Below are 116,118 nucleotides of genomic sequence, written 5' to 3'. Positions count from 1 at the left end.
GTGACTAAGGGGCATAACTCTTGACGGTAAATGTCACTACCCCTGTATTTCATGGTCAATGATATATATTTTTTTTAATAAAAAATATTGGAGCAACCGGTATCTCGCGAACCCAAAGTTGTGACAGAAGAACGAAAAGAAGGACATGTGAATCCCCTCCAAGACTCCCACTTTGAAACTATGGTATAAAAATCAATGATTCATGAAAATAAGTTCAAGGTCAGATGAATCATGTCAGACAGACATGTTTATCTCTCATCATCTGATTCTATATTCATAGACTATAGTTGATCTATATCTTATAGTATCGGATAAATATACTTTGTCGGCACGAAAACTTAACATTGACCAAAAAAATCTGAAAATGAGATCGAAGTTCTAAGATGGAAGTCCTTAACGAAAGATTTTTCTTCCTTAAAAACTGTAAACTGTAAATACTTTTCCATTCAAAATATTAAGTGACATTTCTAATTTTGTGATTTCAAAACTTTATAATTGTACATAATATATGCATTTTGTCTTATGTCAATCTCCTATAGGAGGAAATAAAGTATGATGATGATGAATTTGTATTTATTGAAATTAATAAAGTTACAAGGCAGATCAATAATTTTACATAGGTGTCTGACACTGCTATACCAACTATTGTGATTATTATTATCTAAATCTTTTGAGGTCTGTAAGGCTGTATACAATAAAGAGTCCTCAGACATATTTTAATTCTAAAATAATAATTCAATAATTTTTTCACAAGACTTACCGGTAATATATAAATAGGAAATCTACCTAAGAGTTCAGATAGTACAGCAAAATTGCTGCTCTTTCTATTTACACCCTAAATATTTTTTGTTATTTTCATGTGTAATTTATCTGGTTCAAGATCTAAATAAAGTAGACCATTTCTAAATTTACTACTATTTGGGTTGAAAGTACCCCAAATTTCAGAGGAATATGAAGAAATAGGTTTGATCATATGATCAAAGAGATGTAGACTGGTAGTAATTTTTGGATGTGAACGAATAACATCTTTGCATAGTTTATAATAGCCTTTTAGACTCTTTGTACAGTTCCTGTCTTGCATGAGAGAAGATATGTGCATATATGTGATCGTGACATTCCTCTGTATTGAGGATTCCATCAACAAAAAATGGCTTGTAATGATGATTCTGATGGGTTTAAGGGAACGGTTGTCCCGATTTATACACTCTTTTTTTATAAAAAAGAGCTTAAGATGCCTTATCGCAAAGATGGTTGAAAACTTTTTTCTTTTTTCCTTCATGTGAGACAGAGTCGTTACTCCACATACACTTGAATTTGCTGTTTCGTTCTCTTCAGTATGTACAGAACTTATGAAAAAAACCACATCTTTGCCATATCTATACTTCACGAATCCAGATTCTTACTAAGAACGCCCTGAAGGATTGGTGCCTTTTAAGGCAGTTGTGAAAATGCCAAAAATCAAAGAAATCAAAATCACTCAAGCTGATAGAACACCCTTGGATGATTATAGGAATAAATATCTGCACAGTGTAAAACAACTCTCTATTAGACAACAGAGCACCAAATTCAAAGCAGGTACACTTCCATTGTATGCATATCAGAAAGAAACACAAAGTGTTGATACAATTGACTTTGAAAAATTGTTGATTGATGAAAAAGAAACTGGTGAACAAGCATCAATTATAATGTTTCCAACTGGAACATTGTTACTTCTGTCTGTTGAAGTGTGGAATCTAATCAACAATAAAAAAGAAAGAAGGATATGCGACTTAATCATATGCAAAACCACTATAGAAACACCTATTGGAGCGGACGATGTACGTGGGGATATGTTTGTAAATTCTCCAGGAAACCCCTTTATTTGTAAAACTATTAACTGTATGACAATTAGCATAGACCATGAGGTGAAGGAACTATATCTGATTTCACAGATAAATGTTAAATCAAATCAAATAAGTATATCTGAACTTCTTTACGAGGAACTTTTTGGAAAACCTCAGGACAAAAACAGCAGTGGAGACGAACAGGATGAAGACAGCAACGCAGTTATGGGGATAACACAATCTTCCGGGACACGACAAAGATGGACACCAAGTTATTTAAAAGACTATTTTTCTTACAAAAATAATCAATGATCATCAATCAATGCTTTTTTAAATTTATTATTAGCCATTTCAGATCACTTTATATATTATCTTGTCCCGGAAGATTGTTATATCTCCATATCTGTGTTGCTGTCGTGTTTGAATTTACTGCTTTTTTTGTACAGGGGTTTTCCAAGAGTCAATAAATTTCTCGTAAAGAATTTTAGAAAAACTAATAGTGTTTCATTTGAATTCACATTTAGCTTCCCAATCAGAGATTCAGTTCAGTTCATTCACCACATGGTCTGTGCTAATTGTCATACAGTAAATAGTGTTACAAACAGAGGGGTTTCCTGGAGAATTCACAAACTTCGTCCGATCTAAAAGGTGTTTGTTCCATGGTTTTGCATATATTTAGGTGGCATTTTCTATGTTTTTTATTGTTGATTAAATTCCATACTTCAACAGACAGTAGTATCAACGTACCAATTGGAAACATTATTGGTCATGCTTGTACACCAGTAATTCTTGGTCATCAATTAAAAATTGTTCACTTTGTGTCTGATATGAAGATTCCCTGCTTTGTGTTTTGTGTTCTGTTGGTTTTGTGTTCAGTTAAGTTTTGTGTTCTGTTAACTAAGCGGGATTTGCTTTAAGCATTGAAGGCACTTATTTTCATAGTCATCCAGGAGTGCTTTATCACCTTTGGTGTTTTTTTTCCTATTATTTTTTTCACAAAAGCCTTAAATGACATTGTTTCTTGAGGTTGTAGTAAGAATCTGGACCAGTAAGGTATAGGTAAGGCAAATATGTTTTTATTCATAAGTTTTGTATATACTAAAGAACAAAATCTGGGATTTGGGAGAATTGGAAAAAAAGTGGGATGTGGGAAAAATGGCCTTAAAAATTTGGGAAGTGGGAAAAAATTCCCCAAAAAAGAAGGATTTGGGAAATGAACACCCTTTGTCACCCCCCTCGTGTAGGTTGGCATAGTCTCCTAGCTAAAGGCACCCAGTAAGTAATCCAAGCCACTTGTATGATCATGAATTGGTCCACGTAGGGAACTAGACTAGAGATTAATAACATATAAATATCATATGTATTTAACGTGAGGGTACCCAAATTGCACCTATTTTGACAGTTTTTTTTCAGCTACGTTTTTTATGATCCAGACAAAAGTTTCCATTCTGTGTTTATTTTGTAGATGTATCTTTATTTTACTATATAGTTACACCAATTTAATTTTGAATCCATACTGAATCATAGAAAAATGGGTTTGAACCGACCTCCAAACGATCCATGATTCTGTAATGAGGAGTACCCAAATTGCATCCATGTTTAAATTCACATCCTTAAAAATCGAATTACAGATGTTTTGTTTTATTTCTTCAAATATTTTGAACAATTTGACACTATTCCATGCTTACTATTAATTTTTTAAGAAATGGATGCGTGTAACATGTTCAATTTTCTCATTTTTAAAAGATGACATTTTGAGGACGTCGCATGGCGACGTTTCCGTAGATATACTTTTTCCAGGGAATGCTTCATCTGTTGATATATATACTGTGAACGTTTTGTGTATATTTAAATATATTTACCTATGCTGAAAGACGTGTATAATGTCAAATCATAAAAATACCAATTGTTTAGTCTCAAAGAAAACTTGTAAGATTTCCACAGCTATTTTGTTGAATAGGTGCAATTTGGGTACTGTGACGTTAGTCATGTATTATTAAGACGTCTAAGCATCTAAAAATAACTGTCATTAGGTCAACAAATGTATACTTTCACAAAAGATGCAAGTAGTAAATTGTGTTGACATGTACATATCGTACACAAAATTATAGGCATGGCACTCCGAAAAACTTCAATTAGCTTGGCCAGTAATTCTTATAAGTTATAATGCTTATGGTTCCCGAATTATAAGGATAATTCATCAACTGATTATATAACTCGTGAATGCTTTACTTGGTCATTTTTGCATAGACAAACGATATTGACCAGCATAAGATTAAACTTATTTACCAGCAGAAGATTAAACTACAGAATTTCAAATATTTTTGAAGCTAAAAAGATACTACAATAACTCTAGAACGGTTAAAGTGACGCCACCAACATTCAAACTTGATCTGTGTTATGTGGTTATAAGCATTGTGTATAAGTTTCAAAACACTTGGTTGAGGCAAACTAAAGTGAGAGAACGGAAACGAAAAATTAAGCAATTTTTCCATTTGTAAAGAGGCATAACTCTAGAACGGTAAAAGTGACGCCACCCAAATTCCAACTTGACCTGTGTTTTGTGTAATTAAGCATTGTGTATAAGTTTCATAACATTTGGATGAGGCAAACTTAAGTTAGAGAACGGAAACGAAAAATTAAGCAATTTTTCCATTTGTTAAGGGGCATAACTCTAGAACGGTAAAAGTGACCCCACCCAAATTCAAACTTGACCTGTGTTTTGTGTTAATAAGCATTGTGTATAAGTTTCATAACATTTAGTTGAGGCAAACTAAAGTTAGAGAACGGAAACCAATTTTGGGACGTACGGACGGACGTACAGACGGACAAGGGTAAAACTTAATGCCCCCTCCGCTACGGCGGGGGCATAAAAAGGACCAAAATTACATGTTTTTAAACATATTTTTGAGATGAGAATATTGAGCACAGATATTTACAAGCTAGGTGTTCTTCATAAAGACAAACATCATAGTTAATTATTTAGTTGGTGCTTGCATGTGCTTTATATTTAAGGGTAGGAAGTCAAGAATCAGATTTACTCTAACATTGTTAGGTTGATTTTCTAGGCACTTTATATATATGTAGGACTCAAATCTATGGCGGGTTCCAAATCTATGGCCGATTCCTAATCTATGGCAAATATGACGTTACAAACGCCAAAAAAATCAAATCTATGGCAGATTTAGGAATTACGTAATTTTCCGGGAAAAAGAGTAACATATAACGTCACAATAAAATAACGCCATATAAGTCGTCGCCGACAGTAAAAATGTGGGCTCTCCAAACTTTCCTGAAGTCCTGAGTTTAAAATACTCAGGAAAACACTTTCCGCTTTCCCTCTAGAACAATTTGCCGATGGTTTAAATGAAGATGTGATGTTTTATCCATAGGAGGGACACTCATTGTTGTACCGTCCGAATCCCGCGATCAAGAAAGGCACAGCTGTTTTTAGTAGTGGATATTTTGGGAATGGAGTTATAGTAAATATTTTAGCGTCTACGGCTGGCAAAGTATTTAAAGTGAGAAAATGAAATTACAGGATACCACCTTGACTTAAATCGTCACCAGTTAAAAAAAATTGATTAACGCTGAAATAAATATTATGTAAAAAGTCAAACTGTTTAAATTGTTTTTTATAAAAAATTCGTAAGGGTTCCGCGGAACCCAGTGTCTCGCCTACTTTTCTGTTAATCGCAGGCTCAACAAAAATGAGGAAGTAAATCAATAAAAATATTCCTCTTGATACTGTCTTTTGATTGTAAGAAGCTTCTGTCCAAGTTTGGTAAAAAGACAGGATAGTTTATGAATCTAATAAATGTTTAAAAACTTTAACTGCAGACTGAATGTAATGTTAACTGGAAGAAAACAAAATTTCCTTCTAGATACTAGCATTTGATCATAAACAAGCTTCTGTCCAAGTTTGGTACAAATCCAAAATAGTGTAAGAAAGTTATTAAAATTTAAAAAACTTTAACCACAGAGTGAATATGTTGTTTCCTGGCAGAAAATCTAAGTCCATTTAAAAGTAAAATACGGAAAAAATGGATTTATTTTTTTACAAAATTTCCTTCTAGATACTAGCATTTGATCATAAACAAGCTTCTGTCCAAGTTTGGTACAAATCCAAAATAGTATAAGAAAGTTATTAAAATTTTAAAAACTTTAACCACAGAGTGAATGTGTTGTTTCTTGGCAGAAAATCTAAGTCCATTTAAAAGTAAAATACGGAAAAAATGGATTTATTTTTTTACAAAATTTACTTCTAGATACTATCTTATGATCATAAACAAGCTTCTGTCCAAGTTTGGTACAAACCCAGGATAGTTTAAGAAAGTTATTAAAATTTTAAAAACTTTAACCACAGAGTGAATGTAATATTTCTCTGCAGAAAAACTAAGTCCATTTATAAGTAAAATACGGAAAAAATGGAATTTTATTTTTACAAAATTTACTTCTGGATACTATTTCATGATCATAAACAAGCTTCTGTTTAAGTTTGGTAGAAATCCAGGATAGTTTAAGGTGTAATACCACCAAATCATAGTACGTCACATCCGGTTGCATACGAAAATAGGTCGAAAAAAAATATTCCCTTGAATTTGACAGTTGTAGGTAATTGATCCTACATTTCATTGCAGTAAAACATTTCTGGGTCATAAACATATATCTTGGGTATTTCAAAGCACCATTATTTTTTTATTTGGGGTTTCTATAGAATATTTTGGAAACTTGAGGTTACATGGTTACTAAAGCTTGTATACAGGTTAAAAATTCGTAAGGGTTCCGCGGAACCCAGTGTCTCGCCTACTTTTGCTGTTAATCGCAGGCTCAACAAAAATGAGGAAAAAAATAATAAAAATATTCCTCTCTATACTATCTTTTGATTGTAAGTAGCTTCTGTCCAAGTTTGGTAAAAATCCAGGATAGTTTATCAATCTAATAAATGTTTTAAAAACTTAAAGTGCAGACTGTATGTAATGTTAACTGGAAGAAAAACTAAGTCCATTTACAAGTAAAATACGGAAAAAATGGAATTTATTTTTTACTTTTTTACAAAATTTACTTCTGGATACTATCTTTTGATCATAAACAAGCTTCTTTCCAAGTTTGGTAGAAATCCAGGATAGTTTAAGAAAGTTATTAAAATTTCAAAAACTTTAACCACAGAGTGAATGTAATGTTTCTTGGCAGAAAAACTAAGTCCATTTATAAGTGAAATACGGAAAAATTGGAATTTTTTTTTTACAAAATTTACTTTTGAATATTATCTTATGATCATAAACAAGCTTCTGTCCAAGTTTGGTAGAAATCCAGGATAGTTTAAGAAAGTTATTAAAATTTCAAAAACTTTAACCACAGAGTGAATATTTGTGGACGCCGCCGACGACGACGACGACGACGACGACGACGCCGACGGAATGTAGGATCGCTATGTCTCGCTTTTTCGACAAAAGTCGAAGGCTCGACAAAAATAAAATGCTTCGCTGGGGCGCAGCTTGATACGACCGCAGAGGTCGAACCCTGAACAGTTGGGGCAAGTATGGACACAAAATTCAAGCTTGATACAGCTATGACTTTGGATTGTCATTAAATATTTGACACAGCATAGGTTTCTGACACAGGATGAATGTGGTGTAAGAACTGGAAAAAATTTAATTTACCTATTATGGTGGAATATCCATAAACTAAATTGTTTGTTAATTTCAATATATCAAAGAATATGTAGAATTCAATGTTTGATGTAATGTAATAAAGTTGAAATTTGGACCGTTTTTGTTCAATGTGGACCAATTTGGTAACATGTATAAATAATCAAAAATCTAAATACATGGGAGCCCATTTAAATACATCATAAAGGTATTAAAATAGAAAGTGACATCATAGTCATGGCTAAAAATAAACAAAAATTCTTAATCAGCAACATTTAAAGTAATATCTAAAAATAAAATTCCTTTGTAACCATAAAAGCCCATTTAAATACATCATAAAGATATTAAAATAGAAAATGACATCATAGTCATGGCTAAACATAGCAAAAAACCCTTAATCAGCATCATTTAACAGTAATATCTAAAAATGGAAATTACATCATAAAGGTATTAAAATAGAAAATGACATCATAGTCATGGCTAAACATAGCAAAAAACCCTTAATCAGCATCATTAAACAGTAATATCTAAAAATGGAAATTACATCATAAAGGTATTAAAATAGAAAATGCCATCATAGTCATGGCTAAAAATAAACAAAATCCTTAATCAGCATCAGCAACATTTTATAGTAATATCTAAAAATAAAATTCCTTTGTAACCATAAAAGCCCATTTAAATACATCATAACAGATATTAAAATAGAAAATGACATCATAGTCATGGCTAAACATAGCAAAAACCTTAATCAGCATCATTTAACAGTAATATCTAAAAATAAAAATTTCTTTGCAACCATAAAAGTAAAATAGAAAATGACATCATAATCATAGCTAAAAATAAACAAAAATGTTTTTTATTGGCAAATTTTAAATGGAGTTTATTATACTAAAACAATAAATTTGCAACCATAAACATGATAAAACCCCATTTAAACACATCATAAAAGTATTAAATAATTCAACTACATCATAAGGCTATAAAAATAGAAAATGACTTCATAGTCAAGGCTAAAGGTAAACAAAAAACCTTCATCAGCAAAATTTTATATTGGCAAATTTCCAATGAAGTTTATTACACTAAAATTGTTGGCAAATTTCCAATGCATTTATTAACAATAAAGTTATTGGCAAATTTCCAATTTACATAATTTAAAAGCAGTGTAGATGAGATATTTAAATGAGTTTGAATTACCAACCTTACACTGCTTTTAAATAATGTTCTTTACTCAATTATTTGTCTATTAAAATGGAAACCCTTGTTTTTTAACCTTTTTTCCCCTTATTCCTTAAACATTAGAGCCATAACCCCCCCCCCCCCCCCCCCCCCCAAAGCCAATTATTACTTTCCAATGTAACCTAAATTTCCAATATACATAATTTTAAATTTCAATTCCTCATGATATATAACCGTATCATTATTATTTTCTTTCATATATAAATCTGAAACAACCATCTTTAAATGGAAAATTTTAAAGAAAAAAAAAGGAAAAAAAAAAATCCTACCCCCCACACATTTTTTCAACCCCCTTTTGATTCATCATCCCCCACCTCAATCACAACCTTCAATTTGTGGTATGGTACATTGCAATACAATTTCACAGAGATCCATACACTTGAACACAAGTTTTTGTTGCAAACTAAAAAAATCCTTATTTTCGACCAATATTTGGCCCCTTATTCATAAATGTTTGAGCAATTAACCCCAAAACTCAATTCCTACTTTCTCTTCGTGATAAAAAATAACTAACTTAAAATGTAAATTTTAAACAAAAAAAAAAGGAAAAATAAAATTACCCCTTTTTTGACCCCCGCCCCCTTATGATTCATCACCCCCACCCCCCTTTCCCCCCAAACCAAGCTCAATAACAGCCTTGCCTTTGTGGTATGGTACCTTGTAATACAATTTTAGAGAGATCCATACACTTGAACACAAGTTATTGCAAGAAACTAAAAAATGCTTATTTTAAACCCCTTTTTAGGCCCCTTATTACTAAACGTTTTGGGCAATTACCACAACACTCAATTCCAGCTTTCCCTTTGTGAAATGGAACCTTGTAGTAAAATTTCAGAAAGATCCATACACTTACACACAAGTTATTGTCATGAAACTAGAAAAATGCTTGTTTTTTGCCCCCTTTTGGCCCCTTATTCCTAAAATATTGAGGCAATTAACCCCAAAATCAATCCCAGCATTGACCCTTTGTGATATGGAATCTTGTGGTACAATGTCAAAGAGATCCATATGCTAACACACAAGTTATGTGTGGAAGTTACAAAAATGCTTATTTTCGGCCCCTTTTTGGCCCCTAATTCCTTAACTGTTGGTACCATAACCCCCAAAATCAATCCCACCTTCCTATTGTGGTATTGAACCTTATGGTAAAATTTCATAGAGATCCATTCACTTTAACTAAAGTTAGAGTGCGAAAACCATTGTGTATTCGGACGACGACGCCGGACGACGACGCCGGACGACGACGACGACGACGCCAACGTCATACCAATATACGACCTCAAAATTTTTTTGCGGTCGTATAAAAACTGCTTTCTTGTTTGTTAAGGGACTTCCATTTTTCTAGTTGTTTAAATTTATGGATTAAACAGGTACCATGCACAGATTAGGATATGCTTATTTTTCCAGGGAAGATAATTTTAATCCCGATTTCTGTATTATGGTATATCACTTCTTCACTTTTTTATGGTTGACATCACGCTTTGATTGACCATTATGGAATTTTTATTTCACAAATGTTTATAGACATGCTCCCGTTGTCGTACATTTCAACTTATTTAAGACAAGTTAGTGACTGTATATGTACTGCCTTGCTCTACATTTGCACACAATCTGCCATAGATTTGGAAACAACAAAAATCCGCCATAGATTAGGAAATTACAAAACTTGCCATAGATTAGGATTTTAACAAATCTGCTATAGATCTGGGATGGCATGACGTCATATTTACCATAGATTAGGAATCTGCCATAGATCTGGAACCCACCATAGATTTGAGTCCTACATATATATCTGCACATTTTAAATATATGCTCGACCGGGTCAACCATTGGTGTTAGCTACTTATAGTAGTCATGATACTGTCTGTATAGAGTGGTGACTTCTTTCGGACAGTTACCTTGTGAAGTAGCAGATTTAAAATCTGGCTCAGCATGTCAGTTAACTACAAAGCAGGGTTTATATTCCTATCACATTAACATGTTGTCGTCCTGACATTAATGTAAAAAGTTTGCCTCTGTATGTTAAACACCCATCTTCTATCATGTACTTCAATCTGTTTAGGTTGTACTTTAAGACACATAATAGGGGGTGGCTGTTTAACGTCCAGTGGTAATTTTTCTGACTGCTTAAGACGCCTTTACATTAAATCCTTTGGAAGGTGAACTGATTCACATTTTAGTCATAGAGAACATGCATGATTTCTTCACTATTTAAAATTGGGCTTTGAACTAGCTTTCAGTAACTGTGAGTGCTCTTAAATTGGTACTTCGTGTCTTTTAGCTATGTGTTTATGTGCTTTTTATCGATTCTATGAGTAATGATTTTTTTCAACTGTTTTCAAGAGTTTGTTCTGAAGTTGTAATACACCATTGTCCCATGTAGTGGCAATGAAAAATCAAAAACAGATAGCATACAATCCATGATCATTATATAAACTGTAAAAGTGACACCATGGAAAAGGTCTTTTTGGTAAATATTTTAACTAGTAATTGGACCCTTAAATATAAAGCACATGCAAGCACCAACTAAATAATAAACTATGATGTTTTGTCTTTATGAAGAACACCAAGCTTGTAAATATCTGTGCTCAATATTCTCAACTCAAAAATAATTAATTTTGGTCCTTCTTGAGCTTCAAAAATATTTGAAATTACTTAGTTTAATCTACTGCGGGTATATATCGTTTATCTACTCAAAAATGACCTCATTTTGTAATACTTCAATTTCTAGGCCAAGTAGGGCCCTTAGCACACCTCCTTCTAGTAGCAATGCAAAGTTATTTAAGGAATTTCATAAAATGAGGCCTGGCCAAAATATGCTCTTATCATCCTTGGTCCTTAAGATTCTAGGGCTGTAGTATTATCATCTGTCATAAAGCAAAGTTAACTATAACTTTAAGAATGACACATTTTAACAGCAACATCATCAGAATGAGGCCAAAAGGCAGATTTGCTAGACTTTGGCAAAGAAATAGCATAGGAATATTTTGGCAAAATTAAAATAAACCACCACCATCTGAGCAAATTTATTGCTAGTGAGTAAATAATCACAATAATACTTTTTGAGCAAGATTATTCTATGTATTGCTTTCAGCATTTGTTAATCAATATATTATACAATTTTGCATTTTTTTCTGTAAATGGCTGTTATACTGAAGTAAATAGATTGAACATTTCATTTTGCAAATTTGAGAACTTTTAAATTCACCAATTTGGCCACAAATCTTTGCCTTTTTATCTTTGAATTTATCAAATTTGCAATCCTTGCACAACAAATGATCATATCAAACTTCTATTCTGACCATCACCTTATCAAAACTTTATCTTTTGGACAAATCTGTATTCAGCTTCTACACTTTAATCATAGCAATGACAAGACAAGACAGCCGTGAATTAAATAATAAAACACATTGAAATTTAATATAAATATTTTATTACTTTTGGCTTCTAAAGTAAAGCCATATTATAACATAGTATATTAGGTGGGAATTTTATACTTTGTATAGTACAAATGAATAATAATTTGAATATGAATCTGAATAGACATATGCAATCTTTTTTCCTGTACAATTTTTTGGAATGGCTGTATTAGGAAATTTCTATTAAACAAATTTCCAACCCAGATCTTCATTTTGCTTCTTGACCATTTGGCATTAGTATTCAACTGTACAATTGTTTCTGATTATTACCTACTTCTTATCCTAGTAAATAAGTGAGATACAACAATTATCTATCTTTCTTTCAAGAATAATTCAATATGTGAAATATCACATGTGTTTTAATTTAAGCACCAAATCTGTGATTCTGAAAGCCAGGTAAATAAGAATAATTATTAGCGGGGTAGACATCAAATGGAACAAAAATTAAAAAAAAACAAGAAAGAAATGAAAAGAAAAGATGGATAGGGATATTTAATGCCATTCTATGTTAGGGAATACTTATATACAAGGGTTGATATGTTCTTTCAATGCCATTAATCTTGCAACAGTAACAAATACAAAATGGCCAAGAAGGAAATAATCTACTCTAAACACTTGTTCTGTTAAATACTGGAGTATTATTCTGTATAAAATATACTATACAATTACATAAAAATATCAACAAGGTATCACAGGTATTAATGTATGTAAGTCTTTTATAATTTATAACTATGTACAATTATCAATGTCATTCATGCAAATAAAACAAATACAGTTGTAATATTTACCCTTGTTGAACCCCATAGAAGTTTTATTTTTGTGGGCTAATATTATTTCTATGTTAATGAGCTCCAACCTTTATTCAACAAAACATTGCACATAAACAGCCTACTGGCCATGAAATCAAGAAGACAAATCATAGAAATTTATCATTTATACAAATATTTTGGAACATATTCCTTCTAAAGGAATGGTTCTTTTTTCTGCCTTTGCCTCTAGTTGATTTTTACTGATAAAAGTGTATAAGAAAATATAGCATCAACCTTTATCACATTCAAATTTTCAAGGTAAAACCCTGTTTAGATATTCTTAATATAAAAACATACTGGCAGACCTGGAGTTGAAAAAAGCAACCTGGCTTTTAACCCAGACTCTTGTAGACCAACATCAATTTGTAGATTTATATCATAATGAAAATTTAGAATTGTTTATTAAGATGTATCACAGTTTCTTGTAACCCCCATTTCCCATTTTTCATACACATATACAAGTATAAATGCTAACATTGTTAATAAAATGATATGTTTCAAAAAGTTATGTTATCAAAATGAACAAGTATATTAAATGCTTAAATTTTATTATATTTCAAAAATTTAAAGATTCATTAGGTATTCAACTATCTTGCTTTTATATCTAAAAAAAAAACCCAAGAAAATACAAAACAAAGGTTTGTCTATAAATTTCACTCTCTCCACTATACAATAGATGCACATTTTTTTGGTAACTGGACATTTCAGTTCTGAATCTTTGCCATTTTTAGGTAACTGGACATTTCAGTTCTGAATCTTCGCCATTTTGTCACATTTGTCTTTCAGGTTCAAAATATTTGTGTTCTTCAAATATTTAGATCATTTCTGGATTCTGATAAATGGTCATAAGTTCTTATATATTGCACTGATAAAAAAAATGATTCCTTTATGAAAATCCTCTTGATTTTAATCACAAAGATGGGTTCTTTCAAAACAGAACTATTATGAATCTGTGCTCTGTTGTGAATGATAAAATTAACTTATTTATTATCAAAATTAATTTATTCACTTTAAACCATAAATAAAATGATTTTTTGAAATATCTACTAAAATATTATTACTTAAAATGCTGTTGTCCTTATATAGTGAAAAAAGAAGATTCAATTGCTAAAAAATCATTTTTGTTAAAAGTACCCAAAATGTAGAATATATTATTCAAGTATGACATTCTGTCTTTTACATAGGTTAACAAAGCATCTTATCTCAATACTTCTGCTCTTCACCTCAAGACCAATACACTCTGAACCTAAATGTCATTCAAATGCAGTAAGTTATGGCTTGTTAGTTTATCACATTTTCTCACTTTGATTCAGCTGATCACACAAAGGACACAGCTCTTGAAGAGAAGATAACTCTTGTATTTCTTTATAGCACCATTGAAGTTTTGTTAATAATTTTCAAGTTGACAGTTCAAGGTATTCCTGAATGCCAGTGGGTTTTGTTAACAGGCACCTGCAAAAGAAAATTAAAACAGTTTCTACTTTTTATAATAAACATGACAAAAACTTTTTTGATGTATTTCCAATAACTTTTATGCAAGTCTATATAAGGCACACTCATAGCCAGGGTGGGCTATGACGACCCCCCTCCCCAAAAAATCTTTTTATTTTTTTATTCAAGACTTGTAGAGTCAAGATTCAGATTGAAGTTGACTAAATGTGATAGACTAACAAATCTTTTTATTTTTTTATTCAAGACTTGTAGAGTCAAGATTCAGATTGAAGTTGACTACGAAAGTCAGCACATCATAGCCCCAAATAACCTCCTCAGAAACACCCTTACTATGGGCCTGCAATTGACACATTAAGGGCAAATAACTTTTTCCAAAAATAAGGGAGAAGAATTTATCTTCAATCTTTCTTCAGCTATTACATTATTACTGATCTACTGCTTAGGCCAAAATAAATGAATTGTGTGTTTCCTATTTCATCTCCAAAATAAACTGTTATCACAGAGATATGTCTCGCCTTTTTGTAATTTTGATAATGCAAATGTTGAAATTAAAATAGCAATACTTTAACATGTAAGTTATGCAAATATTCAAAGTCGATGAACCATGACTGAAGGTACATGGCTAAACAATCTCCATGGAATGAGATGTGCCAATGCTAATACAACTGCATACCAAATACCATTGACTTATTATAAGTCGTTCCCTTTAAACAAACCTAAACACAAACATTAACTTGTAAACTATGTAAAAGTTTCAAAGTCAATGAACCATGATCAGGGGTGGGGCTATATAATCTCCATGGAAATGATACTTGCAAATGCCAATAAATTTGCATATCAAATATCATTGACCTAACATTAGCAGTTCATCTTAAACTGATCTAATCACAAACTAATACATGTAAACTAAGCAAAAGTTTCGAAGTAAATAGACCATGACTGAAGGGGTGGGGCCAAATATTCTCCATGGAAATGAGATGTTTTTTTATTTTTGTCAATAAAATGTTTAGGGTCGGTGTCGGAAATGGAGGTAGGATAGGGAAACCGGAAACACACCATTTATTTATTTTGGCCTTATTCATAACTTTTAGTTCCATATTTGATAAGAAATAAATTAGCTAGAGCACCTTCAAGGCTACACAGAGTACATATTGTAAATAATTTTTCTCCTATATATATCGCACTAGGTACATTTAAGACTTTTCTGATAATCAGTCATTATTTCAAGTTCGATGTAGTTCTTAGAAATATAATTATAACCTATTCAAACTAAATTGTTCTCTTTATTCTTAAGTTTGCCACAATCATCTAAATTGACGAGTAAATAACAGACTCATTCCATTGTATACTTCAGGATTTATCCCATGAAATGATCAGCTGTTGTCAGCAGCAACTTAGACAAACTTTATTTCATTTCAATAAAAGTTAAATATAAAATCACAACCCACCTTTTTCATTGCACTTCTTCCACCAAAGTTTTTGATAGCTATCATTAATTCTTCTCGTGGATCCAATTTTGGTTCTATATATTTACGAGGTTTACTTTTAGACTTTGGTTTTGTTTGTTCATTTGAAGAAGTAACCTCTACATTAGCTTTCCCGTTTGGCAAGGCAGGGGCAACTGGAGGTGGAGGAACAAATGTTTGTCTCACAGAAGTCGATTCAATAGTTTGGTCTACATGATTTCCTATATCAACTGAAATTTGTTTTTGAGATGATTTGTCAAGTGATGAAGGAAGGTTATTTTGTGATGACTGGTCCACCAAACTACCTTGCTGTTGTTGTGATGATAAGGCTTCCATACTTTGTTGCATTTGTTGTATCATCTGTTGCTGAAGTTGAATTTGTGACTGTAACTGTTGTTGAAATTGTTTAGTAGTTTCATCAGAAGGAATTGCCTGACTTGATGACAGTAACCTTTTGTTTTCTTCAAGTTGTATTTTCCACATTGAGAACTGTTGTTGTAATTGTTTATATTGAGCAGTTAATACTTCCTGATGGTCTATATTAGAATCACTTTCAGCCTCTACACCAGAGTCATTTACAGACTTTTCCAAGTTGCTGCTTACTGAAGTTTTTCTACCAGAGGAATCATCTTCCTGTTTGGTAGAATTTGAATTCACAGAAAATACAATTTCTGTTCTTGAAACTACAATATCATCTTTTACATTGTCTTCACTTTTATTCTCTTCTAAGGAACTGTCTAAACTTGCCCTAACTGCTGGAAGATTAATCATAGAAATTGATTTCTCTTCTAAAACATGTTCCATTTCCCCTTCAGAATTTGGGGAAAAACTAAGTTCAGAACATTTTGTTTTCACTTCACCCTTATGTCCCCTCACAGAACCTGCTTCGGTAATGATAAAGCCATCATCCATTTCAATATTATGTCCCTTAGTTGGAGTTATAAATACATTATCATTGTTTATGGCAAAGTTAGATTTGATCTCGTCCAGTGTGGCTACAGTGTGACGTTTTTCTGGAGTACTTTGATATGTTGGTTTGGGTTTTGGTTGAATCTTTTTCTTTTTTCTCATTAACGAGAAATCAACTTTACTCAGGTCATCAAATGTCAAAACAAACTCTTCCTTTGGTTTTGGTTTTTCTGGTTCTTTTGGGATAACTTTTTCTTCTTGTATGATTTGAGGAACTTTTGCAACTTCCGGTATTTTATCTTGTTTTGTTTGCAATTCTTCCATTTTGACCTCTGGTTTCTTTTCGGTTACATATGAAACTTCTGTGCGTTCTGTTTCTACTTCTGCTTCAACCTTTTCTGGTTCTGAAAATGGATAAATGATTTCAAATGTTTCTGTTATAACAATTTCTTCCTCTTCCTCCTCCTCCTTTTCATGTTGAACCTCTTTGTTTTCTTCCTTATACTCTACCTCATCTGGAGCTTCCATTCCTGACTGAAATTCTGGGGGAACGGTGTTTATTTTGAAATCATACGTAATTTCAGAAACTTCTCTGTCTGAGTTTCGCATATTCTGGATTTGATCCTTTTCACTTTGTTTTGATTCTGATTGAGGAATACTTTCCATTTCATCTGAATCCTCCCCATTATCTTTTGAGAAAATATACACAGCATCATCAGCAACTGCCTCATTTGAAGTAACATCCTCATCAAAATCGTCTGTAACCTTCTTGCTACCATCTACAGTCATTTCTTTCATTTTCTCCACAAACTGTGCCATCTCTGTTTTATATTCAGGTGTTTCTAAAAGAAAAGAAATGAAAGCATGATCAGTGTTCATAATATAAAATTCTATCCTCATCTGTGAAAGCTGAATTCATGTCATAAGTTATACATGTATAAATTATTAGACTAAGAGGTTAAATAATAGGACATAAAACTTATTTTGGCAATAATCATTTTTAAAGTGAGGTGATAGTGTGTCTTTTTATTCATTTTTTACAGGAATTTATTCTCTAAAAAATATCAAAAGAAAACAGTTAAATGTACATCAATGAAAAAACAATACAATGTCTTACATCAAATAAAGGCATGTGTATAGTACACATTATTCCCATATTTAAAGTTGAATTTTTTTGTTCTTAAAAATGACTAAATGAATAAGTGATGTTCTCAAGCAGCCTGACAAAACTGGTGAAATCAAGTGGTTAAGTGTCCAGATATATACAGTCTGTTGATTTATAAATATCATGATCAGGTATATACATCAAACAAAGAAGAAACTAATTTCAAGGTCCATTGAAAATCTGAAAGTCAGTGTGTTTACACTCTGATCAGATTTTCAGGGACTGTTGAAGATATGTCAATTTGTAGGCTTTATTTAATTGAAGCATTCAATATCTAAAAGTACTTCAAACCAAAACACTAAGATAAACTTCTACTACAAAGAAACTCTCTTTTCTTCAAAACTGACTGCGATGAAGCTAAAAATGCATGCTTTGCTATACAATTTACCTAAAGTTTCATGCCATTCCTTTATGATAAAAGTTCTGACTAATCTTTTTTAATGATTACTGAAGTTTTTATACTTTTTTTTTCCATCACCACAACTTTGTTTCTATGTAAGATAAGAATGAAAAAACTCTTTCCAATATCTTAATTTTTGAGATTCAGTTTTGTGTAATGCTGTCTTCTCTCCAAGATATACTACAGTACTAGTCAATTTAACATAGGCAAATGAAGCATAAAATCAAGGTCATAATAATCTACTCCCAAATATGCATTTCTATGCAAGTGAAGATGATTCTTATACTAACAGTTGACAGTATATTTTATTGGATATAAACTTATTAAGTCAACCAAACGTGAAATGTAGTACACAGTGACCTACTTTTGCCTAAATGTTGACCTACACTCCAAAATACATATCTACACAACTTTTGAGCACACTATTACATTAAGTTATAGCTACTGTGATATGAACTCAGATGTAAAACGTAACAAATAAAGTGTGAAATGCATAGTCTCACAAGTTGAGATGATTCTATTCCATGTGTACTTGTACTGGTATTGACATTGATATGAAGTCAGACATAAACTTAACCAAAGCCAATAAAGCATAAAATGTAGGTTACAGTGACCTTCTCCCCAAAATGCATATTTACAGTTTTAGATTTTATAATCATAGTAACCAATATATGAAGTCAAAAACTTAACCAAAGACAATCAAGCATAAACTACAGGTTTTGCCAGGATGCTGACCCATTCCCCAAAATGTCTTATATAATCAAATAACTTATAGAACAACAAAGGGAATATCTGGAATTTCACAGATATAATTTGTTTATCACATTAAATGCAAGATGTAACTGCACTTCCAAGTATGGCTTATAGCTTCAGAAAGTAAGGTCTTGTTTATAAGTACTTAGATGAACACTTCATTAAGTAGATTTGATTTTGTGTTGGAATGTTTACTTTTGTAGGTATTAAGAATGATAATTCAAAAAATAAGGTTTGCTTTTATTTTAAAGATAAACTACAAAAAAAGTTGTTGTTTTATTTTTCTAGGGCTTTTGTGAAAAGAAAAAAAAAAGTTAAAGACAAAGCATTAAATAAGCAATGAAAAAGAAACCTTTCTATAACAAAATGTTACCATATTAAACATGTTACATATTTAAACAATATCAATGTTATTTTTCTTACAGAAAGTATATTGTGTTAATGTGTTACAAACATGATTAGAATATATAGATGATGTCCTTGTCAAAGTATTATCTATAAGAGATCTTCCTTGTTCAGGTAGTGGATATACTGTGGATTCAGTAATGCATGTGGGATACCAATTTTTGTAGTTTTCGTGGGTACAGCAGCACCAGGAATTTTTAATGTTCACCAAAGTACAAATTTTGGATATGCTTGTATGCAAACTTTTGTAAAACTGAGAAATTAATTATCCACGAAAATACAATTTTTCCCCAATCCACGAAAATTGGTACCCTTGAACATAATGAATCCACATAACAGTTTACAGTGTTTTCTTCCTTCTTACTATTTTGGTAGTATCAGATAAAGATAATGGTGCCAGTTTTATTTTTGTATTTCATAATCCAAGAATTGGTAGATTTCTAGGCTAATTTCAGTTATACTTTCTTTTGAACATTTCAGTTTGTCAAAATTATATCAAAATTGCAATCTGAAAAAAAAAAATTGTTGTTGAAGAATTACACTTTTACCCTGTAACCATTGGTAACAGACAAGAACCCTTGTTAAATCAGTCACTGTTGATAAAATTAACACAAGGACACCATTCTTTGCTGAAGTTAAAAATGCCCTTCCAATGCTAGCCAATTAAAAAAGTATAAAAGAAAAAAAGTTTCTTGTGTTAGCAGTGATGAGGCACTATTATGAGATGGTCACACATGGTATCCCACAATACCTTGTTCTGCCCGCATCACTTCCTCTTGGCAAACAGCTATTGTTCGTTCAAAATCCATGCTAACATCATCAACGGTATTAACAGAACTGATGCTGGTATGACTTTCAGCTCGGCTATGCACTGTTAGGACAAGGTAAAATAGAGGATATATATGGATTACACAAGCAAGAACATGCATGCAATCTCAAGATCTGTGTATTCTATATATAATAAAATTAAACTAATTCATCAATTATAATTAGTTATTTAAAGTTTTCAATTATTATTTAAAGTTATTGTTTTTTTACTGCCCCATGGTACATTTACCCTCTTTTTAAAAAAAAAAATCAAAAGAAATTATGTGATACTATAACAGTATTTGTTGTACAATAAAATAATAAGAGAGATTTGGAAGAAATAATATATAGAGTGTCAGTTACAACAGGGTACAGATAATGCACAGATCTTGATTGAATTAGAACAAAGACATGAAGGTCCAACACAAGACAAATATATAAATAAATATTTTATAAGTTCTGTATACAACTATATGATTTTTTAAATTAAATTTGCAATCCTCATTGGTAAATTTGCAATCCTCAATGACAGAATAATTGAGATATACTTTAATCTAAAAAAAATCTTCCTATTCATTCAAAGCCTTCATCATTTTTTCCTTTCTAATCAGACATTTATTAAATTTGGGGATTAATGTGCAGTCTTATTTTTTCTCTTATTATTCACTAAATCACTGATTTATTTTAGCAAGTCAAATTAACATCCACAACAGATGTGGTAGAGAATATTATGATCTTCTAAAAATTATGTGCATATGGATTACAACTCAAGACATAGAATCCTCAAAGATAAAAAAAAACCCAGTAATTATATAATAATTTCCTAAAATGTAACAACTCTTTAATCTAAGTGCATGTAATTAAAGAATCACATTAATTTTAAGCATAAGAGTTTAAATTTTTGGCAGTATCATGCAAATTAATCTAAAAGTGCAAATTAAATGTGCAGAAATAAGGCTAAGTTTTAACATCTAAAAAGCAAGAGTAATGCTTAAATGTTATTCATGGTATGCAGTTTTTTGTTTTGTTTTTATGGGGAAAAAAAGCAATTTATCAGCAGAAAAACAGAAAAGAAAATATACAGTTATCGAGTTAGTAAGAGATCTTGGTCAATAGGTCTGAGAATTTGGGTTCTTGAATACATTCTAACACTGGCAGGTTTTTTATATTTATTTTTCTAATGCTGCAAACTGAATTTCAAATAATTTAAAGTTTATGTTTCAGAGATTGGAATCTTCTAATATTCTTTGACTAAACACTTTAACCCCCTCCCAAAAAAGGTACAGTTCTCAATAAATCAAGATTTTTTATTCATTTCTGACTGTTTTATTTTGAAGGTTCATCCTATACCACAAAGCTAAAATTTACATGAACTGATAGTGTATGTACTATTCTATTCTGCTGACATAACCTGGGTTTGTGGTAACAGATTTATGAATAGGTAGTACAGAAAACAGGAAAGGTTGCAATGTACTAATGCTTTCAAATGTGCAACACACACACATGAAAATCACAACATAAATCCTACCATTATCTTCCCAGTATATTAAACTGTCTAATCCTTCACATAAAAATAGTATAAGAAATGTTGATGCCATACATGAAATATTGTGTTGTAAGGGGAATAACTCAAATTTATTAGTCGGGTAGTACATAACAGCCATAAAGAATATCTCATTAATTTTGAAATTTTTTTACAATATGCATATGTTTATTTGCAAGTTCCTTTAAAGCTAAAAGAATTGGAGCTTATACACAAACTTTATTAAATGAACCTTACTTAAATCTAAAGAGTTCATGAACATTTTATATTATATGTACATGCTTATATAATAGCAAGACAATAATACCAAATATAAAGGTCTGTTTTGAAAGTTAGACATAATATAATACCAAGGTGCTATACTTAACATAATGTAGACGATATACTGAAGCACCATAGTAAACACGAAATATCAGAAGAAAGCTATCATTACAAAGAACCTCACTAAACATCATGAACTAGAGCATTAAATGATAGCATTAATATACAGGATAATTCCCTAATAAGATTTTACACTAGATCTAAACTGAATATTTCAAACGATGAGCAATTGTTCCTACATAAGATTCTGATTTGGATAAGAGCAAACCAATACGCCTTTATCTACAGTAGAAGGTAAAAAAAATTTTAACTGTGCTCTCATAATTGCTTTCTTCTTTTTTAATGTTGTTCTGTGTGTGATTGTATTTATTTACTCATACATAATGGTAAATGGTTTTATATATTAATGTGAAAATGGTTATATTAGTCTTTACATGGGATGGTTACAATTATATGGTTGACTATAGGTGGGATGGATAATAATACTAAATAGTGTTGTTTATAGGTGGGACAGTTATAGCTAACAGTATATTGTATGGTCTATAGGTGGGACAGTTATAGCTAACAGTATATTGTATGGTTTATAGGTGGGACAGTTATAGCTAACAGTATATTGTATGGTTTATAGGTGGGACAGTTATAGCTAACAGTATATTGTATGGACTATAGATGGGATGGTTATAACTATATAGTCTGGATGGACAAGCAGTAGATAAATACTTACTACTGACAGGGGAATCTGTAGAACTTCTGGTGCTTACTGGACCATATGAGTTACTGTCATCGCTTGTCTCAACACCAACATCCACAGTGTCCACGCGACCATTAATTATCATGTTATAATCCACAGGCTCAGAATCATCTGGTGGTGGTTCTAAAGGTGGAGGTGGAGCTATGAAAGCACATGGTCTGGGTTGATGTGATAATGTTAAATCCACATCAATGTCCTCGCTGTGGATGGAAGAATTTTCTACCATCATCATTCCCTCACCACTGGTATCTTGGTCATCTAAATTCTGGTCCAAGCTATCCAGGACTGCATTTATTGCAACATCATCATCTTCTAAAAATATAAATATACCAGTCAATCAGCTTTAATGGTTAGCTTTCTTTGGAGCAATTTAATTCATATTGTTCAACCAATTTTATAATTGGAGTCAACAAATGATGTACATGGTTAAGTTCTGTTGTTTATGTTCTACGATTGTATCAAACCAGTATCATTGGCAGCAACAATTATCCTACATAGCAGTTTTCAGCCACTCAAATGACGATATGCCAAATGATATAAAAAGTATAAAGTAATAAGATGGGGTACATTTTAAAAGAAATATTCATATAGTTAACGTAAATAGACGAGCTGTCATTTTTTTGGGGGTAAACACAATGATATTACTTTGTCTGTTGGTTGACTCGAAGATACTAGTTGGTTAGCGTTGTTATTGAAGAAGATATAATAAATGAATGTACACAATAGCTTTCTAAGGAAATACTAAAAAAACCTTAACAGCACTTTGATTGCTCTTTTTTGGGCATTCTTTTAGTCCCTTGATTCTCGTTCAACTTTACAGAACAAGAAAGCACAGATTGAAATAGATCACCAGCTTGATACAATATAACTAAATCATATTGGAATCTTCAAGATAATGACTTACTTTGTGCACATGTATCAAGAAAACTTAATTGTATCACTGAGCCATGAACATAAGATCTAGGTCAGGTGAATGACTGAAATGAAACTAAGCTGTACGGTTCTAAAAATCATATATGGTTGACCTAATTTTCTAAGCAAATGAGAAAAAAATCTATCAAGAAGCTTTAACATTAAAAGAGAGGTGAAAGATACTGAAGTTGAAAATAAACTGACAACGCCATGGGTAAAGAACAAAAAGACTAACAGACAAACAACAGTACACAAAACACAACATAGGAAACTAAAGACTGAGCAACACGAAACCCACCAAAAACTGGGGGTGATCTAAAGTGCTCCGGAAGGGTAAGCAGATCCTGCTCCACATGTGGCACTCATTGTGTTGCTCATGTATGTACAAACCTGGTGATAAGTCTAGTTCGGTAGGTCACAATCCGGGAAAAGGGGAAGGGATTGTAGTTGGGACAATTGGAACATATCTGTTGTCATCTGTGTAACAGATATTCCATGACAGTTGACCAACTCATGATAACATTTGAATTATGAAGATGAGGTCATGGTAAGGTAATGGTTACCTACCTCCATCAGATGGACATGTATACCCAAGTGATTCTATAAACTAAATATTATTGCCCTCCTCTTTAATAGCTGAGAAACGATTAAGTATTAAACCTTCACATTGGTTAATGTATGAAGAAATGAGATCAAGGTAAGATTTCTTCTGTAATATATCGACCTTGGAGCAAAAAACTTAATGCTGATCATAAAGCCATGAAGAGGTCGTCAGTTGACTCATGCAAGATGGACATGTACACCTAACAAACATTGTACAGAATATAACTGACCTTTTCCTCATGTAATTGACCTACTGACCCAAGGGCAAAAACATAAATTTCAACTAAAGCAAGTTGTTCAACCATGAAAATGAGGTCATAGTCCACTATCATATGCATGTCTAACAAACTCTCTTTCTTTAAAATATTGCTCATCTAAATCTTTTACCTACTGAAATATTATGTTTTAGCATGTTTATATTGAAAAATGTAATAATTTGTTCATCAGAAATCCCTGAAAACACACAAAAGTATACTTTTATAATATTTTTTTATATTTCCTAACTGTGTAAGATTTCATATCTATATATCTAACAACAGCTTTGTCTATTTCTACAGAGTGATACCTATTAAAGCAGATAATCATTCATGAATAAGTGTTGTAAAGCATAGAAAGGATTATGTCCCTTTGAGAAAGGCATTCTTATAACTTGTGCAAACATTAATGTAACAAATAACCCAGGAATAAACATGTCCAACTTCTCTCTGTGTTAAATGTATTAAAATTATTCTGAACCTGACACCATTCTGTTATATTAATATAATTATCATTCATGTAATAAGTTTTATAGTCCTCCATAGTCATGTGCTCTCTTACATCTGTACAACTAATGATGTTCCTTTTTTGTAAAGTGTAAAACTTTTTCCAGAGAAGGAAAAATAAAAACACACTTACTTAAGAATGATTACACAGTATTGCATTTATTCTGTTATACAGAAATGAAAGGTATTTGGTAAACTGGTGCTACTTACTTTTCTTTGTTTTTGGAGCAGGTGCAGTGGAGGAAATAGAAGTTTTTACAGGAGGCTGAGGTGGAGGACCTAAAGATGGAAAATGTATGATTGGAAAATCACAGCAATCACTACAAGCTCTTTATTATTGACTAGCATTACTAACAGCATGGAGCGCATGATTCTCACTGAAGATATATTCAACATGGATTGATTCAAAGTAAGTACCCTCTTTTTTAACCACAAATTTTGCCACACACGAAACATAGCAATATTTGCTCACAAAAAAATATATCAATATAATTTTCATAAGTATAGAATCAAAACTACATGTATATGCAGTGAGAATCACACAATACTATCACAGTGTTTTCCCTAGATAGTTTATGCATGTTAGGCCCCATGCATTAATTCAGACCCCCATCCTTCAAATTTCATAACCATTATTTTTCAAGTCAATCCCCCATTCTTCAACTTTTAAAAACTTCTAGGGAAAACACTGTTTCATTTAACCAAGTCTCTCATACATAAATTTCTTTAAAACTATTATTACATAACTTTTCAGTAGTAAAAACTAAATTCTACTGCAATAATTCTAATTTTCATCGATAAGCAGATTTATCAGAATACTATCAAATGCAGTTCCTTTAATATGAAAAAAAAGTCATGTAATGAGAGACTTAGTTACACAAAGTTACTTCATTTTCTGTCAAAGACAAAATAACACTCTCCATGAAACTAAAACATTAACTTAGAACAGGAGGTATGATAAGAGTTATTATTTGGTCTTGAAATTGCAAAAACAGTAAAATTCTTTGATCCTTTCAAATTTTGTCACATATATTCTAACATGTATTGATGGTAGTCTTGTCATTTTAGTACAAGAAGTCATTTGTGATGTCAGTGTGAGCTGATGCACATGCCAGCTTGATATATTTGACATGAAATGGCCTTTTTACTCATACTTTTTGGTAAATTTAGATATGAGGAACAACAGCCTTACCAAAAATAGATATTTCACTCATATCACCATTTGTTTATTGCAGCGAAGTACTTTTTGTAAAACTGTTGTTCATATAAATGACTTTCCTAAATGTGTTCAAGATATCAAAATGAGGCTATAACTATCAGCAGTTTTTGGATTTTATTCAAAATAAAAGAAAGTTTGAATGCAAAAAGCTAATACAACAAAATTCAAAATATAAATATGGATATATGACAGGACTTATTGTAAAGATCTAATTCATGTTAACAGGTCTATAATATTTTTTATTTTCTTATTTCAAGGGGACACAAAAGTGGCCTTATCATACCTTCTTTACTTTAGACCACCACAAATATAAATAAAAACTTTTGTAAAGCCCTCATGTGAACATGAGTACTGCAATGACATGAAGTTGCAGCATGATATGATCACAATGTTTTGAAAACTTTTCCCACATCAGAAGTTAGTACAAGTTATTTGAATGTGTATACATTAAGGACAAGGTCTCATAATCTGAGAAAAAAAAGAAACAGAAATTGATGCTAATATCACAGCATAAATCTCGGGTCTATTAAAAGCTTTAAATAACAAATAATAAAAACCACCAAAAAAACCCAAACAATAAATAAAAATTATATTGTAAATTTAGTTTATTAATGTAAGAAATTATTTTTTCAGCAGCATATCAAAATTGGCTTTAAGTGTGCCAGTTTAATACATTTTCCCACAAAAAACTTAGGGAAAGCTTTCTTATTGGTCAATACACATTTCTGTCATTATAATTTGGAACCTACAACCTAACTTTAACTAGATTACATTGGATTACAGGGTTTTATAATATAATGCAACCCTGTTATGTCAAATAGGATATAAGGATAGAAGACACAGGTTTTAATTAATAAATCTAGAATCAAATGTGCACAAATTGGATGATAATTTCCAGATATTTTATACTTTGTGAACATGTAGCAATGACTGAATGATATATGTCAATTATATTCTCTTGAATATTGTTCTTGTTATCACCTGAACCAGTAATCATGATGAGAAAGATGGAGTTTTTTGCTGATGATTACTGTAAATTCACAAATTTTTGGGTGAATACATTATTGTGATTGTTTTTATCTTTTTATCTCATCGATATTTTTACAATAATAAAAACATGGCTAAAATTTGTGAATTTACAATGATTTCTATATAAAGGGAAACAACTCTAGGAGATATTTAACCACACTAAGACAGGATTTTTACCAGGTGGAGGAGGAGGTGCTTTTTTCTTTTTGCCCGTTCTATCCAGAGAACTAGACCTAGGTGTTGATGATGACACTGCCTTTTTCTTTGTTCTCTCTAATGGTAAAGTTTGACTTGAACCAATTTCACCATCAATGTCTTTCCTCCTAGATGAAGGAGATATATCTCTGATGCCACTATCACCATTCAAAAGACCGCCACTGTCTAAAGATGCTGTTTCTACATTTATTTCTCCTTCCAAATGCTCATCGATTCGTGGACCATCAGGCGATTCAGCACCACTTAATGTTAATTCATGATAACCACTTGAATCAGAACTATTCCGTGAGTGGTATTTATTAGAAATATTTTCAGTTCTTTGTCTGATTTCACTGATTTCCTGTTTTGATTTGACTTGTTTTTCCATTTTCTGTTTTTCCACACTAACTTCCACTTGAACAGTATTTTGAACACATTGAGCTTGTGGAGGTGGTGGCGCCCTCCTCTTTTTACGAGGAGGAGCAACAATTTTGTCACTTTCTGCCTTCAATGCAGACATTGATTTAGACTTTGAACTAGCATTTTGACTGTTATTTAATCCTGAAAGATCTAAGGGTGGCACTGTCATTTTGGCATCTGAAATTTTGTCTAAATTTGAAGTAGATACTGCATACATTGTTTTTGGTCTAGCACCTGGATTTCTATTGGACTGTTCTGATGGAGTATCCTGGGATGTAGACCGTATAGGTCTTTCTCTGCTAGGAGGTGGTTGCTCCACATAGGCATCTCTTTGAACACTTTGCTGGAATGGAAATATAAAAACAATGAATAACAGAAAACTCATCAAACTGTCTATGTACATTTTGAAATTTTTTCCCTTATTTCATTCAAAATCCTAAATTAATAATCACCAAGCAATAGCTGTAAAGATAAATGTTTGCAACATGTGTAAGTGAAAATATCCAATACATGGAAGAACCATTAATATTGAAGAAAATACTTTGGGAAATGAAAAAAATTTAACTTTCAAGCCCACATACCCCCATGGTTAAGATAGATTCTATCACACATATAAATAAGTTAGCCCTTATAACAACTGACAAGTTAGTCAAAAGATTTAAATAAATCCTCATAAAAATAACCCTTTTGGTATGAGCTCAAAATTAGGAACAGACAGGAAACTCTGAGCATATGATTTTTGTTGGCTTTTTCATTGTTCAAGTCCATCAACTGCAGCTGTTTACATGGTCTAATTTACCGCTGCAATTTCTTCTACTTGTCTAAAGTTATAATTTTGGATAACTATATTAAAGGAAAAAATCAAAAACCAGTCTCCTATGATTTATTTTCTTACCAACATTTCAAGAATATACCAACATGATACTTTTAGTCAGTCCAAAACAGACAATCAATCGGACTGGCACAAAAGGTTGAATAAGCCAACTTAGGTGAAATTATAGTGAAAGAAAGGTGAATGAGGCATTTATCTCACTTGTCCTTTGAACACATTAAAGTCAGCGCTGGATAAAGAACTTTGTACTTGGGTCAAAACTACTGGTATATCATTCTGTATGTAATGCCTTAGAATCCATGACACAGGAGAAATACTTCAGCCACTTACCACAGAAAACTTTTTACTGTTGTCTTTTTTGAGAAAGGAGAAGAAACCTTTCTTTTTCTTCGTCTCTCCAGCTGAAGGCATGTAAGAAAGGTTTTGTTCTGTTCTCTGATTTCCAGACAGATTTGGCATAGACATGGCACTATTTACAGTTCCTATAAAAGATTTAACAAATAGCAATCAATATGTTTGATTATATGAGCAAACTTCAGATTTCCTGAGAATTGTAACAATTTAAGTTCTCAATTTTAGTTTTAGCCCTTTTTACCTGTTTTTACGCTTTCACTCAGTCATTTTATTTCTCATTACATCTGTTCATCAGTGAACCATCCTAATCCAGGCCTTACAAGTTGTTTTCAAAGTCTAATTAAACTATTAGAGATTTAGAAAAAAATTGATATAAGCAGTAAGCATGGTAAAGAAAGCTTACAATTTTCCATTTCAAGTCATTCTTTAAAGCTTTGAGATTTCATTATGCCCTACTTTTTCTGAACACACCATTTAATCTATTCATTTTCTGTATATACTATTTCTTTAGAAAATATAAAAAGATTTTACAGAGAAGAGATTTATACAGTACAGCAAATATTTAATACCCAACCAACCAAATCGTAATTGTCACAGGTTCAAAATACAGTATACATATATACTTTATAAACAAGTCTAAATTGAAAACAATGTTCAAACCTATGATTGCATTGGATAAAAACCGCAATTTTTATACGTGTGTATGCAAAACAAATTTCTTGGTAGTGGGGTCTAAATACAGCACAAACAACATTTTCCAAAAGACCAAAAAAGTGAAGAAGTATATTTTAACAAAACGCATTTGACTAGCAGGTCGAACAACGGATGTTCTTAAAACCTGCTGACTGCCATTGGCGATTACCAAATAAACGGATCACCAGATGTAACAAAATGGATCTTAACTATTATTTTAATACTTAACAGAAAACAATAAACTTGCAGAAAAAATGGTATACCGCAAACAAAAGGTGCAAAAATTAGTACAAATATCCGGATTTCGACAATTAATGCCTCTTCAGTGATGTTAGGAATTGAAACGGTATTTGGAAGACCATATAATTTACCTCAATTTAGGATAGACTCTTGAATTTTGAAGAGTCGAAATAGGATGAATGGATCATATAAACCCGAAGGCAAATATAATACAAGCCCAAACGAAAAAATATAAAAAAGTCTAAATTGAAAACAACGTTCAAACCTATGATTGCGTTGGACAAAAACCGCAATTTTTATACGTGTGCATGCAAAACAAATTTCTTGGTAGTGGGGTATAAATACAGCACAAACAACATTTTCCAAAAGACCAAAAAAGTGAAAAAGTATATTTTAACAAAACGCATTTGACTAGCAGGTCGAACAACGGATGTTCTTAAAACCTGCTGACTGCCATTGGCGATATATTTTTTATATACATCTCCATAGCCATAGAAGTACATCAATATCTTATGGTAGTATTTCATTTTCTAAATTTCTTACTTTAATACATTAGAACTTTTTAAATAGGAATAACCAGGACTGATGATTAACATCCTATTACATGAGGTACAACATAAATTGTTCTTAACAGGAAAAATGGAATTTGGACAGAAAATGTGTGACCCATTAAAATCTTAAGAGTCTCCTTAACTGTATACGTATAAGATCCTTTCTCATGGTATATTTAATATATTGAAACAGGGATTTGGAGTACACCTTTGGTTTACAGAAAGGACCCAAATTACAAGCTTGTGATTTAGGTTCATTAGATCAAGATTTACTGTTTTATATAACTTAAATATTTCTTTCCTATTTCCCTAAAACTAAATCATTAATTTGCTAAGCTATTCCTTCTTAATAGTGGAATTTGTACTGGAACAGACTATAAGATGGGTAAAAGGACAAGGATGCAGGTATAAAGTAACATACTGTGGATTCACTATTATTCGTTGGATACCAATTTTCGTGGGTTTCGTGGGTAAAGGTGAACCACGAATTCAAATGTTTAACGAATAACATATTTTTAATAGGCTTTGTATACAGAGATTGGCAAAACCACGAAATCAAATATCCACGAATATGCAAGTTTTGAACAATCCACGAAAATTGATACCCACGAAAATAAATGAATCCACAGTAGTTACTGAAGAAAACTGTTGGTTCTGTTTTGGAAACTTCAACCATTCTACATGCTAAACCAAACCAAAAAGGCAGCAATGATCCAGTGAAATTTTCATGTCCAAAATGTCAAACTATACAGCATATGCTCTAATTCTCAACCTGCTCAAAATAGTATGCATTGTCCTGACCAGTATACTTGACCATGAATTAATCAGATTAAAAGTGCACCCCAGTACTCTATCAATGCATATCTATTTAATATTATACCTACTTACCAGTAGAGAAGTAATTTCTAAACCTTCCTCCATGAAAGTCTATTTAAAAGTGTCGATACATACTTCAATCAAATCAGAATTGTCATGCTTGATAAGTCTTTATGTCCCTGACAATTTAACTACTTACTTAATGTACTCAAAACTTTGTATTTTAAAATTTCATTCATGACACTTATTATAATACTCAATGATAAATTTATTTTGGATAATTGCAGCCTTCCAAAATCTATATGCACTATGACAATATTGTTGTGAATGGGAAGGGTTAACCAATATGGCTTGTTCTGATCACAACAAAACTCAAGTTCAACTTGCAAAAATACTATACACCAAATAATACTTCATCATTTTTTTTAATGAAGCAATATTTTTCTGAAATTTCCAAGAATTTAAAAAAAAATGTAATTTATTATTGTTAATTTATGATCAGTTTTAAATGAAAAAGGAGAAGAAAAAAAATCTGCATCTGAAGCTCAGATTTTAATAACTTACTTGGCCAGGGACCAAAAACTAGTCTTTCCTACATATAACTATTTATAATTATTTATAAAGTTTTAGTGCCATATATATGTGATTACAGTAGCAAGATACTAGAATAAGGTCAAGGAAAATAATACGATGTGCTATTGGTTACAATCTAGAACCAAGTAGGGTTGGTTGGTAATTTATTTCTATATTTTTTTTTCTTAAATATTAACTGAAAATTACATATTTTGGGAAATATTGAATACAATTGTAATTCATCTATCCTAATGTATTTCCCTTGTTAATAATTATCTTGGTGACATTGTAATTTTGTTTTTCAAGTATAATGCAAAAAGCTGACTAATATGTGTTGTCACCTAATTTCTTACAAGAGGTTTGTACATATATGCCAGAAGTTGAAACAGACAAAATGGATTCAGTTTTGGATCAAGATTAAGAGTAAAACATAATTTTACTATTATGAAGGTTAATAAAAATTGAGTCTAGGGTTGAAATAGGAGTCTAAATGTATTTTTTCTTTAAGTGCAAGATAAAATAACTTTCCCACATTTTACAATCCGGAAAAAAGCTATGCCAAAATAAAATCTCAATTGTTTGATGTTGCCTCCCTATCCATCTAAAAAGCAGCCTACCCAAAAAAAATTATGACACAAATCATTTCAAATTTTTTTTACAGATTTTTTCTTGCTCTAACATTGTTATCTTGACTAAAACATGTAACTTATGTTGTTGGCCAAAAAATAAATAAAATCTCTACCACCTACCCAACTCTAGAAGGCATGGGAAGGCAGCATCAAACAAAGAATTTCTTGAGAGTGACCCTAGCTTTACTTGCTTGTGAAACTTTGAAGGGGATCCATAAATGGTCCTGATATTTTTAAAATTATTCAAAAACATGTTGTAGCTTTTCCAAATGAACTTTGCTCTAACAAAAAGGATACCAATAGTATCTTGAGTTCAGATTTTTTTCTCTATGTAAAACAGAACCACGGTCTAGCCCTTTAAGACAGTATAAGTATAATATTTATTGACATGATAAGGGTACGTGATTTTTTAATGGTGCTGTATCATCCATATAGTCTCAGTAAGGGGAAACATAATTATTCATTATTATCTATCATTTCTTTTGTTTTTGTTTCATTGCAGATTTACTTTTTTACATGTAAACTGCACAAGTGACCTTCTCACACAACCTTATAGTTTAAAAAAAACATAAAAATCTCAGAAACCCTTTACAAGGCTTCAACACTATATTAACTGGTAGATAATTGGTGACAAATTATTAGTTTTTGTCCTCTGATATTTTTCAATGTATTTAGAATGAATTAAATTTTTACTGAGAAGGACAAGTGATTATAAATTATAAAACTTATATCAGTATAATTTCTGAAGAACATGATATTTTATATCTAATATTGTTAAAAATGTCTTTAGTTCAAAGATTTGGTTTATTTACTTATGATATTTTTTAAAGTTCAAAATCTTAGTATATCTTTAGTATGTTGCATTATAATAGTAATCTCATATTCATACAATGCTGGTCTTAAGTATGTCCTGATAAAATGTCCTGAACCCATAAGGCCATTGTAATGAAAGATTGGATTTCCATTTTATAATTCTACCCAAAATAAATTCAGTCCTTCAGCCCTTGGGACTATAAGAAGCTCAAGAAATTCAGTTAAAAAAAAATACACATCCGTCCCCTTATTACTCATCAACTTTTTGGGCCATTCATATAAGTTATTTAATTCTAATCCATGGTTGAATACAACAAATGAAACTGGTATTTTGTAATCAGTTTATGTTCAATTTACCTGCACCAGTCATGTTTATTTCCTGGGATTTCAGATCTCCTACAGTCAACTGCATATCAAGATTGTTGTAGGGATCAGAAGGGAGTTGAAATGTGTAACGAAAAGGGTCGAGATGTTTCTCTGAACATATTTGTTGTCGTATGACTTCCAGTTGTGTATTGGGACTTATGCGTAGTACTTTCTTCTGATTTTGAGGTAGATTGACTGTAAATCTCTTTGTCATCTGTAAAATAAGGATAGGGAGATTAATACATACTGAATAGCTATAAAATATTATAATAAATGATATAGCCTACAATAATCCCTGGTATTGCAAACAGCAAATTACTCCAGTTTTGTACATATATCAAGCTGACTTTTTTTTGTTTTTTTGGTTTGAATTGTTGTACATTTTGTCCTGTTGGGCCTTCTATAGCTTGCTATGCGGTATGGGTTTTGCACATTGTTGAAGGCCATAACTTGACCTATAGTTGCTTACATCTAATTGTCAGTTGGTCTATGGTGGGTAGTTGTCTCATTACCAATTATACCACATCTTCTTATTTTAATGTAACATTTTTATTATTTTGAAAGTTCTGCAACAGTGCTATACATTGAATCATGAATAATTCATATTATTATTCACCATAGAAATATTAATTGCAGTTTGTAGCTTGTAAAATATAATGCTCTTGTTCATACTCCACATTACCTTTGCAATAGCCAAAGATTTCTTAACTTAACATTTTACTGTTGCTGAGAAAATAGAAAATTATCATTTAATGTTGAAATATATTGTGAAAAACAATCTCATCTGCAGAGATAACAACTGGTTCCTTTTCTAAACAATGTGTCATATGACATTCCATAGTTACATGGTTAAGTTCATTCAAGAAATAAGGAGAAATTTCTTCTGTTAAATCATCCCCTGTCATACATAGCTAACTAGTTTCTAGATACATGTAAATAGGTAGTGCCCTGTGTGAGTTATGACTTGTAGATGTGGTGTCATGTCACTAATGTATCATCAATGAAATGTTCCTCTCTCCTTTAGCTTGTGTGTTGTTTACAAATGTGCTTCCCGTATTTGTAATTAAGGTAGCACACTTTTAAAAACAGCAAAAATGTCACTCCATCACATCATTGATTCGCTTTATTCACATTGTGTGCATGTACATAATGGAATTGTGTGACATCTCACAATGTGCATATCAAAACATGTATTTAGTCACATCATTCACATAATGAGCTTGTACACTAGAAACAAAATAATGCATTAATGTTGGTAACCGTTTCTCAATATTGATGCATGTGCTACTGGCATTGTTCAAATATTTACCAAAAATATTAGCAAACAGAAGTTTGGAATGTCATATGCTACACCAAATATATCTTGCATCCACAAAATGTTGGCCAAATATTTGTTTATAGGTATTTAACACATTTACTATTATATAGAATATTGTATACATACAGATTGTTTATACAACTGATTTAAAATAAATTGTTTTTAATCAGTCGTATAAACAAAGTCAAACAATACAGGTTATTCTGTAACTTCTGAAACTAATAGAAGAAATTTGTATCGGCAATACAGGTAATGATCGATTCTTTATATAATAAAATCTTAGATTTATGGAGAGATTTGAAAGAAAAGTCTCCACTTACAAAAGGGACAATCACAACAGTATGACGATGATATAATGATGGATTTGTGTTCAATGACCAGTGGCAAATATTACATGCATATCATTGATTGTTGCTGGCTTAGGGTCCAGGGGTAAATTTTTCATCCCTTTTCAGGATGAGAATAAATTAACAATCAATACAAACGGTAGGTTTTGCAAGGTAGGTCGACCTGGATGAAGGGAGAGAATCTTGGACTTCCACTGTAAAATGAGTACGGTAGATATTGAACAGGGGCAAGAAATATGCCTCGCAACATATCACCTATAGACTCATGACAAATTATAACAAGGTTTATCAATAGGCAGAGTACTAGGCACTCACCCTACATGAAGTATAAAATTAAAAGACCACATTCCAATAGGATGTAGCTGTTGATTTATACATCAACATATTTATGAATATGAACCCGTTGGAGGTTTGTATAAGACCAACATGCTTTTAGTGGGATTTTTAATGTGCCAGTTCAACAGCCTATGGAGCACATGTCTCCCTTCCCTGGGACACATGATTGTGACTTGGAGCTAACCAGTCTTTTTTCTTAATCCACAAAGAACCAGCAAATATCTATTTATTAGTCTTCTATTTAACTGTAGGCTGGAAACTTTACCTACTTCTCATGGTTGAGATAGGATCGCTACCGCAAGGTACAATGTATGTAGTGTAAGGTAAGTAAGTTCAAGAACACTGATGCTTGTAAATCCAAAATAAAATGTCAACCTCTTGAAACAACAAATTATAACTGGTAAAAAAAATTTGTAAGGGTTCCGCGGAACCCAGTGTCTTGCCTACTTTTGCTGTTAGTCGCAGGCTCAACAAAAATGACGAAAAATTATTAAAAATTTTCCTCTAGATACTATCTTTTGATTGTAAGATATTTTGTTCAAGTTTGGTAAAAATCCAAGAAGGTTTATGAATCTAATAAATGTTTTAAAAACTTTAACTGCAGACTGTACGTAATGTTAACTGGAATAAAACTAAGTCCATCTATAAGTAATATACGGAAAAACAGAAAATAAATTTTTACAAAATTTCCTTCTAGATACTAGCTTTTGATCATAAAGAAGCTTCTGTCCAAGTGTGGTACAAATCCAGGATAGTTTAAGAAAGTTATTAAAATTTTGAAAGCTTTAACCACAGAGTGAATGTAATGTTAACTGGCAGATAAACTAAGTCCATTTATAAGTGAAATACGGATAAACAGGATTTTTTTTTTAACAAAATTTACTTTTGAATATTATCTTATGATCACAAACAAGCTTCTGTCCAAGTGTGGTACAAATCCAGGATAGTTTAAGAAAGTTATTAAAATTTGAAAAACTTTAACCACAGAGTGAATGTTATGTTAACTGGCAGAAAAACTAAGTCCATATATGAGTAAAATACGGATAAACAGGATTTTTTTTTTACAAAATTTTCTTCTGGATACTATCTTATGATTATAAACAATCTTCTGTCCAAGTTTGGTACAAATCTAGGATAGTTTAAGAAAGTTATTAAAATTTCAAAAACTTTAACCACAGAGTGAATGTAATGTTAACTGGCAGAAAAACTAAGTCCATTTATGAGTAAAATAAGGAAAACAGGATTTTTTTTTTTACAAATATTTCTTCTGGATACTATCTTATGATCATAAACAAGCTTCTGTCCAAGTTTGGTTGAAATGCAGGATAGTTTAAGAAAGTTATTAAAATTTCAAAAACTTTAACCACAGGGTGAATATTTGTGGACGCCGCCGCTGACGGAATGTAGGATCGCTATGTCTAACTTTTGCGACAAAAGTCGCAGGCTCGACAAAAATTACAGATTGAATGATGCAACATGATGAATTTACTCAACCTCTCTAGAAATCATCAATAAAATAACAGATATACTTTCCAACCCTTACAGACAGTGCTAATGGGATACCACTACTAAGACAAAATAGATCTCAAGTTTTTAAAACAAAAATCTCATTCCATATGAAGCTTAAACTTTCACAACATTAGTACAAATAACAAAGAAATAAATATGTTTGTGATACTAAAAATTTATAAGGGGTTCCATGGAACCATGTGTCTCACCTACAATTGCTGCTGTCAGTGTAAAAGTGTAATGTTGACTTAAAAAGTCAGTCCATTTATCAGTAAAATACAGAATTAAAAAAAAAAATCATATGCATGAAGGTTTACAAATTTATCAAGTCAAAAAAATTTAATCTCAGACTGTCTGTAAATGTTAACGGTAAAAAACTAAGTTCATCTATCAGAAAAATACTGAAAATGAAAATATATTGTCAAAAGTTTGTGTCAGACATAATCTCTCAATCATAAAATAGCTTCTGTCAAAATTTCATTAAATTCTATGAGGGTTTGACAAAGTAATGGATGTGTAACAAACTTTAACCCCAGACTGTATCTACTTGTTAACTGTAAAAAAATACTAAGTCCATTTATCAGTAAAATACAGAAAAATGAAAATAAATATTTTCAAAATTTTGCTCTGGATACTGTATTTTGGTCATAAACAAGCTTCTGTCCAAATTTCCTAAATTTCGATGAAGGTTTGACAAAGTTATTGATGTCTAAATGTTGAAGCAGCAGACGGAATCTATGATCGCTATGTCTCGCTTCCGTGAAATTTTCGCAGGCTTGATAAAAATTGTTAGTGTTTTTACCTTTTCACCCTTCAAAAATTTGTAAGCACTAAATTATTTTAACTGGAATATATATTCATTTATATGATGTAGAATGTTAACGACTTATAAATATTCATCAGTATTACACAAGTCAAGTGACTTATAATATTTATCAAGGAAATTACATTTTATAACTTTGTCAAGAGTAGTCATTCATCAGTTAAGATTAGTTTCAAGATTCACTACAACAGTCTATCTATCTTCATAAGACCAATCAGTATAAACATACATGTATCAGGAACAATTTATACAAGTAGAGAACTTCAATGGTAATAACCCTTATAAATCTATTACTTCCTTGTTCTACTATAGTCTTAATTCATATGGACACATGCAATTTCAACACTTCCTATATAAAGAAAAATGTATACATGTATATGTACATGTATACAAGAATATGTTATAAATTATATAGTGTGAATGCTTGCTATTCATTGAAGGTGTGAGTTGACCAGATAATGTCCAATATGATGGCCATTTTCTAGGAGCTGCAACTGAACTTCAACCATATCAACATTGATTCCTAATAAACCCTAAATTATAAGGACTGTACAGTAAAATCAGCATTCCCATTTCATATATAATTCTAATGTTCTGAATTAATGTCTTATTTCCTCCCTAAAAAAATAAAGTTGTACTGAAGTCATCTCAAGACATCTATAGGAATCCTGCATTATTCATATGAATCAGTATCTTTGGTATATTGACATAGATCATCTACACAGGACATGAAATAAAGCTAATATTTTTTACAGGAAAAATGAGTACAGATCTTTGTGAAAACGAGGGTACTGTCCTGACATCTTAACTGAACTTAATTTCAAAAACATAAAAACTAAATATCTCATGTTTTACATGGACAAATCACATGATTTTATGACTAACCTCCATTTGAAAATCGTCATCAACTCTTAATAAACAACAAGTTAAACATTCCATTGTCTTTGATATTTTATGGTGGTCAAGATAATTTTCTTGTTTACATTTCTTGTTCTACAGGAAGTCAACTTAACGATGACAAAATCTTGTACAACTAATACAGTTTCCTTTTATCGAGATGTAAATGAACGAGATTTAATTTTGACTAAATCGATCTGTTTAACACTGTTTTTTTTTAACCTCAACAAAATTTTGGGGATGAAAAGCACACACATATCATCTTTAAGGTTAAGTTGGAAGTTATAATGCCTTGAATTAAATGTGAAGAGAGTTAATGATCTCGCACTGAAAATCTCAAACTGTATGACTTTGATCAATTTGAAACTTATAAGCAGAAAAACTTAGACATGATATACCATAACTGACATCAAAAGACAAATCCAGAAAATCTGCCAAGGAAAACACCCGTGTCGGTATTGATCAGAGGCAGATTAAGGGGGCCTTAAGGGCCATCTTATGGAGCTGCATTTTGTACATATACATGTATGTTTAAAACATAGAGAAGTCCCACTTTTCATGTTGTCTTGCCAGGGGCCCCTCTTTTTCAAATCCTGGCTTTACACGTGTCTATAAGGCATAAAACTTGTAACTGCTAGGATAAATTTTGTTCAATTCATTTCCATTTAAGATGGGCAGAGAAAGTGTTTTCATCAAATCCCACACCAATACATGTCTACAGATCCCTCACTCTTAATTGATTGCATGCATGTCTACAGATCCCCTTACTCTTCATTGATTACAAGCATGTCTACAGATCCCCTCACTCTTCATTGATTACATGCATGTCTACAGATCCCCTTACTCTTCATTGATTACAGGCATGTCTACAGATCCCCTTACTCGTCATGGATTACATGCATGTCTACAGATCCCATCACTCTTCATTGATTACAGGCATGTCTACAGATCCCCTCACTCTTCATGGATTACAGGCATGTCTACAGATCCCCTCACTCTTCATTGATTACATGCATGTCTACAGATCCCCTTACTCTTCATTGATTAAAGTTATGTCTACAGATCCCCTTACTCGTCATGGATTACATGCATGTCTACAGATCCCCTCACTCTTCATTGATTACAGGCATGTCTACAGATCTCCTCACTCTTCATTGATTACATGCATGTCTACAGATCCCCTCACTCTTCATGGATTACAGGCATGTCTACAGATCCCTTCACTCTTCATGGCTTACAGGCATGTCTACAGATCCCCTCACTCGTCATCGATTATATGCATGTCTACAGATCCCCTCACTCTTCATGGTTTACATGCATGGTTACAGATCCCCTCACTCTACATGGATTACAGGCATGTCTACAGATCTCCTCACTCTTCATTGATTACAGGCATGTCTACAGATCCCCTCACTCTTCATGGATTACAGGCATGTCTACAGATCCCCTAGCTCTTCATTGATTACAGGCATGTCTACAGATCCCCTCACTCTTCATTGATTACAGGCATGTCTACAGATCCCCTCACTCTTCATTGATTACAGGCATGTCTACAGATCTCCTCACTCTTCATTGGTTACATGCATGTCTACAGATCCCCTCACTCTTCATTGATTACATGCATGTCTGCTGCACACACTTGTCTTGTCACAATATTATGCAAAAACTATTATGTGAATTAAGATGATTAACATAGTCACCTTCTGGCAGTATATTTACATGAAGTGGTGTTAAAAATCTTTAAAACTGTGTCAAATTCTGACAACTTCCTGAAGGTGTAAAAGTCTATCAGTATCACTGTGCAGTGCACAAAATATTATGTATTGCTACTTTTATTTGTCCATGTAACTCTAAGTTGGAATTGACAATTTGTTCAATATTAAAAATTTCAAAAATTAACATCCCATACGATGACTTAATGCAAAACAAAAAATTTGCTTTATTTCTAATTGTATCGTTCATTTGTGTCACAAATATCTAGTTCTTATCAGACTAAAAGAAGAAATAAAAGTACCTGAATTCTGACTATGATAGAATTTGAAATAAAAGACTTTCAGTTTAATTCTTCATGCCATGGCCATTTTTGTCAGGTTTTCTAGATTTTTTTAAAAGCAAGATTTCTGTGGTAAGAGAAAGTGGCAAACACTAGTCACAGAAGTTTGAAACTAATTGATGGTTCTTTACTAATTTATTTTCCCCCCTACTTTAAATCCATTATAAAGATTTTGACTTGTCACATTTATTAAATTTGGGAAACGTCACCAGCAATTCAGATTTTACTATAACTATATGACCCAATTTAAAGTTAAGTTTTTTATATATATATTACATTAAAGACAATGTTTTACAAATTTTATATCTACATTTAATATCAATAATTTATTGTTTTTGAGAGTAGAATTCTAAGCAATCAAAATGCATTACAACACATTTAAATTTTAGTAATCATATCATGCGTCTATTGTCACCATTAACGTCAAGCATGCTCTGGTGAACTTTTAGTATTCCTTATAAACATATCTTTTGACATAAAGTGTAAACTTAACCAAGTCCATCTTATTCACTTTTCCAATTTTCCTATTATTTCAGTTTACAAGTAAGTGAAATTACTACTTCTTAGAGATATAAACTGTATCTAATTGAATAGCTAATTCAATAAATTCATAATTATCTATATCAATTACCAATGAACTAAAATTAATATTCACAGTCTGCTTGGTAAAATTTGTCAGTGCAAGTGCATATGTTAATTGTGTAATGTTGGTCTGTATGCAATAGTATGTCATGGTTATAGCATTAGAAAATCAACAGAATGCCTCCTCTATATATATTAGGTTTTTGTCCATATCTAAGTAGCTTTGTGTTAATGTAAGGGTACATGTATAACATTTTTTGTTGACAGAGTACTAACATATTAGACTTATATCTCCTAAGTTAATGTTATATGCATCAAATTCCAATTTCAATTGCAATTTTAAAATGATTTCGTGTGTGTACTGATGATCTGTATATTATAATCTCTGCAACATCATACAACACTAAATCTTAAAATGGTCAGCAAACAATGCATCTGGTGATATATACAGCTAAGCACATTGCTGGGATATATTAAAGTCAGTTCAGATATCCATTACTCCTTGTATGGACTCCCAGTGATTTTCTTTAAATGTTTCAAACACAATCATAAATGTTCAAGAATATAATGTAGGTCATCTTCAATCACAAATTTTGCCTTGACTCAAAATTGGCTTAATAAACTTCAGATCTATCTCATAATAAATTTTTTTAGAAAAGTGGAATTCAACTTTCCAAAGAAAAGGACCTGACTGTTTTTTGTGTTAAACTTGAACAGATCCTCACAAAATAGTACAACTGTAGGTCACTTACTACATGTATCTGGAAAATGAACTCAATTGTATAATTGGTTACAGTGGCCTACCATTTAAGAAGGGCTGCTATAGTCCAATAGCTCTATAATTGTAGGTCACATAGACAGTATCTAAGATGTGAACTCAGATATAAATCTTAATAAAAGTCAATGAAGTCAGGTGACCTATTTGTTGAGGGAGGCTGCTTTTCTTCCTAAGATGCATCCTAACACCAAGTAAGATGTAAAAAACTTAGCATCTGAGATCTGACATACAATGTAATACTTCATCAGTCAATGTAAGTAAAAAGCCTCCTTTTAATGGGAGGTCCTTGTCAAGATGCATTCTCATGCTCAGTTATAAGATTGTAGGTCACTTAGTGCTTGCTTACTAAGGTATAATCAACGCAGGTATAATTTGAATAAACTGATCTTATCAAAATAAGGAATGTCATACAACAGCCATGTTTTCTCCTAATCAAACTAAAATGAAAACAAAGGGCATGAAATACAGTATACCTGCTAACTTGGTTCATATTGGACCAGTTTCAGACAAGGCTGAAAAACTTGACAATTAAGTTTTTTTAAAGTATATCCCTATATCAAGGTATGTGAAAAAACATGTGGAACTGGAAAAAGATCATTCATTAATTTTTTCTATAGGTTTTTTCTTGAGTGTTCTGTGTATTTGAATATTACATGGGTAGATACTTATTTTTAACCATATGTCAAACTCTAAATTCTCTTGTTTACATACATACCTCAAAAGGCTGAGCATTCTTAACATTTCGTTGCTTTTCAGAATCTCCCTTTTTAGGAGCTAATTGAAGAGTAAGATGTCTTGGGGTCCCATTAACATTTTTAGGACACAGGGACCCAATAGTTTGGTTTGGTTTATAATCCACTGGTTTTCTTGTTTCCTCATTCAAAACCACAATTGTATATCCTGCAGGACTTAACTTATTCGTTGCTGCTAAATTCACTAATAAATCCATCATGGGAATGCTGAAATTAACAAAATTAATAACTATAATTAAAATTAATTAAGAAACACTCTACCTGTGAATTTTCACCTGTGTCAGAACATGAACCACCTGTAGTCAGTTTTAGAGTTTTCTTCTTTCTTTTAAACATTGTAGTTTTAGAATAGCTGTAGCCATGCACTATTCAAGAAAATCTATCAAGAACCTGACCCCTTGGTTTTTAAAGAGTCCCTCTAAGGCACATAACATCCCTTCTTAATATTTCCATTCAGGTGTTGTTGTGTGTGTATACATATTGACAAGCAGTGAGGTCACATGACCCCTCAATGGATGAGCAGGTAAATCTATTATAGTCTGTTTCTTTTTTAAATCAAAATCAGATTTATATGTTTCTGTATTTTCCCTAATATTTGCTTATTTATATATGTAAACTCAAGGATTTGTATAGTAAGACACTATACAAATCCTTGGTTAACTATAGTAATTTTTTAAGGTTACTTTTAAATGAAAAGATGAAAAATAAAATATATTGCTACGTTAGTGCTTTTTATTACAAAATATCATCCTACATAAAAAGATTATTGCTCTGACCTTGGACTAATGATTGTTTAGTCCCAGTCTTGACACATAATTTCGAAAACTTTTTCTATTTTCAATCCAACAATTTATATACATGTAGCTCAAACTCATTTTCTTTCTAAACAAGTGAATTTTAAAACAAAAAACAAGAACATCATTATTTGTAGTTTAAGACTACTATAAACCAGGATTAAGTTCTTTTTATCTGCGATTCAATTAACTTGAAACTTTTTATCTGTCTTTAGATTATTAATAATGGTTCTATGTGTATTTAAAAGGACTAATAAACCTTGCATCTACTGCATTTCATTATCTGACAACTCTTTACAAAATTGCCTTTTAAATATGGGATAAAACTTTTTTCAGAATACAGAAAAAATTATTGATGGCAATACTGCTCTAGGTATAATAATATGCATGAAAATTATTTTGTGTTTTTTTTTTATAGTATTATAATGAAATTAAGTTGCAATAAATGTACTTCAGAAGTAAATGTATGATTTTTTAAATATCTTATTAAGAAGGATAATCATACAATTGATTACCTTTTTCATTTTTTTTTCATTTTGATACTTACTAGATATATCCAACCTTTCCTTATGTGTTTATGAGTATATTTTTGTGCAATTCTCCCTTTTTATATAGATTATTACCTTAACTATCAATATAGAATAGACTATAATATTAAGATCAAAGCAAGAGTTGATCAATTTTAAATTAGTTACAATTGAACTAGTGTAGATTTCAAAAAGAAATTCCAGGTGTGTAAAGGTTTGTCCAGGTGAATACATCTCACTGTATCCAGCAGTGTACAAGTCTCTAATTACAGGTGTTACTATGTTAATTACAGGTATTCTGTGATAATTATAGATTACACAAAGCCTCATGATTTATTAAATTCATAATCTCCCTGGCAAATGATATCTGTCATTGTTTAAGTGATCCCTAAGACAGATACTCTGGACTTACTTGGGGTTTTTATATTTAAGATGACACTAAATAAAACAAGTTTAAATAGGAAAAAAATATGTTTGAACAAAAAGTTTTTTCTTCTTCAAATAATAAAGGGAAAGAGGGAAAGATTTCAAACATTAAGAGATCTGTGAATTATTAAGTTAAAATCAAATGTGATTAAAATGTATTCCTAAGTTTGCACTTACTAAAATTTTAAAAATTCCCTGGAAGCCTTATTCCAATTGTTTCTTAAAAATCTCCCAATACAACCAGTCTTTTGAGAGGGACATGGGATATGTAAATATAACACAGTTTTGTCAAGTTAATGTTATTTTGTTGTTAAAAATAGATGAGGTTATGATTCTCTATTGAAATTCCTACACAAACAAATAATAAATTTGAGGAAACACTGTTTAATTGCACATGATAAAGTTCCACAGCTACCTGAAATGTTCAATTAATGATTGAATTCATTTACTTTTTTCATCAACTCTGGATATTCTCAAACAGTATAAAAAAATTTCAGTAGTTAACATTTTCTCACAGGTATATCATTTAGTTTACAAGTTGATATCTAAAACTTTATTCAAAACTTCTTTGATCTGTATACACACACACATATGAATTCAATCCCTACCCCCTTTTTTGTAAAAATTTGAAAAAGTCATTTTTGCTAAGCAACTCCCCATAAAACTCATTTGGATCATAATATGAAATAGGTGCCCAATGGCGTTTAGTTTCTTAAGAAAGTTTCAATGAAAAGCAGTCAGTGTTTCAAGAGGAGTTGTAAATACAAAACACCTTCCTTGTTTAGATAGGGTTAAACCCATGTTTTGCTGTGTTTCCAAAAATCATTGAAATTAAAAACAAAATAAATAAATGGGGAATGTGTCCATGGGACACAAGATGACGCCCCAGCTTGCATATAACATTATAACGTGACATGACTAACGAACAGTAAAAGTGAAATCACCCAAATTCGAACTTGATCTGAGTTTTGTGGTAATAAGCATTGAGTATAAGTTTCCTAACATTTGGTTGAGGCAAACTTAAGTTAGTGACAGAAACAAAAAATTCAGCAATTTTTCCATTTGTAAAGGGACATAACTCAAGAACAGTAAAAGTGACATCACCCAAATTCAAACTTGGTCTGTGTAATAAGCATTGTGTATAAGTTTCATGACATTTGTTTGAGGCAAACTAAAGTTAGAAAACGGAAACCATTTTTGGACAGACGTACACAGACAATTGTAACACTAAATGCCCCCTTCGGTGTCGGTGGGGGCATAAAAATGTACACATTGCTGTGTTTAGCATACCCCACTTGCAATTCAAAGTTCAAAAATGTATTGGAAAACAGGAATAAGTGTCTGACAGATCCAAAAGGGCTTATCTATTACAACTCATCACAAGGCTGCTGAATAAATATGAAGTCATTCTGGAAGATAGTTTCTGAGAAAAGTGTGATAAAATAATTGTTTTCATTCAACATTTTGAAAATTCAAATTATTGGCAAACAGGAAGGAACTAGTTCTGTAAAGTGCTTACAGATCACGACTCATCACTGTCAAGGTGCTGACCATTTATAAAGTACTTCTATTAAGTAGTTCCTGTAGACTATTTTTGCTGGACAAACAGAAGAACAGACAGGGTGATATAGACCAACAAAGTTTCATTGATATATACTCTATGAATCAGGAGGAAATAAAGATAAATAGTGTGGAAGGATGAATTCTGTAGGAAACTGTTTACTTAACATCTCCCACACCACTAAGGGTAAAAAACATTGCTCACAACACATATAATATTTTCTCTCAGTATACAATCGTTATTGTGTTGTGTTTTATTTGTACTCTTTTACAAATCTGACAATCAAGAAAAGTTAAATGCAAACATTCATTTTACAAAGTAAGGAGTTGATTACACACTGAAAGAACTGTGATAACATTAAAGATTAAAAAAAGGTATGGCAACATCAACTTCCTCATTTCAAAAACTTGCACAGCAGTTACAGCAATTCTATTACAAGTTAAACATGGTTTGACATACCAAAAAATATTTATACAAAATTTCATTGAGATGTGTATTGACTCAGATTACTGTCCACTAAAAAGAGTCAACACTATAATTTGAAATTAACAATTTATTCAGTTCACCCATAGGACTTCTTATTCAGTGTTGATGATAACTGAAACCAAATAGAGTTATCTCCCATGCCTCAGTTTAAAACTTAAATCAATAACCATTTCTGAACTTGAGAATTACAGTATATTCTCTTGTACTGCTTAGTTTTATAAAAGTTTTAAGATCTATTGTAAATCTTGTTTACTTTATTATCAGAAAACAACTATAACCTTCTAGCTGGTACCAGAACAGTGGCTAAGGCAAATATAACATGCTGATGCAGACTATTATAGAACACATTTCCTGGTCTATTGTGTGTTTGAGTGACGGAGTGTATATGTTTACTTTGAAGTTGATTGAGGTGGTTATTATACTCTACACTGCTGATTATGAATGCTTGTTTAAGTGTATTCACTTTGCCATTCCTCTTACAGGAAAAGATTACATTAGTTGTAATTGGCAAAACCTTTCGGAATTTTGGGTCCTCAATGCTCTTCATCAACTTCAAACTTTTTTGGCCTTTATAATTTTTTTGATTCGAGTGTCACTGATGAGTCTTTTATAGACTGTCTGTCATTCAAAATTCCAAAATCCTGGTACCTATGATGAGTTTATTTACATCATCTAATTTTCTGTAACAGAATAAGTACAAACTTACTTAGAGTTGACACTTGTGTCCCTGACATTCCCCTCTGGCAATAGTACTGTCAGTTCTACATTCTCATCAGCTATTTCATTCATGTTTTCATCATCTGGTGGATCATTTGCATAATATAGTGAAGTACTTCCATTGCCATTACTAATCACAGCCGTGTCAGAATTCTTCTTTTTCATTCTAGGAGGAGGAGCCCCCTTCCGCAGGGAACTCATTGCCCTACTGAAAAAGAAAAAAGAAACCCATTATCTTTAGTTTATAAAACTGAATAGTTACTCAATATATATGCACATCACTCAGAGTTTGATACTTTAAGTTATGATTTTTAACCAGAGTTATCTCTCTTATAATAAATAATAAAAAAAAGATGTGCATATATGTCAATGCTGTTTAAAATTCATGAGTAGCAAATTAAATGCATATTCAGGTCAAGAACATGTAATGTTGTATGAAAACAAACCCAATGCAGTAGTAGAATGATTTTTAACATGCTAGTTCAGAGGGTAACAGTCTGCAGGAAGACATGTCACCCTACCTGCCCACATTAATTTCACTCCAAGAAGACCAGTCTTTGCTCTTAATTACCCCAAATTCCATGTGCTTAGCAGAGAAGCAGCAAATTCTTAAACAGTGTGATCAAGCCAGGGATCAAAACCAAGTCCTCCCGCACTCGGGGCTAGCACAACAACAAGAGACCAGTTTGAGGGTATTAATATCAGTACAAAATAGATATCTTCTTTATTTTCTACAGTTCTGGTCCTTACTGGTACCAACAGTAGGGTTATCTTCTGACAAATTCTGAAAATGTCAACCAAACAGACATTTCACACCAAAACCATTTATCAAAAGTGAATATGTGCAAGCTCAGAACAAAGAATTGAAGAACTATGTTTAATATTGCAGTTTAATTTTTCTTTCAGGCTATTAGTTCTTTAATATTTCCTTGACATAAACAGAAAACAAAGGCACACCTTCCTCATTTGGGCAAATATAGATTAATGTTTTATATTGAATTTCTAATATAGTTTCCTGTAACAATTGTTTTTTTTTAAATCTTAGTAAACCATAACCTATCCTTAAAGTGAAGCATTTAAAAATAAATCAAATATTTAAACACACAACAATTTGTTTGCTCATTATATATACACATATATGTCCTTGTTAAATATATACATGATTAACCTGTCCTTGTCAGCAGGTCCTTACGATGTGTGTACTAAATCACCTACAAAATTAATTTTCAATTATACATGGACATGAATAAGACTATTGTTTGAAACAAATATCTTTTTTCTTGTAGAAGATATTTAAATCTGGTTTCGTAGCTTTTGCATTATGTAGACAATGTTGCTAATTTTAATTGTTACCATTCAAAGTATTTAAGAAAAATGGAATTCCCAAAAGATCAAATCATAGGGCTGTTTTTTTTCAATAAGAGATTTGATTTTTTAACTGTCAAGTCTAATAACTGATAAAAAAATGTCTTACTTTGAATGTCTAACATAAAAAGGCAAAAATTCCACTAAAAGGAGGAAACCTTTATTTTGTTTAGATCTAAAATGAAGAGTATTCTGGCCGTATCAATTGCTTTTGAGGCAATAAAACACTATTTCATATTTGGCATACTGAATATGTATAGTTATTTGGACACTGAAACAAACAATTTTATCTTAAAATTGTCTTCATTCAATAAAAGATATTTAAAAATACAAGTACTGCAAAAAAGTTTGCATTCATCTGATAAATGCCTTATTTCCTACTAGAAATAATTTCTTTCTATTATCTGTTGTGATTCCAGGGGTGAGTACTTGTCCCTGGGCAAGTAAAACTGTAAATTTGACTTGTCCAGAAAAAAAGTAACTTGCCCTGAATTTCCAATAAAAAAATAACTATTGAAGTACCGGTACATGTATCAATTTTACTGTAAGCTTGTATGATTCTTAAAACTGTTCTTAAATATTGTTGTATCACAATATAAATGATGCTTGTGATATTTGTTTATGTGTATAAATAAAAGGAGGTATCGGGTTACATCAATGAGACATTTGATCACCAAGTTGTGGGTGATCATTGGTTTCTTTTCCATAAAATAATACATCTTAATTAAAGTGGTGAAAATCATTCTATATTTTTGATTAAATTTAATTTTGTCAAGTGTTTTTTTTACTAGTCCACAGGTAACTGATACAAAAAAAAACAAACTTGTCCAGGTGTTAAAATGTACAAGGCGAGTGAGTCGGTTATAGCATTTCCACATCCCTGGATTCAAACTTGAAAATATTGATGAAGAAAACATGAATCACATTAACCAATTTATCATTCTAATTAATACATGTAACAAGAATGCATGTGTTGTTGTGCTACGGATACCCAAACTTGTAACTCAAAGAACACACATAATGTATTGGAAAAAAAGAAGTATGATGTTGGCCACATATGAAGTGCTTCCATGTTTTATAACAGCTCATCACTATATATCATGACAAAGTATGAAGTCATTCTGTTCAGAAGTACTGGAAAAATTTGTTTGTTTTTTTTTAGTTTATTCAACATATTGAATATTCAATGTTTCTGCAAACAGGAATGGGTGTCTGACAGTTCTGAAAAGTGTTCACACATTACAATTCATTTAACTGTTAAGCTGCTGACCAAATATAATCTTTTCTGTTCAGTAGTAACTGATAAAAGTGTTATAAAAATGTTTGTTGGACAAACAAATGGACTGATGGACAAACAGATGCACCGACGGACAGAAAGACAGACTGACAAGGTGATTGCAATAATAAGCACCCACTCGTAGAGTGGAGATATAATTTGTTAGTTAATTGGTTTCTCAGTCAAAAACTATTAACAGCTCCTGAACTTTTATTCCATTATATTGTTTACTATTTCTTTACAAGGATTTTCCTTTCTATTAGAACCTTGCCCATTTTTGTCTTATTCTGTTAAGTTGTTGCCTCATCTTTGAGAAACCTATTTCTTCTCTTAATCCTATAGTAGGAACTCATTTAATTCACCTCAAAATTTACTGATGCTGACACAAAAAATACATAGACACTTACCATACACACTGAATAGTCCTTTAAGTAAGAAACTAAAGGTTTTACTTTTTCATCTTTACATCTAAATATGTTTCATCTACAGTCCTGTCTTGAAAAGACAATTGCTTTATAGATACTTCCCTATCAGGTGTGCTTTTTCTATCAACAACAAAAAATTCAAGATTTTTTATGGAAGATATTCTAATAAACAAAAGGCAAGAATTCATGCACAAATGTTTCCTTATATGATAAATATAAGCTGAACAGTTCCCGTTTACCTGTGCATTGCTTTGCACATGATTTTTAAAACTTGAAATGAGTCTGATACTTAACTAAATACTACACCATAGAGGGCATACAAAAGGAATGAATTATGTTTCCAATAACCTTGGTAGAGCATTTAGGCACCCTGATTCTATTAAATCTCACTAGGATCACATAATAAATGAATTTTTCAAAGTGTTTTTTTATCAAATAAATGTTGGTTTCTAAAAATGATAAACCCTTGTCCATTTTTTAAGATCCTATCATGACCTCTTTTGGTCATTGTGTGTGTTGGAATGCTGTCACTTGATATATAAATCAGATCTTTTATTCATATAAATATTACAATTGGCTGGTCATACATTGTAGATTTTAAATGAAACTAGTGACCTTATAAAAAGGACTAAACCTGACCAATTAATTCTGGCCTTATCTAGACATTCTTCTGATATAACAAAAGTCAAGTCCTTTCCCAAATAAATTTAAAGTTGGAAGATTTACTAATCAATTATTTAGATTTCAAATACCACTGACCACTCATGTTTCTTAATAGAAAGAAATTGTATCTATAACTTGATATTGTCCTTATTCAGACATAAAAACAAATTCAATCCAGTTTAAAATAGACAAAACTAATAAAACATTTATTGCTATTAAATTTAGTTGCCCTCTAGACAAAATGAGAAGGTCGATTACAGAATAATATTGGTTTTGTGACCTGTAGTATCCATGTTTCAATTGAAATAATTATGTTTATACACACTGTCCATATGTAAACACTATATGTTTAAAGTAATGGGTCAATGGTCATACAGAAAACAAAAAATAATCAATTAGCATTGGTCAGTAGTTACAGAGACTATCCTGTGATATCTCTATTCTGTAATAACCCTAGCTGTCACCTAAACATCCTATAAGTAATTTGTAAATGATATGAACATTTTCCCCCACATGACAGAACAGTGCTTTGTTTTCCAAAAAGGTACCATAGTCATTGATGACCTGGTGGCATTTAACTATGTAATAAATTATTTTTCATTTCAAATAAAAAAAAATTGCATATATTCTACAAGACACTTATAGCAAATTTTTTATTGTTCTTATCACTGGAGACCTTAAAATGGTGGTATTCAAGATGAGAAACAGTAGTTCAGGCTGTTCAGTTTGTTTATTTTTTTTTATCAAGAATTGAATGCATGTGTTGTCTTACCTGATTTTTGAACTTGCAAGTTTTATTTTCAGAAATTGAAGCTGGAGATGAAGAGTATACCAGTGACAGTCTTGCAGACTTACTTTTAATTATTTCTAGTCTTCAATTTAGGAAACTACATTTTGAAGGAGCTACATAAAAAGACATGTTTACTGAAGGCACCAACTAGAATTATAAGACTTGATCTTTCCTGAGTCAACACATAGAATGAATGGCAATCGGACTGTTGTTCAGATCTTCATTTTTTTCAAATAACATATATTGAATCAAATACATGAAATAAAATAGTTTTTCTGCATAGAAAAAGAAAATAAGATATTTTTGTTTTGTATTTAGTACGCTACGCCTACTTTCTGGTTAAGACAGCTGATTCCATAAAATTAATTTCTTTTTAAAGAATGTTTTCTCATCAAATGCAAAGCAAAGGATAAAGAATTGTTCTGAAATATTTAAAAACATGCTGGCAAATAAACAAGATCCAATAACATGCAGCAATATATATATATTTTTTTTAATCCCTTCTCTCATAATTCTTTTTAGAATGGCATTAATTTTTTATATTGTTTTATGTATTGGTGTATTATGTTATGTATTGTAATATTAATGGTGAGACGTAAAACTATTTGTATTGTATTGTATTGTATTGTATGAGGTATTTCAAAGATTTAACAATTCTAGGTCTGACACTTTTGTTTTGGCTACATTTTCCTTTATAACATGCACACTTTCTTAAAATTAAACTGAGGATATAAAAAGAAGACACCCCTCTCTGTATCCACCTCAGGCAATGCAGTATTGCTGCTTCCCAGTCAACTCTTTAATCAGTCTGAATTTTTCAAACAAACTTTAAATATCAGTTATAAAGGAAAGTCTTATCTTTGATCTTATTTTTAAGTCCACTTTTTATTATGTCTTTCAATGGTTTATGTTATGTAAGAAAACTTCCCACTGACATTAGTCACAGTTAATCCTATACTTTGACCACATTTAAGAAGGTCATGATCTCAGATTAAAGGCTTTAATAAGTCAATTCACCTACCTATTGTACTCAATGTTTGACTTTTAAGCAATAATTTACAGTTAATTAACACCTTAGAATCTTAATCTTACATAAATTACAAGTCACTTGGTCTTGAAATACTGTTACAACAAGTAATGAAATGAGTGTGAGAACTACCACTTATAGTTAATAAAATAACTGCTTTCCTGAAAGTTTTTCAAAGACATAAATAATCCTAAATACATTTATTTTTTTTCTTCAACTTTTGCCAGAAATATTATTATAGAAATGTAATCTATAGCAGGTAGTATATGGGTAAATGCAAGTAAATACCCAGGCTAACTAATGACTCCTCACAGAAAATGAACTTTGGGGCATATGATATACAGGCAGCCAAGTCCGATATGTGGGTAATAATTTAATCGCTACATGTTAAAATAAAAGTTAGATAAAATCTTCAAGAGGGTTCCCTATAAAGTAACCTTCTACAATTCAAAATTTCACATTCTCCACCATTTCACCCTTGTTTCCCTTGTGGAAGTCAAAATTCTCTGCCCAATTACTTGGTCAAATAATTTCAAAATAAAGTACAAACTGATTTTTATTTCATCTTATTTTGCTATAAAATTGTTAGGTGAGAATTTGAAGTTTCACATAATAAAGCCTTCAGCTCTTATGTAAAAAGAACTTTTTGTAACTATTTCAAAAACCAGTTTGTTTATAAAATTTAAGCTCGTTGTTATTATCTGTATCAACATTTTATATGCATACAATGTCCTTAACAACAACAATGCACAAATATTTTATGCATTTGTTGTTAACTTTTATACCACAGGCCTTATATCATATTCAATAGATCATTTCAAAAGCCCCATGACACATAACATATCATACAAAATTTAAATTTCAAATTTCAAACACAATTTATGCTTTACCTTTAGATTATCGTAATCCAGTAAACTAATGAAATAAATGATATCAAAAACATGGAAATTTACACTTGAAATTTACGCATCAATCAATCAAAAACAGATCACACACCCATTTGCTTTACTTAAATATTCTTAACATGTGTCACATGTAATTTTTACCTGCAATTAATAATATACAGGTGGAAATTAAATTTTCTCATGTTTGTGGTTTATGGTGAGCCAAAAGGTGTTTTCAAAATATATAAGTAAGAGTACAAGGCAAAGTGTCGGTATATGATATTTTCTGAAACAATTTTCACAGAATTGATGCCCCCTTTTTTAAAATAAACTTATTTCATTTTCCAAGGCTGAAGGGTTAGTTAAAACCATATTCATGGATAGTCATAAAAACATAATCATTTAAGGCAACTGGTTAGATATGAAACAGTAGAACAGAGATGGAACTGAGCTTACGCTCGATCTATCATGACTCACAAAATCTCCAGAGCAGAGTTCATTAGTCCTTGAACCTGAAGACATGGACTTGTTTATAATTCAGACCTGTAATTAGTCAGACAAATTGAGTTTCTATTTCTTCCAGGGGACTATGAATGGATGGATGGCAGTGATGGAAACTTGATAAGTTTACCTCAAATCTGGGGGTCATAAAACTTGTTCACATCAAGAAAAGTGTGGCTCATTTGAAGTAGTTTGTATCTGAAAGTTACATGTTTTACCTTTTATGAAGTTTGTTCCTGACAGAAATTGTCCTTCAATAACTAAGATAGTACATCTCCTTTTGCTTAAAATCCATTTCACAATTCCCCAGAACTGACCACTGTAGTTCTAAAGGTTCACTGATACAAAATGGTCATGTCAAACAAACCAGTGACATCCATTTATTTTATCAAAACAAGCTAGTTAGTCTATCAGATTGATATAATACATGCTTCATTAAATCTGAACATTTGAAATTCATTGAAGGACGACACAAACTTTTGATTTTAATCAAAAAATTCACTGGGCGTGAAAGTGGCAGGCATATCATACCAAGATAAATGAATCATTCATACCTGGGTACAAAATTGTCCTAAAAATCAATTACCTAATGGCTTATATATAGATATCAGATATAATAAACATATCATATCACTGAACTTTTATTCATTAGATTGCCCATATATGGTCATACTGTTTTAAGGAAAATAGGTAGATAAACTAGCACAAATTATGGTTAATAAAATCTCAACTTGTTGAACAACTAAGGTACCGTTAAACAATCTGTCAAAAGTGTATAGTTCTTATGTTACAGTTAACTTAGAACACTACTGCAACTATAACAAATCGTATCTTCTGGAGAAATAATTGTACTCCTGAAATCAAAGTTCAAAGGTATATGTGTATGTGGCACTCCACACTGTGAACTAAGTAAATTTTCAATACTCTTAAAATTGAGAATGGAAATGGGGAATATGTCAAAGAGACAACAACCCAACCAAAGAGCAGACAACAGCCGAAGGCCACCAATGGGTCTTCACCGCAGCGAGAAAATCCCACACCCTGAGGTGGTCCTCAATATAAATAAAATTAAAATTGATATTTCATAAGACCATCAAGAGGATTCGATCACCTTTCCATACAGACAAGTTGACTCCATACCAGAAACATTTAACTTTATTTAGGATTTATTATATTCAGTCGTTCATTCTTAATATTGTCATTCGAATAAGAATGAAGAACTGAATGTCCCAAATTAAAACATTTAGCTGTGGTGAATACATTTTTGATTAAAAAATTCTGTCTTAAAGAACAGGACAATCTTTCACACAAAACCTTTGTTCAAAGTTCAGTGACACAACACCATTATAATATTTGTCTACAATAATATAATATTTAAATTAGGCTCTACATCATAAATTCATGTAAATTAGGTTAAAAATCCATCAAGTATAATTTTTATGGCCATTTCAAGGTTTTAAATGTATGAAGAGGGGTTGAGCTAAAGTTGTTTAACTTATCAACAACCTTAGTATCATCAATATGGAATCAAAGTTGATGAACTATAATTTATCAAAAAATGCATTTCATAAGACAAGTGCTAAATAAATATAGTAAGTCAAGACTGCAAATGATCATGTCCTTAATCAAGTCTTGATACCCAAAACAGAGCCAACTGACAACAGATCAGGACAGATGCACTTAAGGTAGATAATGGCCATAATGGGGTATATTACATCATTTATACAGCAACTTGCAGATTTAAGCAAAAACAATACAAAAAAAAACCCAAAAGGTTTCAAGGAAATAATTACTGATATTTTGTACAAGTAAATAACCTGTCGGTAACAATATGTCATTGATTTCTCAAGGAAAAGAAAACCATCTACCTTGGTAAGGACACACTATACTGATATTTTGTTATTTGAATTTCCCTACAGTCATTTTTGATAAAATTATTTGTGTTTACCGTAACATTAATTATCAGTAATTGTCAAATACAAGTCTAGGAACCAACTGTTAACTTCTAATATTAAACACAGTCTTATTTATATCTTGTTCCCTTAGGTAAAAATACTAGTACAAAAATTTAGATTACCTGATTAAGCTCAGCAAGTCTAGTTGGGTACTGTTACTTTGGTTTGTAGAGAAGCACTGTGGAGATTTTTCATTCCATCTCACATTTCAGAATAATTATAATTTTTAATCTAGCTACTGTTTGAAAAAACCTAAATCCGACATTTGTATAAATTAATATATAAATTAATATATTCTTTCTCCCTGAAGCAACAATTTGTGGAGTTGTCCACCATTCATTACAGCTGAGACATGCAAAAATTAATCAGGTATTACAAGTTGACCTTTAAACAGCAAAGGTCATCAACTCTTGATCTGTTACTGAAAGTTATGTTTTATCCCTTCAGGAAAGGTTAAATATGTCAAAGATCCTTTAGATTAACCATGGTCCAGTTCTATGACAGACTAGGAAATGGTACCGGTATATATGTCACAGATCCTTTGAATTAACCATGGTCCAACTATGTGACAGACCTGGAAATGATAAATATGTCACAGACCATCTGGATTTACCATGGTCCAGTTCTGTGACAAGACTAGAAAAAGGTAAATATGACACAGACCTATTGAATTATTCCTGGTCTAACTATGTCACAGACCTGGAAGGTTAAATATGTCACAAACCATCTGGATTAACCATGGTGCAATTCTATCACTGACCAGGAAAGGTAAATATGTTAGACTATCTGAATTAAATATGGTCCAATTCTGTGAAGGACCAATGAATGCTAAATATGTTTCAGGCCATCTTGTTTATGATGGACCAAATTCTAAAACAGACCAGGAGAGGTCAGATATCTCACAGATCCATCACCCTCTGGATTAATGTTGGACCAATTAGGGAAATAGGTCAATAAATTTTTTCCATAATTTGATTCTGTATACCCAGTTCTATTTCCAGAAATATGTGACATTAATTTTTGCATGTTGTTGGGTTGCAGTCTCACCGTCATAATAGTTCACCTATCTTTTTATTCATATTACACATAAACAACTGTCATGGTGCCATAATAAATTAGGCTAGGCCAGTAAATGCCGATGTTAAATGTTCTTATTCCCCCCCCCAAATCTTTCAGTAATAATCAATGGTTTGAAAGTATCAAGTATCAACATAAAACATATTATAGGTTTAAAAGGTCTTATTTCCTGCTTTAACTTGAAAGTCACACACTACATGTGTCAATATCAATCAAATTCAAAAGACAAATATATCTATGTAAGACCTCTTATACAAAGATGATGATGCGGTCAGATATTTTTTAAATAAGGGAGATTGAATTTGGATTTATTCGAGTAATGTTAATTTGTGGTCAACTGGTAAAATGTGATATGTTTAAAAAGAACATTGTGTCAATTAATTTGTGTCAATAAAATTAACATAGTTTTGAAATGTTTAAAACCGTTTACTATTTCCGCCATTTCAGGGGACTTCTGTTGCTATTGTATGTAAAGCATACATCCGATCTTTACAACTATCATGTTTAATAGACACTGTGTTTAAAAAAATGTCTATCAAACAAATTATTTCTAAAAAAATAACTGGATTCCAAGATATGTTGTAAGAAATACTTACTTTCTATTGGAAAACTCCATATCAAATACTGATTCTAAATAACTTCCTAATTTCCAATTCAGCTGTTTTAATGAATAGACATGTCAGAATTAACTTTTCTTAGTAAAATTTCATTGTAATTGTTTTATGTCCATTGTTTTTTATGGTAATCCCTCAAATATTTAAATGACCCATTAGTAAAAACAGAAATCTAACAAAAGTAAAACCAACTATGTGTGTAATAGTGTGTAAAGAATATAATTCAGTTCATTGTTTAAACATGCTGTTTTAACAAATCCAGCACTTAATTGTTCAATATTTCATTTTTATCCATAAAAGCAAATATTGTAGACCCTGGTCAAACAAAGTCTAGAATATCCAGTAGATAACAAGAATTAAATATATTTCTGCCTATGGATTAGACCATAATGTTCTGGCAACCTTCCTTTGATCAGAAAAGAAAAGATTAAACATTAAATAAATCTAATGTTCTGAGTATACAGCTTTAAGTATGTTATTAACACCAGATTATAGGTCAAAGTTACATCAAAACTCGTATCTTATTTAGGTCAAAACTTTTAATTTTAAAGCTTCTGATAACTTGACCCCATAATTTCTGAAGTATATATTTGTATCTCACTTTCAATATATATACAGCTGGTTTTTTTTTATTTCTGTAATTTCTTTCAGCAATAGTTGCTGTTTTCAAGGAAGCATTAAGTGATGCATATTATCATGGTTCTCTAAAAAATTTTTAATGAGTACTTTTAAATTGATTGTTTATCGTCTCCAATCATTATTACTTCTACTGAATACAAACAGATCAACAATTCCTCAATAAAATTTGTTAAATTTGGTTATCCATACACATATATAATTTGGGGATAGGGTTGATGGCTAACAAACATGTTTGCATGAAACTCTGCAACACTCTTTCTATATTATATCCACGAATTATGCACATCATATGGTAAGCTATGAGGTAATTGTCAAAGCATTAATGAACAATGAAAGAGGTTGCATGATCAAGGAAAGATGGACAGACAGATATCCAAACTGTGTCATAGCTAGTGGTCCTTTTCATCAAATACAGTATACATTTTTTTATCTTTTCATCATTTTCAAAACATCTCTCCTATAAACATTGGCATAATCAACTGTTAAATCTTTAGGTATTTCATCATACGTGCAAGAGCATAATGTCTGACAAAAAACTAATATCCACAACAATGACCGTAAACATTACAAATTTTTAAATCCATCACAAATATTTACTGAACAAAGAGCATTAGTTCAAAGTCATAAATCTCCTGGGTCTCAACATATTAGAAACATCATTTTTGAATGTCTCATTGTAACTTACTTCAGAGTCCTCACAGTGGACAAAAACATTCAACAGACCATAAATACAGCCTTTAACAAGCCATGAAAAAAACACTATCAAACACTCATTACTGGTAAACACTAGGAAAGCAGACCAACAACAGCAATGTGGTCTAAAGTTTCTTTGATAAATAAATTAAACTTTTAAGTTTTAAATTAAATTGTCAGTAAAAAGTATCTTGTATTTTTATTAAAACATATTTCTTTAATCATGAAAATCAATTCCAATATCAATAAAATATTGTCAATTTTTTGATAGCAATGGATTATACCACCTTTGATATCAATGAATAATATCACTACTTAGATAAGGAACTGAAAGATAGTAGAATCAATGCTTAAACACACTGTTACTCATATTACAAAGAAGGTAATATTAAAAAGGTGCCATATTTGGAGAAAATTTAAATATTTTTTTTTGTAACCTACTTTTTCATAATTAGCACTTTCAGTTTCACAGCAATCAAATAGTTTCATTTGCATAAATAAGCACAGGATACAAGCTCATTATAATAATAAATTTGGACTTAACCCAACAAAAATCTACCACACACCACACATGGAACAAAAAAGTAATTTGAATGCATGCTCACTAACATTTCTATTTACTTAAACAGTTGACAATACCAAATATTGAAAATAGATGTGAATCAATTCAAATGCATGGTTCTCACAGGTGTCTAAGATTACAAGTTTGTCTTAAATACAACATACATTATGGCATGAACTTAGAAGATATATTGTAAGGAATTAACTACTATAATAGACAAAACTTTTAAAATAACTTAAATAACCATTACAAATGCATTTTAATAAAGATTTTAAAACAAAAAGGAGGTAAAAAGTTACAAGGCCTGAACATTTCTGTCCATCTGAAAGTAAAATCATGAAGACTATTTCAGAACATTATTAAGTACATGCACCTTGGAACTACACCATGCTGAATTCTAAAATAAAAAGAATTGTCAAAAGTATTTTCAATTCAAATTCATTGAAATTTTTTAAATCAGAAAGTAATATGTACTGCCATTTCACATTGACTCACCTTTAATTTAAATTATTCAATAGTCTCCTAAGAATTCATTCCAATACAGATTTATTAGTATTAAACCTTGTTGATAATCCTGCAGTCAGAGATAATAAATCCAGTTTTTCAGCACAGAAGTTTTCGAAATAATGTTTCTCCAATTAGTAAACCTATGTCACAGTCCTGTTCACCTGAAATCCACGACGATTACCTACGACATCTGATGAATATGACACCTATACACACCCAGGCCAAAACAGGAAATTAAAAATAAGTAAAAATCCAGTCAATTTCAAACTAGCCTTTCTTAAATCTTCTCAACCCTGACATGGTCTTTTGTTGTATTGTTTACAAAAGGCTTTACTCATGAATGGATAGATTTTTGTATTGTCGATATTCCAACTTTTGTGTCGTGTGTAGTAAGCCCTTTCATTCATAGGTTTGTCAAACTTTTAAAGTTTTTGCAAAATCTAATGTTAATATCTATTCATAAGAACTTTATCTACAGATTTTTAAATCAGCTGATTATAAAGTAAATAAGACAATTCTGATCATATCTGGGTTTAAGTGTCCCTTAGCTTTTCATATGTGTAATCCTTTCCAATTATATATTTTTCAATACCATAAAAGGACAATACTGAAGATGACATAGGCTTTATGGTTACATCAGTGATACACTGACAGTTCAGCTTTTTCAAGAACTAAAGGTTTTTAGAAAGCAAACATTGTGTTATCTCTTAATTATCATTATGTCAAACTATAACAGCCCAATATGAAACCAAAACATGCTCATTTACAGTAAGCGATCTCCAGAAAGACATTTCACACCACCCAGAGTCACCTTATTTTTTACTAACCAGTATATACTTGTAAATGGAACATCAGCAAATATCAATTTTAAAGTCTTTTTGTTTTATTAAATAAGACAACTTAACCAATCACTAACTTCACCAGAGGCTGGTGTTCAAAAGATATAATTTGCATTTTTTCTTCAAAATTTATAACTTGAAAAAGAAAAGTAAGCTAAAAGCCCTCAGAAGAATTGATAGTTTTAAGTATACAAGAAACATTTGTGTTATAAATGTCCATAAATAGTAGCTTTCTCTCAAGAAGAATCAATTTCTTTTACTTTGTTGTTTTTTCTTCACTTATTGAACTTTTAATATCTAAAAATAACAACATTAACAGCTGTGTTACTCCCACACCAACAACATATATAGTATCAGTAACCCATGTCACACATACCAACCTTCCAGCTATTAATGTTATATTACTAATTATTAATCAAGGAATGCTAACAAATAGTAATTTTTGCCTTGTGGTCATCTTGTCACATTATAGGTCAAGCAATTTAAACATGGGTAAATAACTGTTATCTCAATCCAAGGGAAATAACTCAAACTTTTTAATTGAACTAAAGGTAACAAGACAGTCAAGAAAAAAAAATGAAATATTATTTCACTTAAAATAAATTGCTATTCCACAAAATCATGACACACCCATCTATGCATTCCATCACAGTAATGACAAAAGTTAAGATTTTTATAATCTAACTGAAATTTGTTGTCATGAACCACAACATTACCTCAAAAATATTTGTAAAAGACCATAACATGATCATGGATGAGCAAAAATGTCTTAGCAAAGTTCAACAACTCTATAATTACAAAGTGAAAATCTTAAAAATGAAAAGGTATCTCAGTTGTCACCATAAAAGACCTCACATTGTGGGAAATATTTCATGTCCATTGCAAAAATATAAAATAAGAGATTATGGATGATTTGGCATAGTCTATATACAAATGAATATATCGAAGTCATAGCAATATCTCTATATTGCTATTTCTTGATTTTGTCAGTATGGAAAAGCTTATAGCAATGATATCAAAACTTACAAATCCACATTGTCACCAACACTGATTAAAGGCTGTATCAACTAAAATATTTAATGGCAGCTTTACATATAATTATCTCAAATCTTCAGTAAACATACAATATTTCAGCTAATCTGACCTCTAATTTACTCTAATTATAGGTGTGCTCTTTTTATCTACTATATTTGTTTAGAGATTATCTATATTATCAGATTTGGTTCAAAATCTCTGTATGGAATATCAATTTTAAGAATGATGATTTTAATAATTTTTTAGTATATAATTAAACTGAAAAAACAAGGTTGCATCTCTCCAAGGCAAAGTCGACTTTAGACTTATGTTCTGTTTATGCCTTTTCTCAGTTTGATGCTAACAAATGTTTTTATGTGATTTCCCAATTTTATTTTAGTCTTGATTGTACCTGTATATTCTAGAAAAGTGTTGTGCACAATGTAATCCATATCATGCATATATTTTAACTTATTGTTTAAAATTGATGTTTTTTTCTTTTTCAAAATATCTATGACATTTAAGTCAGTTAAAATAATTTTTATCTATAAGTATCAAATTTGATGCCTTCTCAGTTACTTAATATAGACTGTACAACTACACTGATCTGGGAAATCCACAAATTAAAACTTTTTCTATATTCTTGCCACAAATCAATCTTTTGACATCTCAATAACCCTCTGTGAAGATAAAACAAATTATTTTTAGTAAATCAATTAATCCAAGAAACTCATACTTAAACCAATACAATATCAGAAAAGAAGCTAATTCCAAATGAGATTGTCTTATTACAGAAGTATTATTACTGATTATATACAACACTACTATATTAAGGGTGATATTAATGTTTCTGTTGGCCGCAGGTCATGCCATGACTGTCATAAAACTGACAAGACCGTCACTTAATGATTAACATGTCTGCCTGTAGCCTAAGTACTTACTTCACACTTCGGTTATCTTACAAAATTAGTTGTTATAATAAAAAAAAAACTTCTGAGTAATGTTTTTATATTAGTACCAGGAGATCCATTCACTATTACACAGGGTATGTTTAAAAAGCAGCTAAAAAATAAATGGTGTATTGACAGATTGTTGTTTGTGCAATGTCCTCCCAATTTTTTTTCTCCATTTTCATGATGATATAGTCACTCACACATATGATGCCTCCTAACTTCTAAATTACAATCCATTTCAATCAAAAGTAATGTAAAATTTGTATTCACTAGTGGATGGACACCTGATTTGCCAAAGGGAAAGTAAAGTAAACCCCTGATTCAGCAATATATGAAAATAACCATTATAAAAATTTCTTATATCCCCCCTAGAGATGGAAAGATATATAAACAGATTACTTCAATCAATAGCAACCAAATGTGTCAAACAATGTTATGTTTTACTTATTTCGCTTATTTGTATTAACTGAAATATTAAAAATGTGTTTTCAACAAGGATTTCAAACATATGAAATATCACATCATCATTCAAAAGACTTTGGTTTATCAGACTGGTTCAATAAAAGGACTTTTATATCCAGAGGGAATACAAATGGGCTATGATTGGACAGCAGTTAACAATTAATTAACAAACAGGTATTGTCTGTGGCTATGTGTCCTCCACTAGATCAATGTCACCAATGTTTGTTAACATAAGTTGACCATAAATATACCATTTCTGTCACTATCTATATCAAAACATTATACCTATGGAATATCTATAAAAATCAATCAATAGTAAATAAAAAAACAAAAAAATAAGTGTAATGCTGTAAAATCTGATGAAGAAATGAATGTCAAAATGGCAGATTTTTTAGTCTGATTACTACATTATTTTGACCTATCACAATTTATGGAAGTCAACCACAACTGTGATATCTAATTATACAGATTTGATCATGTACAAGCTTATAACAACTTTGACATAGGCAATTGTTTCAGTATGCAATGTCTTTGCCAGTAACTGAGGAAAGGTGAATATGTTTTCTGCTCCACTATAAAACCAGGATAGAACAGTTAGAGATGTAAAGATATCAAACCTTATCAGACAAACTGTAGAGCCTTAGTTTAGGATTCTTTGTTAGCCTAGTTAGTAATTCAATAGACCTACCAACCTTTCCAATGTATTTGTGTTCACTTTTCTACACCCTTTTGGGGCCTCTGTGGCGGAGAAGTCTAAGTAAGTCCAACTACTGCATCACTAGCCAGTCAACACTGAGGTTGCAAGTTTGAATCCCACAGGTGGCAGGTGTGTTTGACTCCAATCTCAATTGACTAGTATTGTCAGTTTTTTCTACTGAAAGCTGGTGGTTTTCTCCAGAGACTTCTGCTTCTGCCACCAATAAAATCAGACCGCCACTTAACACCACAATAATGCTGAAAGTGGCATTAAACACCAATCTATCAATCAATCATCACGCTTTTATTTTTCTTCAGTTTACCTTTTCCAAAATTTATCTCTTCTATGCTTTTAACATAGTATTTGATATATGGTGATAATATTAATAACCTTACATGTATATAAATATTACATTAAAATATTTCTTAAATATATTGATATTATATAGAATTACAATAATATCTATTGAAAGGTCTACATACCTTTCACAGGTACTAAGCAGATAGCTGGTGACATTCCACACATCAATTGATTTTTAAACAAATACAGTTTGCTGCCTTATCTTGATACAATATTAATTCTGTATAACTTGAGTGAAAGTTTTTGGACCAAGTACAGACTAAGGGAGCTGCTGATATCTTATTCGTTGAATGGTTCTTAAGTTCAAAAGAAACATTATCAGCTATTTTTTTTTTCAAAATGAAATAAGTACTCACTCACTCACAGCGACAGGAGATTCCTTTGTACTTTTACTAATCTATACTGAAAGTCCAAATGGCCTTGCAAGACTTATGTGTCAAGTAAACAAAAGTTATACTAGAGCAAGTTCTTTTCAAGTGCAAGATGTATTTACCCTAAATATTTTAAGCAGGATTTTTTCTATTTATCTGGTTCTCTTTTGTGCTCTTATATCTTCACGCAAATAGTTTGATTTTAGCTCATTATATTCATGCTTTAAAGCAAAGCACATCCTAAAGTTATGTGTAAAAAAAATTCGTAAGGGTTCCGCGGAACCCAGTGTCTCGCCTACTTTTTCTGTTAGTCACAGGCTCAACAAAAATGAGGAAGTAAATCAATAAAAATATTCCTCTTGATACTATCTTTTGATTGTAAGAAGCTTCTGTCCAAGTTTGGTAAAAATCCAGGATAGTTTATGAATCTAATAAATGTTTAAAAACTTTAACTGCAGACTGAATGTAATGTTAACTGGAAGAAAACAAAAATTTCCTTCTAGATACTAGCATTTGATCATAAACAAGCTTCTGTCCAAGTTTGGTACAAATCAAAAATAGTATAAGAAAGTTATTAAAATTTTAAAAACTTTAACCACAGAGTGAATGTGTTGTTTCCTGGCAGAAAATCTAAGTCCATTTAAAAGTAAAATACGGAAAAAATGGATTTATTTTTTTACAAAATTTACTTCTGGATACTATCTTATGATCATAAACAAGCTTCTGTCCAAGTTTGGTAGAAACCCAGGATAGTTTAAGAAAGTTATTAAAATTTTAAAAACTTTAACCACAGAGTGAATGTAATATTTCCCGGCAGAAAAACTAAGTCCATTTATAAGTAAAATACGGAAAAAATGGAATTTTATTTTTACAAAATTTACTTCTGGATACTATCTTATGATCATAAACAAGCTTCTGTCCAAGTTTGGTAGAAATCCAGGATAGTTTAAGAAAGTTATTAAAATTTTAAAAACTTTAACCACAGAGTGAATGTAATATTTCCCGGCAGAAAAACTAAGTCCATTTATAAGTAAAATACGGAAAAAATGGAATTTTATTTTTACAAAATTTACTTCTGGATACTATCTTATGATCATAAACAAGCTTCTGTCCAAGTTTGGTAGAAATCCAGGATAGTTTAAGAAAGTTATTAAAATTTCAAAAACTTTAACCACAGAGTGAATATTTGTGGACGCCGCCGACGACAACGACGACGACGCCGACGGAATGTAGGATCGCTATGTCTCGCTTTTTCGACTAAAGTCGAAGGCTCGACAAAAATTGTGTTATTTTGATTAAGAAAAAAACCATATATCCTTTAGTTTTACCACAAATAGTCCTTTCCAGTAGTTGTCAATTGTTGCTGTATATATGTATTTTTTTTCATTTTTCATTCATTGTTTTTGTAACTAAATCAGGTAGATAGTTTCCTCGTTTGAATTGATTTACATTTGTCATTTCAGGGCCATTTATAGCTGACTATCTGTTATGGGTTTTGCTCATAGTTGAAGGCTGTAAGGTGACCTATAGTTGTGATTTGGTCTCTGGTGGAGAGTTGTCTCATTTGCAATCATACCAAATCTTCTTATCTTTATATTATACTTTCTATGTTATTCACCAAAGATAGATAGAAATTAGTTAAAGAAATAAATTAGTGTTAGTCATAGCTCTCATTATCATCAGCTCATATATCTTAACATAAAAAACTGCCAAACCTAGTAGAATAGTAAATGAACCAAAAAGAAAGTGGCAGATAAATATATCATCTTCTTTGAGATAAACAGTTTATGAATTATTAATTATGATAATAAATCTGTTAGTATGTGTATCTGATTTGACCATAAAAGCTGCAGGGACCTTTGTTGGAGATACACAAGTACATCATGTCAAAAGTTAATGGCTTAAGCCACTTCAACACAATACTTAAAGGAAAGAAATATTATAGTACTCAAGAATCTAATTTCATCTGTGACACTTGTTCTTTTTTTATACATACCATTTTAAACAATTAAAGAATTTGACAGGAAAATAGTTTACTTACTAAATTTACATAGAATCAATTGTTAAGATAAGGATTTTGAAAAAAAATGACAGATTATTGATCAAATTTTCTATGTCATCAAGCACAACCAAACTTATTTTATGGAAGATACATTTAACTGATATTCATGCCTAATTAACTCAAATTTGTAGTCAATGTTTCCATTGAAGTGCACAGAATTATACAGGTTATTAAAGTGAGAGGTTCTGAAATTTTATCTTATTCATGTTTAAAGTTTCGACTTCTATTACTTGAAATTCAATGATGGCTTTTCGTTATTTCAGTTTTTCAGACATAAAACCAATTTATTTATATCAGCTGTTAAATGAATTCTTCATATAACCATCTTCGAGTGGTCCCTGCAATTGCATGTGGGTAGTGGAGACTGGCTTAAGTCAAACCAAAGCTGCATTACAGAAAGCAGTTACTTCTTATATTAGCTTAAACCAATGCACTGGTTCCAAAATTGATCACATTTTCTAAACTCTTTTCAGAAAACTGCTCCCCATCCCAACCCAGGGGTAATACATTTATATCAGTACAAGTATGGGTAAACTGAAGTCAAATTTAATTTTAGCTCTTATTTATATGCTGCAAATAGGCAAAGTCATTTAACTGAAGTCTATCTCAGAATACATGAATTTGTCACTGTGTAAATAGAAACGGTGAGCGAACTACACTCAAACCGTCAATTAAATAGTCAATAAAAAAAATCTCTAATTATATGCTAGCATAAAGTCATTGAAACTTTGATTAAAGCTACTTAACAATTCATTTATCTTTAGACATATGACTGAAAGTGTAAATATGCATATCCACTTTACTTCATATCCAGAGAAAATCTGTCAAAAAAGATTAGCTAATAAAACCCAGTTACAGGTTACTCCCAGCAGATAGATTTCTACTTCACTAGTCAAAGAATTGTTTCCTCATTAATAAAATAACAGTGTACCAATGTCCCCTTATTGCACGTAGCTATTTATCTTTCCAAGGGCAACAACTAAAAAAATGTGGATAGTGTCCACATGTGGACACAGATGATGCCCCCGCTTGCATATCATATAGTTATAAAGGGACATAACTGAAGAACGGTAAAAGTGACGCTACCCAAATTTGAACTTGATCTGAGTTTTGTGGTAATAAGTATTGTGTGTAAGTCTCATAACATTTGGTTGAGGCTAACTTAAGTAGAGAACAGAAACTAAAAATTCAGCAATTTTTCTATTTGTAAACATGCATAACTCTAGAACGGTTGTGTATAAGTTTTATAACATTTGGTTGAGACAAACTAAAGTTAGAGAACGGACACGAAAAATTCAGCAATTTTTATGTTTATAAAGGGACATACCTCAAGAATGGTAAAAGCGTCGCAACCAAATTTCGTACTTAATCTGTATTATGTAGCAATAAGCATTGTGTATAAGTTTCATAACATTTGGTTGAGGCAAACTAAAGTTAAAAAACGGAAACAAAAAATTTGTACTTGATCTTAGTTTTGTGGTAATGAATATTGTGTAGAAGTTTCATAATGTTTGGTTTGGGCAAACTTAAGTTACAGAATGGAAACTAAAAATTTTGCAATCTTTCGATTTATAAAGGGCATAACTCAATAATGGTTAAAGTGACACTACCCAAATTCAACTTGATCTGTGTTTTATCAGTGGAAGTCAAAATTAAACATTGCATTGTATAAAGCATTGATTTTAGTTGATTCAACTATAATCATGGCCAAAGGAAGATAACTCCAATTTTAAAAATTACTTGATTTTTAGAAGAAAATAAAAATTTTGCAATTTTTCCATTTATAAAGGGCATAACTCTAGAACGGTTAAAGTGATGCCCCCAAAATTCAAACTTGATCTGTGTTTTGTGGTAATAAGCATTGTGTATAAGTTTCATAACATTTAGTTGAGGCAAACTAAAATTAGAGAACGGAAACGATAAATTCAGCAATTTTTCCATTTGTAAAGGGGCATTACTCTAGAACGGTAAAAGTGACGCCACCAAAATTCAAACTTGATCTGTGTTTTGTGGTAATAAGCATTGTGTATAAGTTTCATAACATTTGTTTGAGGCAAACTAAAGTTAGAGAACGGAAACGATAAATTCAGCAATTTTTCCATTTGTAAAGGGGCATAACTCTAAAACGATAAAAGTGACACCACCAAAATTCAAACTTGATCTGTGTTTTGTGGTAATAAGCATTGTGTATAAGTTTCATAACATTTGGTCGAGGCAAACTAAAGTTACAGAACGGAAACCAATTTTGGGACATACGTACAGACGGACAAGGGTAAAACTTAATGCCCCCTCTGCTAAGGCGGGGGCATAAAAATGTTTTTCTTTGAACTTTTAAATCAAATATCTTACAAGAAATGTAGGCATGAGATGGCTAACAGTGTTATTTTCCATATAATATTTCTCTTTCCAAGGGGAATAACTCATGTAAATAATAAGTCGGCACATTTCCAAGACCTTGCTGGTATATACTTTTGATGTAGATTTCATAACAAGAGTGCACACGCTGAAATGTCTCGCCTTCTTTACTAATCATTGATATTATGTTGATAGTCCTAAATATAAAGCTTTATTACAACTGTCACATAAACTTAACATTAACCAAGTAAACTAAACATTGACCAATGAACCATGAAAATGAGGTCAAGGTCAGATGAACCATGCTAGGCAGGCATGTACAGCTAACAATTCTTCCATACAACAAATATAGTTGACCTATTGCTTATAGTTTAGGAAAAAACAGACGAAAACACAAAAACTTAACACTGAGCAATGAACCTTGAAAATGAGGTCAAGGTCAAATAAAACCTGCGTGACTGACATATAGATCATAAAATATTTCCATACACCAAATATAGTTGAACTATTGCATATAGTATTAGAAAAAAAGACCAAAACTCAAAAACTTAACTTTGACCACTGAACCATGAAAATGAGGTCAAGGTAAGATGACACCTGCCAGCTAGACATGTACACCTTACAATCATTCCATACACCAAATATAGCTGACCTATTGCATGCAGTATTAGAAAGAAAGACCAAAACTCAAAAACTTAACTTTGACCACTGAACCATGAAAATGAGGTCAAGGTCAGATGACACCTGCCAGCTAGACATGTACACCTTACAATCATTCCATACACCAAATATAGTAGACCTATTGCATACAGTATAAGAAAAACAGACCAAAACACAAAAACTTAACTATAACCACTGAACCATGAAAATGAGGTCAAGGTCAGATGACACCTGCCAGTTGGACATGTACACCTTACAGTCCTTCCATACACCGAATATACTAGACCTATTGCTTATAGTATCTGAGATATGGACTTGACCACGAAAACTTAACCTTGTTCACTGATCCATGAAATGAGGTTGAGGTCAAGTGAAAACTGTCTGACGGGCATGAGGACCTTGCAAGGTACGCACATACCAAATATAGTTATCCTATTACTTATAATAAGAGAGAATTTAACATTACAAAAAATCTGAACTTTTTTTTCAAGTAGTCACTGAACCATGAAAATGAGGTCAAGGACATTGGACATGTGACTGACGGAAACTTCGTAACATGAGGCATCCATATACAAAGTATGAAGCATCCAGGTCTTCCATCTTCTAAAATATAAAGCTTTTAAGAAGTTAGCTAACGCTGCCGCCGCCGCCGTAGCCGCCGCCGCCGGATCGCTATCCCTATGTCGAGCTTTCTGCGACAAAAGTCGCAGGCTCGACAAAAATCAGGCAAGAATGGTACAGGTGAGAACACTTACAAGACCAGACAGAAGGACAGGTAGACACCTAAGTCCTATTAGTCATATTTTTGGTATACTTATGAAATAATAAATAAAGAGTTCCATTGGATTATAAAAAAGCAAGCCCTTTTGCAGATTCAAAACTACTAGTGGACATTTCACAGTGTGTAAGAAATTTATTTACATGTTTGAACCACCAAACTTTACTTGTTAAAGTTAAATGTTTGGATTGAAATTGATATAAAATGGATGCACTATATATTGGCCCCAATGCTAGAACAGATATTTTCTTTGGCAATTAATGATTTAGATTTTACATGCAAATTGAATTAATGAGAATTCAATAATGAAGATTAAATAAAAACATGCCAGGATGCTGCCTTTGATGCATGTCTGTATTGATAATCAACAATTGCTATAAAATCATATGATGAATATTAAATACAGAATACTAGGCTTTTTTATATATGATTTGGCAATGGAAAGATAATTATGCCAATCTACAGTTCTAAGGATAAAATGCTGCAGTTCAACCATGCAAGTTCATTGATCTTTGGGATTTCATTGACTTTTGTCTTGAAAGAAAGTGTTTTCTTTTAAGTAGGATGTAGAAAGTTCTATTTATTGTATAACCATGTAATATAATGTTATGTTAGGTTGTTACACAGACCACAATACACTATGAAAATTGAAGGTTAAAAATGTTGGTACTATTTCAAATGAATTTTTAGTGATCATATATATATAGTGTGTCTCTCACTTGCAAGCTTGTGCATTTTAATATTCTGTTATATTTATCATAAGTAGTACAATAAAACCCTATTACTTATAAATTATTTAGTTAAACATTTGTGCTATTTCTGAGTTTACCCCACATTTTATCCCTTCTACTTGTTAAAAATCCCATAATATAAGAAACCATACAACATTCAGTTTTCCATTAAATGATAAAATCTACAATCCATAGAATACATTCACCATATAACAGCTTACCTGAGGCTAATATTTCAAATTTCACAAGAAAATTATTCCATTGTGTTAATTACCAATATACACATCATCTAACAGGAATTAAGCTAGTTTTCTATATATTGATATAGTTTAAGCAATGCTTCTAGGCAATACAATCAACTGCTGCAGATGAAAATAAAAGCAATTCTCCATAACAGAATGCAAACATTGATTGATTTGCCCATTACTGTCAGATTTCTCTATAAGGATACAGCTACCAACATACTGATTATCGCTCAACGTTGGATATTAAATTGGTCTTTTTCTTCTAATAACTTACTTAAATGTCATGTTTTCATGTTTGTCTTTATGTAAAAAGTTCTAATTTAAATGAAAGTTTACACTAATATTCTGGACAATTCTTTTCCCTTTACCTAATGCCAAATCTTGGTCATATATCATTTATTTCATATCTGTGTCCAAGTTAGTTGTAAAGAACAGTTCTTTTCCCAATGTTGACATGTTTGAAATTCAACTAAAAACTTTATATAAATGCAAAATGATATTTACCAAGTTATAGTACATGGGTATCATCCTTCATCTTGAATTGTAAAATACCAGAAACAATTGGTCTAGATCTTTAATGAAATGTTAAAATTCGATAGAAGAACGTAATTTCTTTGTAAGACTTTTCATCTAAAGAAGAAAATTATGTGTTTTATCATATTTTTACAAAAAGCAGAACATTTTTTATTTGATTAAGATTTTTTCAACTTTGCCATTTGAGGGGAGATAACTCAGATAATGTAACTTTCATAAAGGAATGTTTTATGAATTAACCTACTTTAGCAAGAAAATGAGTTCCATGACCCAAATTTTTCTTTTTCTTTTCTGAAAACACATATAAGAGCTATCTTCTCATATTTCATCTAAAATTTTTCTATATATTAGTTTTCTGTATATCACACAATATTGGGTTATTCATGCACAATCTATGCACAATCTGACAATTTTGCACAACCTGTAGCTTGAAAAAAAGCCCAGTGACAGATACTTTTTATTATACTTTTGAAAACAGCAAGATATAAACTACATTTTGGCAAATTATAAAAAAAAAGTCTATCGATTTTAATTACGACGTGTGACAGATACTTTTTATTATACTTTTGAAAACAGCAAGATATAAACTACATTTTGGCAAATTATAAAAAAAAGTCTATCGATTTTAATTGAGACACCCAATTTTTCAGGGAATTTACATATTTGTATTAATTATTTTGTACAATTACCATCAATGTGCTATAATAACACAATCAAGATAAAAACAAAAAAAAACCTTGGAAATCTATGAATATACAAAATATAGTCAAACCTTTTTAGAAAATAACCTTTACAAAGATGAAGGTCATGACAATCAATTTGATTCAAACTAACTAATAAATATGTTGGTCTGAAATAATTACATTATAACTTCCAATAGTGTCTATCAAAATACCATAAAAACACAATAGTTTCAGCCATAGACCTACTAAAACAATGGTAATGGACGAAGCAGGAACATTTATGTCAATTTAACAGTCTTCTTTCTATGATATTAATGATTTTTATAGATACTAAATAGGGAAATAAAATGTGATGTCTCAAATTGTTAATCCTTTGGTCATATAGATCATCTCTTACATCCTTCGCATTCAAAATTTTGGTACTGAGCAGAGGTACTCAGACAGTTCCATAAAGTGTAATTTTTATTTTGATACAAATGCTTGATTGAGCAACTGTTTTTACTTGCTAATTCACAAAGCAACAATCCACTGTAATGTTGATGTCATCCAACTTGAAATCCCAAACAGAATAAATGCTTAACATTTCTAAATTAGAATATTTTGCAAAAACCAGAACCATTATTTATCAATTGCAGAATTATAGTTTTTAACATTAAGAAAAATATGGCATTGTCTTATCAAATTTTTAGTTCAAGCAATCTGATGTCAAAACAATTCATTCTGTGGAATTATTTCACCTTTTTGTAAGTTAAGTATTAGTTGTGCTCATTCAGCAAATTAGAAAACCCAGAAGATCTTATTCAGCAGAAATAGATATTTACATAACATTTGATAAATAGATCATGTTTAATTGATTGGTTTGTAGAGGTATCACTTGAACAATTCATCAATATACAGATCAGTATAATAATGAGATAATAATATCACCACAAAAATCACCTGAAAATAACCTGTTACTAATTGGAAAAGGAATTCTCTCTGCTAATATTTAATACTGATATTACCACACACATGTGGATTTGTCAGTTTTTATGCACATGGTTTTTTCACTACTCATAATAATCAGATAGATAATTTATTACCTGAAGGCACATTCAAAGCTATATGCTATAGGAAAGATCATGAAATTGACAGTTATATTAAGTAGTTTTGCAATTTCATGAATTTACCAAAACTTTACTTGCATTATTTGTCAAAGAAAAGGAACAAATTCATTCCTGTTGTGAGCTCTCTTGGTAAAATTTAAACGTACAGTACCATTTTCAATGTGCAAAACACCAGAACACGTTTCTTAAATGACCCTCAACAGGTCAACCATCAAGACCAAGTACTTGGGAAGCAAAATATATTAAAAAATATTTAGGAGCATCAAAACCAAGAAGGATTCAAACAGAAAATTGTCTAGTCAATTTAACTCCTGACAGAGTTGCAAATCCTGGGTGCAATTAACTCCTAATATTCTAAAGAAAAAGTGCTCCCCATCAGTTTATTATCACATGTACTTATTTCAAATGATCAATTAAACAAACCCAGCGTGATCATGTACTTGATAGAGGGAAGAAAGATAATAAACAGTAGAACTAGAGAATATCTTAAATATTTATCACACAGAGAGAAAAAAATAAACAGAGGATTGTTGGAGTGGAATAAATGCTGATAATGCACCTTATATATGTCTAATGTACTATGTGTAATCAATACAGTAACATCTGTCATAAACATGTAACCATACATATATATATGCTGTGTATTACAATGGTATGCATTTACATGTTGTTTTTTTTTTTTATCTATTTCCATTATTTGTAGATTAAATGTTTTTGGTGTATAAGTCGTCATGCAACAAATTTCATTAAACATGTAAAGTCCCTTTCACTCCTCTAAAATTGACTTAAAAAATATTTTCAAAAATCAAAATCGAAATTTATTCATTTTGTTTTTATAAGTTATCTTACAACTATTCCATGAAACAGCCTCTAAACAGACAAATCTTTATTCTAAAAAGCTTTCAACTATGTCAAGTTTATTTTTTAATTCAAGTAAAAGTAAATATTTCCATTTCCAGGATTTTTATCTTAAAGTGAATTTTTGAAAACAATAAAAATATCTGAGTAAAAAAAAAAATGATGAAAATTAATCAAACTTACCGTAATCTAATCATTTTTCAACAATGATGTGCTTTCTTAATCCTCTAAATAATAATTTTGTCACGAAATGAAAGCCCTGGCATATTACCATCACTGTATATTTCTCTGATACATTACAAAGTCTAAAATACAAATTCCCATATGGTCCCACAGTCATAAGCTGTTACATAAAGAACATGAGATGACAATACAGTGTAAGGAAACCCATCATCCTGTCACTTTTACATACATTTATATTATGTATTATATTGAAACATCAAGCAATAATCTTCTTGGCATCTAAGGCCATTGAAAAGTTTATTTACATAAGGCCAAGCAAATATGATTACTATTCTCTTGAGAAGTTTAAGTTTTTATAAATGCCAAAAATGAGACAAGATGATTATTGCAATAATTAGAATTGCTTTTATAATTATTCATAGCAATATTCATAACTACAACATGTGCAGGAATCAAACGAATTAATCTTGCATTAGTGTTGCTTGTTAAAGAATGCATATATTATAATAATAATAATAATAATAAATTCTTTATTTAAAGAGGGTAAACTCAGTTAGTTACAATAAACTAATCTTCCCTGAGGCCCTCACATACAAATTACAATACAATCAAAAACAGATATTTACACAAAGTTAATTTACAGTCAATTAGTTCAATGTAATATTACTAACATGATAAGATATAAGGCTGTTCAAGATGTACATGTAGTCAAAAAATCAAATACAAATAAAAATAAAAGAATATACAAATACATTGTAGAAAATATAATCTTATCAGGACTGTGTTAAGTACTTCTTGATACTTTGTTTAAAAGTATAAGTGTTTTGAGCTTTACGCATTTTGTGTGGTAGTCCATTCCATAACACTGATCCAGAATAAACAAAAGATTTCTTAAATAGCTCAGCTTTTGGCTTAGGAACTATCAGATTACCTTGAGTGACGCCTCTCAGGGAGTAAGGATTATTATCTGATTTCAGTTTAAACTTTTGAACTAGGTACATTGGTGCTTCCATATGCATACATTTATATAGAAGTAAATATTTGTGGTATTTTATTCTATTGTCAACTGTCATCCACCCAAGTTTTTTAAATAAGGGGGCTGAGGGGGATAAAGGATCTGCATCTAGAATTAATCTTGCTGCCCTTTTTTGGAGTTTTAAAATTCTTGCTATCCCTTCATTTTTACATTCACCCCAAATAATACAGCAGTAGTCAATCAGGGGCAGAATATATCCATTGTAATATGTTTTCCTTGCATTTATATCTAAAAATTTCTTTATTTTAGAAAGAAGGTATATTCTGGATGATATATTAGCACAAACTTGGTCAATTTGATTTCTCCAGTTAAGTGTGCTGTCAATTTTAACACCTAATAATTTTTCACATGAAGAATTTTGTAATACTTTTGAATCTATTATTAAGTTTGGTTGATAAGTCTGAATTGATAGTTTTTGCTTTGTTCCAGTAACCAAACATTTTGTTTTATTTGCATTAATGAACATGTTATTCATTTTGCACCATTCTTCAACCCTGTATAAATCTTCTTGAACATCATCATGTATATTTTCTATGTTTTTCCCTGATTTATGAAGAGTGGTGTCATCAGCATATAGGTCTGTTTCACAATTTTCAATGCATAAGGGAAGGTCGTTTATAAATAGCACAAACAATAGAGGACCAAGTATAGAACCTTGGGGGACACCAAATTTTACATGTTGTTGTTCAGAGTAAACATTACAAATGTTTACCTGCTGTTTTCTGTTATTCAGGTATGACTTGAAAAAACTAACAGTAGCCTCACTAAATCCATAAATTTCAAGCTTTAAGCAAAGAATGTCATGATCTACCAAATCAAAAGCTTTTTTAAAATCTAATAAAATTGCTAGGTTTAAATTACCATCATTCATTTCTTGCAACCATTTGTCAATGATATTAATAAGTGCAGTTTGACAAGAATGCTGCGGCCTGAAACCAGATTGTGTAGGGTGTAAAAGGTTAAGTTTAGATAAGTATTTGTACATGTTATTAGAAACATGCCTTTCTATTAATTTTGATAAAGTTGGAAGAACAGATATAGGTCTGTAATTTGTTGCTAAAAGCTTGTCACCATCCTTGAAAACTGGTGTTACCTTAGCATTCTTCAGTAAAGAAGGATATATACCAGTATCTATCATTCGGTTAAATATGTATGTGAGAGGTGATGCAATAACAGGGGCGCTTAATCTTAGGATTTTTGGTCCTATATTATCCATACCAGATGCTTTGTTTATATCAAGTTTTGTATTGTTTATATGTAACAAATACAGTCTATATTCACACAATATTTCTTGAATTTCAAGGGTTAAAGGGAAACTATAACTTAATATAAAAAATCATATATGGCCTTTATTGAGACTTAATAAAAATAGGTGGACCATTTTCACTAAGACATGACAAATAGAAATTACTTAAGTGTGACTTCTCAGATGTTCTGCATTGATAATATATTATTGATAAATTTTTCAACATATTTGTCATTTACTTTGTGTATTCAAAACACATACAGATGTAAGAGAAATGTTAATTTTTATTGATGACAATTTTGATCAGGTTAATATTAAAATTGTGGCAGAATCATAATTGTGTAAAGAGAAAAAGGCTAATAAACAACATTCTTTAGACATATTTCTGTCTATACAATCTGACAAGTTCAAATATGACTTCTGTTTAAAGTCTTTTTTATAAGAATTTTAAACAACACAATTTTTCTTACCATGATTTTAGGGATAGATTTAATAAATCAGAGCTAACCTTTTTACCAAGGATTTCAGTATGACAGTATGCATTACAATTTATTTTTGTAAGTTTATGAGAAAAAATTTTTAAGTTTTTTGTGTTAAATATAATCAAATTGATCAATACTTACTATGTAAACAAGAATTTTCAGGGTTTGAATACTAATAATTGAAAAAAATTGAAAATTTTAATCCCATACCCATTATTTTACCATATTTTTGAAGGAAAATATGAGGCCTAGCTATGTATTAACCTTGGAGGTTGTATATATTATATAACTCTGGATATGGTGAATTTCTCCCCAAAAATGGAGAACGTGTTAATCAAACTTTGTTATATGAGTTGTTAAATGATTACGCGTATTATTTTATTCTTTCACAATCAATTAACACTTTCTAATATCTATGTATGTGTACCTTTTCTTTCATCACAGTTTTTCCCTCAAACTTCATGGATAAATTGGTCACTGAATAGAGAAAAGCTGTAGTTGAATTAGAGTACAGGGAGACAATAATTCAGTACATTTCTGAGGATTTCAAAAAGATGAATGATTTTCTTATAAAAGATATCCATTTTCACATGTTTTACAGTAAAGCTTAGCCATTTAAGTATATAAAGACATGCCTTCTTGACTCTGAGGCTGTTTTGGGGGAAATGGACCCCCCTTGTTGCGGTACATATATGGTTAACACATAGACTTTGTACAAGACCCAAGAAATTGGGATAAATACCATTTTGTGGTGCCCATCTCATAAATAAAAAAGTGAAGGGTGTGATTTTGATTTTCTTTGTTTAAGTTCCAAGACTTTTACACCATAAGTTATATCTAACTTCAGAAAGGTCCTAACGCATAATCAAAAGGTCTCACACTCAAGAACTACATATCTTTTTCCATATGTAACCAGTTAAACTGGTTCAAATCACTTTTCAGAATTTCTCTCTTTTTATTGACTTCAATTTCAATGTCTGTCCCTCACAAATTGTAAAAAGAGAAAATGGAGACAAAATTTTTCATTGATAAAGAGATGGGTAAAAGAATATCTTCATTCTAGTACAAGATGTATAATTATATTTTGAGTAGTAAGAGAATTGTGAATTTTAAATACAATACTGTTTTTACATTTTAGCTTCAGGTATAAATATTTTAATAACTTTCTATCACTATTCAAACATTCCCCTGGTAACAGAATGCTTTCTTTTCACAGGAAGCTTACTTGGTAACAATGCATGTAAATTAATCAAGATAAACATTTTCTGTTATGTATTCTTCAAAAAAGATTTTTAAGTAGCAATATATTTTCACAGTTTATAAAAGATACAATATGACACCGAAGATTTACTATATAAATTTTTCATTTAATAGAAAATTATTTACCATATTCTATGAGTCATTTTGTGAAAATGTTATTTTAAATTTTATATACTTTATAAAATATTTCACATATTTGTGAATATCTTGGCATTTTAATAATAAGTGTAATATGATTTTCAGATCACACTAATTTTTTTGAAATTCAGTATCTTACAACTTTTGAAAATTCCCCTCAAAATATGAAAGCTTCAATATCATATGAAAAGGAAACTAAAAAAATATTTGTTTGGCCTATCAGAATCATTTCTTGTCACAATACACACCCACTCCAGACCATATCAGTCTTCCAAACAAATTAAATATTCAGTAGACTAATAATTTACAGGTTATACATGTCAAGGGTCAAGATAGCCAGGATTATACAGGGGAAACTAAAGGTAAACTTATTTACTCAAACGAAAACGTAAATAATGTTTGACAACCTAGTAATTTTTTATCACTTTGCAAGAGTAAGTTTATGGTCCACCTAAACAAATCCCCAGAAAACATTTATAGAAGAATGAGCAATACAGGTACAACAAATCTGATTAGGAACAAAACTTTGTACTTCAACTAAAGTAATAGCATATTTCTAGTACTCAGTAGGAACTGTCACTTCACTCGTCATTCTTGTCAATTCTAAACCTTAAATAAAATTAATCTTCAGTCAGGTGTGTTTTTTCAGTATATTGGACTATTACATACTGATAAATATTTCTTCATATAATGTTAAAAAGTGAAATATGTCAATCTTAAATTGGACCTGTTCTGTGTTTGTGGTTTCTAATACTATAAATTTACAAAATTTTGCAATGCTTTTATTATTATTGTGACAGGATGGGTACCTCAATAGTAATCAAAGCGCGAAAGCGCTGTAAAGGCAGTTAATTACAGGTTGTGTGTATTTTTAGTCCAGTTATATCATTATCTTGCATAGTACAGTGTACTTATCAGAGGTGGCTTTCAGTATTTAAGATTTAGAGTTCTCTAATGATATTGAACAAGTTTTATGAATGTCATATTCTGAGCACTATATGAAGGCGATTGTTCTCACTTGTTTATGAACTAGTGCATTATGTCCAGTTTGTACCTTTTTTATCTATGTTTATAGTCAAATTAGTTATCAAAGGTACCAGGATTATAATTTAATATGCCAGACGCGCGTTTCGTCTACATAAGACTCATCAGTGACGCTCAGATCAAAATAGTTATAAAGCCAAACAAGTACAAAGTTGAAGAGCATTGAGGACCCAAAATTTCAAAAAGTTGTGCCAAATACGGCTAAGGTAATCTATTCCTTGGATAAGAAAATCCTAAGTTTTTCGAAAAATTAAAAGTTTTGTAACAGGAAGTTTATAAAAATGACCATATAATTGATATTCAAATACTGTTTAAAATAGTTAGGCATTTTCTTTTTAGTAATAAGTAAATGTTATCAACTGTATTTTATTCAACTCTGCAAATGTGGTTTGTTACTGTTAAGTATGGATGATAGTTGTTTCATTGGCAATCATAACTCATCTCCTTATTTATATAATGATCTATATTCAACGACCTCAGGTACAAAAAAAATGTATGTAACTAAACTGTGATGGGAAACCTTTGACTTCTTTTTTTTATATAAACTTTTGATTTGGTACCATAGAACTATGTAGAATAAATGTACATTGCAACATGTCAACTCTTTCAATGACAATACTTTTTTAGAAACTATAACTCCAAGCAAAATTATATTTCCAAGTTTCAAGTAATTTATGAATGAAAAAAGGAGTTCTTAATTAAGAAATAAACTGATTCGCTGAGCTCAGCTGGATACACCCGCAGAGGTCCAACCTTGAACAGTTGGGGCAAAAATGGACACAATATTCAAGCTTGATACAGGTCTGAATTTGGATTGTAATTAAATATTTGACATATTATAGTTTCTGAATAAATGTAGTCAAAGAACTTGAAATAGGTTATATGAATTGAATTTATATTCAATTAAAGATTTCTTGCTGTTGTGCAATAAACTGTGCTGTTGCGCAATACTTAATAAATCTGTTGCCAGACTATAAACAAATAAAGTTCAATTTCTTCTCAATGTCATATTTGAAATTTATGAAAATCTATAGGGAGATTACATCAATAGCTATAAATAATTCACCAAAGTTTCATGCGAACTGCTTAAAGCATTTTTGAGTTGTTGTCCAACAACAGTGCACACGCTGAAATGTCTCGCCTTCTTTACTAATCACTGATATTATGTTGATAGTCCTTAATATAAAGCTTTATTACAACTGTCACATAAACTTAACATTAACCAAGAAAACTAAACATTGACCAATGAACCATGAAAATGAGGTCAAGGTCAGATGAACCATGCCAGGCAGGCATGTACAGCTAACAATTCTTCCATACAACAAATATAGTTGACCTATTGCTTATAGTTTAAGAAAAACAGACCAAAACACAAAAACTTAACAGAGCAATGAACTGTGAAAATGAGGTCAAGGTCAAATAAAACCTGCACGACTGACATAAAGATCATAAAATATTTCCATACACCAAATATAGTTGACCTATTGCATAGAGTATTAGAAAAAAAGACCAAAACTCAAAATCTTAACTTTGACCACTGAACCATGAAAATGAGGTCAAGGTCAAATGACACCTGCCAGTTAGACATGTACATCTTACAATCATTCCATACACCAAATATAGTAGACCTATTGCATACAGTATAAGAAAAACAGACCAAAACACAAAAACTTAACTATAACCACTGAACCATGAAAATGAGGTCAAGGTCAGATGACACCTGCCAGTTGGACATGTACACCTTACAGTCCTTCCATACACCGAATATACTTGACCTATTGCTTATAGTATCCGAGATATGGACTTGACCACCAAAACTTAACCTTGTTCACTGATCCATGAAATGAGGTCAAGGTCAAGTGAAAACTGTCTGACGGGCATGAGGACCTTGCAAGGTACGCACATGCCAAACATAGTTATCCTACTACTTATAATAAGAGAGAATTTAACATTACAAAAAATGTTAACTTTTTTTTCATGAAGTCACTAAACCATGAAAATGAGGTCAAGGACATTGGACATGTGGCTGATGGAAACTTCGTAACATGAGGCATCCATATACAAAGTATGAAGCAGCCAGGTCTTCCACCTTCTAAAATATAAAGCTTTTAAGAAGTTAGCTAACACCGCTGCCGCTGCCACATCACTATCCCTATGTCGAGCTTTCTGCGACAAAAGTCGCAGGCTCGACAAAAACTGGAAAATCCCAATAAAACCCCATAACTCAGAAATGTAAAATCTAAAATTTATAAAATTCTAAAGGGAGCTTACGGATTGATAATTTAGTCTTAGATGCAAGATTTTTTTATCAGTTGTTAGTGGCTTTGAACTAGCTGTCAGTAACTGCGAGTACTCTCAGATCTGTACTTAGTGTCTTTTTGTTGTTTGGATGTACAACAACCCGACCACGTCCACTTGTATTTATCTATCTGATGAGTTAAGCCTCTTTCAACTGATTTTTATAGTTTGTTCTTATATTGTACTGTTACACTACTGTCCCAGGTTAGGGGGAAGGTTGGGATCCCGCTAACATGTTTAACCCCGACACATTCTGTATGTACATGTATGTGCCTGTCCCATGTCAGGAGCCTGTAATTCAGTGGTTGTCGTTTGTTTATGTGTTGCATATTTGTTATATTCGTTCATTTTTTGTACATAAATTAGGCCGTTAGTTTTCTTGTTTGAATTGTTTTACATTGTCATTTCGGGGCTTTTTATAGCTGACTGTGCGGTATGGGCTTTGCTCATTGTTGAAGACCATACTGTGACCTATAGCTGTTAATTTCTGTGTCATTTGGTCTCTTGTAGAGAGTTGTCTCATTGGCAATCATACCACATCTTCTTTTTTATATTTACATCAACAGATATAAACAATTCATCAAAGTCAAGGTGAGACAACAAAACTTAGTGGTAAGATCTCTGAAATTTTTTACACAGTACAAGTTTTTCTCATTATTGGAGACTGTACAGTGACAGTAATACCTGTAACTGCTTAAACCCATTTCTTATGCACTTTAGTTCGATAAACTCACTGAATATCATACCACATCTCCTTATTTTTATATGCATTACAATTTACATGTGCATGTAATTATAAATATATATATATCAGAACAAAATTCATTGCGTCACTTTTATTTCTGCATCCTTTGGCACAATACAAGTTCTAAAATTACACAACATAAAACAACTAAATGTTATTTCAGATGAGAGTTTTGTTTCAGTTCCATTCATAGGATTTGTGAGAATTTTGTATGTTTTGCCAAGTCCAATAATTCGCTCTATGTGCACATGTTAATTGGAGACTTTTCTATCCCGTATAAGAGTTTTGGAACTAATTCTGTTTCTTTTTTTGAAAACAGTTAGCTAACAAATCTTGCACATTTAAACCTTTGTCTGCCATCACACTGTCACCTGGATCACATAATTGAACTACATTTTGTATTCTACATCTTTCAACTATTTCATAGTCACTGGTAGAACCAACATATGCATTAGAGACATAGTTGACTAAACCACCAGGCGTCGAACATACAAGTATTTTCAGTGTTTCTGTTTTTATATGATGAAAAGGTTGCCTGAGCTCTAGGAGCTTTAGGTTTTATCACGGGATATTCTGTGCTGTCAATAATAATCCAAGTCGTAGGAAACTTTAATTTGAAGTTGGATGGCGAAAAATGCCTGACTAAACCACTAGATGGCCAAGTGTTAGCCTCACACCACTGTTTAGGCATAAAAACAATCAATGTATACACAATATTCTTAACACTAGATTCAATCTAGAATCTAGAAAGTTCAAAGTTGGTTGTATAATGCCTCAATTTCATCAAAGTCATAAAAAAACTGATTTTCAACTGACACCCTATCAATTTGAAAATATATGTATCTCAAACAATGTGCTGTTGGACAAAGTGTGGTCAAAACAAATAAAAATTTAGTATACAACTCTAAACCGGTATAAAAATGCATGGCTGTGTCACGTGTCTTCATTTCAAAATTCTCTGCTGAAAACATAGACATTGATAGTGTTTGCGTAATTCCATCTTGGAAGCTCAACATTAGCTCGGCAGTTGGTGGTGGACAGTCATAAATCCTTTCTGCAGTATGAATGACTTCTTCAGGAAAACCAACTTTACAATCAAAACTTTCGTCTAGATTTTTACTACAATATTCATCAAGTTTAGTTTTCACAGGAAACTGCCCTGATTTTTCTTTTTGCGGACGATTCAGTCTCTTGCTTGGTCCAGGAAAATAGGCTGGGAATGGCAGTAGACTTAAGTCTCTGTATGGTGGGTTTGCGCCCTGAAAAAGGTTATAAAACATTAGTTTTTTGATAATTAAATGAACTTCCATTAGCAATGTATACTTTGTATTACCTGGCGAAATATTAACTAGATTTATTCATTACAATCTGGATAAAACTATGTTCGCCTGATTCAATGTATGTTATGTAAATCCAAAGGACAAACAATGAGAGACTTATGCAACAAAGGTACATTGTCTGTACCTAAATAACTATAATATAGATGAGAGCATGTCACTGTTTTGTTCCTGTTAACATTGTCATTGATATTTTTCAAGAAAGTCTATGAGGCATAGCTTATGCATTCCTGTCATTACTACATTAGCATAATTACTACTAAAATAATTCTCAGTATGATATACCTCTTGTAAGAAATCATTATAATTGTAGCAATCACCAAAAAATCTCACACAGATCACATTGAATCGTAATCCAAAAAATGATGACGTCTTGAATTAACCACCCCCTTTTATTCTAAAACGATAATTGCGGTTGTAAACATACTTTGGTTTATTCGCATGGCGATTACATATATAACTATATATTTCAAAAAGAAAATAGAGTTTTACCATGAATAGTTTCCTGCACGTAGTCTTTTTCAGTAAAATGTGCCTTGCAAACAAAAGCTGATTGAGATGGACTCCACGATTTCATCGTGTTCTCGTCCAATCTGCGTTTGGGCCATGGCGTTGATCCAACTTTTCCTTCTTTTTAAGTCATTTGGAAATGCATGTCCTCCTCTTAAATGACATCCAGGAACACAACAACAAGTACTTGGCATCGTTAATTAAAAATGTAACTGAAATAGTTGCACAGTGCAGAAACCGGAAGTTGAGGAACAGGATCGGCTACCACGGCGCCACCTATTCAGGAACGATAATTTGCTACTTTATATAACTGCGAAATAACAATAACGTTAGACGGGTTCACGTGCATAGACAGAAATGCGCTTTAAATTGTATAATATAATTAATGTTCAGTCGACTCTTAATTATTATATCAACGACTGAAATGATTTATAAACATCTAGATTGCAGATAACACTCGAAATTAACCCGAGCTCTTTCCACACGGAATTCAAATCATTCTAGTTTGTCAATCGGTTGACTGCTTATAATGCAAAATACAAATATATCAAAAGTTTTTAAAACTAACAAAACACAATGATCGTTTCTCTATTTACCAATGTAAATGAAATGAAACAAAAAACATTTTATATCACAATAAGAAGAGGAGAGAATTCAACATTTCCGGATCTACTTGGAGCCTAATGACCCCCCACGTAGATAAGTTGGATATCGCGGAAGGAAGGATTAACCCGGCAACTAGAAAGGCATTAAAGCACTGCCTTTAAAAACTCCTGTTTAAGATTTGATAACTTTTATTTGTATGCAGCATTTCTAGAAATTGTATTAATTAACCTTAACTAGAGGCTCTAAAGAGCCTGTGTCGCTCAACTTGGTTTATGTGCATATTAAACAAAGGACACAGATGGATTCATGACAAAATTGTGTTTTGGTGATGGTGATGTGTTTATAGATCTTACTTTACTGAACATTCTTGATGCTTACAATTATCTCTATCTATAATGAACTTGGCCCAGTAGTTTCAGTGGAAATTATTTTGTAAAAATTTACAAAATTTATGAAAATTGTTAAAAATTGAATATAAAGGGCAATGACTCCTTAAGGGGTCAATTGACCATTTTGGTCATGTTGACTTATTTGTAGAACTTACTTTGCTGAACATTATTGCTGTTTACAGTTTATCTCTATCTATAATAATATTCAAGATAATAACCAAATACGGCAAAATTTCCTTAAAATTACTAATTCAGGGGCAGCAACCTAACAACAGGTTGTCCGATTCATCTGAAAATTCCAGGGCAGATAGATCTTGACCTGATAAACATTTTTATCCCATGTCAGATTTGCTCTCAATGCTTTGGTTTCAGAGATATAAGCCAAAATCTACATTTTACCCCTATGTTCTATTTTTAGCCATGGCGGCCATCTTGGTTGGTTGGCCGGGTCACCAGACACATTTTTTAAACTAGATACCCTAATGATGATTGTGGCCAAGTTTGGTTAAATTTGGCCCTGTAGTTTCAGAGGAGAAGATTTTTGTAAAAGTTTACGGACGACGGACGAGACGACGGATGCCAAGTAATGAGAAAAGCTCACTGGGCCCTTTGGGCCAGGTGAGCTAAAAAGGGGTCAATTGTTTTGCAAAGAAAAGTTAACTATGTTCAGTGGTTGTCGTTTGTTGATGTGGTTCATAAGTGTTTCTTGTTTCTCGTTTTTTATATAGATTAGACCATTGGTTTTCCTGTTTGAATGGTTTTACACTTGTCATTTTTAAGGCCCTTTATAGCTTGCTGTTCAGTGTGAGCCAAGGCTCCGTGTTGATGGCCATACTTTGACCTATAATGATTTACTTTTTACAAATTGTGACTTGGATGGAGATTTGTCTCATTGGCACTCATACCACATCTTCTTATATCTATTATTTGTAGATCTGGACATGTTTTACTGTTTTAAAATTCTCTCTATATGTTATAGTTTCCAAAATAATAACCAAAAACTGTGAAATTTGCAAAATAATGACATGTCAGGGGCAATTACTCCAAAATGAGCTATCAATTCTTCTGAAAATTCCATAGGAGATAGACCTTGACCTGTTGATCAATTCCATCCATATTAGTTTTTCTTTAACTGCTTTACTAATTTTGAGATATTAGCCAAAACTTTTTAATTTTCTAAAAATTGATATTTCAGGGGCAATCACTCCAAAATGGGCCTTGAAGTATGTCAAAGGTCAAGGTCACATGAGTCATGATGATAGAGACACACCATCTTATGGTAATACACCTTCAAGCCAAATATCATAAGCCAGTATCAAAAGATAAAAAAAATTATAGCCCAGACAAGGTTGTAAGAGAAGCAGAAGAATCAGATAAAGAAGAAACATTACTAAAACATGATGTCATCCTTCATTGTTAAAGTACACAAGTCATTTAACTAAAACAATAAGTTTTTCTCATTTCCACATTACTACTTGGCATAACACTTGAATGAAATAATTTAAATAAGATCAACTCAAATCTTAACCTATGTTCAGAAGTTTAGACACACCTCAATGCAAGCAGGGTTTTGAATTCAACCTCGGGCTAGTGATTACTGTATATGAACTACATAGACCACTTGGCCACTAAGGCCCCGCTAATTGTCATTTGCTAAAAGCCAGAATTTTGTAACACCTTAAAATTTACCCTTTCATTTCTGATTAAAGGTAGCATATATATCATAAAGTATCAAATACAAAATTTACAAATTTTCTTTCATATAGTTGTTGCTTTACTCTTGATGACAAGTTCAACACAAAAGTAGCGATGACATGTTATACTCCTTAATTACTGTGGATTCATTTATTTTCATGGGTACCAATTTTAGTGGATTCAGGAAAACTTACATTAGAAGTCTATAGAAAATTTGTTATTTGTTGAACATTTAATTTCGTGGTTCACCTGTACCCATGAAATTGGTATCCAAGGAATAATAATGAATCCACATTATGCGAAAACAATTCATTATACTGCAAATATCAGGTGATCTACAATTTCATAGAGATAGTTTTTACCATCAGTGAGTGTAAGTAACTAATTAAACTTAATCGATCACATACTTGTGGACTGAGATCACCCAGTGTTAGTCCCTAACATTTAGTGTGGCCTCCAATGTCCAAACCAAACACATATAGAAACATCATTGAATCAAGTTCAGTAATTCTCACACTCAGAAAGAAGACAATTAAATCCTTGTACCAAATGAATTTGCTACTGGTCTCTTGAAGACTTGGTTAATCTTTATGCATTTAATTTAGTTCTTGTAAAATTTATTAAATTCAACAGATATCTCATGCGTCATTGGTGTTAGTTTACACCCTATTTTAGTTCTATAAATGTGCCTATGATGTATGGGATGTGTAATGGATAACTTAACTTTTGATTTAAAAGTATCAGCTTTTCCTGTGTCAGAGGATCTTCTTGTCATATAATGTGACAGAAGGTGGATCAAATTCAAAGTTTTAACCGTATGACCTATTTTATCTATTTGCTTTTTAGTGCATTTGAATATCAAATTATATGACAATTGACCATTTTTGTTTTTGTAAATGAATTTAGATGTTAACTTGTTTTTTGCTTACTGAAAACATTATTAATGGTCGCTATTGCAGAATATTCACATGTTAGGGGTGGGGAGGATAAACAGCGTTAAATTAGCTAGGATTCAAATCTTAAATACAACCCTAGTCAACTAGCTAAACAAAACCTTCATAACCTGTTCCATACGCCCACGATATTGACTGGTGATATAAAATAAATGTTGATTATTTCTGTGTCAAATGTTCATACTCATACAAAGTTTATATACTTACAATGACTTAACCCACTTCAGCATTGTATCCAAAAATAAGGAATCTTCCTGAGAAAACTCTGCGAAAAGCGTCGAAAATTGTCCAATAGCCAGACACGAAAAACACTTATTTTTCCACCAAAATTAATCTCCTTTCATGCATCAGTTAAAACACAATAAACAGGGAGTCTTTTAAATGGTCTTCCCTATAATTTTATCCAAGCGGTCATCTCATTTTACTAGGTGATCGTCATTTCATTTTAAATCCTTTCAGTAAAGAAATGCAGTATTTACCACAATTATTTCTGTATTCTTCACACTTAAAATAGGATGGTATTCAATTTCAGTTTTCAGTCATTTTAATAAAATTGTGTCACAAGACAGACATAAAATGTCCTCATTTCATTATTTCTCATCTGCAGTCACAAGTTTTAAGCTTACGCCATGAAGTCGTTTCAGCACAATATGAAGTATTGACAGCTTAAAACATGTACACTGAATGAAATTAAAATATTATCTTAGCTGTAGTGTCCAAAGTATTTTATCATTTACTATAATCAGATTACTGAACAAAGTATTCACCTGGGACAATATTCCTCTTCTAAAGGTGTTACTTTTTAATTAAATATGTCCTTAAATGTTATTAAAACATTCACTGAAATTCAATTCAAATAATTTTGACTCACTTATGAATGTTTCTTCCTCATTCTATGATTTCCCATACTAGTTGCCTCGATATTGATGAAATTTTAATGTGATCAATTGATTATTTTCACTTCTAGCAATAATTATCTTCATTGATTATCATTCATTTGAATAATAGTAAAACAAAAAAATAAGCTGCAATCCACAAAAAAAAGATATCTTTGAAATTAAAATGTACCTTCCAAATATACAATGATAATAACACTTTGCACAAAGCAAGCACAATCCGTTCCAAAGCCAATGTTCCAAATTAATCCATTCTTTGCTAAAAGGTATGCGATAGAATCCTTGATTAAACATTCATTATATCACCATTAATAAATAAAACCTTCGGTGAGGAAGCAGTGAAAGGTTTCTTTAACTGTATGCAAAGAATCTCAAGCTATATATAAATTCAATTGTCTCTAAGAGAAAAGAACCAACTGACAGCTGCCAATGTCAATTTCATCTTCTGAATTTCTTAATATTGATAAAGTTACATAATTTTCTTTGACAAGTTTTTTCGTGACACCTAAAAACACCAATTTCTTTATAAATACAACTTTTACAAGAATGAGGAATGTTTGACAATGCCCTTGCTGCTGTTTTAGCCTAAGGCAATTTCCTTTTAGAAAAGGAAGTGTGATTTAGTTTTGTACAATGACAGATAGTACAAATAACCTGCCTGGGGGTTCATTGTATTGATACAACTATATTCCTAATTAAATAGAAATTTTTTTAATCATTCAGGAAAACAGTTCATCAAGCTCTTACTTTTACCGTCACTGAGGTTCACATACAATCCATTGATGGCATAAGCGAGTGTTAGATCCATAAGCCTAGATTTCTTTATTTTGTAGTAGTGGTAGTTTTCAATTAAATATCAGTTAGTCAATGGAAAGTTATGAAATTTAGAGTGAGGAGCTGTTAATTATTGTTGTTCTATATACTATTTTATTTCAACAACAAAAATGCCACTACATTTGACAATGCAAAAATGGAACCAAAGGCATATGTCTATGATGTTACCAATGACAATCTTAACTGCCAAATAGTATATCTGTTGACAGATCAAAAATTTAATGTTTTTAAAAGTTATTCATATCAAGACATAAAGCTTACTAATTAATAAAATAATTTTCAGATGTTTTTTTAAACAATACCCTGGGGCATATTTACCATTATCTCTTCTTCCCAATCATTTTACTACACAATATAAACACATTAAACCAAACACTCAAAGAATAGTTACTTAATTGTTACATACATTATTCAAAGATAATCTGTTAACTGGTAATTCATATGCTCAAGGGAGCACTTGTAATTTTTACTTGGCAATTAAATGTGGTAATTATACAGTAATTAACACAACAGGTTTGAGCTTAGTATCAGCTGATCACAACAGGTGAACTACTAATCTGATAACAGACAGTGAGTAAACCCACAAATGTACTTGTGTCAAATTAAGTCCAAGGTAAATTGCAAAAGACTTTGTGTTCAAAATAGCAGACATTTTCTTAGTTCTACATTACAAAAAGGTATCACTCTAGTTAATGAGAACACAATAAGTCAGTATACCAAACTGAACAGGTACCACTATGCATGGTAAAAATTGACTGAATCAACTTTTTATTAGAAAATGATCTGTCATTTGGACATTTGAAAATTATGACACGCACACATACTCTAAGTAACAATGGCTAGAAAACAACAAAGTCAACTGACTTGCATTAAAGCTATGTATGGTGGATACCATTCATTAATATATGCCTTGATCAAATATGAAAAATACAAAAAAACTGCAGGATGTTTTCACAAATAGCAGTGATGGACAGAAGATACATTCAAAACAATTTATGTCAAGTCTCTTCTGTCAAAAGGAAGTACATAATTATGCCCTTGTTTAATGAATTTCATTAATATAGTACTCACCCCATTTTAATTAATCCAATGCAAGAGAAAGTGTTAACCTTTCCCCAACCTTATTCACCAGTAAAATGTTTTCTGTTTTATCATAAAAGAACAAATCATCTCATGATTTACATTGATAATGAACATGTAATCCTTCTTTTTCATTTTTCAACACTCTGGGAAAAAGATCTCAACAGGATTTACGGTTAAAAAATCAACTTGCAAATTATAGGTTCCGACACAGGGATACAATGTATGCCGTTTCACTGAGTTCTCAACATAATTATTGACTAATTTCAGGTTTTAAAAACATTGACAATTAAATTTGGTTTTAAATGGTGTACTTAAAAGGGAAAACAAGATATTGATCAAAGGCTTATCCGTATATACTAATTTAAAATAACAAACATTTTCAACTGTTGTTATCAATGGTAATTTACTAAGTTGACACACTAGACTTTAGATAGAGTGCATGACCTTTACACAAAAGTTGAGATAGAGAACACAGCTTATACAAGGCCAATTTTTAACGTTTTTATCTTTGATTAAGTGTTCTGCAATACAAATATCATAAAATTACAGATGCATCATGGGTGCATAGGCTGAGTTGCATGAACTCTTCATAGATCTGTAGAAGAAAGAGATTTTTGCATTGACCAGATTGAAGACTGACTGTAAATGTAAAGTCTGCTTACAATACACATCAAATAGTGGGAGGGGACTTATTGTTATTGTTCAAAATGGAAACTAGAATTTTGCAAAATTTCAATAGCTGTTGTGACATTGACTATTATTCAATTGAACCCAAAATGAATAGTGCTTCTACTCATCTGACTGATCACAGTTGGACATTTACAGCAAACAATCCATCATGAAACAAAACTTTTCCTATGAATATTTGACCTAGAAATTAACCTATTGACCTTAACATCATTAGTGGTCTTCCTCTTCCCATGAACATTATCATGCAAAGTTTGGTAAAGAAATTCCTGACGACTGGAAACTGAAATCTTGATGTCTGGACATTCAGACAGCATTCAACTTATATACTGTAAATTCAGAAATCATTGCAAGGTTTTTATTAATGCGAATAATGCAACTGGATGAGTATAGTAATATTTAGAACTGGCATTATGTTATCTGATGCATATATCTGGATGTAGCTTTTCTTGAAATTGCAATAATTCATCTCACATTTTGTCCATTCATCAAAAATCACAATAATAAATGCACGCAATAGTTTCTAAATTTACAGTATTTGATTTATCGCAGCTAGACTTAAAATTTATAAACAAATAAAATATAAAATTCTGATTTGATTTTATGCGTGTTTTTACTGCATTTTTTGTCCTTCTGTCCACAGCGCAATAATGTAGAGCTTGCCATTGATAACTATTTGAAGGGTAGCAATTATCTTTTTTTGGGTGTTTCACAATTCTTAAAACCTTCAATCATTTAAGCCAAAAATAGTTCACCCAACTACCTCTTGTAATCCAACAGTAAACGGTCAGGTTTGAGCAAACTGATATATTTTTAAAGCTAGCCTAACATAGCTTGATTGGATTATCTTTCTTACCTTAACTCGGAAGTTAAAATCTGTATCTGTTTAAGTCTATTGATTAATTTATTCTTCTTTCTGTATTATATTGACAGCAACAACTTAAATTCCTGATAAAATATTCCTTAAAATTATAAAACTGTAAATTAAACTATTATTAAACTGTAATAAATGATAATGAAACAATAGCATATATATATTGATGTCAAAAGAAAACATAGTTCGGATGGGCAAAAAAAAAAACAAGAGTGCACACGCTGAAATGTCTCGCCTTCTTTACTAATCATTGATATTATGTTGATAGTCCTAAATATAAAGCTTTACTACAACTATCACATACACTTAACATGATCCAAGAAAATGAGGTCAAGGTCATATAAACCAAACAAGAAATACATGTACACCTTACAATCATTCAATACACTAAATATAGTTGACCTATTGTTTATAGTTTCTAAGATACAGACTTAACCAAGAAAACTAAACATTGACCAATGAACCAAGAAAATGAGGTCAAGGTCAGATGAACAATGCCAGGCAGACATGTACTACAGCTTGCAATCCTTCCATACAACAAATATAGTTGACCTATTGCTTATAGTATTAGAAAAACAGACCAAAACACAAAAACTTAACACTGAGCAATGAACCGTGAAAATGAGGTCAAGGTCAAATAAAACCTGCAAGACTGACAGGTACATCATAAAATATTTCCATACACCAAATATAGATGACCTATTGCATATAGTATTAGAAAAAAAGACCAAAACTCAAAAACTTAACTTTGACCACTGAACCATGAAAATGAGGTCAAGGTCAGAAGACATCTACCAGCTAGACATGTACACCTTACAACCATTCCATACACCAAATATAGTAGACCTATGGCATACAGTATAAGAAAAACAGACTAAAACACAAAAACTTAACTATAACCACTGAACCATGAAAATGAGGTCAAGGTCAGATGACACCTGCCAGTTGGACATGTACACCTTACAGTCCTTCCATACACTGAATATACTAGATCTATTGCTTATAGTATCTGAGATATGGACTTGACCACCAAAACTTAACCTTGTTCATTGATCCATGAAATGAGGTCGAGGTCAAGTGAAAACTGTGTGACGGGCATGAGGACCTTGCAAGGTACGCACATACCAAATATAGTTGAACTATTGCATATAGTATTAGAAAAAAAGACCAAAACTCAAAAACTTAACTTTGACCACTGAACCATGAAAATGAGGTCAAGGTCAGATGACACCTGCCCGCTAGACATGTTCACCTTACAATCATTCCATACACCAAATATAGTAGACCTATGGCATACAGTATAAGAAAAACAGACTAAAACACAAAAACTTAACTATAACCACTGAACCATGAAAATGAGGTCAAGGACAGATGACACCTGCCAGTTGGACATGTACACCTTACAGTCCTTCCATACACCGAATATACTAGACCTATTGCTTATAGTATCTGAGATATGGACTTGACCACCAAAACTTAACCTTGTTCACTGATCCATGAAATGAGGTCGAGGTCAAGTGAAAACTGTCTGACGGGCATGAGGACCTTGCAAGGTACGCACATACCAAATATAGTTATCCTATTACTTATAATAAGAGAGAATCTAACATTACAAAAAATCTTAACTTTTTTTTCAAGTAGTCACTGAACCATGAAAATGAGGTCAAGGACATTGGACATGTGACTGACGGAAACTTCGTAACATGAGGCATCCATATACAAAGTATGAAGCATCCAGACCTTCCACCTTCTAAAATATAAAGCTTTTAAGAAGTTAGCTAACGCCGCCGCCGCCGTAGCCGCCGCCGGATCACTATCCCTATGTCAAGCTTTCTGCGACAAAAGTCGCAGGCTCGACAAAAAAACGAGTCTGACTGTCTGAACCATCTCCTCTATCCTTTTAAAAAAAATTTCTACAAACTTATTAGAATATAATAAAAAAGATAATAACAAGGGAGACATTACCACAGGATGACCTTCAGGAAATAAGTATAGTCCTTATAAGATCTTGAAATCCATGTTACAATTCCAAAACAATCACACAATATTGTAGCCCTAATGAACTTGAAATTATTCAAATTAATACAACACAATACTATGACTGACCCAAATAGAACATATTAAGGTGAAATGAATAAGAAGTTAAGAAACCTTTTTTTTTCTAATAGAGGCAAATGCTGAGTTGGGCACTATATCAGTGTGCAGGAAGATGGTGCCTACAACCGGTAGATACATCATTAAGACTTAAACAAGATTGTTTTTACTCTTGAGTCCTATATGCTGATTGCTTAACGCATTTGTAATGGATATACAGTAAATAACAATATCTTTATAAGGACCCAATTCAAAGTCAGCACACCTGACAAGAGAGAGAAATCACAACCTCACATTTAAAGTGAACACACTTATACAAAACTGCTGAGGTGGGCAAATAACAACCATTGTTTAAATACATTAAATATTTCTTTCCCAAAAAGTCACTCTTTTCATCTTTAAGATTTACCAGCTGTGTAAGGTCGTTAAACACACCCTTAGTAGTACAGTCAAACCTGTATTAAGCAGTAAATCTTGGGACGTATCAATCGTGACAGCCCAAGAGAGGTGACCTGTATAACGAGGTTCCAAAACCCGATTCAAACATCGCCCATGGAGGGGATTGAGGAAAATTGTTTAAGTGTTGAGTTATGGTCCTTGCGAGGAGTGAAATAAAAATTGACTATTCCAGCACTGTAAATGTGAAGGAAAATACGAAATATGTTAATATTCGTTGAGAAATAAGTCAGTGATACAGTTTACAATGGAAACTGAAAGTTTGGAATGCAGGTAGTTGATGAATTTACCTTGTTTTACGCGATCTTTGTTGCATGAAGATTTTTGGTAGTTTAAAAAATTAAAAGTTGAATTTACGATTTCGTTCGAAAATTAGGTGACCACTGACAGTGTTAGACAGGTAACCGCTGAAACGAGTTAAATTATATAGAGAAAACGTTTGAGAGGGTCTGAAACCGTTAGAGGCAGGTGACTGCTGAAACGAGGTGACTGTTAACAGTTTTGACTGTATTTTAGAAGATACTGTTTTTGTATGGAGCAAACAGGAACTTATCACAACACAAGTGTTTATATCATTATGATTCTACAGCCACCATGGTCAATTACTACCCTCAATGCAGTTATTTTTATTAAGTTTTCGGAAATATCAAAAGAATTCTTACACCAGAAAACACAATAAAAGGAAATTTTCAAAATAGGTATATTAGATTTATGCTAGACTTTACCTGTAATAGTACTGAAAGTTGTCCTTTCCTTCATAATACAATCCACCTGGTGAAATCTTTGGATAAACTTAATGCGGTCCTGGTCTTTCCTAAAACAACATAATAAATGTTATTCATGTTTTGGATTACTTACCATCTCTTACATTTTTAAATCTACGTAAAACAAGAAATACTTTTACATCTTGTAAGACAATTAATTCAACTTTCAAAATATTTAACCTAGCCTTACATTAGAGTGAAAAAACATCACTCACAAAATAAAAACACAATATAACAATGAGGTATTCAACAGGGATACTATAAACTGTATTTAAAAATACTCATAGTTTAAATGTTATAATGATTACACATAGCAAAGGTAATAACTAAAAAATCAAACCCTCTTCAACATCAAGCTCAATGCAAAATGCAAGAAAGAAATTATTCCCGAAATAGAACTGTAAGTGAACTCATAAACTAATACTCCCCTCCACTGCAAATTTGACTTTCTTGGACAGGGATTAAATTTCTTTACATCTTCAAGTATATTCTACAACTGTGAAAAGCTATCAATATCCATCAAGTTAGGAGGATGCATTCACTTACAATGGACAGACACACAGACAGGTGTGTTCCTACACCCCCTCCAACTAAAAAAAAACCCAACTTTGTTAGAAGGGTATATAACTTAAAATTTAATACATCAAACTACAGTTTCAGTTGCTAACCATACTCCATTATATGGTCATGACAATACTTCAAAGTTGTACGTAGTGATATTAGCTATCAGATATAATTGTTAGTAAAAATCATGCCCTTATATTATGTGTCACTTCTTTGCAACTTCCAAAGATGAATTTCAGATACCATGGCATTTCATGTATCAATGTTAACAACTTTCAAGATATAAATGTAGGCAAAAAATGTGCTTAAGCCATATGTCCCAGACATATTTTAATACATCATAAGCCAAGACTGCTGTGGTGAGCCTGTATTCAAAACTGTAAATTCACAAATATTTGCTATGTTTGTATTAATGCAAAAGTTGCGACGGCATATGTTTTCATTTGATTAGCATTCTTTGTATACACCATTTCCTAAAATCACATTAAATGTATGCGAAAATTTCTGAATTTACAGTAAATGTCATGAGTAGAGGCCTCGTCTTGTCAAATAAGGAATACAGCTCAGACATGAAATAAAGGACATAAGAAAAGGTGAATCTGTTAAACACCAAGACTGTGTTTAAGCTCCTTGTATTTAGGTTATGTGATAAGGAAGGTAAGTAAAGGGATTCATTCTTATAATTTGAATAATTTTATTTTTTAATTGTCCAAAATATAATAGTTCTAATTAGTAAAGATATGATAATTTATTATGTTTGTACCTGCTGTTGTACTCTTGTTGAGGGTTAAAGGCTAAAGAAATATTCACATTTCAACCATAGGGAGGATGGTTTGGATTATTCTTTAATTGTAAATAATCATCTGGCTAAGATGATTAACTTTAAAAACAGATGAATTAATCCTTAAAAGAAGAATTAAATCTAATAGTATGGATTATTCTGTACTGATCAATTTTAGTTCTTAAAGCAGAATACTCTAGCGAACATTATGAGGCAGATTCTTAGCATTTAATATAAAACTTCATAATTTTTCATACAGCCTAAGGGAGATAACTCAAAATATTTCCCTCTACATAGAAAAATCTTTTAGGTTACAATGAAATAATTATTTACCAATGGCGACAATGGTAGCCTTTTTGGGTCCTGCGTTTTCACTATAAAAGACCTGTTGATAAAAATATCAAATTCTGAATTATCAACACCTTTGGGTGTAAATAAAACTGCAAAACACATATGGTGCCGCAGCTTTTTTTATAGAAAAATGGCATTTTTTAAGGGTACTCAACGGTTCCAGAATTTTCGAAAAAGTATGAATGAAGAACACCCCATTGCTTAATTTGGCACAGAAAATGTTGCTCGTCATTGAGAGTTTCCTCCAAATTTCTCGCTATTTTTACACCAATGGCCAACACTCATTTCTCACTATTTCAATTTTGATTTCTAATTACCAGGGCAGCAGAAAATAAATTTACTTCTACTTATTATCTTGGGTGTGAAATCTAGGTGGCGCCAGTCATCTTTAATTACTTCCTTTTAACCTATAACATCTATAGGACTTTCCAATTAATTCAATGATTTTTCATATTACAGGGATTTTTTTTTGGGCTCCTGACGATGGACATGGCCATGGTCAATTAGTTTATTCTAATTGGTCTAAATAGATGTTCGAAACACCTTGTGATCTATGGAGTTGGGGTGCTGGGATAGGATTTGACAACGATTTATTGAAATAACATTTGGTTGAGGCAAACTAAAGTTAGAAAACAGAAAGAAAAAATTTGTACTTGATCTTAGTTTTGAGGTAATGAATATTGTGTATAGGTTTCATAATGTTTGGTTGGGGCAAAACTTAAGTTACAGAATGGAAACTAAAAATTCTGCAATCTTTTGATTTATAAAGGGGCATAACTCAATAATGGTTAAAGTGACACTACCTAAATTCAACTTGATCGTTGTTTTATCAGTGCAAGTCAAAATTAAACATTGCATTGTATAAAGCATTGATTGTAGTTGATTCAACTATAATCATGGACAAAGGAAGAGAACTCCAATTTTGCAATTTTTCCATTCATAAAGGGGCATAACTCTAGAACGGTTAAAGTGACGCCACCAAAATTCAAACTTGATCTGTGTTTTGTGGTAATAAGCATTGTGTATAAGTTTCATAACATTTGATTTGAGGCAAACTTAAGAGAACGGAAACTAAAAATTTTGCAATTTTTCCATTTATAAAGGGGTATAACTCTAGAACGGTTAAAGTGACGCCACCAAAATTCAAACTTGATCTGTGTTTTGTGGTAATAACCATTGTGTATAAGTTTCATAACATTTGGTTGAGGCAAACTCAAGTTAGAGAACGGAAACCAATTTTGGGACGTACGTACGTACGTACAGACGGACAAGGGTAAAACTTAATGCCCCCACCGCTACAGCGGGGGAATAAAAATATTTTGACATATGCAAATGGCGGAAATCGAAAAAGACGCTGTAATTATGGAAATATTTCCGCATTTCTATGGCGAAACTGACAACGAGGAATAGTTAAAAGGTTTCCCGTTATCTCAATGTGTTAATTACATTCAATTTGTGTGGGAAATATGATTTGGTCGATCTTTACAAGACGTAGAAAAAGGGGGGGAAACAGAGGTTGACTGAAAATTTTGAGGACAGAGCCACTTATTTGCGCCACGTTTACATTATACGTTGTGTATGGTGCAAATACGCTACGGAATCGAGCAACTGGTGTCTTCTTTATTATATGGCAGATAAAACAACAAAATAAATGAAGATTAAAAGTTGTTTTTATTCAAAATTCAACACAAATACAATAATTTACACCTTTGACCTGTTAATAACCTGAAAATGCAGGTAGCTTGATGAAAATTTTACTAAAATAACTGCATAACATTACATATCATGCTCTCCTGAGCATTTTTCATGCACTAACTTTGTCTGTATCTCTAATAATAAAAAAGATACAGCAGTCTGAAAAGGAACATACTGTTCTAATGAATGAACACAAAAAAAATTGCAGCAACAGCAGCCATTTTTTTATTTTTTTGTGTAGCGTTGACAGGGTTAAGAAAATTATCAAAATTTCAAAAACTTTAACCAGAGTGAATATTTGTGGACGCCACCGACGACGACGGAATGTAGGATCGCTATGTCTTGCTTTTGCGACAAAAGTCGCAGGCTCGACAAAAATCAAATATAATATATATGTATTAGATTTCTGTTATTTCACTCATACATGGATATTTGTCATTTACAATGGATCAACAGCCCATCATCCCATCTCAAAGTCTTTCAAAAAATTTGCAGAACAGTGCAAGAAAAAACAACAGCATTTTTTAATTGCTGAAATGTAGAAGTTTAAAAAAATCATATGGATTATTTTATAGCCAATGAGAATTTGTTCCAAAAATGGGAGGTAAACTGATATGCAAAATGTTAAATAAAATTTATAATTTTTAACCTAAAACATTAATTCTTTATCAAAGATCTTTTTTTTGTTTCAATAATTTTATTTTAACTTATGCATAAGTCTAAGATGTTAAACTTACCATAATTAAGATCAAAATGAATGATAAAGTGATCCAAAGTCCAACTACAGGTCAAAATTCTGATGTCTGTCACACGTTATACAGTCACAGTAACACTTCCGAAAAATCACATTCTAATTGTCCTACAACAAAACAGTGACATCGTTACACAAAAGGAATACAAGCATATACAAATACCACAATACCCATATTTTATCATTATGTAAATATTTACAGATAGATAAAATACCTATTTGGTAATATATTATAGAATGTTATCATTGGGTATCCGTACTCATTTTGGGTGTAATTTTTATTCCATTACTTTATATATATATGAAGTTAATCTTATTAAATCCATGCAGAAGAGTTCAATATTTTTCTGCTGAAAGGTTATTACACTGGTGAGTGGTGACTGAATTATATACTTTGGATTTATTTATTTTCCTGGGTACATGTTCCAATTTTCATGGATTGAGGATAATTATATTTTAGTAGCAATTTTTTATGTGGCTTTGCAAATTTTTTTTTATACAAACATACATTTTTTTCATAACTTATTTGCTGCAACTCATTTTTCTCAAACGAGAAAGGTAAATATGCTAGATATTCTTAATGGAGGTGTGATGAGATGATTAAAAGCCATAAATTTTCTCCTTGGACATTATTTATGTACTTTTCAGCAAAAAAAAATTTGTAAGGGTTCCGTGGAACCCAGTGTCTCGCCTACTTTTGCTGTTAATCGCAGGCTCAACAAAAATGAGGAAAAAAATTAATAAAAATATTCCTCTCTATACTATCTTTTGATTGTAAGTAGCTTCTGTCCAAGTTTGGTAAAAATCCAGGATAGTTTATGAATCAAATAAATGTTTTAAAAACTTTAACTGCAGATTGTATGTAATGTTAACTGGAAGAAAAACTAAGTCCATTTATAAGTAAAATAAGGAAAAAATGGAACAAAATTTTAACAAAATTTCCTTCTAGATACTAGCTTTTAATCATAAACAAGCTTCTGTCCAAGTTTGGTACAAATCCAAGATAGTTTAAGAAAGTTGTTAAAATTTTAAAAACTTTAACCACAGAGTGAATGTAATGTTAACTGGCAGAAAAACTAAGTCCATTTATAAGTAAATTACTGAAAAAATGATTTTTTTTTTTACAAAATTTACTTCTGGATACTATCTTATGATCATAAACAAGCTTCTTTCCAAGTCTGGTAGAAATCCAGGATAGTTTAAGAAAATTATTAAAATTTCAAAAACTTTAACCACTAAGTGAATGTAATATTTCCTGGCAGAAAAACTAAGTCCATTTATAAGTAAAATACGGAAAAAATGGAATTTTTTTTTTACAAAATTTACTTTGGGATTTTATCTTATGATCATAAACAAGCTTCTGTCCAAGTTTGGTAGAAATCAAGGATAGTTTAAGAAAGTTATTAAAATTTCAAAAACTTTTAACCACAGAGTGAATATTTGTGGACGCCGCCGCCGACGACGACTATGTCTCGCTTTTTCGACAAAAGTCGAAGGCTCGACAATAAAATGACAAATTGTAGGTATTCCTATGGGTACCAATTGTGCCCCTTTAATAGCAGACTTGTTCCTGTACTGTTATAAGCGGAATTAAACATATTTATTCTAAAACCAGTTGTTGGCATGACACAGGTTATGTTCTTCTCATATATTTTATGACGGTATAATACTTAACCCCTAACAGGAGGGATTGTGCCTGATATTCATATGATGAAGACATAATCTTTCAATCAGTTTAATTGAGGTCTGGAGCTGGCATGTCAGTAACTGCTAGTAGTCTGTTGTTATTTATGTATTATTGTCATTTTGTTTATTTTCTTTTGTTTCCAATTCTGACATCGGACTCAGACTTCTCTTAAACTGAGTTTTACTGTGCGTACTGTTGTACGTTTGTTTTTTTCTACATTGGCTAGAGGTATAGGCAGTGGCGGATCCAGAACTTTTCATAAGGGGGGCCCGCTGACTGACCTAAGGGGGGCCCACTCTAGTCATGCTTCAGTGATTCCCTATATAATCAACCAAATTCCCCCCCCCCCCAGGGTCCGTCTATGATAGGGGGAGGGTTGAGATCTCAAAAAGCATGTTTAACCCCGCCACATTTTTGCGCCTGTCCCAAGTCAGGAGCCTCTGGCTTTTGTTAGTCTTGTATCATTTTTAAATTTGGAGTTTAGTATATGACGTCCATTATCACTGAACTGAAGTAGTATACATATTTGTTTAGGGGCCAGCTGAAGGACGCCTCCGGGTGCGGGAGTTTCTCGCTGCATTGAAGACCCATTGGTGGCCTTCGGCTGTTGTCTGCTCTATGGTCGGGTTGTTGTCTCGTTGACACATTCCCTATTTCCATTCTCAATTTTATCTTAGAAAATTTATCCTAGGACTTACTTTTCTACTGATCTAGTATGGACTTGATGGGAAGGTCTAAAAACAGGACAGATAAAACCAGGACAGTTATTTTCGATACGTTTTCATCTGTAACTTTTGTTTTAACCAACATATTGTTAAAATTTAAATTGTAGAATAAAGAACAGGGAATATACTTACATTATTTGTAAAAATATTTAAAATAAAAAAATAGTAAGTTAAAAAAAATCTGCCAGGACAGTTAAATTTTAAGAAAAAAATGGCTGAAATTGCCGAGAAAAATTTACTTATAATTGAAATAATTTCTCCAAAACAACTGTCTGGCATAATGTTTTGGTACGATTATAAAGTTTAGGGAATACTCATTCTAAAATTCTAGAATTTAATATTTTTTTCGATTTTTAAAGGTAAAAAAATCTGCCAGGACAGTAGCCTATTACGTTAGAAATTTTGTTGAAATCAGCTCAAAATCAAAATATAAAGTTAAATATCTTCTTCAAAATGAATGTCTGGTAATCAAATTTTGGTTCATTGGAAAGTTTAGAATATAAGCTTTATGAAAATATAAAATTATATGAAATTTTATTTTATTAACACAAAAAAAAATCTGCCAGGACAGTAGCCTACTCCGTTAAATTTCTGTTTAAATGGCGGAAATTAACAACGCAATTTCTAACTATAAATGAAATAGTTTCTGTATTGCGATTGTCTGGCATACTATTTTGTTACTGTTATAAAGTAACAGACCCAATTATCAAATGAAAATAAAGAAATTGAACAATTTTCATTTTTTAAAGTAAACAAAAATCTGCCAGGACAGTAACTTATTATGTCTTAATTAACTTGTGGAGAAATTTGTTTCAAATCGAAATAGAAAGTTGAATAGATTATTATTTTTTTGTTATTCGTTGTAAAGTTTGAACAATAAATTTTAGGAAAAGATAAAAATATTCATTTGATAATAGATTAATATCTCAAAAATCTGACGAACAGTCGTCCTATAGCTAAATATTTGGTTGGCACGTGCCAAACTTAACGACCAGTCATTGAATCTGTGTATTTGTGTATTCTGTTATGTCAACCGTAAATGAGCGTGTGTTTACAAGTTTATTAATATATTAAGTGTGGTAATGAATACCTATGAGAAGATATTTATTGTTTTAAGTTATAATTATTTATTAAGAATATAGTTGAAAAAAAAACCCAATTCGAAACACTATTTGATTGTATATTTAAAAGTTAAATGTGATTAGATCTCAATTTTACCGCAAGTATCAAAGAGTACTTGGAATCTGAGACTGTGTTATAGTAGTCTCAGAGCACACTAACAACATCTTCAGAAATACAACTTTCACATGATAAAAAACATCTGTTGGTCAAGTTACCAGAAGTTCAGAACCAAACTAATTCCATAGATTGTGGGTTGTTCGCAATTGCAAATGCTGTAGAATTTTGTTTTACAAGTTTTTCAGGTGGGATACATGTAGAATTTGACACTGAACTTTTTAGAGAACATCTTGTGATTTGTTTGGAAAAAGGGGAATTCATTCCATTTCCAAAGAAAAAAATTAGCATGAAAGGTAAACCGAAATATAAAACTAGTCTGGTGGAATGTAATTGTGAGAGTGGCAAATGTGATTCAGTAGAAGACATGTTAGGGTGTGAATGGCAGAAAGGAGTTAAGAAATGCAACATTTGGAAACACGTTTCGTGTACGGGGATGAAAGAAGGCGACACATTCCTGTGCTCTAATCACATTACTAATAAGTGAAAATAAACCTTTTGAAGGATTTGACACCAATCAGTGACTTTGAAGTTTTTATTACTGTCAAAACATAATTTACCTGACTTAATTTGTAAAGATTTTACTTGTATTCCGATATAAAAAAAAAAACATTTTGCAGTTTTTAACACTTGTGTTTTTTTTTTATTGTATTGTATGATGATTTATATATGTGTATGTGTAAGAAATGTTTTTGATTAATAAAATATAAGCCCATGCCCTTGTCTGCTGCTTTTAATAAACTGAAAAGAGATCATATTAATCAACATAACAAAATAAGTAAATAATGTTTTAATGAACACACCAATAATTATGTTTTCTAAATATATTCACTTTAATGATTCTAACAATGATAAAGCTTAAACTGCAAACTTTGAATAAAATAAAAAAATTATTCTTTGAAAATTATTTTAAATTTGAAACAAATTTCTTCACTAGTTCCAATGTAATATAGTACTGTCCTGGCAGATTTTTTTTACTTAGAGAAATGATTAAAAAATAGATTTATAGATTTTTTGAATGATTTGGTCCTAATAATATCAAAAAAGTATGCCAGACAATGGTAATAAAAATACTATTTCATTTATGATTAAAAAATTACGTTGATTTCCGCCATTTATTCAAACATTTAACATAGTTGGCTAAGTACTGTCCTGGCAGATTTTTTTTTATGTTTACAAAATAAAACTTCATAACATTTTATATTTTCATAAAGCTGATAATACAAACTTTCCAATGAACACACATTTTCTTGCCAGACATGCATTTTGAACAAAATATTCAAATTTATCCATTGATTTTAAGCGAATTTCAACAAAATTTCTGACGCAAAAGGCTACTGTCCTGGCAGATTTTTTTTGTGTTAATGAAATAAAAGTCCATATTTTTTTATATTTTATCGAAGCTTATATTTCAAACTTTCAAATGAACCAAAATTTGCTTACCAGACATTCATTTTGAAGAAGATATTTAACTTTATATATTGATTTTGAGCTGATTTCAACAAAATTTCTAACTTAATAGGCTACTGTCCTTGCAGATTTTTTTACCTTTAAAAGACAAAATAAATATTGAATTATAGATTTCTTGAAAGATTATTCCTTAAACTTTATAATCGCACAAAAATATTATGCCAGACAGTTGTTTTGGAGAAATTATTTCAATTATAAGTAAATTTTTCTCGGCAATTTCAGCCATTTTTTTCTTAAAATTTAACTGTCCCGGCAGATTTTGTTTAACTTATTAATTTTTTATTTTAAATATTTTTACAAATAATGTAAGTATATACCCTGTTCTTTATTCTACAATTTAAATTTTAACAATATGTTGGTTAAAACAAAAGTTACAGATGAAAACGTATCGAAAATAACTGTCCTGGTTTTATCTGTCCTGTTAATAGACCTTCCCGGACTTGATTACCTATGAAACAAAGTCCGGGAGACAAATTATAATACTAGACGGATTTTGCTGTTACACTTGCATGGAACCAAGGATTTGTTTGATGGAACTACCCTGTGTGTACCTATCTTGCGAAGTAATGTGGCGGGAATTTTTACTAAATACGAAGTCAACTTGGAATGTCCACGAAATATTTCAGGAAAAAAGTTATTTCCGAAAAAAAACTATATGAAAAACAAGTTTTGGTTTCCATCCCGATTTCTGAAAAACTACACGCTGAAACCACATCAAGATGTAACAAAAAACATATTTGTAACCTGCTTAAAATACCACTAAAGAATCAATTAATATCTTTAATATAGTTTATTTCTATAAATCTGAGCCTATTCAAGGATTTGTATAGTGACATCTAACTATACAAATCCTTGGACTACTGTAGTCTCAGTGTAAATGTTTGATAATGAAAACTTCTAGGATGTAGACTGAGGACAAAGTGATATGTGCACCTTCAAACAAGGAGCATACCAGAATCACTCACGATTCAGTGTCCTTTTAAAATCAGCATTTTAAAACAGTTAAAACAAAGGAACAAGGCAGCAAGCTTTCAATTATAGAGGAATAACTAAGTTGCCAGGTACATTGCATTGTACTTATTCGTGTTTTTGGGAAGGTTAACTTTCTGGAAGTAAGTCCCGTCACGGCCAGGCTGGGGAACTAGGTAGGCAAATGCTCACATTGAATCTGTGCCGATACAGTGTGCTAAATGTCCTCCTTTACACCATAACTCATGGTGGTGCTCCTAATGACAGGAGGCTTATACTACAGACAAGATTGTTGAAACTATCATCAAAGAACGAACGAATAACCATGTCATAGAAACACAAATTCAAGTATTGACAAAGTGGCTCTACATCAGGGTCATCGCCATTGAATGCAGCATTACCAACAGGAGAAACTTACAGAGAATCAAAAGACAACTGCTACAATACAATTATCCACCTGGTACTTATGGATGCAAAAGCAGCATTTGACAGTCATACAAAGCCACATGCTTCGTATTGTGTTTTTATCAGGCAATGATGATAAGCATTGGGGACTGATAAAGATCTGCATGAAAACCCTAAAAATGTAGTCAAATAGGAAAGAAATATCCCGCAACCATTTCAAGTTAACTATTGCAAGGAGTCCGACAAGAAGGTATACTTACTCAGTACTAACTTATATAAACTCTACATCCGGCAATCAACTTATTTTAAAATATGTACGAAACAGCTGGAGCTGGTTATGGATAGGTAATATTATTGTTAATAGTACAGTATGTGCAGACGGCATCGCACTAACCAGTGAATACCCAGGTCAAGCACACATACTCGTTAAAATGGCACTGATTTGAGAACGCATATATGGAAGGCTACGAACTACAACCCACAAAAGGTGTAGTCCTAAAGATCTCCCGTAAACAGCTTTTACAAGAACCTCACTAACATACTTTTTAGAAATAAGGGTACAACGATATGCCATCAGTGGAGAAAGCCTAGCTAACATCTAGGAATGATCAGAACAACGTCATTCAAAGGCAACATGACAGCAAATGTGGACGAAAATATAAGAAAAGCTATAGACAAAGCGCATAATATCCTACTTTTGGGAGGATTCCATGGCCATGGTGGTTTTGATGTAGAGATAACTGTGCACTTATGGGAAATATACACATATCACATACTACTTTATGAATTAGAGCTTATACTCCTAACAACAAGCTCACTATCACTTCTCGAAATTTCCAGAAAAAAACTACTGAAGCAGATTCTTTCGCTTCCCAACTGTGTATCAGACAATGTAGAGTTATTGGAATAGGCCAATAGTTCATCTACTGCCATTATATAAAGCCAAGGGCTCAATTTCTAAATAAATAACTTTGGAATTCGAAATACACCCTCCGAGTCTGTTCAAGATAAATTGCCACTCTGCTATTGATACAGCGAGATTGTCAGTAAAAATTAAAACTTCTTATATTCTTGTATATTCTACAGAGCAAATGAATCAAAATGTATTTTAAAACCATGTTGCAAAACATTTTTATCTTTATCTGTCTAAATGTAAACTATTACACGAGGCACAATCTCGATTTAGATCAAAGCACTCATGCCAAACAGCCTTTATCAAATTGATAGATAACTGGCTTAAATATATTGATGACGGCAATGTTGTAGGAACAGTCTCACTAGATCTGAAAAAAACATTTGATCTTGTTGATCATCTCATTCTCTGCCATTAATGACATTTATACATAGTCACAGATCATTCAGTGAAATGGTTCAAGTCATACCTCTCAAATAGACCCCCAACTAATGTGTTCAGGTAATATACAGCTTCAGATTCTGATTATATTAAATATGGGGTTCCTCAAGGATCCATTTTAGGTCACCTACTGTTTGTTTTATTCATAAATGATATGACTTTAGAGGCATCAAATTGAGTCATTGAAATAAGGAAGAGATAGAAAGAAAGCTAAACCATGATGCCAACACTATAGATAAATGGTGTTTAAACAACAAAATGGTAATAAATCCTTTAAAAACAACTTCTATGCTGGTTGGAACGAATCAAAAACGAGCTTTGATGGATCATAAACTAAATATATCAATACAAGATAGCCCAATAACATCTGTTGAAACACAAAAGCTTCTATGTATATATATATTGACAAAAGTTTAGACTGGAAATTTCAAATTGATCATGTATGTAAAAGCCTAAGTTCTCGTATTTCACTGTTATCCAGAATTAAGAAATATCTAGATATTAGTAGTAGAAAATTATTTTATAATGCTTATATTCTGCTCATATTTGATTTTTGTTGCTCAGTATTGGGAAATTGTAATGCAGATGGAATTCAAAGAATTGTTAAGATGCAAAAAAGAGCTGCCAGAATTATACTGGATGCACCAATACTAACACCTACTGTAAATTTATTTAAAGAGCTAAAATGGTTAAATTTCGAATCTAGGATTTCTTATCATAAATTGATTCTTGTCCATAAAATTCTCAATAATAAATCACCTAATTACCTTAAAGAACTATGTTGTCCAATTATAAACCTACACAGCAGAAACTTTAGATTTTCTGCAAATAATAATCGAGGCCTAATACAAATTCGACGAAAAAATCATTCACATATAGCTCCTCAATACTTTGGAATAAACTACCAAATGAAATAAAACTATGTGAAAATCTTGGTACTTTTAATGTATTATTTTGTTTTTCTTGTTCTACAGACAATCATTTAGCGTGAAAGTTTATTATATGTACACAAATTGTAATACATTTGTATTTGTAATGCTTGTTCTGTATGTTTTTGTGAGGGCCTCAATGCTAATTGAGTCACCCTCTTTAAATAAAGTCATTATTATTATTATTATTATTATTATTAGGTCTTTCCACCTTTCCGTGGAAAGACCTATTGGTTTTCTTCTGATTATTTTTTTTTTCTTCCGCCTAATTTTTTTCTTGCGGTGTATTTTTGTTTCAAAAGATGTCGCTTAGTTTTTTGGTATATGATATCATACAGTCTATACGCTTTTGAAACTGACCCTGTTTAACCGAACACTTTTCTTTGTAAGAGTTATCTCCCCAAACACTGTTTTTCTTGTTATAAGATCTCCTCCGCAACCGTAAAAGAAAGCGACAAATTTATTTTTCCAAATTGCTCGTTATATCCTCAAGATGTTAGGTTTTATTTTGATCGAAGCCGTATAGAGATTCCATATGAGAGTTATTTCCCCTTTTGTATTTGATATAAGTGAAATGTATTTTTAACTGGAAAACCATAAGTGATAGAGGCCTAGGGTCTTTTGATATGAGGTCCTTGGTCCAAAAAAATGAAAATGAGGTCAAGGTCAAAGGTCAAGGTCATGTTCAAAATTTTGATTTTGGCTTGTTATCTCTTATTTTTAGAAATCATATAAGATATCGACAAATTATTTTCACACAATTGTTAGTTGCGACACGTTGAAAGGGTACGTAGACATTTGATGCGAGTTTTCCCCCTTTTATATCTTATATTAGTTGTATGGTAATAGAACTCATTAACAATATAAAGTAGAGGCCTAGAGTATTTTGATTTGTGGTCCTTGGTTTATGACCTATAAATTGAGCTCAAGGTCATAGGTAAATTTAACCTTCTAGATTTTGACCTTTGCTTTTACCTCATATGTATACATGATAAAGCCAAGGGACTTTTTGCATTAGGTTGCAAGCAATGTGACATTGAAAAGTCAACCGGAAGTGACCTTTTTGTAAACCGGAAGTAGCTATTTTTTGTACTAAGTTAATGTAAAAGTATATAGAACCATATATTTTTGGAATCAGTGTCAAGTAAACTATCAAACAATACCGGAAGTAACATCTTTTAAACCGGAAGTAAAAAATTATCTCCCTTATTTATATCTTTTTGAATAAAAAAAAACATTTATTTTTGGAATCAGCGTACAATAAGCTGTCATTTGACGCGGAAAATGACATTTAAAACAAAATTTTAATATTTTCATATCAAAATAGATCCTTACTGGTGGAAAGACCTTCAATTGTTCTCTGAACAATTGGTTTTTAATTATTATTATTATTATTATTATTATTATCATTATTATTATTATTATTATACGAAGATGAGATCGACCCAAAATGTCTGTTATGTGCAAATTGAGAAGAAAATATAGAACACTTTATTTTAAACTATGAAAGCCTATAAGAAAAGTGAGGAATACCACACTTCTTGAACTAACGCTCAACCCGATGGGAATTCCATTTGATGAACTGTCAACCAACGAAAGATAACAACATATATTGGGCATAACAACGGTAGTGAAAACAAAATAATCTCTTGTGTGTGCATGGTAGGACTTCATTGTAAATATGTGCACAACAAAACAAATGGTGGAGAGTACCAACACTGTATATAAAGAGAGCACCTGTTCTACATATGAAAATATGGTTCCTCGAAAGATAAGTTAGATGAGATAAGATTACATTAAGCCAGTCTAGCCGGTTATCATTTTGTAATCGCGCTCACAGAAACTTTTCTTATTCAGACTAAGCAATGCACAAGATCGTGGCTTTCTGAACATTATTTTATGTGCCATAGTATCACCGAATGACTAAGATCAAAAGGGAAGGTTTGAGATCGAAAAAACTTGAAACCAAGTTTTTAAAAATCACCACATAGTAGTGTTCATATACGCTGAGTTCAAAAACCTTTACTCAGTGCTTTCAAGATGCGATCGAAGCATAAACATGATAAGATGTCCGACTGAATAAGAACGAGTTATCAATCTCATATAACTTCGATTCAGTTTCACATGGTATTTACTATTTGTCAAACATACACCGTGGCAGATTTTAAGAGAAATAATCACAAGTATACAAAACATAGGTTCTCGTGCAAGCTTTAGAAAAATTGGGATACACTGGAATTATGTCTCGCCTGTGACCAAAGTAAAAAAAATGCGAGACAAAGGGTACAATCCGGCGGCAGCGTAATCTAATTGTTTAAATCTTTATATTTCAGAGGGTAGAAGACCTGGATGCTTCATGCCTTGTTTACAGATGCCTTAAGTTGCGAAGTTTCCGTCTTCATATGTCCATTGTCCTTGATCTCATGTTCATGGTTCAGCGACTGCTTAAAAAAGTTTTATTTTTGTCATCTGAATTTCTCACTTATTTTGTGTAATGTGATAGCTATATTTGTTATATAGATTCATTGTAACGTTAGCATGTCCGTCAGACAGGTTTCACCGGACCCCAACCTCATTTCATGGATCAGAGTTCAAAGTTGAAGTTGCATCAGTAGATCCGTTTCTCATATACTATAAGCATTAGGTCAACTATATGTGGTGTATAAAATGATTGTAAGGTTTACATGTCAGTCTGGCAGGTTTCTACTGACCTTGACCTCATTTTCATGGTTCATCGGTCATGGTAACGTGTTGGTGTTTTGGTTTGTTTTTCAAATACTATAAGCAATAGGTCAACTATATTTAGTGTATGAAATAATTGAAAGGTGTAAATGTCTGTCTGGAAGGTATCATCTGTACTTGGCCTCATGTTCATGGTTCATTGATCATTTTTTTGTTTGTTTTAATGGTTAATAGATATAAGAAGATGTGGTATGAGTGCCAATGAGACAACTCTCCATCCAAGTCACAATTTGTAAAAGTAAACCATTAAGTCTATTTCTAATATATTATAAACAATAGATCAATTATATTTAGTGTATCGAATGAATGGAGGGCGTACATGTCTGTCTGGCAGGTATCGTCTGTCATTGACTTCATTTTCATGGTTCATTGGTCCTTTATTTGTTTTCATGGTTAAGTCTGTTTCTTAGATACTATAAGCAATAGGTCAATTGTAGTTGGAGCATGGAATGATTGTAAGGTGTACAAGTCTATGACCTTGACCTTATTTTCATGGTTCATTGGTCAATGTTAAGTTTTCATTGTTTGATCTCTTGCTTTGATACTATATGCAAAAGCTCAACTATATTTGGTGCATGGAATGATTGTAAGGAGTACATGTCTGTCTGGCAGGGTTTATATGACATTGACCTTATTGTCAAGATTCATTGATAATATTAAACTTATGTGATACTTTTAGTAAACTTTCAGACTTTTAACATTAAATCAATCATTGTCAGTAAAGCAGGCGAGAGATTTCAGCGTGTGCTCTCTTGTTATTATTTTATAAAAATATCTCATATTTATTACATGGAATATTCACTACAAGTTAATAATGTTGGTCTTTATCGTCTAATGCCAAAATCTATATATATAATAGGACGATTACATGTTGATTTGTTATGAATATGAACACTGTTTTTTACTAGACTGAGCCGGAATTTAACATTATAGACTATTATATGCGGTTTGCGACTAGACTAGTTATATGCGGTTTGCGACTATAGACTAGTTATTGGATGTTTGTACTAGATATTTAGATATCTAATATAACGATAACAACAACAACCACAACAGCAGCTATAAGAACAACAGTTCTGATATCATAATGTTGCAAAAAAAATATAGATTTTGAAACATTCCTTTTTAAGAAAGAGTAAATTGTCACAGCGACAGATTTCTAATGCCAGGGGGTTCCGGGGGGGTTGGAACCCCCCTTTTTTTGGCCGATCAATGCATTTGAATGGGGACATATGGTTGGACCCCCCCTTTTCTCCTGGGTTGGGAACCCCCCCCCCCTTTTAAAATGGCTGGATCCGCCCCTGCTTGCTATCATGTAATGCATTTTTTTTTGTTATTAATACCCAACATACAAAACTTTTTTTTGTCAACAATGAAAACTGACATACAATCTTTCAGTGATACTGAGGGAAGACAACATAACACTGAAAAATAATAGCGCATTAAGTTTACCGTCGATAATCGAAACCACATACAAATGCACATGGAAATATAAAAGTTTTATAGATATATGTTCCGAGTTACATAACACAGAAAAGTTCAGTTACAGATATCTTTTATGAAGACGTTGATGTCGTCACCAATATTACCATACCAAGGGTAAATGTCAAGGCAATAAATACGTGGACGGAAAGAAGTATTTTCCTAACCTTCCATGCCTGAAAATAAGATAAAAAATACTTAGTTTATTGTTCTGTTGAAGACCCATCTTTGTAACTTGTGCGATTATATTATTTGGTTTGAAATTTTGCCTCATACATGTTTTATCCTTTTGAAAAGTCATCTCGATTTTGCTTCCTCAAGAATAATTTATTCTGAATAAAATCCAAGCTTTATCATGATAGTGATATTTAATTTAAATAAATCTTTATTTAACGGCGTACCTTAAACATTTCCAAAAAAACACGTACACCAAAACAATGTTTTATAAAGGGTTTTGTTCTAGTGCAAGTATTATTTTTTGTTAGTGTATTTTCAAAAATCATTTTGATATCATCATCTATATTAATTCTTAATCTCGGTTCTATCTATGACTTACATATGGAGGTCTGTTGTCGTCTATATTTTGTGGTGATGATTTGTTGTCTCTTTGTATTTTATGCATTTCATTCGCTGTCAAATAAAACATCATGACATGTAAAAATTCTATAAAAGAACAATTTTATTATACATAACATTAAGTTTGTATATCGATGGTCAGGTTATTTCAAAACCAAGGTATCAAACCAATAAAAATGAAAATCAGAATCAGAATCGCATGAACTCACACGTTTCATCGATAAGCATCTCCAGTCCAAACCACACGATACCACAGTATATAATTGTGTTCGTGTTCGGACCACTAAACTGAACACGATAAGATATGATAAGCAAAATAAATCCATACAAGCCGATGTGAATGAATCACAATCTATAATCTACACAGCACATAAACCATATAATATGTACGGTCCACTGATTCACTCACAGAAGGTTTTAAAATATATAATGATGTAAAAACTCATAAAAGATACCAGACGATTTTTAAGCAGAAGAACCAACTGGCATATCAACATGTCACTATACTTCGTTCAAAAACAATGGTACCATCGATAGGCCTCGATATGATCATAATGGCAAGAAAATCAAAATTACTCTAAATTTTGTGCATCTGAAGCAATTCTATTGACTTATCCTGATCAGAAACGCTCAAATCCAAAAACCCTAAGATGTAAAACTGTTGAGAAGCCATATGACCGAAAGGTATCTAAACAAAATAACAAAACCTTCTAAGGAAAAATTTGCATGACGATGTTAGAATCTTAGTTTCTTAATAATTTCTTAATGAATCAACGGACATTTTTTCGAATATATGTTATGAAGCAGGTCAATGACAAAGCACTGCTCACTGGGTTTATGGTACCCTCGGACAATACAGTCCTCAGAGCGATATCCACCCAGTGCTAGAAAATGAAAATTACTCTTTATAAATTTGGTGTGTCCTAAACGCTTCTCCGGATTAAACCTCATCAGGAAAGCTTAAAATTATAACCGCGAAAGTCGTGTAAGAGCCATATGACCGAAAGGGATCTAGCAGAATAGTAAATAAAAGAAGAATGTGTCTGAGGAGACGAATGCCCCCGCTAAAGCTTGCTTATAATACGTGAAAATACTTTTTGAGAGCATTTGATTTCATTGTTCTAGTCTTAGGTATTTTTGTGCTGTGTGTTATTTTCATATTTTTACTGTTTTGTTTTTATTTCTTATTTAATAAGTTCTGTTGTGTCCAGTGATTTCTCAGTTCTTGAATAATACTTTCGTTCTTTTACTTCTGATCTCTTTGTTAGCTTTACTTGTTAATT

General features: G+C 31.6%; 2 protein-coding genes and 1 long non-coding RNA gene across 14 annotated transcripts in view; all 3 read right to left on the bottom strand.

The window, feature by feature from the left end:
* Positions 1-12,120: 12,120 nt before the first annotated feature.
* Positions 12,121-89,898, bottom strand: LOC127730408 (ankycorbin-like). Of its 12 annotated transcripts, none has more exons than XM_052238796.1 (12): positions 89,638-89,898; positions 47,812-48,030; positions 43,275-43,518; positions 33,908-34,130; positions 29,212-29,363; positions 27,612-28,392; positions 25,397-25,465; positions 22,884-23,222; positions 21,824-21,856; positions 20,240-20,359; positions 15,839-17,607; positions 12,121-14,390 (listed from the first exon to the last, which is right to left on the bottom strand). In XM_052238796.1, exons 1-12 carry the CDS (start codon positions 89,658-89,660, stop codon positions 14,349-14,351), a joined length of 4,014 nt encoding a protein of 1,337 aa, XP_052094756.1. In that variant the 5' UTR covers positions 89,661-89,898; the 3' UTR covers positions 12,121-14,348. The 12 variants fall into 12 exon arrangements, with proteins under 12 accessions (XP_052094756.1, XP_052094763.1, XP_052094758.1 ...); XM_052238803.1 differs by lacking the exon at positions 89,638-89,898 and adding an exon at positions 88,885-88,901; XM_052238798.1 differs by lacking the exon at positions 89,638-89,898 and adding an exon at positions 75,692-75,796.
* On the bottom strand, positions 84,017-86,548 carry LOC127730410 (uncharacterized). Its single transcript, XR_007995095.1, has 2 exons — positions 85,770-86,548; positions 84,017-85,199 (listed from the first exon to the last, which is right to left on the bottom strand). It is a non-coding gene; the product is annotated as an uncharacterized LOC127730410 (long non-coding RNA).
* Positions 89,899-114,070: 24,172 nt separating the features above from the next.
* The window catches only part of LOC127728814 (ferric-chelate reductase 1-like), a 19,363-nt gene continuing 17,315 nt past the window's right edge, over positions 114,071-116,118 (bottom strand). Inside the window, exons 11-12 of the mRNA XM_052236424.1 lie at positions 114,816-114,889; positions 114,071-114,435 (exon numbers count right to left, since the gene is read on the bottom strand). Coding sequence (XP_052092384.1) covers positions 114,334-114,435; positions 114,816-114,889 — 176 coding nt within the window. The 3' untranslated portion in view covers positions 114,071-114,333. The remainder of the gene's footprint in view (positions 114,436-114,815; positions 114,890-116,118) is intronic.

This window comes from Mytilus californianus, unplaced genomic scaffold, assembly GCF_021869535.1.
Source record: "Mytilus californianus isolate M0D057914Y unplaced genomic scaffold, xbMytCali1.0.p SCAF_2, whole genome shotgun sequence".
Classification (NCBI taxonomy): domain Eukaryota; kingdom Metazoa; phylum Mollusca; class Bivalvia; order Mytilida; family Mytilidae; genus Mytilus; species Mytilus californianus.
The sequence above is the reverse complement of the archived record's forward strand: the minus strand, read 5'-3'. Positions and strand labels throughout refer to the sequence as shown.

Coding starts and splice junctions, on each gene's coding strand:
- LOC127730408 (XM_052238796.1), bottom strand. CDS start 89,660: ATGCTGAAGTGGGTTAAGTCATT. Junction 43,519..47,811: donor GACACAAGTGTCAACTCTAA/GTAAGTTTGTAC, acceptor TGTTAATTTCAG/CATTCCCATGATGGATTTAT. Junction 20,360..21,823: donor AATATACTGGGAAGATAATG/GTAGGATTTATG, acceptor TTGTCCTAACAG/TGCATAGCCGAGCTGAAAGT.